General features: G+C 41.0%; 1 protein-coding gene across 2 annotated transcripts; it reads right to left on the bottom strand.

Annotated features, from left to right (window-relative positions):
• Nucleotides 1–64,519: 64,519 nt before the first annotated feature.
• LOC150083786 (uncharacterized) lies at nucleotides 64,520–126,385 on the bottom strand. 2 transcript variants are annotated; one of them, XM_090375789.1, is made up of 6 exons: nucleotides 125,132–126,385; nucleotides 101,341–101,817; nucleotides 89,061–89,177; nucleotides 83,180–83,407; nucleotides 82,126–82,317; nucleotides 64,520–64,713 (listed from the first exon to the last, which is right to left on the bottom strand). In XM_090375789.1, exons 1-6 carry the CDS (start codon nucleotides 126,236–126,238, stop codon nucleotides 64,633–64,635), a joined length of 2,202 nt encoding a protein of 733 aa, XP_090231915.1. In that variant the 5' UTR covers nucleotides 126,239–126,385; the 3' UTR covers nucleotides 64,520–64,632. The 2 variants fall into 2 exon arrangements, with proteins under 2 accessions (XP_090231915.1, XP_090231916.1); XM_090375790.1 differs by lacking the exon at nucleotides 64,520–64,713 and adding an exon at nucleotides 75,304–75,458.
• Between the last annotated feature and the right edge of the window lie 17,794 nt (nucleotides 126,386–144,179).

Below are 144,179 nucleotides of genomic sequence, written 5' to 3'. Positions count from 1 at the left end.
TCACAAATTTTCTTTAATGTTTATTTATTTAGTTTACTTTTTCACTTAAATATTTACAATTTAATACACGGTAGCAGAATTTCTATTAAATTTCTTTTTTTTTTTAAACAATCTTATGGCGATGCTCCTCCTGTATCAGTATCAACTGAAAAAAATAATAATTAATATTTTAACTGGAACATTTTAACGTTGAATAGTAAGTCGGATATCAGTTAGATCGAGTATGAATTATATTCTGCTTTATAGACAAATTGCACGAGCAGGGTTGGATGAGGGCTGGTTCCTGGAAAAGGAAAAGGGTTTGCTAAGCTGAAGCAGTAATTCGTTGCTTGGCTAACTTATCGGTTAAGGTCGTTTGAGCGGTACTTTTCGGCAATATTTTGTTCAGATGGGAGTGAGATGAAAATTTAATATCAACGTTGGACGCTCAGTGGCAACCTCTATATTTGAATAAACAATTGTCATGCCCGAATGCCTCTGAACTCTCTGATGAGATAGCCACGGTTCTTAACCGGGAGAAAACGTTGTTACACTTCCGGTATAACCGAAGTACCTTTATTAGAAGTACCTTTATTGGTTCTAGAAGCTATTTTCTGTGCTTTTTACTTTCTGCTTTCTAACTCTAAATTGTATGCCTCAAAGTCTATTAGAGTAATTATAAGGAAATTGAGGCGCTATTGCTTTCTTTACTCTTACTTCCCTTCCCCCTTTATGTCAGAAAAAGCCTTTTCTTTTTCACAGCCCACACGAAATTACTGCTGGCTCTCATTTTCTCTATTATTTGTTTCAAAGCTATCTGTCGGGTTAGCCTTATTTTGCCACTTTGAAGCTATATTGTAATATAATTTTAACATTTGGATCATTTCGGATCATTTGGACGTAGCTAAACTCGCGGATAACGAACAGAAACATATTTTGCCATTTATTGATTGGATGTATTGAAAGGTGCTAGCCCTCGTAAACGTGCCAATTAACGTATCCTAATATCAGTAATTTGCCTCTTAATCATCGTCATTTTATTTTATTTTACTGGCATTTATTTTATTTTATTATTAATTATTTGTTTATTTATAGGCTATAATAAATTAAAGCTCAGGTCACATGGCTCACTGGGTATACTTTTATACTGAATACGTTTATTCCAAAATCTTCTAATCGTCCTTATTGGCCTAAAGGCTAATTTTGTACGCCTAATACACTCTTATTCTATTGGCCTCTATTGTATAGCTCGTACATTAAACACCGTTCAAATCCTTTATCTTAAATCCGTATCTTACACACTATTGTAAAATATAAACTTTGTGTTAGCGTCACAAACTAAAAACTTGTAAGCATAAAAGCTTGTAAGGAGGATCTGAGTGATAACGACGTGTCGAAATGTCACCCTGTAATATCGCGGGTTGGCGAAAGCTCGCAGATACGCTTCGTGGAAAGTGATATGGAAATCTGTTTCTGTGGCAGTCTGATAGCGAATAAATTCCCCAATCGATGCGTTAAAAATATCAGGGCGGAAGTTTACTTTGTGAAATTGTGACGAGATCGGTGGAATGAATCGGCAACCGTGATGCAACTACTGCCTTTAAAATCACTCACGTGCTTCATGAGTATTTATTTCACTCGCATAAGCATTCGACAGAACAAGAGGTTGGAGAATTTGAAGTTTCCATCGATGAGAAACGCGGATGTGCATTTGGTTGGCCATTTGTTTTTTAATCTTGTGAGCTCAGTGCGAGCTCAGTTTACATTTGAAGTTATCGTGTGCTGAAAAGTGTGTAAAACGCCTTCACTGAAGTGTTTGAACAATTCAAACTTATTTTGTTCTAGTTGTGAGAGTTATGCAATCCTCAAGAAAAGAGAATATATTGCAGAATTTGCAAAAAAATGTGTATTGTGCTTATTTTGGAGTGAAACTCAGTGACTAAGATAAACACTGTGGGCTCCACATAAAGTTTTCCGAACCTGTACTGCAGCATTGGGTTTGTGGAAAAACGGTAAAAGAACGCTGTGCCATTTGCAATTCCCATGATTTCCCGGCAGCTTACAAACCAGTGTGATGACTATTACTTTTGCTTAGTTAACGTTGAGAGATACAATACACAAAATAAGAAGGGCATTATGTACCCTAATATTCCATCTGCCATTAGATCAGTCTCTCACATGGATATAACCTGCTGATTCTATGCCCTCCACTTATATTGAAGAATACAGCAGTAGAGAGTGCTGAAAGTGAAGCTTCTGAAGATGAAACTGTTGTGTACACGCCTGGAGACATTGAGTCCAGCCCTCAACTGTTTTCGCAACAAGAACTCAATGATCTGGTAAGAGATTTAAATTTATCAAAGGAATCTGCGGGACTCCTTGGTTCTAGACTAAAATCAAAACTCTGCTACCACACGGGACGTTTTTCTCATGGTACACAGACCCAGAGAAAGAGAACTAGTCCCCTAGTTTTCTGAAGACGATTCAGTGTTTTTTTTTTTTTTTTGGCAGCAATATAAATGACTTAAGGAACTACTTTGGAATTAGTTACAATCCTACACAGTGAAGACTTTTATTGACTCATCAAAAAGGAGCCTCAGAGGTGTGTCTGTTGCTCCACAATGGAAATCAAAATGGGTCAATTATAGTAGCTGACTTTGTGCATTTAAAAGAAACATATGAGAACTTTAAGAAGTTGTTGACAAATTTTAAGTATGAAGAACATTGGCCTATGCTGACTTTAAAGTGACAAACATTCAATCTGACTACACAAAAACACCTTCCTTTTTGTATGAGTGGAACAGACAGCCAATGAGTAAGCACCTGAAATGGCTAAGCCTGTTCAAAAATGGGCAGTTTGTTGCCTGTATGAAAGACCAGAATTCATAAAACCACTGGTAAGACCCGAAAACTGTCCTCCTTGGACCCTTGCATATCAAACTGGATTTAATGAAACAGTTTGTGAAAGCTTCACTTCAAGACGTTCCTAAGTTCCCATCGACCACCCAAAAGTAGCTAAAACAAGGTATTTTTTGTTGGACCTGAAATTTGCAAACTGATGAGGGATCGAGATTTTGAGGGAACTATGAATAAAATAGAAAAACAGGCATGGATTAGCTGCGAGTCTGTTGTATGTTGACAACCGAAACATCCAACAGTTGGTAGAATCGCCGACAACCTCCAACAGTTGGTAGAATCGCCGAGAACCGCCAATCACACAGGCTGGAAAAGATGAAGAAGAAGAAGAAATCTTTATTGTATACAAAATGCATATGCCGTACACAATACCCTTCACGGCTAGAAGCCAGGGGTTTACAGTAAAGGTTAACACAAGGTAAAAGATCTGAGTTCGAATCCCGTCAACGATGGGAGGAAGTTTTTTGGGTCTTCTTCACAACTTGGCTGGGTTAGTCGGGACTATAGTGCATTGAAGCATTTCCTGGGCTCCATTAACTCCGTAAAAAAACAACTATACTCTGTTGAATAGTTTTGTTGAAGAAACCACAATTAAAATAAGTTACCGAATTTTTTAAATTTATACCAATAAAACAGTTTGCTGTATAAAGCATGGAATAAATATTTTTCTTTTTAAACTATTTCGCCGCTTAAATAAAAGTGTATCCCCCTCAAGTTCTCGAGTTATAAGACTGTTATAAGAATTCTGTTTTCTTACTAATGAGTATGCAGTTATCTTCTTGACACATTTGCTCATACATATTTATGATGAACATCAAAATGAAAATGCCTATATGTATGTTCATCATTTGTCCACTAGTTCAAGACTCATTTGAGAGTGCATCAGCTGAACAGCTGCAGTTTCTGCATTTATCTTCAAACTGTCAGACCCTTTCTGCTCTGCTGTGCAACAGATATTTTTTGGATGTCAACTATATGAAGAGAAAAGGAGCACTTGGTACTGCAGCATGCAAGACTGGAGTCAGAAATCAAGAAGAGCTGTAATATTAAAGTTGATGGTGCATGAGTAAAGCTCAGTGCTTGAGCATATTTTTATGAAATGTTTATTAGTATTAGTATTAATAATGGCCGCATGGTGCAAGAAAGCCTATGGCTTATGCTGCACCAGCCAAAAAAAAAAAAAAAAAAAAAAAAAACGAATAAAACAATGATAAAAAAAATAATAAATAAATAATAATAATAATAAAAATCCTATGCGCTTTCCTCATCCGAAGGTACTATCCAGATGACCTCTGAATTTCCCCAAACTGTCAGCCTCTACCACCCATGTAGGAAACTTATTCCAGTAATTTATAACTCGCTGGCTAAAATAAAACTTCCTGCAGTCCAATCTAAACATTTCTCCCGTAACTTGAATTTATGTCCCCTAGTTCTAGCATCATTTATAATCTTGAAACTTTCGTCCTCATTCATTTTACTGATGCCTCCCTCTCAGAGCCTTAAACACCTCAATCAAATCTCCTCTAAGGTGTTCAGTTTCCAAACTCTGCAACCCACATATTCGAAGTCCTTCTTCATAAGGACGTCCTTTTGCCTATCTCACCACGCGAGTTACCCGTCTTTGCACCCTTTCAAGAAGCTCGATGTCTTTCTTTAGGTGCGGTCTCCATACTTGAACACAGTATTCCAAGTGTGGTCTAACAAAAGCCTTATATAATGGGATTATCACGTCCTTATCTCTACTTGCAAAAGTTCGATAGATCATCGATAGGACACCATGGGCCTTTCTTGCAACCTGTTTACAATGCTCAGAGTGGGTATAAGAATAAGAAAAATATTATGGTAATAGTAATAGTAAATAAAAAAAATCAGTTGATTTCCTTCTGCGATTTCCAATCTATAAGAGGTAGACTGAAGCCAGCCACCCATGAGGCTGTCACACTTGCTGCTCATTGAAGAGTGCCTTGTATCCTTAATCAGATACTCCATGACTTTACACACCACTGAAATCAAAGTCACTGGTTTATCGTTGTCCCTCAAATCCTTGGAACGACATCTGTGGACTGAGGAAACGTTGTTGCATTTTCGGTACACTTTCCAAATTGACGGGTCTGTAACTTACTCTACCTGGTGGAAAAGCCCGAGTTCGAATCACGTCAATAACGCGAGGAACCTTTATGGGTATTTTTCACTTCACAGGTGAGTTAGTTGATCTCCGACATGGATAGCAAGGTTTTCCCTTGAAACTCGGCTTTTTCGTCCAGAGAATCAAGCAAGTCGATCAGGGAACACAGGAAATTTATGGACATAATACACATTTAGTTCTCGGGTGAACCTATGACTTTTTTTTTACTGCAAGTATCTTGAACCATACAGACTCAACATTCAGTTGAACTTCATATGATACAGTCTGACCGCTTTTAGAGATTATTGATAAGAAAAAAATTTATCTACCATAATAATCTCTCTCTCGGAGTGTAAAAGCCTATAATAGTCCTTGTGTTACAGGGGATTTGAATCCGGCTCTTTTTCACTGTGCGAAGAAGAAAGATTGTGATTATAACCATTGTTCTACTCGCACTGTCCGGCAGTCCTCGTGAACAGCACACTAGTCATATTCTTCATCCTCCTTACACCAGGTAGAAAAGTCCCTGATTCGGATCCCGTCGATGACAAGAGGAACATTTTTAGGCTTTGTTCAATCTGTGGTTGAGTTGTGGTTTGTTGGTCTCTGCAAAAACTAACAAGATTTTTTTTCAGAAACTCTGGTTTTTGTCGAGTAAAACACCAAATTAAGAACACACGCAATTTATGGACATAATATAGATGGATGGATGAGGTTGTTCTCGAGTAACCGCAATATGACATTTTTATTAACTAAAGCAAGTCAAGTTGCGAAAAATTTCCCCCATAGCGACGCACCCAGTCCCTCAGGTGCAGAGCTAATCCAGACTGCCATCATGCTTTTCTCCTTATCTGGGCAGAATTACAGACAACACAAGAATATTTTAGAAAGAAAAAGAAAGATTCTTTCTTTCTTTCTTTTTTTGTTATGGATTGACATAAAATTAATTATAAAAGAACAGCTAAAATATAACAGAAAACTAAAATATAAAATGAATACATTTCTGTGTAGAGTCCGGACAGTTGTGGTAAAAAGTTCAGCTTGACATCACATGTACTGAAACAGCCCATGCGAGATACACCCTCGTTCAAATAATTACACACAGTTGTTGACACAAAACTGCTAGGCAACAGTAGCACCCCCCCTCCCAGTTTGTCTTCTATAATTCTGATCTTGAACAAACTTCATCATCATCATCATCATCATCAGCCATTTTCAATCCACTGCAGGATGAAGGCCTCTCCAGCAACTTTCCAGTTCCTTCTGTTTTGAGCACTGGCCATCCATTTACTACTCAAAAACTCATGAATTTCATCTATCCATCTCCACCTTTGTCTTCCAGGTTTTCTTCTAGCTCCTCTTGGGTACCATTCTGTTATTTTCTTAGTCCATCTGTCATCATGTCTTCGAGCTATGTGTCCTGCCCAAGACCATTTTAGTTCTTTAGTTTTGATAAGAATGTCCTTTACTTGAGTTTGCTGCCTAATCCATGTGTTTCTCTTCTTATCTAACAGTCTGATTCCCAATATAATTCGTTCCATTCTTCGCTGTGTAGTTCTTAGCTTCTCTTCCATTCTTTTGGTGAGTGCCCAAGTTTCACTTCCATAAGTCATGGTGGGGAGTATACATTGATTCATTATTTTACGTTTCAGACAAACTGGGATATTGCTCTTCAGTATGTGACTATATTTCCTGAATGCTATCCATCCAAAATTTATTCTTCTCTTGACTTCCAGCCATTTATCATTATTACAGCTAATAACTTGTCCCAGATAAGTATATGACTCCACCTTTTCAATTACTGCTCCTTCAATCATTATTTTCCTTTCTGTGGCATACTTGTTCATCATTACTTTTGTTTTAGCCATATTCATCTTTAGTCCAAAATCCTTACTAACTGTGCATAACTGATTAAGATTTTCCTCTAATTCTTTGGGATCGTGGCTTATGACCACAATGTCAATGAACAAACTTATCAGAGTCAATTCTCGTATGTGCTGATAAGCTGTGGATTGACTACAACGCTTTCGCTGGTAAGAACCTGCCGGTCATCTTCAGTCTGTTGGCTATCATTCTCAGGGATTTCGTGCCTCTTAAGGCAGATATTGGGATAAATAAATAAAAAAATAAATTTTCCGTTTATACTCCGGGACAACCAAACGGTCAGAAGGGATGTGCCACTCAAATAGCTGCCAGAAGCAAGATGAAAAGATCACGTCAGTCATCATCTTTATTGTGGTTAACAATTGTTTCCAGGCAATGATGTCTGGTAAATGCTGTAGTTTAAGCTGTTCGGCAAGCTACATGGTCCTTAACTGATGGGGGAGACTATGTTTATTGTTGGCCACTTCAGCAGCCAGAATCAGTCGCATATGGTTGGCTGACGCCCACAATTTAGTACCATACAATATGGCCGAATACACACTGTGATTCTTATATGTCAGGCAGTTATTGTTGTTTGTTTCACATGCAAGGGGTGCCGTTTTAGTTGTCCAAGGTAAGAAGTTTATTCTATTTACAAGCGTTTCAATATGCGACGTGAACGTAAGTCTACTCTCAAATATTGTCTCGAGATCTCTAAGAGGTTTGACAATTGGAATGGCTATGCCATTTAGTTTTGGTTGTACAAGCGTAGGTGATCTTTTTAGAGAGTAATAATAATAATAATAAAATCTTTAATTGCAATGATAGACATACAATTAGTTCCCGTCACGGCATGGTGGTGCCAGGGGTTTAAAAACATATTTACAAAAGATACATAAGAAAAACATAAGTTACATCAGATTATTAACAAAGCACAGTTTTACATTTTCAGTTCGACGAGGATACCCTTCCTGTATTTTTTATTATTGGCCACTTCTTGGAGGTCCCCGTCGATGGCTTGCAGTCAGGGCAGCATTTGCTTTGGCAGGAATCTGTCGGTTAGTACTAGTCGGTTACGGTTTGCTAGCAGCTGTGCTGAAGACCGGAGATAAGGGGGAGGAATGCGCCAAGAGCAGTGATCCCAGAAGTTCGGCTCTGTAATTTTACCGGTGGCTATCTTGATGGTGAACGGCAGCCTTCTTTCTCCGATGTAGGACCGGAGCCTGCGTAGTTGAAGAGCTTCTGCTAACTGCGTTGATCTGAGAGCTGGGGGAAGATGGAGTTTGCTGTTGGCCCATTTTAGAAGCCAGAATTCGGCAGAGAACATTCTTTTAATGTTGGATTCGGCGGCCGAGGCCCATATCTCTGAAGCATACAGTATTGTCGGGTAAAGGATTGATACGATGTATCTTTTTACCAGTTGTGGATCGGTGGTGTGGAGCAGCTGTTGTTTGGCGACCCAGCGTAGTGAATTCAGCCTCGACTGTATGAGGTTTATGTGATCATTGAAAGATAGTTTGGAGTCGAAAACGACCCGCAGATCTTTGTGTGTTTCAACACTTGGAACTGAGGAGCCGTTAAGCACAGGCTCCAGCGTTGTTGGGCTGCCCTTTAGAGAATAAGTTATTTGTGCCGATTTTAGGGGGTTGATTTGGAGGTTGAAGGTATTGAGGTAGTCAGCCGTGTCCTGCAGTTTGCTAGTGATTTGCTGAGTGATTTCGGCTGCCGAGTTGGATGGCGATATTCTAGTAAGGAGCTTGACATCGTCAGCATATGTGATCCAATTGCACTTATTGGTCACAAATGGCACCATGATTGCTGAGAAGAGAATGCCAGACAGGACCCCCCCTTGAGGTACACCGGCAGTTATGTGACGCGTGAAGGTCTTTGTTCCGATCTTTAGAACAAGGGTCCTCTTCGATAGGAGAGATTCTAGGAACCAGAGAACATCGCCGCGAAAATTGAAGTAGTTTTCTAAGAGACGTAGGAGATTAGGTATATAGATGGCATCAAATGCGGAATGGATGTCAAGATATATAACTGACAATTCCTGTCTTTGTTCGAAGGCATCTAAGATGTGCAGAGTGGTTGTTACAAGGTTAGTTACAGTTGACCTTCCTGATATCCCATAGTGTATTTGCTGAGGACTGTTACGGAGAATTTGATGGGTGACAGACGGTAGTAATGCTTTCTCCAGAATTTTTAGCAATACAGAGGCGCAAGCGATGGGCCTGTGTTGGCTTGGGAGCGTCGATTGTTGGTGCTTAGGAAGGGGCCAGACAGAGTACCTGTTCCACTGGGGTGGAAAGAAATGAACTTCGAGGCATCTGTTGTATAGGTTGAGGAGTGAGTCGATGATGAAGACACTTAAACATTTGATTATGAACTGGGGGATGCCATCGTCACCGGTGGTTGTTGTGAGAGGGAGAGTATTAATGGCCTGCATCAGTTGTTGCTTGGAAATTCGGATCGTAGCGAGACTATCAGTGAGATGAGAGCGGTTGATGAGTGGCCGATTAGGTAGAGCTGGAGGTTGATTAGAAAATCTGGAAATGTAGTTGAGCCAGTCAATTGGGTCGATGTTGCTGGAAGAATTAGTCTTTGTTCTGTAGAATGGTTTTCCCCTTTTTAGGGTTCTTTCGAGGTGCTTTTTAATTGCAGCTGATTTGTTTCTGTTGAATTCGGCCCTGGCTTTGGAGAATGAAATGCGGTCTTGGACATCGCCGGAAGCTTTCCACTTGGCGTGTAGTAATTGTTTGTAGTGGAAACTTTGGTTGAGCTGGGGAGACCACCATGCTCTGGAGCGCGGAGTAATGGTGACTGTCTTGGTAGCGGTGTGAAGGGCTATGGTATTGATCCATTTGGTCATTATTGCAGCCTTCTGTGGATTTAGGGCCAAGCCAAATCTATCTAAATACATAAATAACTGCAGAAGCTCATGATTTATCTTGTCACATAATTCGCTATTGGTCAGGGACGGTTAGATGGTCGTCAGAATAATTTTAATGTCGTCTGCGTAAGTGCATACATCATCCCTATCCTTGCAGAACGGGATCCGCATCGCGTTAAAGAGGAGTACGGATAACACTCCACCATGTGGAACGCTTGCATGAACTGGGCGTTGGAGGATCTGATTCTCTGTACGGAAATAAAGAGAATCAGACTTTTTCCATCTCGCGACATTTTTCCAGCATGACCTTACGTTTTTCTTGTAGTGGGGTTTTAGCAGCATCGGCGATTAAGACCATATTGTTCCGCCTATACAGTTTGTAAATTGTATGCGTTTTCTGGTTGATTTTCTATTTGCTTGACGAGAAACCCGGGAGGAAAAACCCATTTTGCCTCCCTGAGACCGACTAAATCACGTTGTGAAAAAGGCCCTTAAAAATTCTTCCCGTCATCGATGGAACTCGAACTCAGGTCTTTTCCTCCTGGTCTTCGGAGGATGACTATTCTACCAACTGTGCTACCCACGAGAGCGCATGGCCTTATAAGGTTCGTTTACATTTTAAGTCACTCACAAGGTACACCGTTCACCTTTTAGTGCCCTCAAAACTTGATAACTGATTAGTCACATCATCTATTTTTGGAGATATATTCTAACCAGATAGCATCCCCTCCTTGTGGTCAAGGCTGCAGAGGTTACGGAATTTCAAGAAACATTTCCAAATGTCACTTTCAACGTTCTCAACTCGCTCAACATCGACATCGACCGGTGGTCTATTGACAAGGCATATCGCATGGTGGTCTATTGACAAGGCATATTGCAACAGAAAGATGGGCCAAGATGGCATCTTGGCCCATCTTTCTGTTGCAAAAGACAATTGTGTCAGTGCCGATCCTAGTTTGTTAATGTCATTTTACATTCTGTTCAACTTGTCTTTTTCTTTTTAATTACTATTATTTTATGTAACTTCGCAATGTAGCTTTAACTCTGTATCTGTTTGTTCACTTGTGTAAAAATGTATTGTAATATTCCTCTGGCTTTCCGTATAAGGAATCACTGATGCATACGATTTATTAATAAAGAATCTTCTTCTTCTTATTATTATTATACAGTCTGATTCTGTTCCATCTCTCAGGTGTCCCTTACAACAGATTACCTGGGATCGGACTCGTTGCTTGGAATCAGAGATTTGAGTCTCCGTCAAACTCCAATTCAATTTTTCTCAAGGGCATCAACTTGTGTTCTAAAGAACTCATTCTCGCCTATATAGCTGAAAAAAACAAAACAAAAAAACACTCGGATAAAACTAAGGCGACTTTTAAGCTCCAATCTAACACTGCTTCGAGTTCGTTAGTGACAGAGGCACAAACTGAAAAATGATTTCTTGCACGTGAAGGTAATTGAAAATGAGAAACGTTACTATTAAATTTATTTATTCAGTGAACTTGCCTTGAGAGGCAAGTTCCAGATGTGGATACATCGGGATGTTGCAAATACCATGGATAGACTTAGTAAATAACAACGAAGTCCTCCGCACAGCAAGAACAGAAAGAACCTTAATAACTACCATAAAATGACTCTCTGGGGAGATTTTTCTCAGCAAATTCTGTGAATTATTTTAATAATTTAAATATAGATCCAGAGAAACTATGTACAGACAAAATGTATAGGACAGAAATCTTTGGTAATGATTTGTACAATTGGTAATGATTGTACAAATATAATAAGAAGACTAATTTAATAATTTATATAATAATATGTAGCATTTAAAAACCATTCGCAATTAATTAAACCAACTTAACAATTAATTCATTAACCATATACTCTGTGTTTTTTCATCTCCAAATATTGTAAATAAGTTCGTGTAAATATGCTCGTAAATACTGATATAATATAACCACACCCTCTAGCCACGTGCTGTCTATGGGTGTCTCGAAAGAGAAATAAACAGATAATAATAATAATAATAGTAATAAATGCAGAAAAATCTCTTATCTTGGCCATATTCTGCGAGGAGAGAAATATCATCTACCTCAGTTGATAATAAACGGCAAGATTGAAGGAAAACGGGGATTGGTAGGAGGAGACGAATGTCTTGGCTGCATAACATTCAACAGTGGACGGACATTCAAAATGTAGAAAAGCTATTCAGACTAGCGGAAGACAGAAATGCTTTCTCCTCAGTGATCGCCAGCGTCCGGGAGATCGGACAAGGCATATGAGGAAGAAGAAGTAGATTTTTGTTTTTCTTACTATACCGTGATATTTACAGTACAGCAAGAAAGACATTAAAATATTTACAATACAGTGGTTTCCCATGTAGAGTAAATTTCCTGTCTCTCGGGCAAAAACCACACTTTTTATGCTGTGTGCAATAAGTTACAGTACAGAAATGAAATGTTTTGTGCGGATTTTTATGACAATAATACGACCACTTGAAATCCGGAAAATTCCAAGATCAAGCGAGGATCGGGTGGGGGTGATATATTCATATTATTATATTAGGGTCACCCGTAATTGATTACATAAACCCGGATTTGCATCTTTAAATTGCGTGTATTCATTCTCTGGTCGAGTTGCCTGTTTTGCTTGACGGAAAACCCAAGTTTTTAGGGAGGAGGACCTTGCTATCTAAGCAAGGTCCTCCTCCTTGCTTTTTTTCACTACTCCACGGAGTGAAAAAAGCTCAGTAAAGCTTCTCGTGTCATCAACGGGATCAGGTTGGGGCGATGTCAGAGTTGGGAGGTTCGATTGTATAAGGCTTTGCCCTCATCCTCCCTGCTCGATAGCCTTCTGCCCTATATAGGTTGTAACTCCGTCAAATCTTAATTTTGCCAAGTTTTGCACAATAAAATGAATTCGATAACAAGAATTCTAGTGGGTTAATTAGTGTTCTTCGCATTTAATAATTATTGCAAGCAATCATAAAAAATGTCTTCTCAACCCACGAATGTAGAAACAACCTACTCTCAGAATTCCGGCTGCTCAGAGACCAAAAGACTACAAAGACCAAAGTTCGCCTTCCTCCTGATCAACGCACCACACTCTTGGCTCAACAGTTCCTCCCGGGAAGATTGCCCACAATCATTCATCGGAGAAGAATCGTCTTCGCAGTCAAAATGTTTTCCGGCGCAATCTCCGAACCAAAAAACATCTGAAAACAGCGAAAACAGCCAGTTGATCGCGAGTACCCTCACCTGGACAAAAATCAAAATCTGCGTTTGTCTGCCACAGCAACAGATATGTATTTAACATGTCCACAGCAACATAAGGCGCAGTTTCGGATATTAATAATAATAATAATAAAGAATAGGAATAATAATAATAGGAAAAGGCTATCTATCTGATTTACACAGCGGTACCCAACACTGGCAACCTGCAGAAAACCCATGAGGAAAAAATCAAGAAGTACACGAACCTAAGACAGGAGATCAAGGAGATGTGGCATATGAAACAAGTAACGACCATCCCGATAATCGTGTCAACTACCGGTATGGTGCCAAAGACCCTACACAACAGCCTAGCAGCAATAGGTCTCCCAGTTATCACCTACAAGAACTCTAGAAAGTCGCAATCCTGAACACCTGTAGGATAGTCAGAGAGTTCCTCGACCAATAGTAACATCAGACATAACAACAACCACCCTGTGTACTTGGTAGCAATAACCGTCACGAGGTGGAACCCCGAATCAGGGAGAAATAATATAAGAGCAATAATAATAATAATAATAATAATAATAATAATAATAATAATAATAATAATAATAAATTGATTTCAAATTTTCAGTTTCGGATCGCCATATTTAAAAACATTGAGCCACGGGCGCTTGACACAGGTACGAATTTCGTGAATTCTAAAAAAAAAAAAAAAAAAAAAATCGCACAATAATAATCCAATTCTTCTCAAAATGGGTTATCGATTTTTTTTTTTTTTTTCTGCGATGTATAATGCGTAAAGCCAAAGACTCCCGGCCATACCCTGAGGGGTGGCAACTCTTACGTTTCATATTTTAAGGGAGGCGAAGCCACTGGATATTTGCCTTTTTTGGGTTGTTTGGTCCTCCCGCTCCCCTTGCGTCGCCTCCGTAGCCAGGTGGGCAGGAGCAGCAGTGCGTAGCACATGCTTCTTGATTAGACCGGGGTTCGAGCCCGTCACCACCAAATACAGAGGATGTGGAAAGGTCAGGGAATGAGCACCGCATATCCCGGAGCAATATGGCCTTAGTTGCTAATGCTCCTAAAAACCAAATAACAAACAATCCTCCCCCTCGCCCCCCATTCCAAGAGAACTGGAATATGACACTTTACAAGCATCACATTTTAATGCGGCGCATTTATCTGAAGAAGCACACGAGCAGCACTCATTCTCACTCCCTCTTTCCTTCACTGTTCCTGCTACCAGAGAGGGTGGTTCATTTTGCAGTCGTCCGTTTATTTCAACTGTCCGCCGATGATTTCCATCCCTTTCCGTTGAGCAGCTGCGCGGCGATGAATTCACTTGGCGGGTGGCCAAGTTTCGGAGTTTAATAACTGTCAGGCGTACAGACAGTTTGTTTACGCTAATCTCTAAGGCTACGAAGGATCTCGTAGTAATCTCTGAAGCTTCGGGAGGTTTTGCGGTAATCTCCTGACTGCGAGCGATTTTCATGAAGAGAACACGTGGAAAGCGCATTTGTATTTTCTTTCTCTCTTTGAAAGACTGGGGATCACAAGAAAGTGCGGAGCAGCTACTCTGCCTCTTCTACTAAACAACGCCCATGGAGTGGAGGGAGAGAAAAATGTTATCCGAAACCGATCGGAAATTGGAGTTCATCTGGAACGGCCGCTTTTTTTTCTTCGTGAGAACGAACAGGGCGGAAGCGAATCGAGAAAAGAAGGGCACCGTACTTTCTTCCCATCTTCTGTTCACAAGGTCATCTGCTTCCATAGCCTTCTCCGGTGTCCTCAGGTTTGCACTCTTTTCTGAGGTCAGCCGAATCGGGGAAATCCGATTCCGCTACTTTCAAAGCAACGCAGCTGAGAAATGAGGCGCTGGGGGGGGGGGGGGGGGCTCACTGAGAGTTTTCTGGACCTCTGCTTGTGCTGAGTCGATGCGCGATTTACGAATAGTTTTATTTTCAAAAAATTAAATCCTCGCTGCTGCCCCCGAAATGCATTTTTAAGTCGAATTAATCAAGCAGAACATCTAAGAATTTCTTCATTTCCAGGCTGCATCCCCTAACAACTCCTGAACAAGTAGCTAACGTCCTCTTTCAAGATCTTCATTCAAGTTATCCTGCGAAGCAACGTCCGTCGAAGCTATCAGTAACCCCTCTTCCTGACCGATCGGTGCTATTGTCCGACCGTTCTACCCAAGCAACAGCGTCAGAAGGAGAAAAATCGAGGAGCACGCATCGGACACTCGACTAAATGGAAGCTGACTCAAGATCCAGGCTCTACATTAGTCGCGCCCCTTATGCCATACACAAAACAAGACAGTCGGTTCAACCATCGCAATAGACAACAGGCCCATTTTACCCCACAGCCCAAATTCTCCGAGCAACCAAGACAAGCTACACTGTCCGATTCCAACAGTGATTACAATGAGACACCCACGACCTCATGTGGTATTTCCTTTTTCGAGGTCCAAAAATTTAATTCCAGTGCGCCACTCTGACACCGTAAGTGTAATGTATCAGAACGTTAGGAGCTCGCGAAATAAAACGGAGACTACGGAGCAAATCCTGGTAGCAGGCGAATTCGATATTTTAGCTATATCTGAAACATGAATCGAGCATGAGCAACAGAACATAGTGATAGCCACACCTGCAGGCTATGTGGCCGAGTTCACCTCCACGAGGAATAGAAGGGGAGGTGGTGTTGCTATGTTCTTCAAAGATGCGGCCTTCAAATTGATCAACATTATTTTTTTTCATCATATTTACATGAATTTATTTATTACATATATACAAATATAGAAACACTTTCTATTTTACGAACATCGCATTCTGCGTAAGAAACAATTTTAATTATACAGCTTCACTTGCAAGCAATAAAACAATAAAAGATATACTATATATGCGGATGTACTTGTTTTGGGTGGTACCTACACGTTTAGTCGCACTCCACCTTAGAAAATCTGTGTTTAGAGAGAGAGAGAGACAGAGAGTAACCACCTATACTCTACAGCGATCAACACCCTGTCAATCACTGCCCATTTCTAAGCATGAGCAGATGTGCCTGGTTCTATTATCTAGTGCTGCTGCACCAATTTGTCGTCCAGTGAAAGGAGTGCAATACCAAAGGACAGGAGCCCTCAGGCTGCCCAACCCGAGAGGGAAAAAATAAATAATTAAATAGAAAATAATAACAATAAACAAAAAAAATAATAATAAAAAAATTCTATGTAAAAAAAAAATAATAAACAACAACAACAACAAAAAAAAAAAGTATAGTTAATACCATTTTATACATTCTATATTATTACTAATTTAAGAACACAGCATTTATTTTCTAAGTTAACAGTTGTAAGATAGAAATATAAGTTCATGAATACATCAGTCTACTGTCCACTTCTAGAATTAGTAAACAAGGTGCGTCTTCTTTTAAATACCTTGTCAGAAAAAGATTGGAATGCTGCAAAGTTCTTGGCATCTTGAATCAAAATATCGAGGTTGTCAGTCCTAATGGGTTGTGTGCTGTTAAATAGTTCTTGTCTGAAGTCGTCATAAGCCGGGCAATGAAGCAGAACATGCCTCCAATCTTCTACTGCCCCACAAAACCACAAAGGGTCAGGTTCAAGTCCAAATTTACACAATTATCCCACAGTGAACCATGTCCAGTTATTCAATATGACATTGTCATTGAAGGATAAAACCATCCCATAACTTTCTTATTTACAGCAAACGTTGCATCTTCAATGAACTCCTTGGTAGTGAGTCCTGTTTCACTGGATTGCCATCTGTATTTCCACTTCTCAGTGAATTTTGTCCAAAGATTAATTTTCTCCTGCCGAATGTCCGTGGCCGGATTACTTGCAATGTCGAGGATTCGAGTAATTCCTCGTCGAGGATTCGAGTAATTCCTCGTACCTTTGAGTAATTCCTCGTCGCGGATTCAAGTAATTCCACTGTAGATAGTGGTCAACACTATCTACTATCTTGAGCAGAAAAAGGTGGCATGGAAAGGTTACAGAGCAACAAAGAGTACTGAAGCCTATAACAGCTACAAGATGATCTGTAATAGAGCTACAGAAAAGGTTCGACAGGCAAAGGCAGTTTATGAGAAAGCACTAGCAAACAGAGCAAAGATGGGGGGATAAGGAATTCTTCACATATATAAATGCCAAGAAGAGCAGGACAAACCAGATCGGACCTTTAGTATTAGTAACGGCCGCATGGTGCAAGAAAGCCTATGGCTTACGCTGCACCAGCCAAAAAAAAAAAAAAAAAAAATCCAAACAAAACAATGATAAAAACAAAAAAAAAATAAAAAATAAAATAAATAACTAAATAATACTAATTAATAAAAAAAAAAAAAAAGGAAATTAAACCTATCATCCTATGGCCTTCCCTTACCCGAAAGTACTATCCAGATGACCTTTGAATTTCCCCAAACTGTCGGCCTTTACCACCCATGAAGGCAACTTATTCCAGTAATTTATAACTCGCTGGCTAAAATAAAACTTCCTGCAGTCCAATCTAAACATTTCCCCCCGTAACTTGAATTTATGTCCCCTAGTTCTAGCATCATTTATAATCTTGAAAAATTTGTCCTCATTCATTTTACTGATGCCTCTCAGAGCCTTAAACACCTCAATCAAATCTCCTGTAAGGGGTCTAATTTCCAAACTCTGCAACCCACATATTCGAAGTCTTTCTTCATAAGGGCGCCCTTTAGCCGATCTCACCAGACGAGTTACCCTTCTTTGCACCCTTTCAAGAAGCTCGATGTCTTTCTTTAGGTGCGGTCTCCATACTTGAACACATTATTCCAAGTGTGGTCTAACATAAATCTTATATAATGGAATTATCACGTCCCTATTTCTACTTGCAAAAGTTCGATAGATCATCGATGGGACACCATGGGCCTTCCTTGCAACCTGTTTACAATGCTCAGAGAATTTCATGTCTGACCGTATCGTAACACCCAAGTCCCTTTCCTCCAGTACTCGGTTTAGTTGAACTCCACCAAGTGAATAAGTTTTTTTGGGATTACTGTTTCCCAGGTGTAATACCTTACACTTTGTTGGATTAAAGCACACCTGCCATTTTTCTGACCATTCCTGAAGTCTATCTAGGTCTCTCTGAAGAAGCTCAGCTTGACAGTGATCATTAACTACTCTACCAATTTTAACATCATCTGCAAATTTAGACATCACGCCCTCTATCCCTTCATCAATGTCGTTTATGAAAATTAAAAACAACAGTGGTCCTAATACTGATACTTGGGGAACCCCACTTCTTAAATCAACCCAATCTGAGGAATAGCCATTTATCACAACCCTCTGCCTCCTGGCTTGAAGCCACCCTTCTATCCATCTAAGGATTTTCCCAGTGATTCCAACCTGTTCCAGCTTATAAAGCAACCGCTCATGTGGGACTGAGTCAAAAGCTTTGCTGAAATCTAAATAAACAATGTCGAAATTATTCCCTAAATCCAGCTCGTGAGTGACCCTTTCGAAATAGCGAACCAGATTTGTTAAACATGATTTTCCCTTTACAAAATCATGCTGAATATCCTTAAGAATTTCAATTCCATCCAAATGATCCTGAATTCCACCCTTGATCATTGCCTCCATCATTTTCCCTACTACTGAAGTCAGACTGACAGGTCGATAATTTCCAACTTCACTTTTAGAGCCACCCTTATGTATGGGAGATACATTTGCACTTTTCCAATCCAAGGGAATCTCCCCAGAGCCTATAGATGCTCGCATAATTAGCCTCAATGGTTCAATGCACTCGCTTGCCGCCTCCCTTAAGATTATAGGGTATATTCCATCAACTCCAGCAGCCTTACTGGTCTGTAGGCTCGAAAGTTTTTTCATTAAGTAATCTTGCGAAATTTCAATATCATTAATTACATATTTTTTAACTTGGCTCCCACAATTTCCCATTGCCACAAAAGATTTTTCATTTGTAAAATAACTGTTGAGTTCATCTGCAACGGCAGCTGGTGTATTTATTACTATCCCCTTTCCCTTACGTAAAGGTCCGATCTGGTTTGTCCTGCTCTTCTTGGCATTTATTATAGAAGTGAAGAATTCCTTATCCCCCCTCTTTGCTCTGTTTGTTAGTGATTTCTCATAAACTGCCTTTGCCTGTCGAACCTTTTCTGTGGCTCTATTACACATAACCTTGTAGCTATTATAGGCTTCAGTACTTTTTATTGCTCTGTAACTTTTCCATGCCACCTTTTTCTGCTCAAGTAATGTGGCAACTTCACTATTCATCCAACTTGGAACCCTTCTCGTGGAGTATTTTTTTAATGGTATATACGCATTCAAGGCATCTGCGATTAATGTTTTAAAAGCGTACCACAGTTCCATTGTATTCATTCTCTGCGCGATATCTACCCAGTTAATAGAGGCCATGGAGTACCTTAAGGCATCGTTATTTCCTTTTTTGAAATTAAAACCCATTCCTTTGCCTTTTACTTCTGCTCCTCTCTCGTCATCATCCACCGTAGAACTCCATGATCACTTCTGGTTGCTCTGGTTCCTCTACTGTCAGCCCTGTTATGTCATCTGATTCATGTGTGATGATGAGGTCTAGGATATTCTTTTATTTTTCTCTAGTACTTTCCCTGACATGTTGATACAAATAACAGTCATCTAGTTGATTTAAAAATTTTGTTCCCCATTTCGAGTTTCCTTCCCATTTACTCCAATCAATTAGAGGCAAATTGAAATCACCCATAATAAGGCATTGACGCTTACTTGCCCATTCCATTTGCATGTAGAGGCTTTTGTCATAATCTTCACAATCACCTGGTCTGTAGATTACTCCTACTCGCATTATATCTTTGTTTCCAACTATCTCACACCATACAGACTCTATACTAGCATGTGAAATGTCTGAATCCGGGAAAGCTATCGTCGCACTCAGGCTGCTTCTGATAAGAAGCATTACCCCACCACCCCTTCTATCTAACCTATCCTTCCTAAATACATTATACAAGTCGTACTGAAACTCATCATCCCCAATTTCCCGGTGGCACCACCCGGAAGCCCTATATGCAAGCCCTATTATGTCCGCGTTACTTGTTTTAACCAGCAGTTCGAATTCGCTCATTTTATTGACGACACTTCTAACGTTACTGTATAAACAATTAAGATTTACTGTTCTTGTATATTTAACAACCCTAACACAACCCTTAAAGTTTTTTAGGCTCTCTTCCCTGACATTAGCTACCCGCTCACGTGAAACGTCTTTGCCCCCAGAACATGTAGATAATACGTCCAGTTGGGGTAACAGATAAGAACTCTTAAGGTATGTGCAAGAGTTACATTTACCAATATTATCAGATAAACGCGTGTCAGTGTTACCCATATCCCCTCTAACTAGCAGTTTCCCTGAACCTTTAACGTATCCTCAATAATACTGGCAAAAACTTTTGCACCACCTTTGTTTAAGTGTATCCCATCTCTACAAAACAAATTCCTTCTACCTGCAAGTGTGGGCCATGCTGATAGAAATTTATCCCCTAAAGCCTTGCAGATTCCTTCAAGTCTTGAGTTAATCCACAAGGCTCTTAACATATAATCCCTCCTATCGTGTCTGGGCAGAATTGCAGACACATAGACATTATGGCCTAGCTTGCGACATTTCCTCAGCATGGTCCTGTATTTTTCCAACAAATCGTCAGATCGTGTACGTTTAATATCATTTGTCCCCACATGAATAATAATATTTTCTTCACCCCCTTTAAAATCTGACTGACAATCTGTTGGTGACATCATCAATAGTTGCTCCCGGCAGACATTTACTTAAGGGAAAGGGGATAGTATTAAATACACCAGCTGCCGTTGCAGATGAACTCAACAGTTATTTTGCATCGATATTTACAAAGAAAAGCCTTTTGTGGCAATGGAAAATTGTGGGAGCGAAGTTGAAAAATATGTAATTAATGATATTGAAATTTCGCAAGATTATTTAACGAAAAAACGTTCGAGCCAAGAGGCCAGTAAGGCTGCTGTTGTTGATGGAATATACCCTATAATCTTAAGGGAGGTGGCAAGTGAGTGCATTGAACAATTGAGGCTAATTATTCGAGCATCACTAGACTCTGGGGAGATTCCCTTGGATTGGAAGAGTGCAAATGTATCTCCCATACATAAGGGTGGCTCTAAGAGTGAAGTGGGAAATTATCGACCTGCCAGTCTGACTTCAGTGGTAGGGAAAATCATGGAGGCAATGATCAAGGGTGGAATTCAGGATCATTTGGATGGAATTGAAATTCTTAAGGATATTCAGCATGATTTTGTAAAGGGAAAATCATGTTTAACAAATCTGGTTTGCTATTTTGAATGGGTCACACACGAGCTAGATTTAGGGAATAATTTCGACATTGTTTATTTAGATTTCAGCAAAGCTTTAGACTCAGTCCCACTTGAGCGGTTGCTTTATAAGCTGGAACAGATTGGAATCACTGGGAAAATCCTTAGCGGGATAGCAGGATGGCTTCAGGGCAGGAGGCAGAGGGTTGTGATAAACGGCTATTCCTCAGATTGGGTTGATGCAAGAAGTGGGGTTCCCCAGGGATCAGTATCAGGACCACTGTTGTTTTTAATTTTCATAAACGACATCGATGAAGGGATAGAGGGCGTGATGTCTAAATTTGCAGATGATGTTAAAATTGGTAGATTAGTTAATGATCACTGTCAAACTGAGCTTCTTCAGAGAGACCTAGATAGACTTCAGGAATGGTCAAAAAATGGCAGCTATGCTTTAATCCAACAAAGTGTAAGGTATTACACCTGGAAACAGTAATCCCAAAAAAACTTATTCACTTGGTGGAGTTCAACTAAACCCAGTACTGGAGGAAAGGGACTTGGATGTTACGATACGGTCAGACATGAAATTCTCTGAGCATTTTAAACAGGTTGCAAGGAAGGCCCATGGTGTCCTATCGATGATCTATCGTACTTTTGCAAGTAGAGATAGGGACGTGATAATCCCATTATATAAGGCTTTTGTTAGACCACACTTGAAATACTGTGTGGTCTAACTGTGAGGTCTTGAAAAAGGCCACACAAGGATCACATACTTATGATCCTTGGATTGTTCATCAATAACTGCGGAGAGCAGTTATTGATGACCAGAATGTTATAAATGGGCAATACATAATCCATATGAAATACAGAGAATCTTGTGGAGGTGGAGTAGCTATTATACATTCAAACCACGTACTCTGTGAAATTGGTTCAAATTTCACAAATATTGAATCACTATACTGCCTCCTCCACCTTGGCAAATTAAGAGTTTTATTTGTATTAATTTATTTTCCTCCTTCCTAACTAATAGTGAACTTCAGTATTTAGAAAACTCACTGAAAGCTATCCTCCCACTTATTCAATCTGCAGATATAGCAATGGTTGGTTTTTGGCGATTTCAACTGCCAACTTGCCAAGTCAGGATATTCTTCTCCATCACTGCAGACGAGGGGCTCTCTTTAATAAACTTCACAGTTATGGTCTTGAACAGGTTTGCAAATTTACAACCAAAGAAAATGCCTACCTTGATCTTATATTCTCTTCCACTTAGATAGAGGTTTTTAAAGACAATGCTATGTTCCTCTTGGATCATTCGCCAATCACTTTTGACATCATTGCAACTTCTCGTAAGTTCAAATGTAGTTCCCGTTCTCCTCCACGGTTCAATTTCAGATTGGCTGACTGACTGGCCTCTGTTCAACCTAGCTCTCGGCAATAAGGACAAGCAGTTCTTTAATGCTGTTTATGACATCGGTGTGCTCTCTAATAACCTATCAACTGTATCCACTCGATTATCCTCGACCTCGTTCCTCAATCCCATATGATGGCACACTCTACTTACTGCATTGGTATAACAGCGAGTTAATTCATAAAATTAAATATAAAGTAGAATCTGTAGGAACAAGTAACCATTCAGGTGAGAGTCCAAATTATGAAATATTCAGTCAACTCCGCAAAGAAGTAAAAGCGCTCATATTAAACTTTTACAATAGGTATACAGGGTCAATTCAGAATAGTCTACTTACTCACACAGACATTAAACCATTCTAGAATCTCATGAAGCACAAGAATAAAGCCAGCAATAAAGTCAACTCCACAACTTGGCTGGAATTCTGACGAATCCGACGAATTCACAATTGCTCAAGCGGTTTTCCAGAATTGAAACTAATGATACATTGAGATCTAGCTCATTTCCTGATTTCACACCAATTAAAGATGATATCCTCATCAACCTCTGTATCAAAAATAATGATTTTAAGTCAGCATTAAAAAGCATGAAAAATGACTACACTAGAGGTCCTGATTACCTTCCATATTTTGGAAAAAGACTGTCACTACTCTTGAGCAATACTGAATACTTCGTATCTTTAACTTTTCTCTCAGGCTGGGGAAGTATCCGAAGCACAGGTCAACATACTTCCAGTTTTCAAAAAAGGTGATAAATGCGTCGTATCTGATTACAGACCCATATCCTTGAAAACCAGCCTTGATAAACTCGTTCACACAGCAGTACACAAACATCTCTTCGAATTCTTCAGGCCTTTCATTGATCAGAATCAACATGGTTTCTGCAGTGGAAAGTCTTTGGTCACAAATTTGTTTTCTTTCTGGTAATACACCTCTAAAATTCTTGTCAACCTTATTTCAGTCTGTTAATGTTGAGTGGCAAATCTATGTAGATGATATTAAACTTTACAAAGTTATTCGTTCTTCAACTGACAGCGATGAACTCCAATCCTGTCTTGATTCCCTCTCACTCTGGCTCAATAAAAATAACTTGTTTCTGAACTGGCTAAAATGTAAATTATGTTGCTTTCGCTCGAATGGTGTAGATAGACCCTCCGTCCTTACTGATTATTATATTGGAAACTCTTTAATTGCAAGTACTGATACGTTCAAGGATTTAGGTGTCCTATTTCGATCTGACCTTCATCTCTCTGCCCCGTTGATCACGTAATATCTCATACTTCTAAACTTCTTGGATTAATCGAGCGTTCTTCCTCTGTTTTCAAGAGTGACAAAGTTATAATTCTTCCCTACAAGCAGCTTCCACTTCCCATTTCTGATTATTATTAGGTCCCCTCAACAGGAACGTCTTTCTCAATCACAGACTTGAGAGAATTCAAATTAAATCCATTAAATTCTTACGCTATCGAAATCATATTGCCTTTCATCCTCGAAGTTATGGAGCTCTTTGTGGTCGCTTCAGAATCATTCCTCTTCACTCTACACGACAACTCCATTGGTCTCTTTTTGTCTACAATGTCATAAACTCTGTTATCGATTCTCCATCTCTTCTTGAACAAATACCTTTCGCTATACCCCGTTTAAATTCTTGTTATAAAACCAATTCCTCGCTGTCTGTCCGTCCCTCGTCCTCATCACTTGCTTGGAAGTTTTGTTTCGTTTCCTTCAGGTATTCAATAATCACAACATTGATTTTACTCTTAATCCATCTATCTATAAGAATTTGCTCCTTAATCTCTCTTTTTAATGTAAATTTTGTTTATATTTTAATTTTAGTTTTATATTGATTATTACTGTTTTGTATTTTCTGTAACTCCTAGCCTTCTCACCTTCATTTAGGGTCTGTGTGCCCTGTGTGTGTGTGAGAAACGTGTATATATAAATAAATAAGTAAATAAAAAATAAATAACCACCTTTAAGTTGATGCAGTGTACACAGATATATCTAAGGCATTTGATAAAGTCCCGCACGAGCAACTTCTGGAAAAACTTAAGCTATACGGTATCCGTGACCCTTTGCTCTCACGGCTACGCAGCTATTTTACGCATCGTACGTTGAGTGCTATCATAAAAGAAGCACTATCAAAGCTTAAAATCAGTATCAAAGCATTCAAAAGAGTGGTATCATCAAAATGAACAAGAATAAGTTAAGAAATTGTAGATACGCTGTCATCTTATAAAAAACGTTGTTCTACCAATGCTTGAATTCAGCTCTCATCCATCTCGAATCCTCGCAGCGAGACTAACAAAATGGAAGCGGTCCAAACAAATTTCTTCGGCCGTCTTAAGTTTCGTAACCCCCTGTTTTGTCATTGAGAATAGTGTGAGTCGCTGTGTGAATACTTCGGTGTGAGGCGTCTGAGCACCAGAAGAATCATCGCTGACACAGCTCGCATTTAATTAATGAAATTTATTTTTATTTTTTTACTTTTACCGGTAACTTAACCGACTGCGTACTTCTCTTGCGCGTACGATTTTAAAGTTTGAATGTACGTCAATGTGGTTTATCTTCCTGTCGGATTTCTTATCAACGCTGTTCTTGTTCTCTTCTCAGACACACTGTTAATGGTTACCCGTTGTTTGTTATTAATAAAATTAAAAAATATATATTATTATACAATCTTGCGATCAATTATTTACATTATACCAGAGGTTCTCAAACTTTCTCGGTTCACGGCGCCCTTGGTGTCTCAGTCATTTTTCCACGGCTCCCCTAGGCCAAAAGAAATACCCTAATCAACTTAATAAATATTTATATCCTAACAACTGAGGAGCCATTTGAAAAAAAATAATACGCATAAATTGGAAGAAAAAATAATATTTTTATTTCATTCATAAATAACCACAATCACTAACTTATTTTTCCTCAAAAATTTAAATAAAGTATCCAGCGGCGCCCCTGTGAGTTCGCTGCGGGGCGCCCCAGCGAACTCACAAGGGCGCCGCGGCCCACATTTTGGGAATCGCCGCTTATACAATCTCCTAAAAAGTTAGAAAATCAATTTTTATGAGGTTGTCAAAAGGTGCATTTGACAATCTCGACTCACTTAATTAAAAGGCACACGTAAGCAATATTTTCAAATTTGGGTAAAGCTTTAACGGTCCAGTTGGGTATTTCTTTTGGCCGCAGGGCTCCTGGTGAAACCCCACGTTGCCCGCACACATCACTAAGAGGTAGCCACACTGCTTATAATTCTCTGGCTAGTCTCCTCCAGGTCGTCTGAACTTCGTGGAAAGAGACCAAGTAAAAAAAAAAAAAAAAAAATGTGGGCATGTGTGTGTGTGTCACAGCTCCATCCACACGAAGGTTTCCTGCAGTTTGTCCTATCTGTATGCTTTTGATTCGCACAATCCAGATCAATCGCTGGACCTTTTATTGCTCCGGAGGGGGATATGCGGTGGTCATTCCCTGACCTTTCCGCATCCTCCGTGTTTGGTCGTCACGGGCTCGAACCCCGGTCTAATCAAGAAGCGTGTGCTACGCACTGCTGCTTCTGCCCACCTGGATTGCGTTTACGAGAAACATGTTACTTAGCCGACATTTAGCATTTTAGCATTAGCATTAGTAGAGGCATTTGATGCAAGAAAGCAAGCTTATTATGCAGCATCAGCCAATTTTCCGCACGTCTATCCTACATCTGTCTTTCCTCAATTTGAATTTATGCCCTCTTAGGTGATTTTTCTGAGCTAGAGGAAGAATCCCATCAGCATTGAGCATGCTTAAACCATTCAAGGCTTTATACACCTCTATCAGATCACCTCGCTGGTGCCTAGTCTCCAGACACTGTAATTTGCAAAACTTAAGCCTTTCTTCGTAAGAGCACCCCTTTGTTCCATTCACTAATCTTGTTGCCCTTCTCTGTACTCGTTCCAGCAGCTCTACATCCTTCTTGAAATGAGGCCTCCAGACCTGTATACAGTACTCTAGGTGTGGCCTCACCATTGCCTTATACAATGGAATAATCACCTTCTTGTCCCTGCTGGAATAATTATTGTATATCATTGACAATACTCCATGAGCTACTCTTGCAGCCCGTCTGCACTGCTCAGAGAACTTCATATCTGCCTGCACAACCACCCCCCAAGTCCCTTTCATTCTCTACCACTGTCATTGTAGTACCACAGAGTTGATACGTTGCTCTGGGGTTGCTGTTTCCCATGTGTAGTACTTTACATTTGTCAATGTTAAACTTCATTTGCCACCTCTCAGCCCATCTGCTCAACCTTTCCAGATCCTGTTGCAGCAGCATAGTGTCAGTAGTGTCCTTGACAACCCTGCCAACCTTTGTATCGTCTGCAAACTTGGACATTAAGCTTGATATACCATCATCAATATCATTTATAAATACAGAAAACAATAATGGACCCAACACTGAGCCCTGAGGGACTCCACTAATAACGTTAGTCCACGATGAGCAGTGTCCATTGATTACCACTCTCTGTCTTCTCCCCCTCAACCACTCCTTTATCCATAGCAGCAATTTGCCTCCAATGTCACACTGCTCCAATTTGTGTAGCAGTCTTCCATGTGCAACAGTATCAAAAGCCTTTCTAAGATCCAAGTATATAATATCAAAGTTATTCCCTGTTATTCCAGTTGTGACTGCATCATAGTATCCAATCAAGTTGGTCAGGCAAGACTTCCCCTTAACAAAACCATGCTGTGTCTGAGCTATAACTGAAGTCTTGTCTAAATGATCCTGCAGTGCTTCTTTAACCAGTGCCTCCATTAATTTTCCTGGCACAGAAGTTAAGCTCACAGGTCTATAATTACTTGTGTCAGCCTTTGATCCTCCTTTGTGAATTGGGGTCACATTTGCACATTTCCAGTCTATGGGTACCTCCCCTGAGTCCAAGGAAGCTCTCATAATTATGGCTAAGGGTTTGCTTACTTCCTTTGCTGCCTCCTTTAATATAACTGGATAGATCCCATCCACCCCGGGTGCCTTTCTTGTGTTTATCTTCAACAGTTTCTCCTCCACTTTACTCCCAGTTATTTCAAGATTCTGTAGCTAACTGCTAGAGTTGAATACACCTCTGGCATTCCCCTCGCTGAATAACTCCTCATGTGTGAATGTCGATGCAAAATATTCATTTAGTTTGTTAGCTACTTGAGCAGGATCATCAACAGTTGACCCATCAATATCAAGTGGACCAATCTGATTCATCCCCTTCCTTCTAGAGTTTACATAAGTAAAGAACTCTTTGCTGTTTTTCTTTGCATCCCTTGCCAAGGATTTCTCGTAATCTGCCTTCGCCTGCCTAACCTCCTTTGTAACTTGGTTGCATATCAACTTGTATCTATCATAGGCTTCTGTGTCATGTGTTAATTTGTAAGTATCCCATGCATTTTTCTTCTCTGCCATATGCCTCATTAGTTCATCTGACATCCATTTTGGCCTAAACCTTGAACAATATTTCTTAGTTAGTATGTAAAGCCTAGTAGCTTCCAAGATAAGTTCTTTGAATGCTTCCCATTTTGAATTTGCTGTTGGTAACATCATCAGTTGGTCCCACTGTATATAGAATTTAAATACTGTCTCAGTCCATCGTAGTCGCCTTTACGGAAGCAATAACCCTTCCCTTTACCCCTAATGGTAGTTACCTCTTTAAGTAAATCCCACTTCAGCACACTGTGATCACTGCCACCTAGTGGTTCATTTATCTGCAGATTCTTAATGCATGAAGAATCACTGCTGATAATCAAATCAAGAGTATTACTCCCTCTAGTTGCCTCCCGAACATGCTGATGTAGAAAACAATCATTCAATAAATCCACAAAAGCCCTGCTAGTGTGTGAGTAACCAGCCCCCAAATTCCAGTCAATATCTGGGAAATTAAAATCTCCCATTATAAGACTCTCTGATTTACTGGCCCACTCTATTTCCCTGTACAGTTCCTTATTATACTCATCAGAGTCATTAGGCCTATAGCACACTCCTACTCTCAATTTTGATCTCCCAATGCTTATGTCACACCAAACTGACTCGAAACTGCACTGTCCAGCGATGTCGACTGGCTTCACTTCCTTGGTTTTTATGTGTTTCTTAACTAATGGATAACCCCTCCCCCCTTTCTATCCTGTCTATCCTTTCTGTAGACGTTGTACTCCCCAAATTGCAGTTCTGCATCCCTTATCTCTGTGTGACACCACGTCTCTGATATCCCAACAATATCTGCCTTTGATGTTTTGAGCAATACCTCAAATTCATCAAATTTATTTACTAAACTCCTAGCATTGGTGTACACGCAAGTATACCTGCACCTGTTTCTATTCTTAGCTACCCTAACACAACCCATGTGTTTATTTGTACCGCAATGGCTCCCAGCAGTCTCTGAAATACAATGCATCTTGTTTTTCAGGCTTCTGCTCATTCTAATAGAAGCAGTGCAAGAATCTCTTTCACCTCTGCCAGTGGCTACTGTCAATCTATTGGTCTTTGTCTCCCCCCAAGCTGTTTTCTCCAAACTTATTTGGATCTATGGGGAAGATGTTGAATCATGTTACTCGGGAACATTCCTTTTAGGGAGTCCAGGATAGTGAACTTCATCCTGGGTGGACGATGCTCGCTCTGGTGGTTTCTATTGCTTGCTTTGGGAAATGAGATATCCTCTATTGATGGGGCATCAATCTGACGGGTTAGCAGCTTAAAGAATGTGGACAGATTTTTTTTTAGAACAGTGAGCTTTCAGGGGGTCATGCCTAGATTGACTAGAAGAATAGATTTGGAGATGGCGAAAGGGTTCCCTCCAACGGTTTAGCCACTGCAGAATCTAGTATTCCCTTGCCAAGAATCTGTTACGCAGAGAGGCAGGTGCGGAGGACCAGATTTCAGATGCATATAGTGGTATAGGACTGAGACAACTATCAATTAATTGACAAATCAGATTGATGTTGTGGCAGCCTACGATCTCCTAGTGGATAGCCCAGAATGCAGCATAGGTCTTCTTCTTCTTTACCTTTAGGAAGTGATCCTTGAAATTTAAGTCTTCATCCCAGCCACGTTAACCCTAGGTCAGTATGCGATGATTCTTTTGGAATCGTCTCGCCATTAACTACAACTCGGATGTCATTTCTGAACTTCCTCTTCGTAATTGTCATGTGGGCTGACTTCGCATTGGTTCAAGAAGAATTGCAAAGAGGGTGGTCGACATCACCCCACCCTGAGGCACCCCCCCTCGTTGCATAAATAGTTTTTTGGTGAGATCCATTTTCTATAATTAGTTCTCTCCGGTGTAGTAAAGACTCCAGAATGCTGACTATTTGATTTTATGCCTTGAAATATTCTTTGAGGATGAATAAAAGGGTACGGATTGACACAGTATCATAAGCAGATTTAATATAAAAAAAAATATAGTATCCAGTTGAACTCTGTCATTCAGAGCCTTTTGTGCTGTGAAGAGTGTATCGAGGAGATTTGAGGTCGTGGACCTGTGGTTGTAGGACTGTGTGGATGTAAGGTGGTTGGTGAGAAAAACAGTGTTGGATGCATATAAACTGGATGTATTAGTTTTTCAAAAACTTTTAATAAAGTACGTCCTATGGTAATTGGACGGAAGTCCATTATTCCTATGGCAATATTCCGTCCTATGGAATTGGACGGAATATTGATGCACCCACTTATAAGTGTAGATAGCTTTAGGATATTTTGGACAGCAATTTCAAGGATATCACGTCTAAATTCGATTACAGCACCAATCTAGAAATTACGTGTACACGGGTATAGTATTTTATGTAGAGCGCAGCACTCGAACGTTAGTTCAACTTCGCCTTGCTACTGTGTGATGGATTCAGAACTCTCTAAAAGCCAGAAGACAGAGAGAGAGAGAGAGAGAGAGAGAGAGAGAGAGAGAGAGAGAGAGAGTTCAGTTGTTTTCTGGCCACTTTTTTATCAGGAAAGCAATCACCTGGGAAGATTGTCCAGTGTCCTTCTAGACCACGAGGAGGTGGGCCACAACTAAATGGCGGACCTCGATATCTCGTACTGATGATCCCAACTGAATTTATGATCAGTTAAAAAAATCAATAAATAATAAAATAATAATAATTAAAACAAAAATTCCGTATCCATTGGTAGACTGCAAGACCAGTGGATATAGTGTATAATGTATTTAGGGTCAACGGCACCAGGGGTTTCCCCCATCTTCGCGAAGTATACATTGTGGTGTGATACAGAACACTGTAGAGGCCAGAGTTTTAAAAGTGTGTGGATATATTGTGGTGTGTAATGTTTTGTACCGTTGTTCATCTGGTCTTTTAGCCGTTGGGTCTCAAATGAGATCCAACGTTGCCCACACTATACCTCGTGGAGGCAGACCAGGTACACCAGTATTTTAGAGATTTAATATTTACCCTGGCAGATCTGCCACCTAATTTCCTGAGGTTTCAGTGGGTAGGGCCTAAAAAAAAGGTGCGGGGAGGGGGAGAAACGCTAGAAATTGGGTCAGGCCGAAAGATATATAAGTTATGCGGGGTAGAGTTAAAAAGTTGTTTTTTTTCTTTTTTTTTGAGTGTGGGGCTTGTGTAGTTTTGACAAGGGTCAAACGCTAGTCGCAAGATAGCTAGAGAAGGAAGGGAGACTGAAGACTGGGGGGTGAAAGACAGAAATATGTGGCCAATAGTGAAGATAACCCCAAAAGTCGGTGGGGGCAGGCCCATGCCTCACCAGGTGAAGATAGTGGATGGCAGGGAGGAGGGTACAGAGTAACCATCCCTCTGCCAAGGGAAGGGATGGAAAGTGAACCGAGTGAGGGTACCCAGTTCAGATAGCTTAATGCCATTTCGGCAGAAAACTGCACAATGTCTTTGTCGGGTCTTCGTAAGCCATTCCTGGGACATGTTGTCCCGTCCGTGTGAGTGGTCAAGTCCAGATAATGGCTCAGTTTAAGCGAGTGGTCAGATCCAGGTTAAGTTAATGATTAGTTTTCTTCAGATTGTAGCTGTTAGGTTTTTGTTTGGTTGACACATCTAAGGATCTTTATTCTGGATGACGAGTGGTTGGTTTGTAGGAAAATTCCTGCTAAGGTTGTGGGTATGTTCTTCTAGTAAAAAGATCCTGCGCAAACTGCGTTAAGGCTTTATAATTGTCCTCGCTCTCCAGGAAATATTGTTCTTGGTTTATTGGCGAGAAACGTATTCTGGTTATTAAGAGGCAGCGGAGGTCTTCGTATATTTGGCAGTGGTGCACGAGGTGCTCCCACGTCTCTGGCTGTCAACAGTGGCAGAGAGGAGTGTCACTCGAACCAAAACTTTAGAGTTTTGCTGTTATTGCGCCGTGTCCCGTGAGTAGGTAAGATGTCAGCAGTCCCGGTGAAAACCAGTTTGGGCTTTTGGGAAACACTAGTTGATTATCCGGTATGAATCTTCGGGTGACTTCCCCTTTTGTCGAAGTCATCCAGTGGGTTTGCCAGGCCTGCTACAGGTGGGTGAGAAGGCGTTTTTTCTCGAGTTTACGATCGTTCGCAGGACCAGTTGTGTAGTCTAGGCAGGTGATTGCTCTGCGTTTGGACAGTTGATAAAGCAATCCACGTCGGACGATCTCCAGGTCCAGGGGGAGAGCGCCCAAGAGGACCTGGAGGGCATGGGTGCTTACAGTACAGCAGGCTCTCGAGATTGTCAGTAGGATTGAACGTTGAGAGATTCTCAGTAGGATTGAACGTTGAATGGTCTCTAGCTTCCTTTTGTTTACTGCTGTTACCGCCTCGTGGAACCAGACTCCTGATGCGTATGTTATTGCTGGTAAGAAGATTGCCTTATAGAAGAGGGCAAGGGTCCTCTTCTTAAGCCCCCAGTCGTGACGAGTGACTCTAGTTATTAGTGCGGAGTATTTTTTGATTTTTCTTCGGAGGTAAGTAAGATGGGGTGTAAATGACAGTTTTTATCCAGCAGAATACCAAGATATTTAAGTTCTGTGGAAAGCTTAATTGAGTGGGGAATGGTGTTCTGTCTCCCAGTTATTCTGTTAAGCGATTTAACGATCGAATACTCTAAGCCGAGAAATTTGTTGAAGTACGTTGGGCAGAGTCACACATATCGGATAATCACTTTAGGTGTATTCCTGCGAGCTCTTAGCGTAACAGCCCCATTATTGCTCAGGTCTTCGTTCTTGTGACGTTTAGATTTGCTGAAATGTGAGGACCCCATCCCATGTTAAGCCTAAATCCTTATGCGTAATGACTTTTCCTACAGGTTCCCCCGAGATAAAGATGTCTGTGTTATTCCTTAACTTTTTGTTTGTGAAGGTCATTTGAGTTGATTTAGCGTGATTAAGTCCTAAACTGATTGATTGATTGATTGATTGATTGATTGATTGATTGATTGATTGATTGATTGATTGATTGATTGATTGATTGATTGATTGTAGATATCTTTCTAGTTGTTTTTATTATCTGATTGGCCAGTTGACTGACGGCAGGAGCTTGATTAGAATCAGATGATATTATGTACATTTTTATGTGGTCTGCATAAGACAGAAAGCTTTGTTGTGATGCAAGGAGGGGCCCAAGGGCTGCAGCGAACAGTAAAGGGGGATGGACGCCTCCCTGTGGCACTCTACTCGTGACTAAGCAACTATATTGATAGTTTGGTTGAGAAACCAGGAGGCGTCCAGGTTTTAGAATTGCTTCGTAGGGCATTACTTGTAATGTTGAAATACCTCTCCAGTATATACACCGATGAGCCAAAACATTGACTACCTACCTAATATGTTGTCGGTCCTCCAGGTGCAGCTAAAACAGCTCGTACCCGGCGAGGCATGGACGCTACAAGATTTCTAAATGTCTCTTGTGGTATCTGGTACCAACACGTAACCAGCAGATCCTTTAACTCCTGTATGGTCTGTGGTTCAGACGACGCAGATCGGAGTTGCTGTTTCAACACAAACCACAGATGCTCGATGGGATTGATGTCTGCGGAATTGGGAGGTCAGGGCAATACAGAAGAGGTCTTCCTCATGTTCCGCGAACCAGTCTCGAACAATCCAAACGATGTGGCATGGCGCATTATCCTGCTGAAAGACGGCACGCCAGAAGGGAAGACCGTTGCCATGAAAGGGTGTACCTGGTCAGCAATGACGTTTAGGTAAGGTGTAAGGTGGATTTAGTGTCAGACGGCACCAGGGGTTTCCCCCATCTCCGCGTAGTTTTCATTGTGGGTGTACCAGTTCGCTGGAAATGCCAGAGATTTAAAGTGTATGACTATTGTGTATGTGTAGTGTCGTGTACCGTTGTTCATCTGGTAGTTTAGCCGCTGTACCCCTGCTGAGGCCCAACGTGGCCCCTGTGTAGGCAGGAACTCAGTAGTTTTAGTTTCATTCTGGCAGGTCCTGCACCTAATTTCCTGAGATTTCAGTGGCTAGGACATAAAAAAAAAATAAATAAATAAATAAAATAAATTTTTATGGGAAATCGCTGGATAAAATGGAAGCCGAAAAGTTAATATCAACGCAGTTCGATTTGTACTTATAAATTTTGATAGCTGTGTGTGGGACGTAAGCTGTTTATGCAGAGTAGGGGAGGGAGACTGAAGGCTGGGTAAAAAAGACAGAAATATGGGGTCAATAGGGAAGGCGACCCCAGAGTTGGCAGTGGGCATGCCCGTGCCACACCAGAGGGAAAGGAGGGCGGCGAGGGGGAGGGGCGGATGTATTTTCCCCCGCTAGGGAACGTGGAAGGAAAGGCACCGGACTTGTGAATTGCACTACAGAAAGAAAGTGTTATCCACGCAACGGCAAGTGATCGTGTCTCGTCACTTTTGTCATTTCTTCACACGTAGGTTTCAACATAAACTGTACTTTGGCCCCGTTATTTTCATGTTGCAATAAACAATTTCTCTCTCTCTCTCTCTCTCTCTCTCTCTCTCTCTCTGTATCCCGGAACAAGAATTACTGCGCAATTGAAATTATTTTACATTTGTAAAAAGAAATAATGCGAAACGCAGTGGATCATTTGATAGCGCGCGTTTCGCGCAATACGGGTTGCATAAATTCTCAAAGTTAGCACAGCCGGCAAATAAAAATCTCGAGATGATTCAGTACTCGCCGCGATAAGACACCTGATCTTTGCACAACAAAAAGAAATCAGTCGATAAGAAGAAATCTTCCGCTCGTTTTAATGAATAAATTCATTAAAATTTCGCCATGGTATCCGACAGTTGTCCATCCAGGGTGAGAAAATCAGTGCAGATAGAGCAGTGGCAATTTTTGTTTATCGTGAAAAACCACAGAAAGAAATAGCTGATCGAAGTTTAGTTAAAGACCTAATACAACGCGATGAGACTGGCCTTAATTGGAAGGCACTGCCTCAAAGGACATTGGCCTCAATGGCCGAACATATGGCACCGGGATAATGCAAAAAGATCGCATCAGTATAATGGAATGTACTAATGCCAGCAGTAGTCATAAACTGCCTTTGGTTGTTATAGGAAAATCATAAAAGTTTAGATCATTTAAAAATATTAATTTACTTGCCAGTAAATTAATATTTTATTAAATATTGAATATTTCTCGTAAAACAACGCGTGCATGAACCAAGATATATTTCATGATTGGTTTCATTAAATATTTGTGCCATGTGTAAGATAACATTTGGCATCAAAATGTTTACCACAATATGCAATGCTGTTGATGGACAATGCGCCTACTCATTCCTACTCTTTTTAAATCACATACATGCATGTGATTTAAAAAGCGATGATAGCAAAATATCATTCTACTTTCTGCCAGCAAACGCGACATCTCTCATTCAACCGATGGACCAAGGCGTGAATGAGAGTATGAAGAGTCGTTATCGCAAAATGTTCATTCAAAAATTTGTTTCGGCAGAAAATAAATTAGATGTGATAGAGTTCTGGAAAAGCTACACTATAAAAGATGCAACTTTCAATGTCGCTGATGCCTGGAATGATGTTCCAGTTCAAACAATACGAACAAAATGTTGAACGACATTTGTAAAGCCATTACTTCGCTTAATAAAATTGTTCTTTGAAAGTGGAATCTATCCAGCACAACTAAAAAAGGCTTTTGTTGCCCCTCTTTTCAAAAAAGGAGACTCATCCTCACCCAACAACTACAGCCCAGCTTGTCAATTAAATACACTCTAAAAGATAATTAAATCCATTGTAATGAAGCAGCTATTCAAATTTATGCAACTTAATCTGTCGGATTATTCTCACGGATTTATCAAAGGTCGTTCCGCCTGCACAGATATGATTTCGTTAGTCTCGAATATATCCCAGGCGCTTGACGAAGAAGAACAATTCGACTCCATCTTCCTTGACTTACGCAAAGCCTTCGACAAGGTAGTTCATCAGAGACAAATCAATAAACTGGATCATTATGGGCGGACAGGCATTAAATGGATTGCAAATTACTTAGAAGGTAGAGAAATGTCGGTGACATTTAAAGGTAAAATCTCATATCCTTTTAAACCTGACATTGAAGTCCCACAGGGCTCATACTTAGGCCCGCTGATATTTTTTATCTACATCAACGACCTGCCTAGTTTTATGGGAGACAAAATTAAAATCAACATATTTGCAGGCGACATAAAAAATTATAAAGTAATTCGCAATACCAATGAATGAATCATCCTAAACGAAGCTCTTCAAGGAGTTATTCAGTGGCTGAAGGAGAATAAAATGGCAGTCAATGAAAATAAGTGAGTTTTGCCAATGTACACAAAAAAAAACAAAAAAAAAACAAAAAAAAACAAACAAACTTCATTTTTCTTATTGTATCAACAACAAGGCAATCAAAAAAGTTAGTACAACCAAAAATTTCGGCGCCTTTATTAAAGAATCATTTTCCTTTGATGTCCATGTCTCGAACATTGTGAAGGCAGCTAGCAAGGAACTAGGTTTCCTTAAAATAATTAACCTAGACTTGCAAGGTGTTTGAACTCTTTGGACTTGAAACGCTGGAAGAAAGAAGAGATAAAGCCGACTTACTCCTTCTTAACCAGCTGTTAAATGGTACCCTGAATTTCCCTCATCTCGTCTCACAAATAAATTTCAACACACCGACAAGAGCTTTAAGAAACCATCCTATGCGAGAACAAATTATGGATACTACAACTACTATAAGACGACTGCAAGATCAATCAACAAAGCAAATCTGGAGATATTTTACACCCCTGAACACTTCAAGAGGCAATTGAAATTGCTAACCTCATCCGTTACCTGAACTTTAAAATTGACTCTTCTTGCAAGTTCTAAGACTCTGATTGCGTAATGTGTGTATTCCTACCTGTACTATGAATTTTTGATGACTGGTAAAAAATAAATAATAATTAAAGTTTAATTAAATTTCATTACGTAATATTGTGTAATAAAATAAGCAAGTTAGATGATCCGGTCTATTGTATGTATAATATTTTTAATGTACATATTGTATTATCCGCCATGTTCTCGGTCCCGTACCCTGGCGGGTAATCGAAGTTCTTGTACTACAACAGCAGCAACTCACCCACCCCGCCTCACTCATTCTGACCTAACGGGATACAGAACGCTCCTGCCTCCTGGTACAGTTTTCTCTGCCTCCGTGCATTTCGAAGGCACGAATTTCCGTACAATTTGAAGGCCTGAAGATTGGGACCAGTGGGTCCAATGAAGGTGGTCAGAGGAGCGTTAAACGTGCCAAAAAAAAGTTTAATTCGGGGATTGCGGCAATAACACAGAGACGGCAGCTGCTTCTCGAACGCAAGGTCGGCAGAAAGATACATCCTTCCAGGATGATCGCTGACACTGACAGCAAGATGCCATTCAGAGATGGCAGCCAAGCATATCTCTCTCTCTCTTTCTCTCTCTCCGAGCTCAGCGAAAAAAAAAAAAAAAAAAAAAAAAAAAAAAGGTACTAGGTAAATTGTGCAGATTTCAGTGCTCTGCAAGGTGATCTGATCTAATTTTGATCTAATCTATCTGATCTAATTTTGTGTTTCCCTCCATTCCTCCCATAAGGACGTCCTTCTGATTCGGTGCACCCAATATACGTCCCTGAAGTTGAGAACAATATTCCAAAGTTCTCTTTACATAAATGTCGTGTATATGGTCCTCACATGGACTGTCGACGGGTCTGGAAGGAATACAGAACACACCTGATTCATCTGACATCAGGGAACGGAGGCCATTCATGATCCTTATCCGATTGTGTGGGGAAGAATGATAAGGAAAGGTTGCGTTAGCTGGCGTCGGCGATGTGATCAGAAGTATAACAGAGTAATCCTTGAGCCCTAAGACTTTCCAGATGTACCACAGAAGCTGAAATCAATGATAATAATGCTCTTCCACGAAGGGCTCAGCTTGTCGACGAATTCCTTCAAAGTTAAGATATTCTTGGAGTGACCAATCGCATCTCCGGATCTGAATGCGATTCAGTGAGTCTGGGATGTTTCAAGGAGGCAGATTTGGGTGTTTTGGTTTCTCCCCAGAATCTGCGAGCGCTCAGATATTCCTAGCTAGTGGGTTTTGTTATCATATGACTCTGTTATCATTATGTTATCGCGTTTTGGAATTGTTTGGCTCACACTTCCTATTGATCTCCCTCTTATGCAAGACTGGGAACACATGATCAGTTATCGATATTTTCACCATTGTAAACTCACGAAAACAGGAATATTTCTTTACAAACTTGATACAATTAGATCTTGTAATAAATAATAATATTAGCACCAAAAAATCCTCGAAGTTCCCTTAAGTGCGTCCTTTTCTTGACATCGAGTCTGTATAATTAAACTTTTGGAAGAAGGATCACATGCGTAAAGCGAAGAAATCCTTTACGCATGTGATCCTTCTAGAAATCACTTGAAATCATGCATCGATGGCTAGCCTTGTTAAAGGAAAATAAAAAGCGACAGCAAAAACGCCTCCAGCCTTTCGAATATACGTCAAAAGATAACGCGGGTTTCGAAATTATTGGAAGGATTCGCAGAGACAAGAGGAAATGCATCGTTTATACCAGTGCTTCTCAAACTTTTTTGGATCACCGCCCCCTAAAAAAAAGCCCTTGCCAGGGCATTTTTTTAGCTCACCAATATAAAGTGAAGCTAAATAACTGAAATGAATATTTGTCTGTTTGCCTCCAAAAAGGTAAATGCAGCCCTACATGTATGTGTGCGAATTATAAAGAAAACTATTTACTGCACTTTATTCCTTCTTCGTAAAAAATTACAACTACACGAATAAAGTCAGTTATAGTCACTTAAATTAAGTCATAAAAATTGAAGTTAATTACATAAATAAGTCAGGATATTAATGTCAAATAGTTAATTATATTTTAATATTTAATGCGATGGATGAGCTTGGTGGAGATTTATTAGCTTATCAATATTACGTTTAATATCTGTAAGTAAAAGTCGTAAATCGCTACTTTTAAAAACATCCAGACAATTTCTTTGTTTTGTCAGCAATTGAGATACAGCACTGAAACTGGTTTCGACTAGATATGATGTTGGAAAAGAAATAAGTAATTTTTTTACAATTCCCCACAATGCAGGATAATAGTCAGGGATTTTCTTTTGTAACCAAAATTACTGATATGAACTTTGAAAATTTGGCTTCAGTTCAACTTCATTTTGTAACTCAATCAATTCTTCTTCTACAAAACGTTCACCATCGTCATTATTTAAAAAAAGGATTTATAACCCAATCCGGAATTTTCAAATTAAGATCTTCGAACCTTTCCTGCATATTTCTGCGCAATATTTCTAGATGATTACAAAAAGTCAGTAGAGTTTCATTGGCTATTTTTTTCTTTTTTCTCTATTTCCAACAGATTTGGAAATTGATACAATTCACGTCGTCCTACATTGCGCATAAAAAGCTTTAAGTTTGAAATAAATGCTGAATTTTGAATTTTCACCTTAATAAGAGTTACATCTTGTCCTTGTAAATGTAAGTTCTTTGAGTTGAATCTAGTAAATAAATCTGCACGATAAGCAATATCACTTTTCATTTTCTTGAGGTCATTACTAAGGTCGTTGTTCCTATCTTCAAAAAACTCGACAACAGTATCAAAGAGTTCATAAAACCTGTTGAGACATTTCTTTTGACAGCCACCGAACCTCGGAGTGAAGTAGCAATCGTTCAAAATCTTCACTGTTTTTGATCACAAAGCTTTCGAAATATACGATCATTCAAAGAATGTGCTTTAATTTTGTTTTATAGCAGTAATAACAGTTTGTAGAGAATTGTGTGAGAGAGAGAGAGAGAGAGAGAGAGAGAGAGAGAGAGAGAGAGAGAGAGAGAGAGAGAGAGAGAGAGAGAGATAATCTTTAATGCCCTTCACGGCCAAAAAGCCAGGGGTTTACATTTTTACAACCTCCCGAAACTTCCGGGAAAATAGAACAATTAATTTACAAAAGCAGGTAATTTTACAAAAGAAAACATATTTTATACTAAGGAGAGAACTCCTTACGAGAGTTAGGTCTGATTGAGCTGACTTAACATCGAGATAAGAGCACCAGCTCAATCAGACAGGAACAGATGCAAGGTACACATGTCAATGCTGATTAGTCCTACTAGACATAATTTTTTTCCTGTAAGTCCGGTCAACAGCGAATTTGTTCAGGTCGGCGTCAAGTGCCTGGGTTTGCTTGAACATCTGCTGAGGGAGGAACCTGTCCGAGAGATGGAGTCGCGCTGAATGCGAGTAGAGCTCGGGATTGGCCCTAAGGGCAGCAGGGGGGATCCTCCAGCCACAGGTATCCCAGAATGAAGGTGTTGCGATTATGCCTGTTATCATCTTGACTGTTGCTAGGAGGCGTTGGTCTTCGACTAAGGTGGGAAGCCGTGGAATCCCGAGAGAGTTGGCAAGCTGCGTGGTGTGAATCAGAGCTGGAAGGTTGTGCTTCCTGTTGGCCCACTTTAGGAGCCAGAATTCTGTGGCAAAGAGTGGTTTCTTTATTGATGGTGCCGCTGACGCCCAAATTTCAGCAGCATAGAGTAAAGGTGGAAAGATGATTGCTCTTATGTACCTCACGGTTGTCTTTTTATCTCTGATATGAAGGAGATGCTGTTTTGCTATCCACCGGAGTCTTGAAGCACGTGTGAGGAGCATGTCTATGTGGGCGTTGAATCGAAGTTTGGAGTCGAATACAACGCCCAGATCACGATGGCTGGATGCAATTGGGATGAGGGTGTTGCCGACCGAAGGCTGGAGAGAAGAAGGAGTTTGCTTCAATGAATACACCATGAATTCGGACTTAGCAGGATTGATCTTGAGCCCGAACTGGCAGAGGTAAGATGTGACTGCAGTGAGAGTGTTGTTAATTTCCGTTTTTACCAGATCAAAGTCTTGACCAGGGATGATGGTCTTGACCAGGGAATTGTGCAGTTGATCACCAAGTTTTTTCGCAACTAAATTCTGACGGTGAATGACACATAGTGTGCATAGTGTGCATAGTATTAGGGTCAGGCGCCCCCTGTGGTTTCCCACATCTGCGCCATATGTACACTGTGAAGAAATACAGAACTACTGTAAATGCCAGAAAAGTGTTCTGTGTTGAATACGTAGTTTTGCGTTGGGTTCAGTTGGGTGTCTTGGCATTTGGCCGCAGGGCCCCTGATGGAACCCCACGTTGCCCGCACACACCGCTAGGAGGTAGCCAGGCTGCCCATTATTCTCTGGCTAGTCTCTGCAGGGTCGCCTAAGCTTCCTGACAGAGACCAATGTAAAAAAAAAAAAAAAAAAAGTTAGAGCAGGTGGGCTTTAGAGTCAAGAAAGGGGGGGACAGGTAGAAATATGGGGGATGAAGAAGGCATCCTCCAGGTACAATGGAATACATCCATCAGGCGAAAGTAAGGGACAAAAGTTGCCGTGCAAGAGAGCACAAGCGTGATCGCCATTTGGCAGAATCTTCTTGCTCTTCTCATTCAGGTCCGGTCGTGATGTCAATTTCAGTGGTGATGTCATCCGGTGATCTGTGTCTAAATCAGTAGGAATATAGATAGGAATGTAGCTGTGGTTGTCCTATACTGGATCTTCTTAGATTTGGTGGTGGCGGTGTAGTCTCATTTGCTGGTAGGCCTCTGCATCGATTCCCAAAATATAGGTGGTTGGCTTCTCTTGGTTTTGACGATGATCGGAATATTGACTATATCCATGGTAGGGTCTTCCGCCGTGCGAATAAATCTTGTGCGTAGCGCGTAAAGGCGACATAATCTTCTTCTCTTTGGAGGATGTGCTGTTCTTGGTTTTTAGGAAGGTAATGTATCCTAGTCAGGAGGAGGCATCTCAAATCTTCATATATTTCACATATGACACAATGAACAGTAATAATATTTGGCACAGCATTTTTTAAATAAGCCATAAAACTCTTGTAACTGCCAATCATTGATGGTGCTCCATCCGCCCCCTGTCGCCCCCTTTAATGCATAACGCCCCCATGGATAATTCAAACGCCCCCCAGGGGGCGATATCGCCCACTTTGAGAAGCACTGGTTTATACACTCACTGCATATACTCACCTAAAGAGGCAAATCTGACCCGCTTTCAAAAAAGAAATAAATTGGTGAACTACCGAGTGCCGGGCACTCAGGATGAAGGGTGTCGTTATTGTAGTATCTCAAATAGAGAGCTTTATGGTAACTGAAAAAAGATTAGTACCCCGGCTTGGCCTAAAGCTGATGAACTAACGAAAACGTTGTCTATTTGAGTCTTTCCAGTTGTTGTTGATGGGGCAGTAGAAGCGACTCCCACTTCTTACTGGAGAAGCGATTAAAGTCTAAGGGGAGAAGCGACTAAAGTCTAAGGGGAGAAGCGACTGGCAGGTGAGGGCCGTGCAAGACTCCCAACCACCACCGCCTCAACACTGGCTCCCTGAGTACCTCCTTACCGGGACAACTCCAGCTTTGAAAATTGTTAAAAAATAATTCTCGTCGCAAAATTTATAAATGACCTTTATAGAATTATAAACTTTATAAAATTATTAACTATTTAGCAATTTTTGTCATAAAAAGGAGAGTTACTTAGTACAACGAAGCGCGCTATCGAAGTGCAATAAAAAGTGTTTTTTAATTTTAACACAAAAAGTATATAATAATAATGAGATTCTTTATTAACATAAATTGAATACAATAGTGATTCATTACACAGAAAGCCAGAGGAAGCTTTCAAACAGCAAGATGGGACAAGATGCCATCTCGATATGCCTTGTCTATAGTCCACAGGTCGATGTCGATGTTGAGCGAGTTGAGAGTGTCCAGAGTCACATTAGGAAAGTGTCTCTTGAAATTCTGTAACCGCTGGAGCCTTGAGCACAAGGAGGGGGTACTACGGAGATGTCTGCCTGACAAATGCCAACCAACCGTGTTCCAGATGTTGATGTGATCCTGCTTAGCTGAACACAGATGAAGGAATGACTTTATTTTTAGCACATGGGCTCTGTGGACTGTGGGCGTGTATTGCAGGTTGGAGCAGAGTGCAGATTTGGATGTCGTGTAGATCTGGTGCGACCACAAGTTGGCCCACTTCAGCACCCAGAATTCGAGGCTGGTGGGAGGTGCCACCGACTAAACTTCCACGGCATAGGAGAGTACGCTACAGAAGTAAGTTGCGAAGTATTTCTTGATTATTCGCTTATTGTGCGTTTTGCGAAGATCTATTTTCATTCCACAGAACGCTCTCAGAGCTTTGGAAAACTGAACTTGGATTTGTTTTTTTATAGGTGAGGTTGGCATCAACGATTACTCCAAGGAATTTGACACTGTCTGTAGGAGTCAGAACATTTCTTGCCAATTCCGGACGTAGGGAATATGCAGTGTCAGAAGAAGTTATCCGACTTGGCGTAAAGATGAGATCAAACTATCTCATTACACAGAAAGGTTGGAGCAGAGATTGACTGGATTGACTGACAGACCAAAAAATTTGGCATACTTATAGAATGCATTTAGGTAGTTGTTTACAGATTCAGAGGAGGTTTGTCTTTCTTGTGAGTCCCCAACGTGGCGTTTTCATGGCAAGTAGCATACAATACCATCAGCATACGATAGGAAAGCTGCAATTTGATCTATTAGTGGAACGAATATTGCTGCAAATAACAAAGCTGAGAGCGAACCACCTTGTGGGATTCCTACTTCGACGCTTTTAGAGACTGTAATGCCATTGCCTGTGAAGTGAAGCATTCTCCTAGATATCAGATAATGAGGATCTCGAGCATATTTCCGGATATCCCGTAGAACCTTTCAAGTAAGGCAAGAAGGGGCGTGATTTGGACTGAGTCGAAAGCAGATTTCATGTCCAGAAAAATGGTGTGAAGATCTTCGTTGTCATTCCAGGCTTGAAGTATTTTCCGTGATAGGGACTGTAGGCAGGGTAAAGTAGATCTATTAGTCATGGCATAATGGGTATGTTCGGGCCTATGCGCAAAGATTGCGAGTGCTACATCATTATAGATGCACTTCTCGAGGCATTTCAGGAAGGGAGAGGCAATTGATATTGGCCTGAGGTCAGCCGGTTTTTTTCGCATGAGGCTTCTTCGAAACTGTCACGACTCACTATGACAACGAGCTTGAAGGCACCTGTGCATATTTCAGTACTTTGTTGTAGAGTCGAGTGAGCTCTTTGCTGATGAAATAAGAAACAATTTTTAGACTAAAAAGGGGTATTGCGTCAATTCCTGTGGTGAACTTGTCAGGTAGTGAATTTATTATTTTTATTAGCTGTTCTTCTGAAATTTTTGTATTACTAGCAGGTGAAGTAACATTAAACGCTTCGTTCCAAGGATATGCTTCGGGCACACGGTGTCTCCCTTAAAACGCAGCACATGCTCGCACCATTCCTGGACATCTAAAGATAGAGGGGCGCAAGTATGACTAGTGGACCACACACGTTTTCCCCTGGATAGCCGGCCGTTCAAGAAATTGGCAATAGCAAATTGTTTCCTCTTCTGGAAATCCATCCGTACTTTGGAAAATTTGGCATCTTGTGAAGGTGGCTTCAAAATTGTAGATTTCAATCGGAATAGTTTCTCCTTTTTGATAAGCTAATTTCATTCATTATTTTTTTTTTCATTTGTTAGCACACGACACGCATTCTCAAGATACATATTAATCACTTTATATACAAAATTTGTATACATACTCTTACACACTGGCGTGCCCCTTGTGTGCATATGCACTTGTGCGTGTCCTGGTATGAAGGGTGGCTCCTGGACAAAGCCCAGCTCCATCTAGTACTCCTATGATAGCTCAGAACCTCCGCAAAACAGGCCTGAAAAAAGTGTTGTGTCAGGCCATTTCGCTACCAGGGACCAACCAACACCTGAGTCACCCATCGTGAGTGCTATAATGCACAAATCCCACTGGATGAACGCATAGCTAATGTGATTTTTAAAATTTTTAGCTCCATTAGTGACGGAAATAGGGGGAACACGAAAATTACCCACATTTTCCTGTCTGGTGCCCCTATTTTTAATTTTAAAAATATTTTAAAATTATATTTTAAACCTACTTGTTGAGCTCTTTCCAACGTTGATAATAAGCTACAGGTTGTCGACAACATTTTTGTTTTCCAATATTTACCCCCCAATGTCTCAATTTCTCAGACAAATTTTTGTCAACAACGAGCAATATGTTGGCCCACATGATGTACAAACCCGTGCAAAATTTCAAGTGAATAGGTTGAGTCGTTCCAGAGATACGATGCTGTGATAGACGAACGGACAGACAGACAACTGAGTGACATTATAAGGGTCCTTCGTTAGACTACGGACCTTGAAAAGAAGAAATTGATGTGAACGCTTTCGGTCTGTTTACTAAAATGCTCTTCGGCCGCAGTAACGCAAATAGCTGTGCCGGGTCGGATATTCCAGCGAAATTGCGACTCGCTCTTCTTCAAGCGAACGACAGCAGCTTCCGTTCGCATGGGACAGAAAGTGCACGAACACTCGTGATGCGCGTAATTTATGACCAGATTAAAGTGATTTACTGCGCGTATTAAGGTGGACTTTAGTGACGCTGTCGCCTCGGACTCAGTAAATCCTTCGTTCGACACCCACACGCACTCTCGTCCCACGCTCAAACTGAATGCACTCACCCGACGTTAGATAAGGCCGAGGGAACTGTTCATTAGTATTTACTGGGGCAGCTACCTGCTTTTGCATCCCCCAGGCCTCGTGCTCATGAATTGCGTGTAATTTTGTGCTTGACCCGCTGATTTTTTTGCTGAAAAAACCGAGCAACCTCTTGCCCCCCCCCTCCACGAGACCGGCTTAGTTGATGAGGTGTGAAAAAGGCGCCCAAAAGTTTCTTCTGTTTCAACTCGAGATTCGAACCGCATCGAGTCTTTCTAAAATAATCCATTTTGAAACCCTTTCAAAATTTCACGTTCGTGACTTTTGAGACGTCTCTTTGTAGTTATCCCTCGGATGCGAAAAATCATTTTTATTGGATAGTAATCGTTAGGGTGTTAACTGAAACTCGGATACAATTCTCTTTATATTTCTCATAGTGCAGCGCCGTTTCTCACAAAAGTGTGGACACAGAAAATCCTCCTCCACACTTCAAAAAATAGCCGTAACAAAAGATCTCTTCGATTTCTTAGTTTTAAAATAATAAAAAAAAAGCTTCTTTAAAAGAAGCTTTTTTATTATTATTTTATTTTATTATTATTTTTTTATTATCTTTAAAAGAAGCTTTTTTTATTTTTTGCACCTGAATATATTTAAATTCAATTATATTAAGTACTCGTTGCTATTTCTCCTATTCGCTCTCTTCGTAACGAACTCCTCTGATTGTGAGGTTCGCAGGGGTATAAACAGAAAATTTATTTACCGTGCTTGGGTTGGAGGTTGAGAAGACGAAAGAAGATATTTGTTGACATTGGACTACAACTTCTGTAGACTGTAATTTTCAGGAAATACGTATGAAGGAAGGTTGTTCCAGAAAACGGCAGTTGAATGAATAAATGAGGCAGATGAAAAGTTGGTTCTGTGGGTTTGAAGTTGGACAGTAAATGGATGTTGGCTGGTGGTGGCCGTGTTCGGACTGTTTTGAAAGAGAGAGCGGGAATTATAGAAGCCAATTCGAAAGAACAGTGCCCATCGAAGTATATGTAGAAGAGGCATGAAGCAGAAACACTACGTCTATATGAGAGAGAGAGCGGAGAGATCCTGTTAGACATGAATCATTAATTAACCTAACTGCCCTATTCTGAATGGAATCAAGAAGCCTGAGAGAGGTTTTTGGGGCACCACCCCATATTTGGATACAATATTCCATGGCAGGGCGGATTTGCGATTTATACAGAGTGAGCAGCTGTTTGGAAGAAAAGTAACGCTGAGAGCGAAAGAGAAAACCAAGTTTTTTAGATGCAGAGGAAGCAATATTTGTAATGTGCTTGTGCCAAGAGAGATTAGAAGTCAGGGTAATCCCCAAAAGAGATATATCATTTTGCCTAGAAATCGGAGTTTCACTAAAGATAAGCATAGGAGCAGCAGAATACTTTTTGCCAGATATAAGACAAGACTGAGTTTTAGAAGGGTTAAAATCAACTAAGTTGTCTTTGCCCCACAGGAGAATTACCTGAAGATCGGCATTTAAGAAATTGGTAGCAGATTTTCGAGAAGTTGAAGCTGATTGAGCAGGACAAGGTTTCTCAAAATGGAAAGTGGAATGCAATGTGCTATAATCGGCAAAACTATGGATAGCATTTCCAGTCAATGGAAGAAAGTCATTAATATACAAGAGGAAAAGAGTGGGGGAAAGAACTAAACCTTGGGGGACACCGGCATTAGTGGAGAAGTTAGAAAACAGAGAGCCATCTACCATTACCCTTAGTGAGCGGTCACAGAGAAAACTGGATAACCAATTACTAAAAACAGTTGGCAAACCATAAGATGGAAGCTTGTTTAGAAGACCTTTATGCCAAACACGATCAAAAGCCTTTGAGATATCAAGAGCAACTACTTGTGTTTCAAGGAACCTTTCCATTGAATTAGTCCATAAATGGGTAACATAAGCCAGAATATCTCCAGTGGATCGACACTGACGGAATCCATACTGGTGATCGTTAATCAGACGGAAGGTTTCTATGTAGTTTAAGAGTTGACGGTTAATTGATTTCTCCATTACTTTAGAAAGAGTAGAAGTAATTGCAATGGACGATAATTGGATGGGAGAGATTTGTCACCCTTTTTAGGAACTGTCCGGATATGAGCAAATTTCCAAGCAGAAGGAAAAACACCTTTGGAATAAGAAAGTGAAAAAAGGCGGCAAAGAACAGGAGTAAGTTGAGGAGCACAGGTTTTGAGAACAAGTGGAGAAATACCATCAGGACCTGGAGCTTTCTTAGCATCAAGATTTGCCAAAATCCTTCTGATATCCTTTTGACGGAAGCCACACGAGGCATTGAATGGAGCTTGTTGGGAATGGTGGGAGGTGTTTTACCATGATCATTAATACATGAGTTGGGAAAAAAAAGGGATGCTAGCAGGTCAGCTGTATCCTTGGCTGAAGTGACAACAGAACCATCTGCTTTGGACAGAGGTGAGAGCAGAGATGGACAAAAGTTACGGCCAATAACTTTGGCAAAAGACCAGAATGCTCGGCTACCATTAGGGCAAGAAGCAAGTTTTCTACTCCTAGCCTGTTCAAACTCTAGTTTGGACTGATTAAAAACTGCTTTACAATTGTTGCGAGCTTTGGTGTAGCCTTAGCACATTTATTAGAAAACCAAGGTTTAGATAAAGGACGAGATTTTAAAGTGGAGTGTGGGATAAAGGATTCAATTCCTACAAGAATAATTTCACTGACACGATCTGAGCAAACGTTGATATCAGAAGTTTTGAAACAGTAATCAGACCAATGAAAAGAAGAAAAGAAATCTCGCAGATCATCCCATTTTGCATTCTTGTAATGCCAAACAACACGATGTTGGGAATAGCCATGAGGTAAAGGCTCCATTGGAGAAGAGACAATCACCAAGTTGTTATCTGAAGTGCCTAAAGAACCTATCATTTCGACCGTGCATTTGAAAGGGTTGTTTGTGAGAAAAAGATCAAGCTTGTTGGCTGTAAGATTAGGACTGTCCGGTATTCTTGTAGGTAAATGAACAATCTGTGGATGTTCATTAGTAATTGCAAAAGCCTCAGCATCTCGACCAGCGGGGTCGGTGTGACTAGAAAAGGGAAGCCAACTGAAGTTGTGAACATTAAAATCACCAAGGAAAATTACCTCACTGTTAGGAAAGTTGGACTGGAGAGAGTCAAGATGCAAAGAGAGAAATTCAAAGAGATCCAAGTGATTACTGGAGTTGGGAGAACGGTTGAGACAACAGATGAATTTGACACAATGAGGTAGGGAGATTTTAAGCCAGAGAAGGTCGAAGAGAGGAGATTCCAAATTACCAAATCTCTGACAGGTAATATCAGAACGGACATATGCACAAGTACCACCTTTGAGGCGAAAGCAATCATACAGCGAATAATTTAGGTATCTGAGATGAATCAACATTACAAATGTATAACCGATAACTGAGATTCTGTCTGAAATAGTACATGGGGTTTGGCAGACTGCAAGTGGAAATGGACATCGTTGAGATTAGAATTGAGACCACGTATATTTGGGAAATGAATTAGGAAGTCCTTGGGATGTTTAGCTCTTTTCGCAGATAAGCTTGCTCTATTAGTTTGACAATTAATGGTGTATTCAATAGTAATAAAAAGTAGGTGGGACATGCTGTATGAAGTAATGAAATTTTTGGATATGGCGTACACATGGTAAGAATATACCCAGATCCTTGACATAACGTGGTCTGGACAATGCGGCATGGCAGAGTACAGGTAGCAAGAGTTACCAATATGTTCGGTCCGGTGTATTAACTAGCCACCGGCCTGCGAACACTGTTTTAGATCTGTACCCTCGAAATGTAAGGAATATTGGATCTCGCCACGATGTTCATCATAACCTCAAAACTCATCAACCATACTGCATGATGGAAGAGAGAGGAAAGGGTTCACCGGAACTTAGCTCTAGAAACTAAACATGGGTTCCACCAGTTCAAACCTCCAATAAGCAAAGTGGTGGTATTGCACCGGTTGATGAGAGTCATCTACCAACTATTACTGCTTAGTAACATACAGGGGCGGCATTCCTCCATATGGTTTAGGCGCCACACCTCGACCCCTGCTTCCGTTGGTTCACACCTGGGTGGTCACTCACCATGTACTGCATGGAGGTTATACCCAGGATTACTAACAGTCCCACCATCGTGAAGGTGCAAGTAGAGGATTTGGCTGTCACAGACCGTCCGGACGTCGCCGAAATTGGGTCCACTTGACTTGAGTGTCACCCGAATATCAGTTCCATCAGCGTTTTAGACTCCCAGGTAGCAAATACAGCTTATCTGGCATTTCTAAGAGAATGTCTATAACAATCTCAAGGACCGTGAGAAAGCCCAAGAAACCTATAGGGAAAAAGAAATCCAAAGAAGAAAAAAATTAGTGAAGAAACACTTGTAATGATGAACTGAAGACGACAAATGAAGAGGAAGAAAAACGCTGACAAGTTCAAATTTGAGTATATTGAGAAATGCAAAGCCATTAGAAAGAGACTCAGAGAGGACATAAGAAGATTTAACACAAAAAAAGTAGAACACTCATTAAGGAAAAACAAAGGGCTTAAATCAGCAGCCATGAGCAGCAATACAGAAAGACAATTGATACTGAAACTGAAGAACAGCGATGGTGTACTTATAAACAGCAGAGAAGGCATAATTCAAAGAGCAGAGGACTATTATAGAGAATTATACAAGAAGCGAAGGAACGATGCCAACAGTGGGGATGATGGATTGCAAATTAGTAACACATACAACATACCTGATGAGGTAGAACATGTGTTGAACACATAGTAGAACACATACAACATACCTAATGATGCACTGAAGATGACACACGAAGAGCAAAAAACACTGACTAGGAGAAATTTGAGTATATTGAATTATGCAAGGCCGTTAGAAAGAGACTCAGAGAGGACATAAGAAAATTTAACACAAAAAAAAGTAGAACACGCATTAAGGAATAACAAAGGACTTAAATCAGCAACAATACAGAAAGACAACTGATACCGAAACTGAAGAAGAGCGAGGGTGTACTTATAAATAGCAGAGAAGGCATAATTGAAATAGCAGAAGACTATTATAGAGAATTATACAAGAAGGGAGCGAATGATGCCAACAGTGGGGATGATGGATCGAAAATTAGTAACACATACAACACACCTGATGAGGTAGAAGATGCGTTGAAGAAAATGAAGCATCAGAAAGCCCTGGGGGAACAGGAAGTTACTGTAGAATTGTTAATATTGGGAGGAAGAGCCATAACATAAAAACTGGCAAGACTCTTCACAAAATGCATTAGAAAAGGTGTGACGCCTAAGGAGTGGAATAATGTAATCATAGTGTTGCTGCATAAGAAAGCAGATAAATCAGAAATTGGAAATTATAGACCAATTAACTTGTTATCCCACATCTACAAGTTGTTCACAAGGGTCATTACTAACAGATCAGAAAGAATACTTGAAGAGATTCAACCGAAAGAGCAAGCTGGCTTTAGGACAGGATTCTCAACTATGGATCACCTTCACGTAATATCACAGCTAATGGAGAAAGCAAATGAATATAAAACACCATTATGCCTGGCATTTGTGGATTATGAAAAGGCATTTGACTCCATACAGCATAAGGCAATGTTTCGGGCACTGGAAAGGAAAGACAAGGCATAGATACCCCCATATTATGATTTTGAAGAAAATATATGAGTGTGCTACCTCCTTTATTAGACTACACAAAGACAGTAGCAAATTTAAAATTGAGAAATGAGTTCGACAAGGAGATACAATATCTCCGAAGTTGTTTACTGCTGCCCTTGAGGAAGCTTTCAGAAGATTAGACTGGTCGCAGAAAGGAGTCAATGTGAACGAAGAGTACCTAAACCATTTATGATTTGCAGTTGACATTGTGGTCATAATCCACGATCCCAAAGAATTAGTGGAAAATCTTAATCAGTTATCCACAGTTAGTAAGGATTTTGAACTAAAGATGAATAAGGTTAAAACAAAAGTAAGGATGAACAAGTATGCCACAGAAAGGGATATAATGATTGAAGGAGAAATAATTGAAAAGGTGGAGTCATATACTTATCTGGGACAAGTTATTAGCTGTAATAATGATAAATGTATGGAAGTGAAGAGAAGAATAAATTTTGGATGGATAGCATTCAGGAAATATAGTCACGTACTGAGAAGCAATAACCCAGTTTGTCTGAAACGTAAAATAATCAACCAATGTATACTCCCCACCATGACTTATGGAAGTGAAACAAAATAATGGAAGAGAAGCTAAGAACGACACATTGAAAATTATATTGGGAATCAAACTGTTATATAAGAAGAGAAACGCATGGATTAGGCTTCGAACTCAAGTAAAAGACATTCTTATCAAAGCTAAAGAAGTAAAATGGTCTTGAGCAAGACACATTGCTCGAAGACATGATGACAGATGGACTAAGAAAATAAAAGAATGGTACCCAAGAGGATATAGAAAACCTGGAAGACAACTGCGGAGATGGATAGATGAAATTCATGAGTTTGTGGGAAGTAAATGGATGGCCATTGCACAAAACAGAAGGAACTGGAAAGTTTCTGGAGAGGCCTTCATGCTGCAGTGGATTGAAAATGGCTGATGATGATGATAATGATGATGATGCTGAATCCCCTTGTATAAGGCAATGGTCAGGATACCCCTTGAGTCTGTGTAGAGGTTTGGAGACCTCATTTAGGAAGGTTGTAGAGTTGCTTGAGCGTGTACAGAGAAGGTCAACAAGATTGGTGAGGTTAAGATAGGGGTGCTCTTACTAAGAAAAGCTTAAGTTCTGCAAATTGCAGCGTCGCGAAGCTAGGTACCTGTAAGGTGATCTGATTGAGGTATATAAGGCCTTGAATAGATTGGGCAGGTTCAATGCTGATTGATTTCTGGAATTCTTCCTCTTGGTCAGATTACAAACCTGAGGGGGAAGCGTAAATTCAAATTGAGGAAAGACAGTTGTCGAGTAGAGGTGCGGAAATTCGCCTTTAGCCAGTGGATGGATGGTTGATTGCTGGAACAAATTTCCATCTGTCGTTGTGGAAGTTGTTTTCAGCTTTTCTGTATATTTTGCTTTCCCTTGTATATTTAACTTTTCTTTTATTTTTCATTTTCTGGTAATCCCCTGGGATTTTTTGCCGTGAAGGAAATTTGTCACTTACTAATGTACACCTATATTTTATATTTGGTAGGACAAACAAAGATTTATTTATTTATATAAATTCAAGGAGGAACTGAGCAAACATTTTACACTGAATACATGTGTGAAATGTTTTTTTTTTTTTTTTGGCTGATGCTTCATAAGCTTGCTTTCTTGCATCAGATGCCTGTAGTACAACTGCTACTACTACATCCGTTTCATGAGTATTAAGAAGTAGTTGCAAACATAAAACGCTGACAGCGATCCTTTCGTTTAATGTTAGCTCGCAACCCCATACAGTTTTTGGGAGCATTATCTAACAGGTTCTTTAATAAATCATTTGTAAATAATTCGTGTTGAGTTATATTGGCTTCTATTTCAAGCTATAATCATGCTAACTTTGAGTTATTTTAAATTTTAAATAAACATTTATTTAGAGCGCTCTCGCGTATAAGGATGTGATAATTATTCAACTGTGTTGTTGCTTACACCTTAAAATGTATCGTACTCTTTGTGGCTAAACTCTCTGTTTGCGTGTGCGGACACTTTGGCACGTGTATACTGAAAACTTAAGACAATCTACTCCTGCATGCATTGCAATTTGCTTGTCCAGTGTGGAACAGGAGCTCGACGGATTTCTAAGAAAAACTTAGGGAAAAAAAAAGAAAAAGACACAAACCACACCAGCAAAATACATGTTGAAATAGAATTTTGTCTTAAAAGCAGTTTATGCCTAACTTTAAATAACTATCACTCTGTCGACCAAAAGGCAAATCCAGAGACTTAAATTGGCCTGTAGATTGATCAGCAGCGCACATCTTAATTTCCGCTAGCTTAGATGACAATTCGTAATCTTAAACATCAACACCTTGGCACACTTTATTTAAAAGAACATCTGCAATTTTAATATTGACGATTTTTCTCGTTGAAGTACCTTCTGACACTAATTAACGTTTGTCATCTGTACGTCCTCCCTAAATTAGGAAATGGCCATGGCATTTGATTTGTGGAAGTATAAAATGACTTAATGCGTTTTTATTTATTTAAACACCCAAAAAAGGCAATCGAACTGCCATGGGGTGCAGCAACAAAAACGGGAGAATAAACAGCATCAAAGCAGAAAAAACGGAATAAAACATTTCATCGGGTGAAAAAAAGGCGGAAAAAGTACATAAATATGAGGGAAAAAGCAATTTAAAGGCTCAGATACAATTATGCTCATTATACACGAGCATAATTGTACAAATATAAAAATAATTTTACTCTTTAACTTGTATTGCATTCTAGAATTTAAATAAATTCTATGACATAGTTTGACGTTAACGTTACTGTTTTGGTCTCAGTCGGGGTTATTATTCATCAGTGTGGGTGTTGTGAATATGAAATTGCAATTGGTTGATCCTCTAATGTGTAAATAAGTACATAAATATAAGTTTATACCGTCAAAACATAGCTTGAATGGAATGGAATGAAACGAATAAAAGAGAAACAAAACTTCGTCGATTTTAAACTATAAGTTTTGTTCCACAAGAAGTGATGTCCAAAATATCGCTTCGATGAATCCAGACGATTTCAGGAATGCTTAGATCAAAGCAACCCGTTGTGTGAAGAAAGTAACGCCCGGGTCCTTCACACGGTCAAGCTTGCAGATGGAGCCTTCGCAGTAGCACAGTTGATAGGATCGTCGTCCTCCCATCCCCGGGTGGAAAAGATCTGAGTTCCAGTCCCGTCGATTACGGTAAGAATTTTTATGGGCCTTTTTCACAACGTGGCTGAGTTACTCGGTCTCAGGCGAGGGTGGCATGGTTTTTTTCTCTCAGAAATTCGGGTTTTTCTTCCAGCAGACTGAAAATTGACCACCCAACACACGTAATGTACAGCAATGTGCACGGAGCAAAATGGCCTTAGTCGCTAATGCTCCTAAACCCTTCTACTACAACAAAAACAGCTTGTAGATGGATTGAGAGTCGATGAAGTAAGTATTGTTGATAGAGGATGGTCTACTCGCTGAAGCGAAGGAGATGAACTGAAATTTGGAAGAATTTATGGTCATTCTATTCAAACACGAAAAAAAGGACTAATGACAGAGCTCATTGAGAGCGAGTCAGAGCTCGTTATGACTGGCCATCAGCAAAAAGAATTACAGGAAAGGTAAGGTTGGTAGGTCCTTTCCTTCAATAAAGATATTGAAGGGAAGCGGACCAAGAGAAAATCCCTGGGAGACTCCACATCGAGGAGTTGCATTTTCTAATTCCTCGATGATTTTCCTTCATTAATGAAGGCTGTCAGGCACGATTTGTGATGCAGCTGTAAAGCCAAGAAAAAATGGGATCGTGCAATTGAATTTTTCTCCCGAACTTCGGGTTTTTCGTCCAGCCAAACAGGCAAATCGACCACAGAATAGACGTAGTTAACAGACGTAATTACAAGGGTAGATTGTTCTCGTAATTACAAGAGGTTGTTCTCGGGTAACCCTAATATGAGAGGTTTTATTTTCTCCTTAACGAGACTATCTTAGAGAGAGTTATATTTAGGATATGCTGCTTATGTGAGTGTCTAGACTTCCTTGAGTAGAGGGCCAAAGATTTCTCTAACGGTAGTTATTGTTGGAGACTTTAAAGAGAGCGTTATTGTAAAGAGATCCTTAGCTTTGATTTATGAATTATCTCTGCATTGTACTAAGCAGGATACTTTAATATATATAGTCGCCTAGGAGCTAGCTTCAATGACTACAAAGCCGGGTTGATTATGGACCAATCTGTGTTTCTGAAGTCATGTTTCAACGTTAATACATTTCTCCGTCGGTGAGGATGTGCAGCATGAACAGCAATGGTAACGGTATGTAATCCGGATGGAAGAGTCCAAGTATGTGAAGTTGAGTTATAAGCTTGCTCCAGTCCCAAGCTGTGAAAGAAGTCAAATAATTGAAGTTTGGTGAAAAAGATCGAGGTATAGATTTCATTTCAGTGTGGGCGTCGCAATTTCGCCCACCCCCCGACAGCGAATCAAGTCCTGGATAAGCAGAACAATGGAATTGAAGGAAATGGAGATGAGTGATTATTGTTTTATCCCATTCTCTTTGGAATAAACAGTAAAGAGAGTCGAGGACAGCAAGTGACGCGACAAGTTTACATCACATCAGACTGGAGAATATAATAGCACTTCCACCACGAGAACTTCCATCATTTCTGTGAGCAGTGTATTTTGGCGTGACTGTATCTAAATCAAGAATACCTTCAAAAACGATGTTCCAGTGGGAAAGTAAATCAAAATTGGGCAGTTTACTGACTACGCACCTACAGTTCCATAAAGAGACACTGGAGAGAGATGTAAAGAGTGACTGAGCTGAAAATGCTCGTTGCCGTGAAGTATGTTTGACAGGAGAGGATGGGTTTGGTCGACAAACCTTAAAAGTTTTTAGTGATGGCGCGTGAGACAAACTGCTTGCAGAGATTCAGAAATTTCGACGAATAGAAGGGCAAGCAAGCGATGACGCTGGAAGAAATTGGTCGCCTCGGTGTAACATAGCGTACTCCAACTGTGCAGGGATGCCCAGTTTTAAAAAGATTTCTGATATCGTTCGTAATGGTTTGCATGGCCAAATTGGGTCCTAGTGACAGTAGTGATGTCATATGTATCCTTAAGAAACTGGCTTTATTTCGAAGTGCTATATCTTCAGAGAGATGATAGCTAAGGGTTTCGTCTGAGAATTCGTCATAGTCAAGCTGCAATTCGCATGAGTCGGTACGAAGCAATTCATTTGCGAAGTATTCGTTATCGAAGGTATCGTAGAATGAAGTAGAACTGATTCTAAACTCAATTCGTGTTCTTTGTGTGAAAAGTGTCATATTTGGTGGCCCTAATATGACAGATTGGCATAATATGACCGAAAAACAATACTGTCATATTTGGCCTAATATGACAGAAAGACAGATTGGTCCATAATCAACTCGGCTTTGTAGTCATTGAAGTCGACTTCGACTCCTAGTCGACTTAATATATTAAAGTATCCCGCTTAGTACGATGCAGAGATAATTCATAATTCATAAAGTGTCATTTTTGGAAAAATTGTCATATTAGGGCCACCTGATAATTACCCCGTGTATGGTGTCCATAAATTTGTCGATTTGTCTGTTTCTCCGGAAGAAAAACCAGAATTATCATCGTCTGAGACCGATTAACTCAGCCACTGAGCGAAAAAAAAGCCAATAAACGTTTCTCGCGTTATCGACGAATAGGTTCGAAAAGAGGTCTTTTCCACACGCTGTGAGGAGGACGGTGAATTTAACCACTCTGCTACTCGCGAAAACAATTCATTTTGAAGTCCGAGGAAAAATATTCGGTAGAATGGACACGTGTTGTTTCTTATGTGGCGAACTAACTTATGTTATTCTCTGCGATGATAGGCAGAACTCTGTAAAACGGCCAGAAAAGTAGGAACACATGAGCTATTTAGAGAGAGAGAGAGAGAGAGAGAGAGAGAGAGAGTACCAGTGGGTATTTGAGATTACAGAAAGACGAGAGGATGGACTCTTTGCTGCCTGCTCATAGATTTGCAACTGATAATGGGTAATGGAAGGCTGTTTCTAGCATCCGAAGGTGGATCATTATTTTTTTTTTTTTTTTTGGTTTGGTAGTTGTTGGCGCATCGGCTTCTGTGGCCATAGTGCACCTCCCAAGGTTTTTGCAGTACTTTGATCCAAGCCCGAGGCGGGAATCGAACCCGCGACCTTTGGGTTGCCAGGCAGGCACTTTACCCACCTGGCTAGCCCGGTCGGCGTGGATCATTATCGCATTGGGAGGCCGCAGAGTGGGTTGACAAATTGGTAGTTGATTGGTGAGCATAGGTGGCTTCTTCCTCCTTGGCATTAAAAAGAGAAGCTGAGTCGACATTAACCAAGCAACTGGAAGAAGAAGTAGGGAAATTTTTTCTGACAGGTTTATTTATTATTTATTTATTGACCAAGGCTATAATTGCCTTCGAACTGAGCGGATGAGTTATTGCGTGGCAGTCAGACGTTCTGTCTAACTCAGCCAATTAAAAAGTTCGGTTACAGAGAAAGGGAAATTTTTTACCTGGGATCTTAAAGTGGGCGATTATGCTGTCTTCACGATCGGCAAGCGTCATTGCCGAGACAGTCGAATCGATGTGGCAAGTCGCGTAGGGGGTGCATTATATCGGGCGACGAACTGTCACACCCTAATAATGAGTGGTCAGCCCTTCTAGTCATACTGAATATGTATAGTGTATAGTTAACTACATAATATCGGTGTAGCTACACCATAGTTTACCCATAAATTTCAACTACGTACGTAGTGTCAAAGGCATCGTTTTAATTGTATCTCATATTGTGGGTGCCTTCACAACTTCGCAACTGTGATGGCACGTTGCATTACCAGGGTACCTGCCCGCCCACTGACGATGAAGCCCACTAACTTCGAAACGATCGTCTGGGTGGTGGTATCCTCTGAAAATAAATAACAGCAGTCTTCTCTACTAGAGAAGCGTTATTTGTTTGAAGTAGTGCAATACCAGCTATCTCGTTATAAAGGCACCCACAATATGAGATACAATTAAAACGATGCCTTTCACACTACACACGTAGTTCAAATTTATGGGTAAACTATGGTGTACCTACACCAATATTATATAATTAATTACATAAACTCATAAGAAATTATGCCTTGCGCATTTAAATTTCAAATAGTGTATAGTGCGTTCGTGTCTAACGGCACCAGGGGTTTCCCCCCCATCTCCGCGTTGCTTTCAATGTAGGTGTACCAGGTTCATTGGGAAGGCCAGAGATTTAAAAGTGTATGGATTTTGTAAGTGTAGTGTTGTGTGTCGTTGTTCTTCTGGCCATTTAGCCGCTAGACCCCGGCTGGTGCCCAACGTTGTCCACACTATGCCTCGTGAAGGCAGACCGGGTACACCAGTATTTAGATATTTACTCTGGCAGGTCTTGCCACCTAATTTCCTGAGATTTTTCCTGGCATAAATTCAAATTGAGGAAAGACAGATGTAGGATAGATGTGCGGAAATTTGCCTTTAGCCAGCGGGTGGTTGGTTGGTGGAACAGACTTCCATCCCTTGTCGTGGAAGTTGATAGCCTAAATAAATTCAAGGCTCAGCTGGACAGGTATTTCGAACTAACAGAGGGGTGAAATGGAAGTGTTTTTTTTTTTTTTTTGGCTGATGCTGAGCTTGCTTTCTTGCATCAGATGCCTCTACTAATGCTAATGCTAATTTCAATGGCTAGGACCTAAAAAAAAAAATAAAAATAAAAAAAAAATATATATATAGAAAAAAAAAAGAATAACAATTCTCGCTCGGTGGGGGGTTAAGAAAATTGAGTAGAAATGCCAAATGAGGTTAGTGTGAGCGCATTTACACTTTTCAACTTATGTGGGGTATACGCTAGCGTAGGAGGAGGAGACGGAAGGCTGGGGGGGAAGAAATATGGGGACGACAGAGAAGGCGACCCCAGATAATCAGTGGGGCAGTCCCATGCCCCACCTGGCGAAGAGAGGAGTGGCAAGGAAGGGAGGGGACGGAAAAGACCGTCCCCTCCCCTCCCACTGCCGGGGAGAGGGGAAAAGAATAGTACCACGCAATTAATGGGGTGAGACACTAAAAGATTGGAGACCAAGAAGGGATGATGCGCAATTTTGAATATTTAGATTTTGTTGTGTGTGGGGCATTCACTGTGAGGTTCAGTTAGAGTGGAAGGGAGGCTGAAGGCTGGGGGGATATCAGAAATAATAATAATAACTTATTTATCCCTATTTTATGTTACACTTTTTTGGGAGTGTAACAGCAAAAAAGGGAGGGAGATTTCATAAGCCAATGGCTTTTTAGGGGGTGTATATGGGGTCAAAAGGGAAGGCAGCTCCAGGAGATCAGCGTGTGTTGAGGGTCAAACGATGGGGCATGCCCAAGCTCCACCAGGAGAAGAGAAGAGAAGGGAGAAGGGAAAAGTCTCCTCCCCTCCCTCTAGGAAAAGGAAAAAGAGTGGGTCTGGCCGGGCAAGGGCACCCCGCCCAGATCACCGAAAGGCAATAGACAGTTATTTCTTCTAATCCGGTGTTCACTCATATGTAAGTCTTGTCCTGACTGTGGTGATCAGAGTCGTGCCCAGTGAGAAATCTTTCTAGGAGGAGGTAGTTCCCATTTGATGTTGGGTTCCACGTTCCTTTTCTGTCGGACACATTTCGGTGCTTCTGTTCTGTTGTTACTTCAAGTTCTTGGCGCATTGGTTGGGTCCATTATTGTTTTCTGTATTTATAAATGATATTAATGATGGTATAGCAAGCTTAATGTCCAAGTTTGCAGACGATACAAAGGTTGGCAGGGTTGTCAAGGACACTACTGACACTATGCTGCTGCAACAGGATCTGGAAAGGTTGAGCAGATGGGCTGAGAGGGGGCAAATGAAGTTTAACATTGACAAATGTAAAGTACTACATATGGGAACAGCAACCCCAGAGCAACGTATCAACTCTGTGGTACTCCACTGACAGTGATAGAGAACGAAAAGGACCTGGGGTAATTGTGCAGGCAGATATGAAGTTCTCTGAGCAGTGCAGACAGGCTGCAAGAGTAGCTCATGGAGTATTGTCAATGATATACAGGAATTTTTCCAGCAGGGATAAGGAGGTGATTATTCCCTTGTATAAGGCAATGGTCAGGCCACACCTAGAGTACTGTATACAGGTCTGGAGGCCTCATTTCAAGAAGGATGTAGAGCTGCTGGAACGAGTACAGAGAAGGGCAACAAGATTAGTGAATGGAACAAAGGGGTGCTCTTACGAAGAAAGGCTTAAGTTTTGCAAATTACAGTGTCTGGAGACTAGGCACCAGCGAGGTGATCTGATAGAGGTGTATAAAGCCTTGAATGGTTTGAGCATGCTCAATGCTGATGGGATTCTTCCTCTAGCTCAGAATAATCACCTGAGAGGGCAAAAATTCAAATTGAGGAAAGACAGATGTAGGATAGACGTGCGGAAATTTGCCTTTAGCCAGCGGGTGGTTGGTTGGTGGAACCGACTTCCATCTCTTGTGGTGGAGGTTGATAGCATAAATAAGTTTAAGGCTCAGCTGGACAGGTATTTTGAAAGAACAGAGGGGTGAAATGGAAGTGGGTTTCTTTTTTTCTTTTTTTTTGGTTGATGCTGCATAAGCTTGATTTCTTGCATCAAATGCCTCTACTAATGCTAATGCTAATGCTAATGCATGTTATGTCTTTTTGGTGTCTATTCCTTAGGTATTTTCTCCTTGGTATTGCTTTCCATCATTTCCTCTGTGCGGTCGCTTTATTTCTATTTTATTTATTTGCTGCATTGCACCTATTTAGGCATTGTGGATTGCAATTTCTGTTGTCTTTGTGTTGAAGGCGTCTATTGCGAAGCGACTGAGGGCTTTGTATTCATCTTCTGAATCCAGGAGATGGTGCTCTTGGTTTTTCAGCAGGTATTTAATCTCAGTTATAAGTCTGCATCTGTGTTGTTGTTGTTAACTGGGTTTTAGGAACATTAGCAACTAAGTCCATATTGCTCTGGGGAAATGTGGTGGTCATTCCCTGACCTTTCCGCATTCTCCGTATTTAGTGGTGACGGGCTCGAACCCCGGTCTAATCAAGAAGCGTGTGCTACGCACTGCTGCTCCTGCCCACCTGGCTATGGAGGCGCTCCCTGCATCTGTGTTCTTCATAGTTTTCGCAGTCATACATATTATGCTGCCAAGTTTCCAGTTCCCCACAGATGGAAGTGGACTCTTCTGTTATCCCAAGTGCATTGAGTTTTTCCTTAAATGGGCCATGGCCCGTCAGTAAAAAGGTTGTATTTAACCCTGGGTAGAGCTATGATGGTGCTTTTATGTACATCTTTGCAACTATCGGTATAATCGTCGTGTTATTTGTCTTTTGGTGGATGTCTCCCATCTGTGTTGCCACATATGCAACAGGTAAGCCACGATTCCTTGCTTCTCTGTTTTTCGGTTGCTGATTAGGTCCAGGGTAAGGTGGCTAGCATGTCCTTTGAGAGTAGATACATCAGCCCACAGCTTCTCACCTCAAGGTCAGTAGTAGGACCCGAAGGGCGTGAGTGCTCACTGTTTTGCATGCTCTCGTGATAGTTAACAGCATGTTTCGTTGGATGGCGTCCAATAGTCTTCTACTGGCCACGGTTTCCGCTTTCTTGAAACAAATTGGCGATCCATAGGTGATCGCTGAGATGAATATTGTTTTGAAGTGCAGGGATTGGGTTTTTCTGTTGAGTCCCCAGTCCCTGTAAAATACTCTTACTACGAGTGCGGTGTAGTTCCGCAGTTTCCCTCTTAGATAGGTCAGATGGGGTGTAAAGGATAAGTTTCCATCGAGGATAATACCTAGATATTTTATTTGCTTTGTTAATTTAATGTTGGTTCCTGCTATTTTTATTTTCGGTGGTCGTCTGATGTCTAAGGAACCTCTTAGAAGGACTGAGCTTGTATCTTGGTTGGTGACAGTTTAAGCATATGTGTTTTCGCCCAGTTTTGAAGGGTTTGTAGTGCTTCATTAGCCTGTGCTTCAAGTCCCGTTCTAGAGTTCGCTTCCACTGTTAGGATCAGTTCATCTGCAAAGGCCTGACTGGTCACGTTGCCAAGGTCCAGGGCCATGAATTCATCAAACACTCACGTTCCACAGCAGCAGCCCCAGGACAGATGCCTGCGGGCAGCCCTTGCGGACGTTCTAAGCACTCTTCGGAAGATTGTGACAACGTTAATTTTCCTATCCGTCAGATATGCCCGAACACTGTTGTACAAGTCATACTGAGGGACTGATTTCTAGACTGACCTCGGAGTCAGTCTAGAAATCAGTGAGATCGATCTTACCAGAAAATTGAAGACGTATGGAAGCAGTAGTATGCTGCGCCGAATCAGAGGAAAGTTCCAGGGTTTGTATTAGGTTGTTCGCTTCCACAGCAGCTGAGAGGTGGAAGGACATCCACCAGGTGAAAGTCTTCAGATCGGCTGAACGTACAAACAAAATTATCTCACACTGCACGAAAGAAATCTCTCGAGAAGATGCAAAAGATTACTCCTGCGTGATAGTACAGTAGTTTCAACATTTTTGTCACTTGTTTGCAGAAGTCTTGCTACGAATTCCATCGGGAGAATTCTTAAAAAAGGGAGGCAGGTAGGTTTTCAATATAGGCCATATTAACCAACTAGGTGGAGAGAGAGAGTGCAGTTTTCCTGTTAAGTCATCCAGGTGTTTTTGCCCACACAAAATGCAAATCAGCGTAAACCATGACAATACTGGCGTAGAACCTGATGCCCTGTAAAACAGCTAATAATAGCAATTACTGTCAAAGAATGAGCTTCCAAATGTTGTTTGTTGTTGTATTAGAAGTTTAGGAGCATCAGCGACTAAGGCCATATTGCTCCGTGTATACTCTCTCTAAATTGCACGTGTTCTGAGGTAGATTTTCTGTTTGCTGGACGAAAAAACCCGAGTTTCCGAGAGAACAACCATGCTGCCGTCGCCTGAGAACGACTAACTCAGCCACGTGTTGAAAAAGCCACGTCCGCTTTCTAGTCAGACCGCTATAGCGTTGATCTTCTTCGTACAATGCAAATCAGCCCATTTTGTAAAATCTTGATTTCGTTGTGATTGTAACTGAAAGTCAGTGTGTGTTAAATTATTAAATTAAATTAAATTGGCGCAAGCTTGCACACAACACAAATGAAGCCACATTTGTTCATTTATTTCTTTATTTCGGTAACTGTTTTACAAAAATGTTCAAGCGACATAACAGAGTGACGCAGTGGCGTTTCTTCTGAAAAAGGTAGAGAGAGCACCTACAAATGTGAGATCGAAACCCGGTTGTAACCAGTAGAAAACAGTGAGTGCTACAAGTAGTTCTTCGTATAATTCGTGATTTGCTCGGAATCTCCAGTCCACGAATGAAATGTGCAGTTCTGCGGGATGAAAAGAAAAAAAATCACAATTCCGTTACTTTTATGCGCTGATGGAGGTGGCGCTTCCTGCTGGACTGCAGCTGGCAATCGGTACTAAAATGTAAATTAAAAAGGGGAAAAATACTGTAATAAAGAAATGGAAAGTTTTAGTACAGTGGTGTTCAAGCACCAAGGTTATCACGTGGTAAAATGAACTGGCTGACCAGTTCTTTGGTCTGGTGGGTGGGTTCGCTGCAATGTCTGGGCGTGGTTTCCGCGACTCTTCACGGAGAAGCAGAAACGAGGCTGGCTAACTGAATGCAGTGCTGGATCTGATTTCTTCCACTTTCGGGACCATTCCAACCATTCCTTATGGAACTCGAGTTTCGAAACAACCCGGGAAATTAAAATAAGGACGTTGCAGCAGCGCCCTCTGGGAACACTCGCCTATTCTTAATGGCGCGTCGATGATGTCAATGTGTGTGTTTGGCTCGACCCTTACGAAGAAAATTCCGCTTAAAATACCTCCTGAGATCCTTGCCAACCTATTAGAGTGTGTGTGTGTGTGTGTGTGTGTGTGTGTGTGTGTGTGTGTGTGTGTGTGTGTGTGTGTGTGTATATACTGATTAACGTTTGTCCTTGCCGCAGCAGGCTCCCGAACAGCACGTAAGACCGTTGGCTGTAGTTCCAACAATGTCCACCAGGTAGCTCGTCAACGCAGTTGTGGGGAATCCGGTTCTTGTCCATTGTCCACCGACACGCTGCTTATTAATGGTACCTCGGCACTTTGTACCTACAGGCAGAAAAAAAAAATGTCAAGAAGGAAGTCTTCTTCTGGCCATCTCTTCTTAATACTTGCATTTAAAATTATACAATTCGTATTGTAAAGGCTAAGTACTTCATCGCATTTTTGATTCTTCCATAAATTAATGGGAAATTCTCCATAATTTCCCATTTTAATTTTAATATCCATAAAATAATTTTTGAGGAAAGCTTAGGGTTTAAAAGAACATAAAAATATTGAGTTAAAGCTCTGTAGGAGTGCAGCCATCCCCATCATAGAAATTCATGAAATGTAAATGTACCCGAATCCAAGACACTAAAATGCAAAAGGTCCTGATGGGTTTGGTCGTTTAAAAAACATTTTTTTGAGAGTTCCTTTTAGTTGATTGGCAACAGAGGTTTCTTAGAAGTAATATAGGTCACAGCAGGACCGCCATTACGCAGAAAAATGCCTAAGAAAATAAAATTATCTTTCCATACTAATCATAGATGATCTTGGTTTAACTCCATCAGAGTTAGTTCGTTAGAGTAGAAACTGTAGAAGACACGGTTTTGATTTGGTCGGAGGTAATTCTGAAAACGGGATTGCGGCAGAATAGAGATCAATGAGGCAGACTCGCTGCGTGAAAGTGTCACAGCAAACTTCTGATTTCTTACTACGGTCTCGCTTCTGAACGAAGAAATGGTCACATTTGGTCACAATTTGACTGCAGAGCATTTTATCACAAACCGGAGAATTCCGAAGGTCGTCCAAAGAGTACCGGTCGCATTTTTGTCTTCCCAAAAATTTATCTCAAAGAAAAGTGAAAATTAATAATTAGCGGCAGCATTAGTTACTTGTGCAGTGACGAAACTACCATATTACAGGTTCGCACAGCGGGAGGGCCAAGAGGTCACAGGGCTGGACGGCTCTGATATGGTATGGTTTTCAAAAAGCACAGAAGCTCCAGAATTTATAGTTTCACCACTGATCTTTCATTGGCTCGAAAAGAGCCAAGGAACAGAAGGAAAATTGAATGGACTTGTACTTTTAGTTAGATCAATCCTTGGACACCACACTCAAGAAGCAAAATTAACACCTCGAGTAATCATCTCACGGGTTCTCACAGTCCAAGATTTTCGCAACATCATCATCACTGAGGTTTTAGAAACATGACATGCAGTTAACTCAATACAACTTAGATCGGGCTGTGGATCGTAATTTCGCCTATCGCATCCATTCTGACCATGACGCCCTAATAGAAGAGATGCACTCGCTTCGCTACTGACGGAAATCTACCTGTTAAAATCACAGTTAGAAGACATTGAAACTCACTTAGTTTTGGAATCTCAGTAACTTCGAAACTCTCCTAAATCTACAGAACTCACCAGGAGTCGACATAACGAAAACAGGTCTCAAGATGATTTTGAGATTATAAAACTGAACCAGGATCTTAATGAGTACACTCCCAATGGGGGCCCTTTTCAAACAATAGAAGAATGCTACTCACCTCAGTCCATTAGGATAGAAATCCCAGTCCCCTCTTAACATTTTCTCAGGACGCCTAACCACTAGGCACTAGAGAACCAATTTTCCAAACACGCAAAACAGTGAATCACACCTCATTGTCACCGCACTTCCAAGCCAGCAACAGTCCACACTGGACGCATTCGGCCAACTGGCACAAGAAAACAACCCAACAACTAACATTAGTCAAAGCGCACATAGACGAAGCTTTCAGAGTCAGCCTCCAGATAACCACCAGAATAACAATCGAGGTGGCCCTTTCAGTCCTTCCCACCAAAAGACATATGCCAAGGTAGTACAGATGCACCCGGAAAAGCAGGTAAGGTTAACCTCATGGTGGTAATTAAACCTCTCTCCTCTCTTGTTAGGCAGTTAAACTCGCAATCAGTCGGTATGGTTCAGTTGCCAAATAGTGTGAATTGCATATCATTTGGTAACGGTACTAAGGCCTCTAAAGGGGCATATGATGCACGACCTCTCTTGCCTCCTTTTCATGTAGTCGCAATGAGAACAGCCGCTACAACTCTGGCTCTATAACCGATACACAACACCCTACCAACAGCAGGTGCGATATGATGTCAGGCGCACCAGTGCCCTCTCGAATAAAGCCAATGATCTCAAGACCCGTCCGGCAAACTAAAGCCATCTTTGTTTCCCGAATCGACCTTCAGTCTACTCCAGACGAAATTAGGTCAAAATTCTTGTGACTCAAGAATATAACCGTAAGAGTCGCCCTACTGAAGAGGACAAATCAAAATCAAATTATTATATTAGGGCCACTCATTATTTCTAATATATACCCATATATGTATTTTGTCTGTAAATTGCGTGTGTCTCTGGTCGATTTGCTTGTTTTCCTGGACGAAAACATCCCAGTTTCTGGGGGGAAACCTTGCTATCTACGCCTGAGACCGACTAACTCAGCCACGGAGTGAAAAAAGTCCATTAAAGTTCCTCACGTCATCGACGGGATTCGAACCCGACTGAAGAGGACAGCCACGTATGCTTTTTTTTTTCTTTGGTAGTTGTTGGCGCATCGGCTTCTGTGACCATAGTGCACCTCCCAAGGTTTTTTGCAGTACTTTGATCCAAGCCCGAGACGGGATTCGAACCCGCGACCTTTGGGAGCCACGTATGCGTCCTTCAACATGATTTGTGATGCAAAAGATATTAATAATGTTGTCACTCTCAGCAGTCCATTTTATCACAACGGCCCTTTGAAAATAAAACCACCACGTTATGCATTTCCCAGTAAACAAACCATAAACTCGCAAGAATGACGCCACAGGCATGAAACTGAGCCGTCACAGAATATCCATGCCCCATAAGTTATGTCCCTCATGCCCCATAAGTTATGTCCCTCCATGCCCCTCCTGTGCGTCCCTAATCTACAATTGATAAATAACGTAGTAGATTGGCTTCTCAACAAACTACAAGTGTCAGCCACTCATATAATATGTGGAGATTTCAACCTTCCATCACAGCTCAATAACCTGCTGGATACCATGTTAAATAGGCTGCAGCCATGTTCCATCTCTCTTATCAATGACAAACCCACAAGAGGTGAAAATAGACTACACCTGATGCTGTCGTCCAGTAAATGTCTAATTGAATCACCAGAAACGTTCTTTCTATCTGATCACAGTCCAATCGCTATTCTCATAATGTTACCATTTACTGACTTCAATGTTAAGGACAAATGCAAGAGCCAGCTTGTGACTTCGCCAGCCTTTCTGGACCCGAATAAATGCTTATTTGCTGCTAATTGCATCCAATGGAATTTTCTACTCACATGTGACACCTTACTCGCAACATTTCTTTTAACCAGTTGGATCAACTCTGTTGCAGAATTTGCGGCTTCCAAACTTGTAAGGATCTCATCAAGATCGAGAGCCTGGTGAAACTCGAGCCTAACTGCCCTGTTTAAATTAAAGCAAACTCTGCACACAAAATGGAAACTGTCAAACAGTACACAAGACAGAATTAATTACTCATTAGCCAGAGCAAGATTTAATCCGGAAACATCTAAGGCAATCAACCGGTAATCGAAAGATACACTTGACAAGGGAAACCTACCCCGATGGAGGCATAGGAATGACACAAGTCAGCGAATTGACGGTCAAGCTTGGATGGACCACATAAGTAGATTCTCCAACACACATCATCAGCCACAAGACGTAGAGTTTCAGTGGGGTCCATTGGTCGATAATGAGCTGGAGTCGGTCATGATCACAAAAGAGGCGCTGATGCAGAGTATTAACTCCCCGAAGGCCACTAAGACAGCTGGAGTCGACCGAGTCGCTCACTTCATGCTAAAATGTCTGAGCCCATATCTAATTGAACCACTGCAAGCTATTTATAATTCTATCGTTGCTAATAGAGTTTTCCCGGAAAAGTGGAATAAGTATGCCGTAATCCCTATGCCAAATATTACTAACCCCAGCCTCATGGAGCACTATAGGACTATATCGATGGCGCCTCCGTAGCCAGGTGGGCAGGAGCAGCAGTGCGTAGCACATGCTTCTTGATTAGACCGCGGTTCGAACCCGTGAGCCACCAAATACGGAGGATGCGGAAAGGTCAGGGAATGACCCTGACCTTTTACTGGCCATATTACTCTGGGGCATATCCCCGAAGTAATATGGCCTTAGTTGCTAATGCTCCTAAAAACCAAATAACAAATAACAGCCTATATCGACAGCCTCCACACTCTTGAAAATACTGGAGAAAGCTCTTCTGCCAAAATTGACACAACGGATCCTGGCCAGTCAGCCTCAAGAAATCCATTTTGCAATATCGAACAGATGCAGATGATATAAAACTCCTCACACCGATTTCTCCATATGATGATCTTTTCGTGACAACAGGATCAATTAATAATACATTCACGGAAATTGAAAACTACCTCAACCAGTTAGGATTAAAAATAAACCCAGAAAAATCTGAATTTATGATATTCTCTTTAAAGAAAACGCCTTCTTATATTCAGCCAATTCTCCTATTCTCATTGTCAATAAGCATAGACAGAGAGAGAGACAGAGAGAGAGAAAATCTTCATTGCAACTAAATAAATACAATGTACATATATAGATTTAAGTGAAGTTGTAATTGTCCCATCACGGCCAACGGCAAGGGGCATACTGATCTCGGGGTTGTGTTTGATCCTAAGCTCTGCTTCAGTTACCACATAAACAAGCTCCTCACCCTAGCAGCTCGAATCTGATGGATTGCCAAACAGCATGTACATTATATCAATGAAGTCAGAACTACTAGAAAATATATATAAACTACATCATACTCTCCGCTTTTATATGCTGCAGAGGTATGGGCATCAGCTGCCACTAGCACAATTAGGCCACTTTTTCCTGCTGAGTTTTGGCTTTTAAAATGGGCCATAAACAAATGTAAACTTCCTCCACATCTAAGGACTGAAATGGCCAGTTTGATTCAAATTCACAGGCTCCCCCATGCTGATTAGGGTGAAACGTTTTACAAAGACTATCAAAATGATGGTTGGCGCGAAGTCGGCACCATCATTGTGGGGCCTGTGCTCATGGACAGTCCCTCAGCCTTCTCAATAGACTGAAGTCGACTCCAACTCTATGCCCACATCTCAGCCGTCTCTACCTATCTGATAGGTTCCTGACTTTTCAGCTACTTTCATTTGCCCAAGCCTTCGATGATGACCTTAATAAATTCTCTTCTGATAGGGAATACATACGTCGCATCCTTGAATTGTAGTTCCCTGTCCCTGATCGTTCTCCTCGAAGTTCGTCTTAATGCCGCAATCCAACATTACCACCTGATATTAGCATTAGCATTAGTAGAGGCATACGATGCAAGAAAGCAAGCATGCAGCATCAGCCAAAAAAAAACTCATTTCACCCGCCCGTTCGTTTCAAATACCTCTCCAGCTCAGCCTTAAATTTATTTAGGCTATTAGCTTCCACAACAAAAGATGGAAGCCTATTCCACCAATCAACTACCCGCTGACTAAAGGCATATTTTCGCACATCGATTCTACAAAACTATCTTTCCTCAATTTGAATCTGTGCCCCCTCAGGTTCTTAGTCTGAGCAAGAGGAAGAATCTCATCAGCGTTCAGCTTGCTCAACCCATTTAAGACCTTATACACCTCAATAATATCACCTCACAGGTGCCTACTCTCCAGACGCTGCAATTTGCAGAACTTAAGCTTTCTTCGTAAGAGCACTCCTTTGTTCCCCTCGCCAATCTTGTTGCCTTCTTTGTACTCGTTCTAGCAACTCCACATCCTTCCTAAAATGAGGCCTCCAGACCTGTACACAGTACTGTAGGTGTGGCCTGATCATTGCCTTGTATAATCACCTCCCTGTCCCTGCTAGCAAAATTCCTATACAAATTTGTATATCATTGACAAGACTCCGTGACCTGCCCTGGCAGCCCGTCTCCACTACTCAGTGAACTTCATATATGACTGCACGATTACCACCAGGTCTTTTTCACTTTCCACTTCCCTGAGTGTAGTACCACACAGTTGGTACGTTTCTCTTCGGTTATCACTACCCATATGCAGTACTTTGCATATGCAATGTTGCAACTTCAGTTGCCCCTTCTCAGCCCATTTTCCCAACTTATCTAGATCCAGTTGGAGTAGCATACTGTCTTTACTGCCGTTAATAATCCTGCCAATCCTTGTATCATCTGCAAACTTGGATATTAAACTTGATATACCTTCATCAATATTACTGATAAATACTGAAAACAACAATGGGCCTGACACCCAACCCTGGGGAACCCGACAAACAACATTAGTCCACGAAGAGAAGTGTCCATTGATTACAACTCTGTCTTCTTCCTCTGAACAACCGCGATGTGGTTTGCTGAGGCTACTGTCGCTTAAAAGTTGCGCGAGTTTTTGAAGTGCGTGTACTGAATTGAGTGCTTCTCTGAACAAGTTTCTACGGTGTTTTGTAGTTGTTGTTATTCTGAGCAACTTGCACGTGAACTGTCAGGACAGAAATGCAGTGTGAATTTAATGAATCTATATTTTCTATTTGTTTATATTGTTTTTTATGTAAATCCCCAGGCATTTACATAAAAAACTTTTATGTAAATGCCTTTTATGTAAATTTACTGCCTTGAAGGGAATTTGTCAGTCACCATTGCACCACCTTATTTAGTACGGATTAGATGCACAATCTATAGTCTGTTCTCAAGCGTACCATTTCTTGTGCACACAGATATTCTGGGCAGGTTCGATCTTTAACAATGTTTAGAATCGCGTTTTCTAGCTTGACAATTAGCACAAGCAAGCAAGAGGACCAGCCTTGGCAGGACAGTTATTGATCACATACTCCTTCTGAAATCAATGACTACATGGCTCACTCACGGGTGATATACACTAGTGTTCAAAAAAGTGTATCACTTTCTTTGAACACCAGTGTATTACATTAATGACTAGCTTCTTTGAACAGAAAGTGTATTACATTAATGACTAGCATCACTAATAGAAATATAAACCAAAGATATTTATTAATAATTAAGGCAAAGGTAAGTAATATTTGACAGGTGCTCTCAAAATATTCCAAAATGAGCATTTGCAACCTTTATACAACAGTTTTGGTAAACACGACAATTACGGCTGAAATATTATCAGAAGCCCTCAATTTGATTCAGTTTATCATTTGAAATGGAAAACAAAATGAAAAGGTGCAAACCAATATTTAGTTGGACCGCCTCTGGCCCTGATGACAGCAACACACCGTCGAGGCATTGACAAGGTCAATTTCTCAAGAAAATCAAGTGATAGTTCGTGGTTCCAAACACCAATTATGAAGTTCACGAAGGGTCTTTGGTTTCTTTCTATCAACTGCAGATTCCACGCGATGCCAACAGTTCTCTATAGGATTCAGGTCCGAGCTGTTTCCTGGCCAGCTATCAGTTGTAATGGACCGTTCTTCCAACCTTTTTTTCACCTGTAAGAAATGTAAACACATTACTGTCCAACTTCTAATGCAGAAATGAAGCTAAAGTAACTACAGAAGTGCCTACTTACACTTTTCGCCCCCCCCCCCATGACAAGGAGCAGAGTCGTCCTGAAAAATGCAGTTACTTGGCAGGTTGAAATGGTCTCTAATACTTGGCAGCAGTTTGCCTTCCAATATAGCCAGGTATCCACTGGCATTTACGGAACCTTTTATAAACTGCAGGTGATACGAAATGCACCCCATATCATTTGGGGTGCTGGTAGGGAATTAAACAGTAGACACCATACAGTCTGGATGGTATTCTTCACCACGTCTACGGCGGGGAATCGTTTGTCTCCCATCAGAGCCATGCAGATTGAATTTCTTCTCATCCGAGAAAATAACTGACTTCCACTGCTCGGGGGTGGGTTCATTTGACATGCTCCTTCCTCACACCAAATTAATCGGGCCTTTTTCATTTTTTGTGTGAGGAGGGGGGCCTCTTCTTAGGACGACAAGTCCATTTTTGAAGAGAAGAGGCGTCTTCTGACTGTTACTGCATTTGCTGCCACTCTTGTATGTTCTTCCCATTCTCTTTTCAGCTCAGACGAAGAAGCTTTATGGTTTTTAAGGCATAAGCGCTTCAAAACGCCTGTTTTGGCGTAGGGACTGGTTTTCGTCCGGTTCCTTTTTTCCTATCAGCAGAACCAGCAGTGTTGTTGAGTTTCGAAAGAAACCTACTCAATGTCGACTGATTACAAAACACTCTTTAAGCAATATGATGGGAAGAACGTCATTCCTCACGTAAAGCAACTCTTGCTTCGTGGCGTCAACTGCACGCAACTGGCCATCCTGATGACTGCAACTCTTGCAGAGCGTGCTTGTATAGCCGAAAGTAACAGCTGATGCAATATTACGTCATCAGCTATGCGTGACAATCATATCTGATGCAATCTGTAAGAAATATTGCCGTATATATTATTCGGACGATAATTACAATTTTAAGGGGTGTTGCACTTTCTTTGAACACCAGTGTATATTTGAGTAATGTGGCCAAAGCTCAGGCATGTAAAACTCTTTGTTTTAACGACAAATGAACGGTATTAATGGGACGTTCAACCTAGATAAAGACTCAGCAGGTTTATAGTAATTTTATAGAATCTAGGGGACAGTCCTAAAATTCAGTGAAAATCCTAAAGAAACAAATGAAGAAGATGTACTCCTTTTTGTGGAAAAATTCTTCTCCATCATTTCTAAATAATGTTTTCTTTTTGCCTCAGCTTCGCCGACATTCCTTATATTTTCGTTTCACAAGGATCAGAAAAGGCATCCTTCTGATTGAAGCCCAACACTTTATGGTGGATGGAGAAGCAGAACTCTGTGCAGTTCTTCGATCGGTTTCCTAGTCTGCACGGAGTTTCCAAATAATAATCTCGCCAAGAAGCGAGATTATTAAAGCTCATAGAGGCAAATTAGCATTTTTTTAATAAATATCCAAGTCCAATTTTAATCTTCGCTCGGATTTGTGGATTTACTTCTTACTTTTAACAGAAATCCATCTCTCATCGAAAAGAGGTTCCGTCTACTGCTCCAAACAACTTCTTGAAATGCAGTTCTGATTTTTTCCACCGGGGATTCTTGGGTCTTCGTCCACTCACTAATTGTATATTAAAAATTTAACATGAAAATGTTTAAATAAAAATATTAAAAAATGTTTCAATAAAAATATTAAAAAATAGTTAGACGAATAGTGCTTTGGTACATGTGACTCGCAACTCTATTTAATGCATAGATGGTCGCCTTAAAAGGAGGTGACAAACTGAACAAGGTGGTGGCATTGCGAAAGTCCATATTCCTGGGAGTTGTAAAAGGTTGAGTTACGTGTTCCCGTTTACAATTAAACGAGAAGACGCAGATGAAAAATTTCCTCGTTCAACTTCAGCATGTTTCATTTTTCGAAAGTGGAAATCTTAAAAATGGAATTTATTAATTTCGGAAAGTCGGGAACTTTTACCATCTTGATTTTGTCGCTTTTTGCTGGGGATCGTCTTCACCAACACTTTCCTGCAATAAAAAATTGCGTTTCCTATAAGATTCGTCCCATCAAATACTTTCGGGAGGTGCTTATTCTTCAAGAAACAGGCAGGAAACAGAAATAGGACTCTTGTCCACTAAAAAGAACGAAATGTCCACCGAATGTGTAAATTCTGCTCAATAGAAACTTAGAGCACAATTAAGAAGAAAAATCTTTATTGTACACTAAAGATACATAATTCATAAGCATTTAAAGGAATTTATGCGTTGAAAATAAAAGAGCGGAGGAAAATTTCTGAGTACGTATCTGAATCCGATTCAGAATTTTCGTTCAAGTTTTTGAACACTGCGCATCACAGTTCGCAGAAACTTCACGCTGAATACGCAATTAGTTAAAAAATGGGACGTTACGTAGTTATGGATATGAGGCGTAATAAGCGGCACTAAAATCTACCACCTCTATATGAAGCTGCTCAATGGAAATATTACAAAGTTAAACGGATACGCCTCAACAAAAACAGTTTGGCCTCGTTTCGAGAAGTCACTGCTGTGCTTCGTCAGCCCTGTTAGAGTGGCCGACTGAACAGACTAGAATAGACTGCTTCGTCAGCCCTGTTAGAGTGGCCGCTGAATTGTATTGAAGCTTCCGAACTCCCAGAAACCATTCTGATGAAACAGAAACTTCCCAAAAGATAGTTGAACTGTTTCTATTGAGGTGTTGGTAATATTTCCAATTAAAGAGCTCAATCCTTACACGTGGTAGATGATATCGCTTATTGAATTTCATATCCGCATAAAGGTTATCTCAAATTGCAGAAAGTCGAAATGAACGACCTTTGAACATCTATTCGCGCGTTAACACCAACTTCCAACGAACACCAGAAACTAATTTGATCCAAAAGAGGAGACTGGATCTGTAGTGTGGAAAATATTTGGAGGAAAAAGAAAATCATCTGTTGCGTTTCTTGCAAAGGAACGTCGGGCAAATTGGAAAGATGTTCAAGGAACAGACGGCTTGAAGACGGCTTGTTCACCCCAACACAGTAGAAGTGAGATCAGTTTCATCTTCTGAAGAACTGCATTACAAAAACAGAGGAATGTTTACGTTGCTCCCACTAACGTGGACAGAAGAATGGTATATGGGTGTTTGCGTATGACGCTGTTACCTGACTGAGAAGCTGAAGGTCAAAGGGACGGCAGTTCTCTGCGGTGTCAAGGAAGGTATTTAGTCTGACGACGACTCTCTTCATTTGGCAATTCTTTAACCTGTAACGAATAAAGCGATACACATAAATCACCTGCGGGAAACAACTTCCGTGCACGTGCGATGCGGTGAGGTGAAGAGTGCTCATGCGTTGTGCGCTACTTTTAGGATCGCTTCCAACTCCATGTCGTTCGGTGCCACGACCCGATTGAAATCGCAAGGAATTGTTCTCGACCAGCAACAGAAGCGCAGCTGAACTCAGATTCTACAGAGATCTCCAGGACCACGGCATCTCGGGGATGCTTCGTGGTTCCATGGAGACTGCTTAATTTCCTCCCGAATACAGTGCATCTGGTGGATTTTCATGAGCTGAATTGAAATTTAAAATCAGTTGTTGCCTAGGACGTGCAGATTTAGAAAGGAATCAAATTACGTTTATTGAAATTTTTAATAAAATTTTAGCAAGTATCACAAAAATCACGTAAAAACGTAGTGAGTTGAATGGTTATTTTTATTTTTTTTAATGACCAGGGTTCTCTCTCTCTCTCTCTCTCTCTCTCTCTCTCTCTCTCTCTCTCTCTCTCTCTCTCTCTCTCTCTCTGTCATCAACGTCCGGCAGTAATCTGCCAGCATCCTGGGCTTTCAATTTCCTTGATAAGGTCTCTCCATGGTAGCAAGACCTTGATGAAAGCGTTCGCAGTGTTCTTCACTAATTCCATCTGTTCCTGTACAAAAATATGAAAACTAAAAATTTTTGAAGGGGTTAGCTTCCATTTTTAAAGGATTTAGATCTCTTCAAAATGTCATCCTTGATTTTGACTTCACTAATGCAGCTTTAGTTTTAAATCCATTCCGTTCCTGTCCATAGCTTTTACTAAATTCATCGCAAAGTGCAACAATATTCCGTTCAGCCAGGTGGTAGACCTGAAGATGTCGATAACTTTAAAAAAAACTCTGCCAATGTGCTTATTGCGCTGTACTTTTCGTAAGAGAAATTCATTCTCGTGGACAGCATGACTAATTAGTATAGATGGACACGTGTTTCCATTGTGGAGCAGCACAGCGCTTGAACGTAATTTCAAATAGCCGTTGAGAAGCCTCCATTATTCTTGTTTACATTTTCCTTCCAGGGCGGAGAATTTTCAAGAGATTTCGAGAGTTCCATAAACATACACCATTACAGAAGCAAAGTGAATGGAATCTTCCGTAACAAAATATGAAGAAAGCACTTTTTGTCGTTCAAGAAATAGAGATATACTAGTAGTTGAATCTTTTTGCCTACATCCCAAAGAGCTGTGCCTGTGTCTGAGATATCATGCACAAGATCAGGGAACCCTGGTTCAGAAATCAGATCACCAGTATGTTTTGCCTTCTGATGACCATAAATCTGGTCATTAGAAGGCGACGCATGTTGTTCGTCACCTCGACTAAGTGGTCTCTTGTTTTTTGTTTGTTTTGGGTTTTATTGGCGCATCAGCGACTGAGGCTTTAAAGCGCACTAAGTGGTCTGATGGATATTTGCTTCCTTATGACTGGATGTGTGCTATCTTCAGTTATACACTATCTGTAAGACTTAATTGTGTAATCACCGCATCCATTACAAAACTAACGTAATATTTTAAAAGCGTATTGAACTGCAAAATTAAAATAAAAACGAATATTCGTACTGTTCCCATTCCTTGTAAGAATGATCTTTTTTGGCGAACGTTTCTTCGTGTCGGTAGCCATTCGCTTTTCTCCCTCCCGCGACACTGGGATTCGTGGCAGAGATCCGTGCTGGAATGTGTCCTTGCAACACTCGTGCATTCTGCGTGATATATACGGTATAATGCATGTGACAGTGCGCTGGTGATGGTGGAATGAGAGTCGCGAGAACACCGTCTGAAACGACATCGGTGAAAAGGGAATTGTGGGAAGACGTGTGAGGACCATTATTCCAAGGACAGAAAGGAGTGCGAGGGATGCAGATTTGTTGTTTCAATCACCAGCATGCAATACTTGCTTGCTTTCCTTATTGAGGCTCTCCGAGAGCGAGGAAGCAACCAATAACATAAGAGAATAGTAACAACGCAATGGGCACGCTCCCCCCCATCTTTCCTTCTGATCGACTGCTAATTTCAACACAGACACCTCACAAGTCATGGGACATCCCTCTGTTTGCAGGAAATTTTAATTTTTCCTGATCTGTAAAGGTAATCATTAGTGAATTCATTTCATTTAATATCACGTGCGGAAAGTGTCTACGCATGCTTGAACAGGAATAAAACATTCCCATGTCGACAATTTTTTTTTTTTTTTTTTTATGAGAACCCCAAACACGAGAGGTATTAAACCTATAGTACTTAGTACCGTGCTTGGGTTAAATGAAAACGTGCCGAATAAACGGAGGTTCAGAAGTGAAACAAAGTCTAAAAGCAAGCAGGAAATGCTGGCTGACAGGAATCGACGTCCCTTGAAGCGGCTGGTTACCTGATCTCGCCATCGGACCAGAGTCTGAGTTCGAATCCGAGAGCAGCCACCACGGGCAAGCATGCAAGTGTTACCAACACACAAGAAAGGTGAACGCCACGAACACTCAGGAACAGATGAAACCCACAAGTACGCGATAAAAACAAATGCACTCCATGACTAGATTATTGCCCAAGCACATCGAACTGGATTTTGAAACGGTGGAAAGCGATCCTGCGGATTCATCTGCATTCTCTTCCATCTTAAGGACGTTTTTTTTTTTTTTTTTTTTTTTTTTTTGGTAGTTATTGGCGCATCGGCTTCTGTGGCCATAGTGCACCTCCCAAGGTTTTTTGCAGTACTTTGATCCAAGCCCGAGGCGGGATTCGAACCCGCGACCTTTGGGTTGCCAGGCAGGCGCTTTACCCTCTTAAGGACGTGGTCCAGAATGACGGATGAGTGGAAAATGCTTACCACCAGAGTGTACAATGAAGCTTGGTGGTGGAAATATCATGCTCTTGGGATGGTTGGATTCAACCGGGTCACACTACGGTAAAACTACGAATGCTGCATCCTACATCAGCATTTGGCATAAATAGGTATGCCTTATATCCCGGCAAGTTTTTGTAGGCGGCCCCTACACCTTCCAACGTTACAATGCTCCAAGTCATAAATCAAGGATTGTGAATGCACGGGTTGAAGAGAGAGAGAGAATAACGTTGGAGCAATGAAGTGGCCAGCACAGATCATCGACTTCAACCTCAAACGAACGTCTTTGCGATGAACTAGGTCTCAGAATTGGAGCGAGATCAAGAGGGCCTTCTTCACTGTTCTGGGGGATAATTGAAGTGGCGTAACCTTTCTACCAAGGAAGTTTTCCACGTTGAATCTGAAGCAGTTCCTTACGACCAAATGGGGTGGGGGGGGCAGAATAAAAGACGTCTTTTACAAGAGCCCCCATGACTTTCGAAAGCATATCAGAATAAAGAATAGAGAATATGGAAACAAAATGTATAAATATTAAATGTACGCAATAAATAAATATAAATAACACGGTGAGGAAGCCAGCGTTATTTGTTGCCGGGATGTAAAACGCGAGTTTAAGTTTTGAGCGATTTTCCCACCTTCTGCAGTTTCTTTGCCGATGAGCGTCGCATTAATTCTGAGGTTTTTTTTTGTATCGATGATACACAATTTGATATCGCAGTCTGTTTTTGTAGGTGTTCTGAAGGACCGTTAGTCTGTTTTACGAAATGCAAATGGGAAGTTTTAAAGTGGAAGAGCCCACTGCTTCCGACGCACATCAATTAATTCAGCGTCTGAATCGGAATTTCAACTTTAACTCCTTCCACACAACAGCGTCCACGGGGATAAACTGTAAGGACCCGTCCTTACATTAATTAATAAAAATGGTTAAATATTATGAGAATTTAACTGTAATACGAATAGTGGTTTTCTGGTAAAAACAACATGAGTTAAGTAGCACTGGAATTCAAAAATACCTTCCAGTCACTCCTTGTGTAGTTGTAGCTTGTTTGTATGGAAGTTCTTTGACGAGTCAGTGAAAGTAATATACCATGACAAATCCCCATTAAGACAGAAGCAGATGCACCATAGTAAGGGCCAAGAGTGCTTAAGCTGGCCCTCTTAAAGATTTCACGGTGAAACGCTATTAGAGGTGGGCGACGTCACCAGGTTTGCGCTCGTGAGGTCACGGGAGGAGCTGTGACGCTTCTCAGTTGATCGGAACTTCCGCCTCTCTTTCTAGATTGTTCTCGTATGTTCGAGGTCCACGGAAGTGGGGACACAAAGAGTAAAGAAGACCCGCCCACGGAAGAGGAGAGGAGACAAATGAGAACACAGGAAAAAGGATGTGCAGATCTCCTATTGGCCAGGAAGAAAATAGAGGGAATTTTGAGAGGGAGATTCTAAAAAGGTTTTCGTGGCATTCTGAAAAGGTTTTCGTGAGATTCGGAAGAAGTTTTCGGAGAAGTCGGAAGAAGTTCTCGGAGCGGTCTGGAGGATGATCTGAAGGAGTTGGAGGACGATACAAAGCAGAGCCGCAGTCTAATTTGGGTGATAGCTGCAGACCTGAGATAGATGGAAGCAGTGATAGAAATTCTGCATATCCCGACAGCCCGTAGGAATGTTCACCTGTAAACATGGAAGCCCTAGTGAGGAAGAAGGAAGAATCACACCCTGAGAATCATATAGGCAAAGCCAGTCGAATGAGTGGTCGAACCATTGACCTACTCGAAAACCCCTCTATCCACGGAAGAAGAAATGCTGACCGGTAAAGAGTATGCGACACTGATTGATTCCAGCCGTGCAGTACCCGGTAGGGAAACACCATAATCACCGAGATCCCCAAATGAGCGCCCCCGCATTCCAGTACCTGAATGACCGATATGAAAGGAAGCCGAGCAGGGAGGAAAGTTCCAGGCCAAACACGTAAGTGCTAGAGAGTTTACCGAAATAGGTGTACTTAATTTATTAAGGAGAGGACTTTAGGAGAAAAATGTGTATATTTAAGTAATGAATATATGAATAAAGGGGTAATGTATTTAAGACGGACGCAGCCTATAATTTGAAGTGAAGCTCCTCATATAAATGCTTGCTGGAAGGAGAGGGTATAATAGACAACTGAGAATTGTTTTTTAAAGTTGGGAAAGGTTTTTATAATATGTATGAAATTGAAGGTTGAAATTTCAATTTATTATGAGTTGATTTGTGGAGAGTATTTCTGATTTGAGTAGGGGCTCATTAATAAGTGATATATAAAGGTATAGAGGATTAACTGTTCTGAAGGGTAATGTTAAATTGAATTGATTAATATCTCCTGTTGACCTGATTGCAGAAAGGGTGTCTGATTGAATAAATGCAATTTTCTTACAAATTGAGACACGAACTCTGAAGGTTTTTGTGAGCCAGTTCATTGGCAGGTAGTTGTTGGTTTATTATACAGACTGTTCAGGAGAAGAGTGGGAAGAATCTATGTAAAGTGTATGACACGACCTATTGAAGTCCCTGTAAAGAACATGAAGAGACACCATGTCATAATGAATAATAATGTGTATTAGAGTAGGATATCTGATGATGAAACAATTGAGTTTGAACAAGATATTTACACATATAAAGGTTAATGAATTAACAAGTCACCAGCCAAATATAGTTTGACCAAATACTATTGCTAATTTCTGTGTGATATGTTAATAAACATTGCTTTATTTTACATTCATGTGTTAGAGTCTGTCATTCCGAAACTCAGCCAATCCGGTAGAAAAATACCTAAAATAATTGGGGTCCCCTTTGGGTCTGGTAATCTTCTGAGAACAAACAAGTCAGATGCTAAGTGGGAGGATTGGACTACGGGGATATACATATAAAAAAGGGGATAAATTATAATAATTAAAATATAAAGAAAATTAGGGCAACCAAGAAAAACAATAAATACCCACACCCCCCAAAATAAAATACCAACCCCCACAAAACTGTTGGGAGGATGGAATGATACACCTTTCGGTAGTTGCGTGATTATTATTTTTATTTATTTTCTGTAGTGAGATTAAAAGGTTCGAAGCATTCTTATTCCACTGCAATTCCTTTTCTAATTCGACAAAGCCCTTCGTGTGTAGAACCTCCTTACACATGCGATTCATCCGCCAGCAACTTGTAATCGCGCTGCCCAGCGCGATAACAAAATTGTGATAGCACAATGAATTGGTTGCTCCCGTCTCGCGAGTTTCACATTCGTTCTTAAGCTGGAAAGAAACCAGATGAGAATTCCGACAATAACTCGAGGAAGTTTTTCAAGGTGTGGCTGAATTGGTCGGTCCCGGGAGAGGCTTACAAACACAATATACTGACGCCTCTAAGTTGCTTTGCCATCTAAACGAGATTATTTGTAAAATCTTCGTTCATCCAACACCCTGTGTGTCAATTAGTCATTATTCAGACCATCAAATTGTATTTTCTCTTTAACTCTGGGACAAAAAACTGAAGTATTCCCAATGAAGATGAACCCGAAGTTTCTCTTCGATTAGCGCTCTCGATTCGGCGTTATCCTCGGAATTCTGATTTTGTTCCTCACGCCGAATCAAGGGGCTGCACTGTTTTGGGAGCGAAGACTGATCCGACAATGTTAAGTGTCGAGTTCGATGCAACAGAATGATCTGCCAATCATGCAGTTTTGTACTTCTGGCAGATTGTTTGCGAACATGCACGGGTGTGAGGAGTCGTCTTGAGGTTCAAGGAAAGGACAGAAAGGAAAAGGACCCTCACCTGCGCCATCCTCAGCAGAAGAGCTCTCCTGTAGTCGGATCCTCGGTACACGGCAGACTCCAAATCGGGACTGGGGGGCACGTAACAGAGAGGAGTGGCGAGGGGCCTAGCGGTAGAACGTAGGATGGGAAAGGACGTAAAACTTGTCCTTCGACCTAGACGGCGATGACGTCGTGGCTGCCAGTCTTCCTCCTGGAAAAGAGGGAAAATTATGCGCAACAGTATACAGCGCGGTGCGCCACCTTTTAACAATTTTAGTCAAAGTTGCAAAAAACAATTTGCACGCTATCGAGGTTCAGTGATCTGCTCAGAAAGTATTCTTCGAGCGAACTTTACTGCACTTTTGGACGTATTCACAATCGGTGTAGAAAAGTAGATCGCGTCCTGATAAATTTAGCATTCGTTTTGTAATTTGCTGATCTTATCTGTAAATTATGTTTTGTACAACCTTAGCTTTGTTATACACTTTGGGCGAATGCCTGTTGTGTATATTATAAGTTAAAAAAAATAATAAAATAAAAAATAAAATTTTAAAGCGCACGATTAATGTTCGTTTAATTTCTCCGAAAATGGTCGTTAATTGGGAAACCCCGCCTTACCTCTATCTGTTTATTCGAAAAATGAAAATAAACTTTTTTTTTTTTACACCCGTTTATAACAAAACTCTTAGGAATTCAGTTGGATGCTTTCTTAAGAATGCCAGGAAGAAAGCTGATGAGGGTGTCTGCCTTTTGTACGACTCTCTCTAGACCTGATCATACGGACTGGTAGTGTTCTCCTTCAAAATGAACAAAACCCGCACCTCGTTTTATTCACCAAAGGGACCTCACAGAATTCAGTTTCAGCTTGTGTAGTTCACGTAACTTTTAAAGAATATTTTTGCGCATGAACAAGTTGCGCGAGGTCATCGGGAATCGCCGAAGCTCAGCTGCCATCTGGATCGGGGAAACGGGTAATGAAGGAACAGGGCTCGCCGCGTGCAAATCTATCGGCGAAAATTTTAATTATCGGGAATCACAAACACGAAGGAAGTTGACAAACAGCCCAAACTAACCTCTGCGGGGAAGTAAACCCCGTCGGTCGCCGACTTCCGCCTTTGGAGTTCCGTAATGAGCTCGGAGAAAACTTCTTTCAGTTCTTCGGCCCGCAGCGTGAGAACTTCTTGATATGCTGACAGTTCCCGAAACTCCGGCACCAATGGTTGGCCCAGAAGAGATGCCGATTCCAGTTTCTTCCTGATCTCGTACATCTCGTCCTGAACAGCGTGCAGCTTCCTCTGGATCTGAAATGAAAGAAGGAGCAGTCCATTTCTTTGCATTTTTTTACGCGCATTCCCAGTTACATTCTAAGCACAAATACAAAATAAACAGCGCGCGGTAATATAAAATCAATCATAAAATCGACGCTAAAAACTCAGCAATCAAACAAAAATCGAAGGTTGAGCAGCACTCGAAGTATTACAGAGAGACAGATCTACGAATGAATCTCTGCTCAAATCATCTAAAAAAGAACATTTGAAGACTGCGTTCACCATGGCCCGGTACTGAGTGCAGGTAGTCCCAGTGGTATGCACCCTTTACCATTCCGCTTTCGCCTGCACCGACTAACTCAGCCCCGTTGTGAAAAAGGCCCATAAAAATTCCTCCCGTCATAAAAGTGTCTCGCATTCGGGTCTTTTCCACCCAGTGTGGGGAGGTCTCCGATTCTACCAACGAGGATAAAGTGCAAGAAATTAAAGAGAGATTGAGCTCTACAAGGGTTCAAGCGCTTATTTGCTACTAATTTCCATTTCTTGATTTAGCCACGCACCGTGCCGCTAAAAGAACATTTATTAAAATATTCTTAAATATATTTAAGGGTGGCCGCTCCCCGGTGTGTTCTCCAGTGCGAGAGATTGATTCGCTGTCTCGAACTTCCCGATCGAACCTCCTCGAATTTAAAACTAAGCACATTTCGTAAAAAGAATCGAGGTCGAACTTCCACAAACACGGTTTCGAGCCACTGAACGATATTTCGGAAGATAACATTAATCTCCGCGCGTGTTTCGAAAAACAAAAAAACAATATCGGCCTTCTGGGGTGTTTGTATTTGTTCTTTCAATAACAACGAATGAAGCGATGGAAAAGAGACACAAAAACAAATTTTGAAGAAGAAAAACATGATAGGCAGCGATTTTAATCTCTCACAATGAAAACTAGCTGTAACGAGATATAACGGACGTTATCGACTCCCTTATCTCCCCCCCCCCCTTCTTAGAAACGAGCAAACACGGCTCCCACGCACGAAGTTCGTCAACCGTCTTTCAGGGCGACTCGGTCGAAAATAATGAGATAACGCAGTATTCATCCGCAAAATGACCTCGGCACGCTTTCGCTCTATCTCAAGCAACGGAAAGCGCTTTTGCTAAGAGAACCCCCTTTCGCCACCCACGCACGCACACAGATTGTTTGTGCGGATCAGAAATAAAGTACGCAATCATCCGTTGTCCTGTCGAAGATCTCGTGACATTCGTAGGTACGGACAAAACCTGCATTTTGTTTTCAAAGAAATTAATTTTTTTGTACAAATATTAACCCGGGTCCAGCCAGTTTTTACGACAACTTATTTTACAAGACTACAGTTTGCAGACGTGTCTGCGTAGCCAAATTATAAAACACGTAATCAATAAGTAACCTACTCGCAAATTCAGAGGGGGACATGGCATTTCATTAAGTCGTGTTTCAATAGGAAACAGCTGTGTCTAGTCGTAGGTATTCAGGATCCTAGGTGTTCTTGGCTCTATAATTAGTAGGTCATATAAAAGGTAAGAAGTGAACCCAATCAGTTCGTTGTACAAGGTCCCAAGCAGAGGAACTGATTAGTCACACAATCTCATAACATGCAAGTTGAAGGATCACTATCACTAATGCAAAGTATGAAGAACTGATGAGAACAACAACGAGGTGCAAGATAAATGAGTCCAGTCCATATGTGAATCCCATCCGATCGAGTCCCCAACTTTGCAGTCATAGCTATTGTTGTTGTCGTAGTTATGGTAGGGGTTTGATGGCACATAACCTGCTTCGGCCATATGTACTCTTCAGGCAGCACGAACACAATTTACCAACAGAGACTTTGAACAATATGTACATATAGCACGCGATGCAACCCCACTGAACCACAGCCATCCTACAGAAGCAGGCTCTGTAGGATGGCAGTGCGTTAGCCCGCCTTGGGCGCTATAATGACTGCTTCATTTCGTCTGCTAATCTGTGGTATAAAACTGGTGTTTACTATGTTCATCTCCTCCTTTGAAGCATTAGCGAGCAATGACGAAGAGAATCTTGATCTTGCCCTAAATCTCTTCCGATTTGCCACAAAGATGTTTCCAGTTAGGTCGAGGTCGGCGCTCTGTGCTGGACACTGTAATGTTCCCATGTTATTCTTTTCGCACCAATTCACAATCGTTCCTTGTTTTCTGAAATGGAGCGTTGCCGCTTTGAAAGGTGCAAGGGGACTACTTCCATGGCATAACATCCGCTACACAGAACTGTACAGAACACCCGTTCAGGACGCAGCATTCGTGGGGTTCATTCGCTAAAACCAGCGTACATAGTCCACAATACAAGAGATGCCCCTCCCACATTATGACACTTTTGCCGCTCGTGGACAGTGCAGTGGTTATAGTCACCGGTCTCCTATCGGTGAAAAAGATCTCGGTTACAGTCCCTTAAATGAAACTAACAATTTTATGGGCTTTTCTGCAACGAGCTCGATTAACTAAGCCACTTAACGTGGCTTAGTTAATCGAGCTCGTGGCGAAGGTTTTATCTGCCGAATACTTCAGTTTTTCGTACAGCAAACTGATCGAAGAATACGTGCAGTTAGAAACACAGTATACTAACGCCTCATAGCCTCAGTAGCCTTGGTAGCTCTCATATTACATGGATCTCATATTATGAGATAGATGCATTGAGTTTACCAGGAGTCGTCTCTGTGTTGAATCCGTCTAAAGGAAAGAACTGTTGTTGTTGTTGTCGGGTTTTAGGAGTTCCAGCGACTAAGGCCATGTTGCTCCGTGTACACTGTCTGTAAACTGCGTGTGTTCTGAGATCGATTTTTTTGTTTTGCTGGAAGAAAAACCGAGTTTCTTGGAGAAAAAAACGTGCTACCCTCGCTTGAGACCGACTAACTCGGCCACGTTGTGAAAAAGACTCATTAAAATTCCTCCCCGTCATCGACACTGGATTCGAACTCAGGCCTTTTCCACCAGCTGTCGGGTAGACAGCAATCCTACCAACTGTGCTACCCACGACAGCATCTAAAGGAAAGAAGAGCGGTTTTAATTTGGAATATTTTCCAGAAGCGATTTCTAAGGGAATTCCCGCTCGCATGTGCACCCCTCAGCAATGCTCAATTATAACTACTCTCTGTCTCCTGTCTTTTCCTTGATCTAAAGAAGGGTGTTGCAATGAATTCCAATTTCCTCCAGTTCACGAATAGCCTTTCTTGCGAATGGTATCAGAAGTTTTTCTGAAGTTAACGTAAATAATGCCAAAATTGTTTCTCACATCCAACTGTTTAATTAACTTCGGGCAAGACATCCCCTTTACGAACTCATGCTGTGAGTCTTTAAGGATACGTCGCTATCGAGATGGTTCGAAGAAGAAGATGAGAAAGAGGCATGCGGCTAAATAAAGGGAATAAACGAAGAAGCTACAACTTGACCGCTAAGAAAGGAACAGTCGAAAAGTTATAAAAGAAAGACCCCAAGTAAGTTAGGAATAAGTTCAGTGAGAACTTTGCTCTCTTTCGGTTTGGATTCGGAATTACAGAAGTGAAATATAAATAAATTACTCGCGATGTATTTACTCAATAATGAATACTGAAGTTTTTAACGTGCTTTAAAATGTATTTAATTTTACAAATGTAACAACGCCGGTAACTTCAAATATTAAAAAAATTACGTAATCGATTAAACGATTACAAAAGAAATGAAATTAAGATCATAGGGACTGGAAATGAATTCAATAAATGGACTAAAGAGAGATGTTATGGTTGCTGGTGCCCAACACCAGCTACCTCCACAAAATCTACGAAGAAGATTGTGTCATCCTAAAAGGATATCTCGATGTAAATATTTTCAAAACATTGCCATTAGAATAAAACTTAAGTGCTCACTTTGCAGACATCGTTTTGATTTCGTTTCATTAAGCGATTATTTTATTCATAAAAACCTTTAAGTGAAATAAAAGGATCGTACATTTTAATTTAAAATATTCAATAAACGGAAGATCAGATTATCTTTCCCATCTTCAGTTCGATCTTGAGAAAAAAAAATTATTATTTCTGTAATTAAAAACTGGAGTTTAATAAGAGATCTATTGAAAAAGTACATCTCCATTACTGATTTTATTCAGTCCAAGTTCCGTTCTTCTTTTCTGGACGTAATTTAAGCCGTTTTTCTAGTTGACCTGGGTTATACTTCTTGTATTTGCTGTTCCTCTTCTAATTCTAGTTCGGTTGTGTACTTATTCCTTATTTTCTGTAGATGCTTGCTCACATCCTGCTTCATTTTTTCCAATATTGTAGGAGCCATCAGGTTCTTCATATCGATGGTTCGTCAGTGGCTTGCTCTTCTCTGTTCCATGACCTCAATAGTGGTGAACCGTCCCCTCCCCCCACATCGGCTAGAAAAGACCCGGGTTCGGATTCCGTTGATGACGGGAGGAATTTTTATGGGTTTTTTCACAACGTGTTTGAGTTAGTCGGGTTTAGGCGAGGATAGCGTGGTTTTTTTCTTCCGGAAAATCGGGGTTTTTCGTCCAGAAAACTGAAAATCGACCTCAGAACACACGCAGTTTACTGAGAAAATAAATGGAGCAATATGCCCTTAGTCGCTGATGCTCCTAAAACCCAACAACAGTCGTGAGTGGTCACTAGCGCAGTTGCAGAGGAAGCACTTCCAGCTGTCTTGGCTGGGTGGTCTTGTCCTTCCCTCGTGTTAGCCATACTGGGGACAGCGCCACTCGCTGAACTATCTACCCCGGGACACTATCTGCGACTTTTCGATCCGACCCGTCTGCCTAAGGCCTGAACTTTATCGTGCGTCACACTCGATGCAGGATGTTCGCTGTTTCTACTTCTCATCTTCATCCACCTAAGAAGATGAACCTGTTTAGCTTTGGCTCTTTGCATCCGGTGGTGTGCGGTAATTATTGGGAGAATTCCATTCTTCCTCAGTCATCACTTCTACCTTGGAAAAGGCAGGCCTGATGAAGCGGCTTTACGGTTTTTTTTTTTTTGGTTTTTTTTTTCCGTGGCGAATTCAACCTCAGGTCCATCACATTTGTGGTTCGGCGTCAATAACCACCGGGCAATAACCTCCTATAATCTTAGAACGCCCTGTTGGCCCAGTGGATATAGCTTCCGTTACCATCAAAGGGGAGGGACGTCTCCGTTCATGCTACTGCATCATCATTGGTTGATTACTGAGAAGTTCATTTATTTACAATTAACCTAATTCTAAATAAAATTTTTAAAAATCTGGTTTCTCTACATTTGAAATAATGTAAATAAATTAACACGGTAAACAAAATAAAATATTATTTTATTTTAAAATAAAGTAAATTGATAAATTTATTTTATTTAGAGAATTTATTTCAATTGAAATTAAATTTTATTTAAATTTATTTTATTCACGAAATATAAATATTCTGATCTTCCTCTCTCTTACCACGAAGGATGGAAGGAAGCCGCCGTAGACATTGTACTTATCACAGTGCGAAAATGCATTGTTATTTGAAGAAATTCAATCCCTGCCAGTTTTATTTCATGTTTTGCAATAAAGCTTATCCTTGTGTAAGGTGACAAAGAGAGAGAGAGAGAGAGAGAGAGAGAGAGAGAGAGAGAGAGAGAGAGAGAGAGAACTAAGGCAATGAAAGGAAAATCCTTACCTCTGGGAGGGAGGGCTTCAGGATTTCTTCCCTTCTTCGTTCGGCAGTGAAGCTGCTCTTCCGCCTCGTTTCTCCGGGGATCCGCCTTTTGGACAGGAGGTCCGACAATCTGTCGATCTGCAAGGGAACGGAGCAGTTACTGGAATAATTCCAATGCATCACCCTTGGAAAACATTTCCCCCCCCCCCACACACACACACGTGTCCTCTGGATCCCGCGCTTTTCCAGTTTGTGTTGCAAAATGCGACATTTCGAACTTACTGCAATAGGAAAAGGGTGAGAATCGTCTTGGAAAGCCTACTCTACTAAGCCTCCCCCCTCTTCACAGGCGGCTTCATTTCTGGTCATTATTCCTCCTTTATTGTAGTTCGTCCTCGGTCCACTTCCACCATATTAAAAGTATACAGGAGAGGCTGCTCTACAGGGATGGGATACACTTAAATAGAAAGGGCGCAAGAATATTTGCCGACGCTATCGAGGCAGAGTTAGGTGGGTCGGAAAACTGTTCGCTTGGTGGGATACACAGACTAAAAGATTGGCAGTAGCCTCAGGCAGAGGTGAAAGTGATTCTTGCACTGCTCCTGTAAGATTGAGCAGCAGCCTGGAAAACAAGATGCTGGGGGTTTCAGTCGGAGTCATTCATGAAACAACTAAATACAGGAGCTGCGTTAAGGTAACTAAGAGTAAAAACAGGTCAATGTACACCAATGCTAGAAATATAGTAACTACATTTGATGAATTTGAAGTGCTGGTCAAGACATCAAAGGCAGATATTGTTGGGACATCAGAGACGTGGTGTCACGCAGATATAAGGAATGCAGAACTGGAATTTCGGGAGTACAATGTGTACAGGAGGGATAGACAGGATTGGAAGGGAAGGGGGGTTATGCTATTAGTTAAGAAACACATAAAATCCAAGGAAGTGAAGCCAGTGGACATCGCTGGACAGTGCAGTGTCGAGTCAGTTTGGTGTGACATGAGTTTGGTGTGACATGGTGTGAAATTGAGAGTAGGAGTGTGCTATAGGCCTAAAGACTCTGATGAGTATAATAAGAAACTGTACAGGGAAATAGAGTGGGCCAGTAAATCAGAGAGTCTTATAATGGGGGATTTTAATTTCCCAGATATTGACTGGAATTTGTGGGTTGGTCACTCACACACTAGCAAGGCTTTTGTGGATTTATTGGATGATTGTTTTCTACATCAGCATGTTCGAGAGGCAACTAGAGGCAGTAATACTCTTGATCTGATTATCAGTAGTGATTCTTCGTGCATTAAGAATCTGCAGATAAAGGAACCACTAGGTCGCAATGGAGGGTTTTTGCTTTCGTAAAGGTGACTACAGAGGTCTCAGACAGTTTTTAAATTCTGTACAGTGGGATCAACTGATGATGTTATCAACGTTGAATGAGGCTTCAGGGACTTAATCTTGGAGGCTACTAGGCTTTTCATCATACCAACTTAGAAATATTGTTCAAGATTTAGGATTAAACGGATATCAGATGAACTAATTAGACATGTTGCAGAGAAGAAAAATGCATGGGATGCGTATAAATTAGCAGGTGACACAGAAGCCTATGGCAGATATAAACTAGTCTGTAATCGGGTCACAAAGGACTTTAGGCAAGAAACGGCAGATTATGAGAAATCTTTGGAAAAGGATGCTAAGAAAAACAGCAAAGACATCTTTAGTCATATAAACTCTAAAATTAAGAAGATAAATCAGCTTGGTCCACTTGATAAGAACGGTTCGATTGATGATGATCCTGCTCAGATAACTGACGAACTGAACGAGTATTTTGCATCTATGTATAAATATAGTGCAAATGCAACAGGAATACATAGCTATATCTGAATAAATCAGATTATTAATAAAACGGCATCGTTTTAAGTTATATCGTATTGTGAATACCTTCACAACGAGTTGCCATGATATTGCACTACTTCGAATAAGTAACGCTTCACCTAAGGAGAAGACTAATGTTACTTATTCTCAGATGGATACCACCACCCAGACGGCACCGTTTCAGGGCTATTTGGCCCTTCTTCGGTGGGTGGGTAGGTACCCGAGTGATGCAATGATGGCAAAACAGTTATGAAGTATAACTCCACAATATGAGAGATGCCTGATGGTGTATCATGTATTTAGACTCAAGCGTTTAGGGCATAAGCCTCAAGCTATGAAGGAGTCTAGACTATGTATAAATATAGTGCAAATGCATCAGGAATACATAGCTATATCTGAATAAATCAGATTATTAATAAAACGGCATCGTTTTAAGTTATATCTCATATTGTGAATACCTTCACAACGAGTTGCCATGATATTGCACTACTTCGAATAAGTAACGCTTCACCTAAGGAGAAGACTAATGTTACTTATTCTCAGATGGATGGTGGTATCCATCACAACGAGTTGCCATGATATTGCACTACTTCGAATAAGTAACGCTTCACCTAAGGAGAAGACTAATGTTACTTATTCTCAGATGGATGGTGGTATCCATCTGAGAATAAGTAACATTAGTCTTCTCCTTAGGTGAAGCGTTACTTATTCGAAGTAGTGCAATATCATGGCAACTCGTTGTGAAAGTATTCACAATATGAGATATAACTTAAAACGATGCCGTTTTATTAATAATCTGATTTATTCAGATATAGCTATGTATTCCTGATGCATTTGCACTATATTTATACATAGTCTAGACTCCTTCATAGCTTGAGGCTTATGCCCTAAACGCTTGAGTATTTTGCATCTACATTCACGCATGGGGAATTCTGCAGGGAAGTGGATGACAGAAGATTATTAAACTCTTCCAGGGTGCTTAATGATTTTATAATAACTGAGAGCAAAGTGGGGGAGAAATTGTTAAAGTTAAATATAAGGAAGGCACCTGGGGGGGGGGGATGGGAATTATCCAGTTATATTAAAGGAGGCGGAAAAGGAAGTAACCGAACCATTATCCATAATTATGAAGGCTTCCTTAGATTCACGGGAGGTCCCCACGTACTGGAGAAGTGAAAACCGATCCCCAATTCACAAAAGGAATCAAAGGGTGACAGCAGTAACTACAGACCTGTTAGTTTAACTTGTGTTCCAAGGAAAATAATGGAGCCGCTAGTTAAAGAAGCATTGCAGGATCATCTAGACAAGACTCCAGTATTAATTCAGAAACATCATGGGTTCTTAAGGGGAAGTCTTGACTAACCAATATGATTGGACATTATAATGTGGGTAAAAAGGAACTGGAGGCAAAAAATAAGTTTGATATCATACACTTGTATTTCAGGAAAGCTTTTGATACTATTGCACATGGAAGACTGCTGAACAAATTGGAGCAGTGTGGCACTGGAGGTAAATTGTGCTATGGATAAAGGGATGGTTGGGTGGGAGAAGACAGAGAGTGGTAATCAATGGACACTGCTCTTCGTGGACTAATGTTATTAGTGGAGTCCCCCAGGTTCAGTGTTGGGTCCATTATTGTTTTCTGTATTCATTAATGATGATATTGATGATGGTATATCAAGCTTAATGTCAAAGTTTGTAGATGATACAAAGTTGGCAGGGTTGTTAATGACAGTAAGAGCGGTATGTTACTGCAACATTGAAAAATGCAAAGTGCTGCACATGGGTAGAATTAACCCCAGAGAAACGTAACAACTATATGAGACTACGTTCAAGATAGTAGAGAACGAAAAAGATCCCGGGGTAATTGTGTAGTCAGATATGAAGTTTCCTGAGCAGTGCAGACAGGGTTCTGGAGCAGGATACGGAGTGTTGTCAATGATATGCAAGAATTTTGCTAGCAGGAATAAAGTGGTGATTGTCCCCTTGTATAAGACGATGGTCGGGCCACGCATTGAGTACTACGTATAGGTCTGGATGCCTCATTTTAGGACGAGTACAGAAAAGGGCAATGAGATTGGTGAATGGAACAAAGGGTTGCTTTTACGAAGAAAGGCGGCTTAAATCCTGCAAATTGCAGTGTCCGGAGACTAGGCACCTGCGAGGTGATCTGATCGAGGTGTATAAGGCTTTGAATGGCTTCAGTAGGCTCAATGCTGATAGGATTTTTCCTCTTGCTCAGATTACGAACCCGAGAGGGCATAAATTCAAATTGAGGAACGACAGTTGTAAATACACTGGTGTTCAAAACTAGGAATTTCACATTTCTAACCCTTTTTGGCGATGGTATGTAACATTAATGACTAGCATCACAAATAGAAATATAAACAAAAGATATTTATTAATAGTTAAGATAAAGCTAAGTAATATTTGTCAGGTGCTCTCAAAATATTCCAAATGAGCATTTGCAACTCTTTATACGACAGTTTTGGTAAACACGAAAATTATGGCTGAAATGTTATCAGAATTTGCTTCAGTTTATCATTTTAAATGGAAAACAAATTGAAAAGTTCAACCATTTTTTCACCTGCAACAAATGTAAACACATTACTGTCGAACCTCTAATGCAGAAATAAAGCAAAATAACTACAGAAGTGCCTACTTGCACTTTTTACCCCCTGATGACAAGAAGCAGAGTCGTCCTGAAAGATGCAGTTACTTGGCAGGTTGAAATGATCTCTAATGCTTTTTTTTTCGTTATTAACAAAAACAACAAACGGCCCTAGCCAGAAACTGGCAAATCCGCTATGTACATACATAGATATATATATATATATATACAATGATATATATATGATACATATAATGATACAATATATAATGATACATACAATGATATAATCGTGTTAATTACAATGTTATAAGTATAATGAACATGTAACATGTTCACACAGCAAATCACATCACTCAACTAATCAGAAGTATAAATTTTGGCACAGGAACCACAAGACAGCAGGCAGTCTTTTTCTGTCTTAGGAAGAACGAAAACCGCATCCACTGGATGTAGTGCTATACCAGTGGGTGTTAGCTAATTCTGTGTCCACAGCTGCCCAAACTGGGGTACCAGCTAAAAAAAAGGAGATGGCAGATGATATCAGTTTTAAGAAATATCGATAGACATTGCAGGTGTTGGGTTGGTTCCTTGTTGTTGATATGTTGGTAAACTTGAGAAGATTTGCTTTCTTTTGGTGAAAACAGCAGAGCAGAATTGTTGTAGAGCTGAGAACGATTGAGAATTTTCAGTCAGCGCCACTTCATTTCCTTCAGAGAAGTTGCTGACAGCAGCTTGTAGTGCAGATTTGTCATTGTGGTAGAGGCTGCGGCGAAACAGAATGTGCGTCCAGGTCTGACAAACCCACGAACCCAAAAAGGACTTTTCTACAATAGACACAAGAACTCCAAGCAATCCTCAAGCCTCATGAATCCATGTGCCTCCTCTCATCCCCTAAGAGAAGATTATCCAAGTCCTCTACCCAGTGTGGGACACTGCTCATTCCCTACAAATCACCCTTGGATGAAGAAGATTAAATTGCTGACACTGGGCCCCTTGCCCAATGTGGGACCCACTCACTTGCTGGCACCTCTTCTCTTCAAGTTGTAGGACAACATCTGATTTTCCTACTTGTGTAGAAACTCATATAAATACTCCTCTGGGAGTGGGACTGGCATTTGACATCAAATGCAGGGTCATGCTATTAGGCAATCTGACTTTGTGGGTCACTTGACCTCACAATCTTTTCTCTTCTTCCTGAGGTAGGGTGGGCTCACCCCAAAGGGGGGGAGCCCACCCTACCTCGCCCTCTTTCTTCTGCTTACCTTCTTTCTTCACCTCAATCTCTCACCCTTTCTCCTATTTCAAAAAAAAAAAATTATTTTTATTTTATTTTATTTTATTATTATTTTTTTTATTTATTTATTTATTTTATTTATTTTTTATTTATTTTTTTTATTATTATTATTTTTTTAATTTATTTTATTTTATTTTATTTTATTTTTTGGCTCTCCCCGGGAAGCTCAGGCGAACCCCAGGGTCGGCCAGCCAGAGTTCTCTTCCCACATACCTGGTCCGGCTCCCAGTGCCAGTGACGGTAACTAGCAGTCTGTGGTGTTCCACAGACCCTAGGCTAAGCGGCCAGATGAACAACATAACCCGCACTAAGCAAACATGAACATACACTAACATATGCTATCTGGCCTTGACAGTACTGTACTGTCTTACTTCACAAGAGATTCAAATGCGGAGTTGTGCGAAAGCACCGGTGCCGCTTGTCAAAAAAATCACTATGTCACTGTGCGTCCAGGTTAGAACTCTCTGAAGATCAGTCGAAGAGTTTAGAACTCTCCAACTGGTCTTCAACACATAAATTGCAGGTTTCTATTGCAAAAACGTCTCAGATGTTGCTTAAGGGAAAGCTTGACCATGGAAGACCTCCAGTTATTAAATATAGGGAACAATCCATTAAGTACTTATCGAAGACCAAATACCTAGGCATTTATATTGATGATGCTCTCAGTTTCCTACCACATGTTCAGTATGTTAAAGAAAAGGCTAAATTGTTCCTGAGCCGAATTAAACAGATAACAAGACAAGACTGGGGTCTTAGAGGTCAAACCTTACGACTTCACTATAATTGTGTGTTTTTGTCGATAATTTCTTATGGAGCTGGTGCATGGGGCTTTAGAGCTAATAAAGTTGCTGTAGTAAAGCAACTGTTACAAGCACAGAGGGCTGCCCTCCTGACCATGTCAAGAGCTTGTCGAACTACCTCCACCATGGCTCTTCAGGTTTTGCTTGGGAAACTACCTGTCCATTTTGAAGTTCAGTACCGCTACCTTAAGTACCACCTTTTGAAGAAAATACCATTGACCTATGATAACATCCAATTAGATCTAAGTGTTCCCATTAAGACTGAGAAGACAAGATTAAGGCAAATTTTTATTGCAAAATGGCAGCAGGAGTGGTCTTCATCTGATATTGGTGCAGTCACAAGGGACTTTCTGCCTGTAGCAAGTGAAATTAAAAAGGAGGAGTTAAAGTGGTTTTCGCCGGACTTATATGGTATGTTTATATTAACTGGCCACGGAAGTATAAATACTAAACTTCACAAACTGGGACTTTCACCAACAACATCTTGTTTGTGTGGCCAGGAAGAAACTGTTAACCATATTCTTCATCAGTGTCATTATTATAACGATCTTCTTAGTGTAGTTCCCAACTTGGACTCCAGCAACAATAAAATTCTGGTTGAGTCTCAGACAGCTTTTAATGCTATGAATGTGTTTGCTTCTCGTGCATTTAAAAGAAGAACCGAAATTAGGTCCTAGTTTTACTGTTCCTGCGATTTCTTGGATCCTTTATTAGATTAGGAAAGGAATATCTCTCATTTTTGATTGGATTCTATATTTGCAACTGATTAGTATCATTAAGTGCTACATTATACTTTCCTGGATTTTATAATAGACTTGTTCTTGATGTGGAACTGTTTTCAGCATAATAGGTATTTACTGTATAAGGAATTTTGCTGTACTCATCGAGATGCTATTTGGCCTTTAGCGTTTCATAGTTTTTGGAATTAATATTTCTTTGTGAGTGAATACCACACACAAATTGTATTTAGGCAAGAACGTTTTAAAACATAATTTTGAACCCTGCCTAATGTGATCTCATCTAGGATTTGGATATGTATATTACTTTTGCGTTAACCCTGAAACATTTTATTTATTGGGCCAGGTTATGGCATTACCCTGGCATTACATTGGACGAATCTGTACATAGTGTATATTCTGCTGTGTTCCTGAAGAAGAGGATATTGTACATATTGCACATAGTGTCTTTCTGTGGAGCTTTTCAGAATTCGTGGAATTTGCTTTCACTGTGTTTTTTGTTAGAAGATCAATTATTTCTTCAACAACTGAAGACGTTCTGCCTACAAGGGGTTAGGCAAACTGTAAATTAAGATGTTTTGCTGATCCTAGTTCCTAGGATGGGATTTTCCATGAGACAGGTCTCCATGGTTAGAGAAGTTAGTCCACTTCTCCACTTCTTCCTACTTTATTCTTGCTTTACTTCTTCTCACTTCTAACTATTGGAGAGTCCCTCTGTTGATTCTCCTCTATTCTATCCATTCACCTCCCCAGATCCAAAACTTCTCCTTCTGTATTCCTCTTTTCTCACTTCATTCTCTTTTTCGGGCACTCTCAGGTGTTATGCCCTGGGCTTGCCCAGCAGGAGATAATTGATCCTGGCCGCCTCCATGTGGCGGGGATGGGGGGTGAGACGTAGTGACCAGGTGTTACTGCTTCTTACCTGCTAAGAGCCAGGTACCGGCCGATAACATAACAACAGAACACATCATAACACTTACACGTCCAACACACTGCATACAATTGGCCGGTTTTGGCATAAGCTTCAACACAAGAAGTACAATAGCGGCTTATGGGGGGAACCCTGGGATCCGCCACAACAACACATGAATATCCCTGAATATCCCCTGTGCATCCAGGTTTCCTGAGCACCACACAAGCAGAGATTGATGTCAGACAAGCCAAATTGAAATAGTTTGGAGTTAATAGACCTGTGCCCAGTAAGTATATATGATGTTGTTAGGCTGGGAGAAAACCATTGGCAGACGCTCTTGTTGAGAGGGAAGATAACTGCAGGAACAAAAGACGGGTGACTTGAGCAGTAGTACTGGAATCCCATCGTGATTGCCACACACTGATAAGTTCATTCCAGATTCTCCGTTTCTCGTCCTTGATGTTAGCAGTTAGGTTGCATTAGATGCCGAGAATCTCGCCGGGAACTCTGTGGTTTAGACGATAGCATAGTGCTTTGGAGGTGACATGCAGTCTCTAATGGTTCATTTTTTTTTTTCATTTATTTACACACCCAAATATTATGTACAATTTCAAGAAACATAAACAATAATCTATATACAATTTTATGTACAATTTCATTCTCATATATATAATTACCCTAGCATATATATACATGTATATATATATTTTGTTCACAATACAGTTGAGGAATCACAGTACAAAACACGTGTGTGTGTGTCCAGGTATCAAGGGTGGCCCCTAGGCATAGCCCATCTCCACCTAGTGGATCTGTATTGAATGTAGAACCTCTGCAAAGGAGCAGCCAATACCTGTGCAGCTGCTGTCGGGTGACTGTCCCCAGGCGCGAGTAGCCAGGCCTGGGGTTTTTTTTTTTTTTTTTTTTCTTTTAAAACTTTACATGCCAAAGTGCATGAAATCCCGCACCCACTGGAGGTAGTGCAATTGCTTTCCAATATAGCCAGGTATCCATTGGCATTTACGGAACCTTTTATAAAATGCAGGTGATACGAAATGCACCGCCATATCATTTGGGGTGCTTGTAGGGAATTTCACCGTAGACACCATACAGTCTGGATGGTAGTCTTCACCACGTCTACGGCGGAGAGAATCGTGTGTCTCCCATCAGAGCCATGCATATTGAATTTCTTCTCATCCGAGAAAATAACTGACTTCCACTGCTCGGGAATGGGTCCATTTGACATGCTCCTTCCTCACACCAGATTAATCGGACCTTTTTCATTTTTTCTGTGAGGAGGGGCGTCTTCTTAGGACGACAAGTCCATTTTTGAAGAGGCGTCTTCTGACTGTTACTGCACTTCTGACTGTTACTCCTGTATATTCTTCCCATTCTCTTTTCTCCTGTACTCAGACGAAGAAGCTTTGCGGTTTTCAAGGCATAAGCGCTTCAAAACGCGGTCCTGTTTTTGCGTAGAGACTCCTTTGCGGCGTCCGGTTCCTTTTTTCCTATCAGCAGAACCAATATTGTTGAGTTTGGAAAGAAATGTACTCACTGTCGATTGATTACAAGACACTCTATAAGCAATATGACGGGAAGAACATTCTTCCTCGCGTAAAGCAACTCTTTCTTCGTGGTGCCAACTACACGTAACTCGCCATCCTGACACAAGCAAGGAATGACTGTAACCTTTACAGAGCGTGCTTATATAGCTGAAAGTAACAGCTGATGTAAGTTTAAAATATAATGCAATATAAATTGGAGGAATATGGCATTAAGGTTAAGTTGCTACAATGGATAAAGGGATGGTTGAATGGGAGACAACAGAGAGTGGTAATCAATGGACACTGCTCTTCGTGGACAAATGTTATTAGTGGAGTTCCCCAGCGTTCGGTATCGGGCCCATTGTTGTTTTGTACATTGATGATCAATGATATTGATGAAGGTATATCAGGTTTAATGTCCAAGTTTGTAGATCATACAAAGGTTGGCAGGGTTGTTAACGACATTAAAGACAGTATGCTACTCCAACTGGATCTAGAGAAGTTGGGTAAATGGAATGAGAAGTGGCAACTGAAGTTTAACATTGATAAATGAAAAGTACTGCATATGGGTAGCAATAACCAAAGAGAAACGTACCAACTCTGTGGTACTACACTCAGTGAAGTGGAAAGTGAAAAAAAAGACCTGGGAGTAATTGTGTAGTCAAATATGACGTTCGCTGATAAGTGCAGACAGGCTGACATATATCTTGTCAATGATATATAGGAATTTTGCTACAAGATTGGTGAGGGGGAAGAAAGGGGTGCTCTTACCAAGAAAGGCTTAAGTACTGCAAATTGCAGTGCCCAGACTAAACCGACATCTTTATAGGAGCAGACATTTTTTATTTGGAAACCTTTTATTGAGAACGACGTTGGGTTTACCGTTCTGCTCTTTGTCAACGTCATCAGGGACAATTTTTCAGCTGTTAGTTCGAGCCCAATTGATTGAAGGAACGCGTTGACATCAGAAATTTGTTATATTGCGGCTCTTTCGTGCTAATGTGAATAAACGAAAGGAAAAGGCTCAGTCGCCAGAGTACGATATCATGTTCTGTAATTTTGCAACACTTTATGCAACCAAGAAAGAGTTTGCCACTCATTTTTTGTTATTTATTCGCGTCGAGATTTGACTTTTAGGTCAGGTTTGGTATTAAATGGCACCTGACGACTTCTGAATATTTGTTCCGCTTATATCCGAAATTGGATGGATACACAGTTGAGGCGTGACGGAGCCGAGTAGTCGCAACGAGAGTACAGTATGGTACAAATTTAAGTTGCCCGTGGTTCGAATCCCTGTGAAATTTAAATAAGGTTAATAATAATAATCTATTCTCGTCAAATAACTAGTTGTAAATTCCTTTGGCCCATGTGGGCATGCCAGAGAATGAAGAGGTAAAGAAAGAAAGAGTTTACTTTTCTGCGAAATGAAAAATCCTGTATGAAATTGATCGGAGAGAGAGAGAGAGAGAGAGAGAGAGAGAGAGAGAGAGAGAGAGAGAGAGAGAGAGAGAGAGAGAGAGAGACCAACAGGTTGGTGTTACAGCCCAATTCAAAGCTGTAACAAATTCTTGTTGTTACAACAACATGACAAGAATCGAAGTAAACTCTTCCAGATGGCGGCGAGCGGCAACACATCACATTTGAAGTGTATACTTGGAATGGTATGCAGGCGAACCATAATTGAAAATGGTCCCAATTAACGAAATAACAATTATCGCTAATTTTCCTAACTTCATGCCAAAACTGTTTGCCGTGCAGTTTGATGGATCTGAATCAACAGCAAATTAAATCTCGCCAGTTCGGGCAAAGAGCTTAAAAGCCTCTTCAGAACTGTTAAGTTTTGTTACGTTCCTATCAATGATTGATTGAATTCAATTATTTTGAGGGTGTAACCGGACAACTTTGGCGACACACAAACGGAAAAACGCTTGTTGATGCCTTTTCAGAAACTCTTTGCCCTCGTGTGGGACATTCAGAGAAGGAACCTCCTTCTATTCGTCGTCGTGGTTGATTTGCATAAAAGTACAAATGCAAAACCGTGTCCACTGAATTCTCGTTCCGCATTTTATGAAGAACGAAGAGAAGAAGAGCGAACTTAGGCTCTTTCCTGCCGTCTTCTAATACCTGTCTATTATTGGCCACGATGGATATCGCCGTTATACGAAAACGATCGCTGGTGTGTTTATATTTGGGCCGGCAGTGCGTCATTGCAAATGTGTGGTTGCTAAATCGGTTGCCACGCAACCATGCTACGCTTTGTCATCGATAATTCTTACTCACTGGCGTCTCTTCTTGCTGTCTGATATTCGTCCAGCTTCGCCCGATCGAAAACATACAAATTCAATCCCGTCCGATAAACAAATGTGTGGTAGGCAGATTTCGGATATTCGTCTCCGGTGGCTGAAGATTAATTTCGCACGCTTTAATTTCGATTTCTGTGCTGCAATAAAAGTTGTAAATTAATAAATCAAAATCAGTAACTTTATTTTAAAATAGATAATTCCATGCAAAGATGACGAAATTCTCTTAACTTACCTGCGAAATGAATCCCTGAATGAGTGCCATGGGACAGGAAACGGACGATGTATCGGCTGAAACCGTGACGTAGATGGCGCCACAGTAGGAAATTACGCAAAAGGACAAGGGAATGTGTGGACTGGAAGTCATCCAGAAGATGATCTTTTTCAGCCGACAGGAGTCTAAGAAGACCGGGTGCTCCGGCCCCGGGAGGCTGCAGAAGGACAGACTGGCTTTCCCGATCACCAACTCGAGCAGCCAGTGGGAGAGGTACTCGGGGAGAAGGCTCAAAAGGAAGTGGACGGCACCGTACATGACCACGGAGTCAGACGAACTCTTCACTTCGTCCATTATGGCTCGGACAGCCCACAGTCCCGGAATCGCTCCCTCGGTGTTGCTGGGCAATTTCACATTCACCACAGAATAGCCAGTTCCCATCTCGGGGGCGTTCTCCATGCAGGTGGGTTCGTACCTGAGATCCATAGACATGTTTATCTGAACGAAGACAAATCATTTTAATGAACAATCAGTGTTGGAAGAGGATGGCGCCATCTTACACTACTGCTTTACAATACACTTAAACATGTAATTAAGAAGAAGAAGAACCCTTTATTCCATACAAAAGGAAATTAATGTGTGGTGATGTTCAGCCCACCAAAATATAAAATGAAAGAAGGAAAGAAGGCTCAGAGCGGCTAAGCTAAGAAGTACAGAAGAAGAAGCTGAGAAGTACAGATATACTGTACTTCGTTTGCATACAGTTTTGCCGATGTTTTCTGTACATAGTATATAGCATACAGTGTTTCTCGTCAAGCGGCTCTGCTTCAACACTCACTTTCAAAACAACAGATGGAAGCCTGCTTCAACAATCAACCACCCGCCTGCTGAAGGTAAACTTGTGCACATCTATCTGTAACCATTGTTCCTCAACTTGAAAAATGCCATAAACATTTAGCTTACTCAATCCACTCAAGGCCTTAAACACCACAATCACATCTCCCCGCGGGTGCCTGTCTCCAGATGCTGCAATTTGCACAACTGAAGCCTTTTTTTGGTAAGAGCACCATTGGGTTCCCTTCACCAGTCTGGTTGATCTTCTCTGCACCCATCCCAGCAGATATACATCCTTCCTTAACTGCAATACTTCTTAAGTGAGGGCTCCAGACCTGTATACAGTACTCAAGATGCGGTCTAACCATGGTCTTGTACAAAGGGATGATCACTTCCGTATACCTACTAGCAAATTTTTGTATGTCATTGACAAAACTCCATGAGCTGTCCTGGTATTTTGTCAGCTTGTCTGCACTTCGCAGACAATTTCATGTCTGACTGCACGATTATCCGCAGGTCTTTTTCATTCTCCAATACCCTGAGTGTAGTACAATTCAGTTGATAAGTTACTCTGGGGTTACTGCTACCCATGTGCAATACCTTGCATTTGTCAATGATAAACTTCAACTGCAATTTCTGGAGCCCATCGACTCAAATTTCCTAGATCTTGTTGAAATAGCTCACTCTGATTACTGTCATTAAACACACGGTCAACCTTTCTATCAGCTTGTAGATGTAGATCGTGCAAATTAAAATAGAAATATTTGTTTGGCTAAATAAATCCAAGTAGGGCAATGGAAAGTAAGAATTAGCATTAATGCCCTAGTATTAATTTAAAGTTAGTAATTATTAAGATTGGATATTTAGTTTAAATGCTAATAAGGTTAACGTTTGAAAAACACTGGAATTAGAAAAGGACAGTTTTAGGCGTGGGAGTTAAAATAGTGGCTAAAAGGTAAACAAGTAATTTAAATAAAACAGGAGAACAAACAGACACCGCGCAATGACTAGAGGAAAGGGGTGCCATTTGAGAACAGGTGCGAAAGGTTTGCTGAGGACGTGAAACGGGATTTACGAAACGTCTCTTTTGATCTAAGCCACTGTTAGAAACTAAACAGGAAATGAGTGGATCGTGTCCGCGTAAAAAGAAAACGGCGTCAGGCTGACTGGTATTTGGGTGTTCCGATATATCTAAAGAGAAAGGTGTGAAAACGAAAATGAGCGGTTTTGGAGGTTACCGACAAACAATGAAAGGTCATACTGCCATGTGAAAAAAACTAAGAAATTTCTAGAGAAGGGTTGGTTTGTGCGCTAGGGAGACAGCTGGGTAGAGTTGTTTTGGCAAATAGAAAGGAATGGGAAATTAAAGAGAATATGGGGATTGGTTGGAGTCCTTGGGTGAGGGATTCCAAACTTGAGGGAAAGAGTAAAGTTTGGGGGGAGAAAAATTGAGAGAGTGTCCATTCTGTATCTGATTTCTGTGTGGTGTGGTCTAAGGGGAGAAGGTCGTGAGTTGCGGGTTGAAGTAGAGGTAGGCGAGTTTGGTAATGTAGGACTTGTAGAAAAAAGTCTGAAGAGTAGCTCGCGAAGGAACCGTTCAGGGCTTCCAGCTCCCACCCGTAGAGAATGAGCTAAGAGTGTTCACATGTGCCTATATAGCCTACCTGAGATGGTGCATCCTGTCCGCCACAAAGAAAGCAGAGTGCCCAAGAAATGGAGAAACCTAGAGTGCCACATAACTGAAGTAAGCCTGTCAGCCAGAAGGAATCCTGAACGCAAGGAATGTGGGATTAGCGGCCATTTTGGAACGTAAGTCTGTTCCTTGCTTTTCATTGAACCCCGAACTCTTGATCTGAACTCCTGTAAGGAATTGATTTACTGTTCTTTCTAACGAAGTTAAATTTGAATTCAGCAAGTTAGTACTAAGGCTGAGACAGTTTGTTATGAATATAGATGATTTTGAATTAACGTAAGGGCGGTAAAGGGGATGACTAAGCTGATAACTAAAGAGTAATTAAGGTAGAATGAGGGATTAATAGTGAATATTACTGATATAAGAGTTGAAGGTTTTTTTTTTTTTTTTTTTGGTAGTTATTGGCGCAAAGGCTTCTGTGGCCATAATGCACCTCCCAAGGTTTTTGCAGAACTTTGATCCAAGCCCGAGGTGGGAATTGAACCCACACCCTTTGGGTTGCCAAGCAGGCACTGTACCCACCCAGCTAGCTCGGTCGGCAAGAGTTGAAGTAAATATTACTGATGTAAGAAATAAAAAAAAAATTGGTAATGTAAGAGAATGATTGAGTGATAATGAATGATAATCATCCTGGATTCAAATTAAGTAAAATACAACTGATACAAACTGATGTTAATAATTTGTAAATTAAGAATAGTTGATGATAGATAGAGATAGTGTAGTGTACTGTAATATGGTTTACATATGTATATGAATTTTTTTTTTTTTTTTTTATGAAAACCCCAAACACGAAAGGTATGGTATCAAAACCTATAGTACTTAGTACCGTGCATGGGTTGAAGGAGAAGTATGTGGGGAGGGGGATGCCGGATGCTTGTTTGTAATTATTCGTTTCTTTTATGTAAAAAATGTTGTATTTATGTAAATGATGTCTTTAATGCTCATTAAAGGTTAGTAAATTTTTGTGATTAAATGTGTGCCTTTAATAGTCTGCTAACACAACGCTTTACACACCCGATAATTGGGAATTTTCTGTGAATTTCAGTCAGATTTGCGTTTGTGGGGTGGGATTGTCACTTCAGTGGGGTGTTCAGTGAATTGCAATTAATAAGTTATATAATATTCATCATCACTTCCCCCCCCTCCCCACAATCTGCAAACTTGGGCATTAAGTCTCATATACCTTCATCAATATTAATATTATTAACATCTTTTAATTTCCACATCAGTAGGCACCCCCGGAACAACCTGGTTCGGTTAGAAGCGTGTACATTATATGATTGATAAATATTTAAAACCACAATAGATCCAGAACTGAACCCTGGAGGACTCCACTAATAATTCGCCCCCCAGATAACAGATATAGGCAAAGTGATATACAGTATCTAATATAGGGAAGAAATATACAAAAAAGAGAAAGAGAAATAAAATAAAGATCATAAAGAAACGAAAGCATTTGCGATATAAAAAATACTGCAAATAATAAGATATACATAAATACACAAATATAAATAAAAGTAGATCAGTATATTGTTGTACATCGCAGCACAATCCTGGTGCCGTTATCAAGAATCAACCACCAGAATTGCATTGCACGAAAAAAACGACAGTATAGAGCCTCTGTTTCTAACGTGAAGCATCCAAAGAAAATCATAATCAAGAATTGAGAATTAGAAAGAATTTAATAAAACTAGGGAATTTGAAATATGAGAGGTAATGACCCATAGGAGATAAATGTGGGTGAGGAGGGAGGAACACATAGTGCAGGCATGTGGGTCACGGTTGACTCGACAGAGGAACAAAAGGAAAATGTACGGGCAGAATAGTATTATTATTATTATTATTACTAGTAGTAGCCGCATGGTGCAAGAAAGCCAATGGCTTATGCTGCACCAGCCAAAAAAAAACCGAATAAAATACTGATAAAAAATTAATAATAATAAATAATTAATAAAAGAAAAGGAAATTAAACCTATCATCCTATGCGCTTCCCTCACCCGAAGGTACTATCCAGATGACCTTTGAATTTCCCTAAACTGTCAGCCTCTACCACATATGTAGGCAACTTATTCCAGTAATTTATAACTCTCTGGCTAAAATAAAACTTCCTGCAGTCCAATCTAAACATCTCCCCCTGTAACTTGAATTTATGTCTTCTAGTTCTAGCATCATTTATAATCTTGAAATTTTCGTCCTCATTCATATTACTGATGCCTCTCAGAGACTTAAACACCTCAATCAAATCTCCTCTAAGGTGATTTGATTGAGGTCTAGTTTCCAAACTGTGCAACCCACATATTCGAAGTCTTTCTTCAAACGGACGCCTTTTTGCCGATCTCACCAGGCGAGTTACCCGTCTTTGCACCCTTTCAAGAAGCTCGATGTCTTTCTTTAGGTGCGGTCGCCATACTTGAACACAGTGTTCCAAACAAAAGCCTTATATAATGGGATTATCACGTCCCGATCTATCGAACTTGCAAATGTTCAATAGATCATTGATAGGACACCATGGGCCTTCCTTGCAACCTGTTTACAATGCTCAGAGAATTTCGTGTCTGACCGTATCGTAACACCCAAGTCCCTTTCCTCCAGTACTGGGTTTAGTTGAACTCCACCAAGTGAATAAGTTATTTTGGGATTACTGTTTCCCAGGTGTAATACTTTACTATTTGTTGGATTAAAGCATAGCCGCCATTTTTCAGACCATTCCTAAAGTCTATCTAGGTCTCTCTGAAGAAGCTCAGCTTGACAGGGATCATTAACCACTCTACCATTTTAATAGCAATTGCAAATTTATACATCACACTCTCTGTCCCTTCATCGATGTCGTTTATGAAAATTAAAAACAACAGTGGTCCTAATACTGATCCTTGGGGAACTCCACTTCTTACATCAGCCCAATCTGACGAATAGCCATTTATCACAACCTTCTGCCTCCTGCCCTGAAGGCATCCTGCTATCCATCTAAGGATTTTCCGAGTGATTCCAACCCGTTCCAGCTTATAAAGCAACCGCTCATGTGGGACTGAGTCAAAAGCTTTGCTGAAATCTAAATAAACAATGTCGAAATTATTCCCTAAATCCAGTTCGTCAGTGACCCTTTCAAAATAGCGAACCAGATTTGTTAAATATGATTTTCCCTTTTCAAAACCATGCTGAGTATCCTTGAGAATTTCAATTCGATCCAAATAATCCTGAATTCCACCCTTGATCATTGCCTCCATGATTTTCCCAACCACTGAAGTCAGACTGAGAGGTCGATAATTTCCCACTTCACTCTTAGAACCACCCTTATGTATGGGAGATACATTGGCACATTTCCAATCCAAGGCAATCTCCCCGGAGTCTAGTGATGCTCGCATAATTAGCCTCAATGGTTCAATGCACTCACTTGCCACCTCCCTTAAGATTATAGATTATATTCCATCAACTCCAGGAGCCTTACTTGCCTGTAGAGCTCGAAAGGTTTTTCATTAAATAATCTTGCGAAATTTCAACATCATTAATTACATATTTTTTAACTTCGCTCCCAAAATTTCCCATTGCCACAAAAGGCTTTTCATTTGTAAATATCGATGCAAAATAACTGTTGAGTTCATCTGCAACGGCAGCTGGTGTATTTATTACTATCCCCTTTCCCTTACGTAAAGGTCCGATCTGGTTTGTCCTGCTCTTCTTGGCATTTATATATGTGAAGAATTCCTACCACCCCCGTTTGCTAGCGATTTCTCATAAACTGCCTTTGCCTGTCGAACCTTTTCTGTGGCTCTATTACAGATCATCTTTTAGCTGTTATAGGCTTCAGTGCTTTTTATTGCTCTGTAACCTTTCCACGCCACCTTTTTCTGCTCAAGTAATGTGACATCTTCACTATTCATCCAACTTGGAACCCTCCTCGTGGAGTATTTTTTTAATGATAAATACGCATTCAAGGCATCTGTGATTAATGTTTTCAAAGCATACCACAGTTCAAATTTATTCATTCTCTGCGCGATATCTACCCACTTAATAGAGGCCATGCAGTACCTTAAGGAATCGTAATTTCCTTTTCTCAAATTAAAACCCATTCCTTTGCCTTTTACTGCTGCTACCGCTCTCTCTCTCTTTTCATCCACCGTAGAACTCCGTGATCACTTCCTGCTACTGGTTCCTCTACTGTCAGCCCTGTTATGTCATCTGATTCATGGGTGGTCTAGGATGAGGTCTACGATATTCTTTTCTCTAGTACTTTCCCTGACATGTTGATACAAATAACAGTCATCTAGTTGATTTAAAAATTTTGTTCCCCATGTCGAGTTTCCTTCCCATTTACTCCAATCAATTAGAGGCAAATTGAAATCACCCATAATAAGGCATTGACGCTTACTTGCCCATGCCATTTGCATGCAGAGGCTTTTGTCATAATCTTCACAATCACCTGGTCTGTAGATTACTCCTACTCACATTATACCTTTGTTTCTTTGTTTTCAACTATCTCACACCGTACAGACTCTATACTAGCATGTAAAATATCTGAATCCGGGAAAGCTATCGTCGCACTCAGGCTGTTTCCAATAGGATGCGTAACCCCACCACCCCTTCTATCTACGCTATCCTTCCTAAATACATTATACTTTCAGTGCTCAGGAGGATTGATCATTGTAGTTGAAAGTCATACTCAATGTCTCTTGGGATGTCTTGTCCTTGTGCGGTTTTGCTTACGACCTTCTCTTCAGTGGATCTTCTCGTCAGTTCCTGATTGCATTTCGAGTTCTTCTTCTTGTGAAGAGGTCCCAGGCAAATCTGGACAGGATTTGGTATTCGTCCCTTGAATCCAATAGGCGATGTTCTTGCCGTTGGGGTATGAATCTTAGTCTTGTTATGAAGATTCCCCGCAGGTCCTCGTATATAATCACGAGGCACTAGTACATCAGATGCTCCCAGCTTTCTCTTTCTCCACAAGGACAGTTTGGATCTTGGAGTATACCCAGAGTGGCGAGTTTGTCATTAAAGGGCCCGTGACCAGTCATCATGAAGGTTGTGTACAGGCCCGGGTGGAGCCACGCAGATGACTTCGGGTAGGTTTTTTCTACAACGGGGATGAATTTCCTCGTTACCTCGCCCTTGTGTGAGGTGGACCATCTGGTCTGCCACGTTTGTTTCAGGTGTGCCTGCAATCGTGCTTTCTCTTGTTTTTCTCTGTTTTCCGGTTCTATTGTATGCCCCAGGAAGGTAGTGGTAATCCCTTTCATTATGTAATATGTCAGGCCACATCTAATGATTTCCAGATCCAGCGGCAACACTCCCGCCAGGACCTGGAGTGCCTCTGTGCTGACTGTATTACAAGCTCGCGTTATTTTCCACAATATTGACCGTTGTATTGAGTTCAGGATCCTTTTGTTGGCTACAGTCATCATTAGTAGAGTGTGTTTAGTGTCAAACGGCACCAGGGGTTTCCCCCATCTCTGCGTAGTATACTTTGTGGGTGTGAAACAAAACCCTGTCAATGCCAGAGGTTTTATGAATTTTGTATATGTGTAGGGTCGTGTACCGTTGTTCCTCTGTGCCAGTATGCGTTAGTATGTTTTCATATGATTCTTGCAATTTTCGAATTAGCTCATTCAGGTGCTCAAAAATATCAGTTAAGTAAAGAAGTTTTGGAGTCAATAACTATTCTTCATTAAATCTGCAAAGTAATAATTATTCACCAAAAACATTTTCAACTCTTCTCTTAGCTCATGAACTCTTAAAACGCTTTCTTTGAACAGCCAAAATACTTCATTCTCACTAACAGAAGATATATCATGAATGATGTTACCGTCCTGAACAAAGTAAATGTCGGAAGTGATCACAGAATGGTAAGGTGCACACTTGATATAGATGTAAGAAAAGAAAAGAAAAAGCTGACTCGATTAAATAATACAAAGGTCTTTGAGATAACAGAAGAGTAGAAAAAGCAGTATGTACTGGAACTTAAGAACAAGTTTCAGCTTCTGCAGACTGCTCAGGACCAAGATATCGACGAGGAATATTACAACTTTCTGAAAGTGATAAAGGCCAAGAAACCTACAGGGAAAAAGAAATCCAAAGAAAAAAATTATTGAAGAAACACTTGTCATGATGAACCGAAGACGACAAATGAAGAGCAGGATAAACAGTGACAAGGAGAAAATTGAGTATACTGAGTTATGCAAAGCCATTAGAAAGAAACTCAGAGAGGATATAAGAAGATTTAACACAAGAAAAGTAGAACAAGCATTAAGGGAAAACAAAGGATTTAAATCAGCAGCCATGAGCAGTAATACAGAAAGACAAATGATACTGAAACTGAAGAATAGCGATGGTGTACTTATAAACAGCAGAGAAGGCATAATTCAAATAGCAGAAGACTACTATAGAGAATTATACAAGGAGCGAGGGAATGATACCAGCAGTGGGGAAGATGGATTGCAAAGTAGCAACACATACGACATACCCGATATTCTTCCTGATGAGGTAGAACATGCATTCAAGAAAATGAAGAATCGGAAAGCCCCGGGGGAAGATGAAGTTACTTCACAGTTTAAATTGGGAGGAAGAGACATAACACAAAAACTGGCAAGGCTCTTCACAAAGTGCATTAGAAAAGGTGTGGTGCCTAAGCAGTGGAATAATGCAATCATAGTTTTGCTGCATAAGAAAGGAGATAAATCAGAAATTGGAAATTATATATAAATTAGCTTGTTGTCTCACATCTACAAGTTATTATTATTATTATTAAATCCGTTTATTATTATAGCAAGTGATTGTTTTCACCCCTTTTACAAAGCCGACCGGCAAGAAGGGTGTACAAAAATGCAAGGGGGGGGGGCAATTTTTACAATGCAATATTTACAAATCACGTTTACAATATTGACAGAAGTGCGAATCATATACAGTATTATTTACGGAATGTAATTATCGACAACTGTAGAAGAGGAAATTATTCACAGTATTTCACAGGATCTATTGCCAATGAATTGAAAAGGGGGACTGCGTTGTTCGGAAAGAAGTTCTTCAGACAGCACAGGTTAGATAGTGTAAAATGCAATGGTAAGTAGGGATTGTCATTACTGCGTCCAGCACGTGGGATAACGATAATTCCGTGAAGACTAGGGGCGTCAATCACACCAGTTAGCATCTGAGACAGAACAAGAATATTCCCGGATGCAATGTGAACTCTCCAGGGAGTGATATTTAAGTTGGCATATAAAACAGCCCTGGGGTCAGGGGGTGAATGCGCTGCCCGTGACTCTGTTCATCCAATCCATCGCATTATCCACTACTCGACCGCCAGGAATCTGTTTATGTACGAGGTCGGTGCAGACGACCAGATTTGTGATCCATACACCTGATCACAATAGGTTGTGGGCACCGCTGGACGTATCCTCCGACTACTTCGATGTGGAGTAACCCCGTCGGTTCTTGTCGAATTGCCCACATCTCCAAAAAAGTCTTAGTTTTCATGGTCGAAAAATGGTTTTGAAAAGTGAGGCCCTCGTCCCAAGTCAAGCCGACGTCGGTGTGAGACTTCACTTTCCTTATCTGCACTCCGTTGTGATGTCATTTTTGATTCTCTTTTTTGTAAACGTGATTTGGGCTGATTTAGATATGTTTAGCTACAGATCTATCTGCAGTAGATAGGTTACAAGGCTGTTGATCAGGACGGCGGCTCGCTGATTTACAGTTGGGTTTGTTCAGGGTCATTTGATTTTATATATAATTTGAGGTCATCTGCATATGATGAGAAATCCGTGTACCTTGCGAGGAAAGGTTCAAGGGCCGCGGCGAACCACAAACCGGACAGGACACCTCCCTGCCGTACTCCCCGCGTTATAACACGCTCCTGTTTGAAGGATTTATGGATGATGTTGTCTTGGCGTAAGGATGAGGTTGATGGCTTTTAACAGGCTTCCTGTAATGCCAAAGTATTTTTCCAGAATGTAGATGAGAGCGGGAATTGAGAGCTTATCATGAGCAGATGATGAAATATCAAGGAAGATGACGTCCAGCTGAGATTTACTGTTGAGAGCAGTTTGAATTTTAAACAGGATGTCTAGTAAGTTTGTATATGTAGACTTTAGGGTGTCTAGTAAGTTTGTATATGTCATTATTAACAGATTAGAAAGAATACTTGATGAGAATCAACCGAAAGAGCAAGATGACTTTAGGAGGTTCTCAACTATGGATCACCTTCACGTAAAATCACAGCTAATGGAGAAAGAAAATGAATAAAAAACACCATTATGCCTAGCATTTGTGGATTATGAAAAAGCATTTGACTCCATAAAATATAAGGCAATATTTCGGGCACTGGAAAGACAAGGCATAGATACACCACATATTATGATTTTGAAGAAAATATATGAGAACACTACCTCCTTTATTAGACTAGACAGAGACAGTAGGAAATTTAAAATTGAGAAAGAAGTTCGAAAAAGAGATACAATATCTCCGAAGTTGTTTACTGCTGCCCTTGAGAAAGCTTTCAGAAGATTAGACTGGTCGCAGAAAGGAGTCAACGTGAATGAAGAGTACTTAAACCATTTACGATTTGCAGATGACATTGTGGTCATAAGCCACGATCCCAAAGAATTAGAAGAAAATCTTAATCAGTTATGCACAGTTAGTAAGGATTTTGGACTAAAGATGAATATGGCTAAAACAAAAGTAATGATAAACAAGTATGCCACAGGGTGATTGATGGAGGCCATAGTGATTGATGGAGCAGTAATCGAAAAGGTGTAGTCATTATACTTATCTGGGACAAGTCATTAGCTGTAATAATGGTAAATGGCTGGATGTCAAGAGAAAAATAAATTTCAGATGGATAGCACTCAGGAAATATAGTCACATACTGAAGACCAATATCCAAATTTGTCTGAAACGCAAAATAATGAACCAATGTATACGCCCCACCATGACTTATGGAAGTGAAACTTGGGAACTCACCAAAAGAATGGAAGAGAAGCTAAGAACTACACAGCGAAGAATGGAACGAATTATATTGGGAATCAGACTAGGTTATATTGGGAATTAGATTAGGCAACAAACTCAAGTAAAGGACATTCTTATCGAAACTAAAGAACTAAATGGTCTTGGGCAGGACACATAGCTCGAAGACATGATGACAAATGGACTAAGAAAATAACAGAATAGTACCCAAGAGGAGCTAGAAGAAAACTTGGAAGACAACAACAACGGAGATGGTTTGTTCGTTATTTGGTTTTTTAGGAGCATTAGCAACTAAGGCCATATTGCTCCGGGATATGCGGTGGTCATTCCTTGACCTTTCCGCATCCTCCGTATTTGGTGGTGACGGGCTCGAACCCCGGTCTAATCAAGAAGCATGTGCTACGCACTGCTGCTCCTTCCCACCTGGCTACGGAGGCGCCCAACGGAGATGGACAGATGAAATTCATGAGTTTGTGGGTAGTAAATGGATGGCCAGTGCACAAAACAGAAGGAACTGGAAAGTTGCTGGAGAGGCCTTCATCCTGCAATGGATTGAAAATGGCTGATGATGATTACTTTAGTATGAAATAGCAGAGAGTGGTATTCCGATCCAATTTCTTCGCACAAAGCTGAGAACAGACGTAACTCGGATTTTATCAAATCCAAGTTGCTTGGATTTTATTAAATTCGCCATCTTGATAACATCATGTAATGTGGAATTCAGATCCACAGGCAAACTTTTACATATGAGAGCTGCGCAGTGAACAAAACAATGTATAACCTGAATTTCTGGATTTTCAGAACGAATTCTTGATGTAAAACCTTTAACTCTTCCGGTCATTGCAGCTTCATCATCAATACACAAGCTTTAACAATCTTTCCATGGTATTTTATTTGTTTCAAAGTATTCATTTACCACCTTGAATATTTCATCTCCAGTAGTATGATTTGGCAGTTCTTTGCAGAACAAGTAATGTTCTTTCAAGGATTTCTCTTCAATGATTCTAACTAGTGCTATTAATTGGGCACAGTTACTAACGTCTGTAGATTCATCAATTTGCAAAGAAAAATTTTTAGATTCGATAATTTTCTGAATTAATGTTGTTTCGATGTCATCTGATATATCTTCACTGCGGTTATTAATAGTGTTATTCGAAAGTGACACTTTTTCAGTTTTCTTTGCTTCTTTTGTCCCAAGCATAGTGTTAAGAATTTCGATGCAGTCTGTAAAATAAGCGATTCTGCAATTGTATGAGGCATTCTAGATTTGGTCACCAATTGGGCAACCTTATAACTAGCCTCTTGAGCTCAATTTGATACTGTTGTAATCAAATTCTAAAACAACTTTGCTCCCTATTTTGCGTTTGAAGACACTTAAAAAAACTCAAATATTTTTTCTGCACATGATGGATGTTTTGTGGTAAGGTGCCGGCATAGTTTACCTGGGACCATTGCTTCGTTTGACAACTCTTCTAGGCAAATAAGACATATGGATCGAGGAAGAGACGAATTATCGGAGCATACAAATCCATATTTGATATATTCCTCATTATATTGCATAAATACTGGCTTTGTTGTTGTTGTTGGGTTTTTAGGAGCATTAGCAACTAAGGCCATATTGCTCCGGGAATAAGCGGTGGTCATTCCCTGACCTTTCCGCATCCTCCGTATTTGGTGGTGACGGGCTCGAACCCCGGTCTAATCAAGAAGCGTGTGCTGCTCCTTCCCACTGGCTACGGAGGCGCCACTGGCTTTGTCTTTTACTTTGGACTACCTTGTTTGTCCCGTGAAAGTAATGACTTTCTGGCTCTCTTCAGAAGGTTTTCCATTATCGGGTGAAAAATAAATATCTACAAAAATTAAATTTGGTTAAATACAAACTACTTAATGAAGCAATTTAATAAAATTTATGCTTTGAATAATTATTTGTTTTTAGATATAAACACTGATTTTTATTTCTAAAAGTAAGCAATAACTTATTATACGATATCTTTTCAGTAGAAAAATGGGAAAGCTGCTCCAGAATAATTCGAAAAAACCAATAGGCGAACCAAAAAAACAAATCGCGACTAAGTAACTAAAATATCATTTTTTCGTTTAATCATGATATCGAACTCGATTTTCACATAAAAATGGATTTTTATCAAAGATAAATGAAAAAACATTATTATATATATTTAAAATGTTCCGCTAATTTTAGAATATTACAGGAAACAATTTTTCAATTACAATTACAATTATAATTACCAATTTTACAATTACAATTTTCAAATTACGATTCTAAAGTATTAAGTTCTGAACTTCCGTTACAATATAAAGCAGGAAACATAAGGTAAACATGTTTATATTAATCTTTTTAAATGATTACCTGTTGACAGACTCCTCTTGCCGATGCTCCCAGAAACCTGATGTGCATACAGGCAGTGCCAGCAGTTAATTTATAGGATGGGATTAATTCCATTGTCCAATAGGATAGTGCCAAGGTTTTGTCCTGCATCCGGCGTTCTTGTGTAGTGGAAGCCTGGGGTGACCTTTGTTCCCATACTCATCAGGGTTGATGTGCAGGCTGGTTCAGGATCTTATCGATACCATGTTACCATGAGACCATGCTGCTGGTGCCAAGTTTGTATCCTGGATCCTGGGTTCTTCTGTAGTGGATGCAACTCTGCACATCAGGGCTAGTGTGCTGGCTGTGTCAGGATCTTACCGATATCCATTATTATTATTATCCATTTATTAACCACAAGAAACTGTGGGTCACTCCGGGACGGCAGTGTGCCAGGAGGGTGTGAGATTTACATACTGAGGTGCGAGGAACCACATATACAATGTACAAGAGTGCATGCGTGCCAGACCCGAGATACTTACATAATTGAACTTACATACGCTTCAAATAAAACAAAGTTTATAGCGATAGATATCAGAATTAAAAAATAAAAATAATAAAAAACAAAAATATAAAAAAATATGAAAAAAAATGGCAAGAAGTCCAGGTGCAGGTGATCTTCACAGGTTCAATAGTTGGTAACAGTTCTTGAGGCATTCCTTTCTGTAGAGCTTGTTCTCACAGAACAAGGAAGAAGTTGGAGGAAGTTGGCCGGAAACAAGCCCCTAAGGGAATCAATGTTTGTAAGTGTAAACCGGAGGGGGGTAGCAGGAGTCTTGTCTTCTTTGGGCCAGAGATTAACGGGGATACAGATGGAGCATCTATTCCGTCTGTGATAAGCCGAGCTAGCATGAGTACATTTCTTGTCGTGATGAGAAGTCCCCAGGGAGTGGTCCCTAGATTAGCTTGGAGGATGGATCTGGAGATAGCAAAAGGGTGACCCACCACCCGTTCATCCATCTCAGATCATACTTCTAGTTCAGGTGGACTGGAGGGAATGCATCTGGTGTATTTTATCTTCCTGGTTTTTTTACTCCTTCTTTTATTTTCAACTTCGAATTCGCAGTTTCCTTTTCGTTCCCTAACTATATGAAAATTTTATAAAATTAAATCTTTCACGGCATACCAGCAATCTTTCTGCAGCGCCCCAGTTGGGAAGCTCTGAAATCCTGTGTGATTTGGCGTTTGTAATTTGGAACAAATAAATTTCGACTAGATTTGTTCAGTGTCATTCGAAGAGGAAGATACCATCTTAATTGGTCACTCTTCTTTTTTTTTTTTGTCCGAAATAGCCCCTTCAATAGAGGGGGAAATAAATCCGGACAGAAGATTTTCATAAATTTGTTCAGAAATATTCTTGGTGGGAATAATGAACGTCTTGGACGCCATATTTGTGTTTTTGTCTGCAAGACAGTTCTGGCGATGATGAGTGAAATACCCACCGTGCTGCAGTTCGTCCACGTACAATCCAGTAATCCGTGTTAGGAATTCTTTCTGGTAGAATATGGGAATTGACAACAAAACGTGATACAGTTACATTTTGTTGCAGCTCTCATATTCTACAAGATCCTGTTCGTGATGACTTGGATATAATTCGTTTTTCGTTTCTTTGTTATGGACATATGGGCGAATTTGGAATGATTGAGTAATCTCTAGGTTGATTATAGACGTCAATCATCTAGATGATTGACTTCTTGGTCTTTAGTGCGTTATTGGTGCGTAATAAGAGTTCTTCGATGTCACAAGAATCTTCAAATCATCTACGTTTGAGCTGAAATTAGAATATAATATTTATTTATTTATTTATTTGATATATGCTAGGGAGGGTTGTAATATCACAAAGAAGAGGAGAGATGGAAATTTCCCACCTTCCCTGACACGAATGGTTGTCTGGTAAGGTACACGGGAGATGTCTCGGTTGAATTAGGTTTTCCAGTGTGTGATTTAAAGAATCAGACACTTTGATGCATTCTTTCGAAATAAAAGCAAAGGCTGGAATTGATAAATGCTGATGATAAATGTTAGAATTGATAAATGATGAAGAAAACAATTGGTAACTGGGATTTGTTGTTTAGGACTCTTTGAATCGTAAAGAGAGCATCCAGGAAATTTGAATTCGTGGATCTCAGCTGTAGAACTGCATGGAGATGGGAGGGCGGCGAATAAAACGATGTTCGACTATTACTAGGTGTACCAACTTTTCAAAACACTTCAAAATGAGCAGACAATAAACATGGAACAAAAATCTTTAGGTAATTTTAGGTATAGGTTTCGTATGGAAGCGTCACCATAGTGATGGAATCATACCAGTTACAAGGACGCATTGAAGGAATTGCAAATTTTTTTAGATAATATGAATCAGAGTTGAGTATTACAACTCTGATTCATACTATCTAAAAATTTATTCCGTATATGCGTTAGATGAGGACTGTCTTTTTGATTCAAGGCCAATATCGGTCAACTGCAGGAAAATCTTTCTCGTCCATTTCAAAATGGTGGCTGAATATTCTCTGACACATTGTCATCCGCGAGATGGTGCTGCGCTTTTCTTTTGAGCCTTTGAGAAATCGTGCTTTCACTTTCATATGATTCAAGGTCTGCTATCACTCCAGATTTCTTCCACTTCCCATATGATTTCAGTTTCAGCTTGAAGATGTATCTAAGGAAAGATATAAAACTCCTAACTTCTCCTCTTCTTTCAGTTTTTGGCTTATAAGTGGGTGAGCCTTGAGGAGTAAATGTTTTCAAAATCTTTCGAAAGCTTGAAAATTCGCCACAGTGAAATCTTTTTTAAATATTCAATTTATTTTTATTTTGGTTTGGCTGTTCAATATGAGTGTGACTGTATTTCAAAAAGCAAATCAAAACTCAAAAGAATCTCAAAAAAAGGTTAAAAAATCGGAAGAGAATTTTAAAAATCGGAAACATTTATTTCTTTTTCAATTTACTATTTTGTAATCTATTTATGCATCGCTTGATTTTCGATTTCATCAACTTTAGAATTCTATCACATTTGGATCTGAATTCCAGAATTTCGGCTTTTGTAAGCCAACGGTGTTTGATAGGCGCAATCTTCCCCTCCTCCACCTCCTCCTCTGATTTCAAAATCCACTTTCCCATCCGTTATTAGCGGACTAAATTAACTTGGAAACACAGATAAGAGGTGGCAGCACTTGATGGAAGCTTTGTAACGTACATTGAAATGACGTTGGAAAAAGTACACATCCGTATCTACAGGGTTGCTAAAATTACAGTAGGCCTCCGTAGCCGAGTGGTTAGGGGCGTTAGTGCAGTAGCACACGCTCTTTGAGTAGACTGATGTTCAAGTCCCTGACTACGGTCGATCTGCCAATCCGTCCTGGACCAGCGTGGCAGATTATGGTCCATTTCCCTCACCATGAATTGTTGAGGAGGCTTCCATCTTGCAGTGGGTTGATAATGGCTGCACTTTACCTTTTATCCCTATGTAGAAAACTCTGGAGCGAGTTCTAGGGCTCGTACTGAAGAGAAATTTGGATAACAGGTACAATAAAGAATGCGCTCGCCATTTATCGAAAAAAAAGTTGTTACAAAATTTGTCACTATATGGCGCTGTGGCAATACTAATCATTTGAACAGCGCTACAATTGTTCGATGTGTCCTCCATTTTGGTCAACAACGGTTTCTATTCGAAGAACAGCATTTTCTACAGCAGAACATAACATGTCAACTGGAATAGCCAGCACGTGACGTCTAATGCTGTCCTTGAGATCTACCAGAGTTTGACATCCCTCCCGATACACCTGGTTCTTCACAAAATCCAACGCCAGAAGTCGCATGGGGTGAGATATGGTGATCGCAGTGGACAAGATGTCTGGAAACAACGCCTGATTGCCCGTTCGTCTGTAAAGCGTTGTCTTAGCAATCTTTGGACAAAACGGTGGATGTCCCGTGGCGCACCATCTTGCATGAATATGGCACTCACTTTGATGCAGCTCTGGTATTGCGAAATTAGCCAACATTTCATAATATAGCTGTCCAGTGACGCAACAGGTGCGGGATCCAGTCGGTGTTACCTTTTAAAAAAAAGATGGTCCAATCATGAATGTGGCCGTAAATCCACGTGGACCACACTGTCACATTTGGAGAATGCAACGGGACCTGTTGTTGGATAACTCGAGGGTTTTCTGTTGCCCAAATGCGATAGTTGTGCGTATTCACTTGTCCATTTAAGTAGAAGTGGGCTTCATCATTCGAACTGATATCGAGTGATAGTGATATCCACTATCATTCGCGCCAGAAAGGGAAGTGCGTATGTGAAACAAATATCTGCATCACCATGCTTTAGCTGCTGTCGCGTGTGCATCTTGTAAGGACACAGTACCATCAATTTTTGTCTCCAGGCTTTCTCCACAGACAACTGTTGAACAGATGTGGTCTTATTTGAATGAAGACTTAGGTATAGACATAGAAGTTACCAGACTCACGACCAAACAACCATACTATGCATCATTCAAAATCACTACAGCGGAATCAAACTACAAACTACTCAGCCTTGCATCTTCTTGGCCTGCAGGGGCACTAGTGAAACACTTCTACACTACAAAGCGTACCTCTACCTGGATGCGGTATCCCCAACGCAATGAAACCACAAATAATGAAAGGAAAACCTGACTCAGACCCGCCATTAAGTCTAAGTGTGGGGAGGAACATTCCGGTTATACTGAGCAGGACCTTAATGGTTCAAACACTCTCACAGAAGCTTGCCAGCGACATGATCACCCACCACAAACGCCTGAGGGAAGGCATATGAAGATTGAGGTGAGAACTACCTCCAGAACGAACCATAGACGATTGATGAAGGCCATCAGAGCTCCAACAAGGGCATATATCCAAACTTCTTTAATGTGCACAATTTTCTATCAAAATACTAGAAGTCTGAGAAACAAACTTCAGACAATGGAAATTCTTCTTTTATCGAGGTGGTATGACATCATTTGTATCACAGAGACATGGCTGACCACGAATGAAGAAGACCTCGCATTTTCTCAAGCCACTTGCTTCTCGGGCATTTTTGCCTCCAGGGAACGGACAACTGGTGGTGGTGTACGCATTCTCTTCAACACAAAAAAATTCTCACTGACAAGCTCAGCAACACTAAAAACAGAACTGTTTGAAGCTGCAAGAGCCTCACTCAGCATTCAAGGCCACAGACTTGACGTGTGCACAGTCTACATCCCACCTCCCACAGTAAAGAACACTTTACAAGAGATCTCCAACTGGATCGTTAATCAATGCCACCCTAAAGCAACATTATTAGTGTGTGGAGACTTTAATATTAGCTCAGGCCAACACAGTCTTCGCAAATTGTTATCTTCTAATCTGGCATCAGTAGGTCTGACCCTCCAGAATTTTTCCCCTACCAGAGGCTCTAACCTGTTAGACCTAATATTTGCAACAGACACCCTCACCGTTGACAGCCAACCGGAAACAGCCTTCATGTCAGACCATCTACCAGTAGGCCTCATTCTTCCAATCACTCCCAGCACATCCTGGCAACATCAGGCACCAGTGCACACAATTAAGAACACAGTTAAGAACACAGTGATTAGCCCTTCTCTCCTCAATCCAGAGAAATGCTGCTTCGCAGCATCTATTTTTCCTTGAGAAGCCCTAAACCAATGTGATCCACAGCTCGGGCTGCACTTTCTTACCTGCTGGCTGCAGTCTATTGCTCGAAATGCAGCGTCAAAAACAGTTTCAATCTCCTGTCGAAGCAAAGCATGGTGGCCCCAAGATCTCAGCCTTAAATCTTGGAATAAACAAAGACTACATGCAAAATGGAAAGCAAAATTAGACCCACTAGACAGAATTGCATACTCAAGAGCCCGTGCCCAGTTCAATAGAAGCAAATCTGAAGCCATTAAAGCCTATATTGACAAAACAATCAAGATCGGGAAAGCACCGTTTAAGGCAAGGCATGATGAATTCCCTCAACAACTTAATCCAATTGAATGGCTAGACTACATCACAAGATTTAAGCCAAAGTCAGCATCAGACTTTAAGAGCATTCACAACAGTTGTCAGCGAGATGTCCTCGCTTCCATCATCATCACAAAAAGAGAGCTTATCCAGGCCATCAATGATATCCCACCAACGTCTTGCACTGGATATGATGGGGTCCCACAATTCATTCTTAAGAGCGTTAGTGTATTCATCATTGATGCACTCCTAGGTATCTTCAATGGAATCCTCACAACGCAAAGTTTCCCAATAGCCTGGAATCAATATATTGTCCGACCAATCCCCAAAACACAAGGAGCGACATCAATTTCACAATTCAGGCCAATAATGAAAGCCTCATGTCTCCTCAAAGTCATGGAGAAGTGCCTTCTTCCTACCCTAACCAACCAGGTTCTGCCATGTGAATCATTATTATATAAACGCAGGTCTACCATTACAAACCTATTGCAAACCACCAACACCATTCTGGGGGCTCTACAAGATAGGGCTGAGCTGGAAATTGTTTATCTGGATATCCAGTCTGCATTCGACAGCATAGACATCCAGCCCCTCCTGCAACTTTGTGAGGGTGGATACCAGATAAAAGGCAATATACTGGAATTCTTGAAGTCGCTACTTACGACCAGGGTCCTTCACTTGACTGTGAATAAAAAATCTTTCACAAGGAAAGTTTGTGTAGGTGTACCCCAGGGTGGAGTTCTCTCAGGGCTCCTCTTTACGGCTGCCATCCACCCATTCCTGTGTCAGCAAACAGAATTTATCAGTTATGCAGACGACTTGAAGCTCCTCTATCGGATCAACGGGACCGCCCGACATGATTCTGTTTCTGGAAACATTATCAACAGCCTCAAGAATCTGATTACATACTTGGAACAGTTCTCTCTTAAGATAAATCCAAAAAAATCTGCACAAATGGTATTTTCCCTCAAATCAAACCCAACGCAACTAAACCTGGAAATCCACGGAACCCCCATCACCCCAGTCATCAAGCACAAAGATCTCGGCGTTATAATCGACCCTAAACTCAGTTTCAAACACCATGTTGCAGACATTCACAACAGGGTCTGCAGAGCAAGATGGCTTGGCAAACAACACCTCCTTTATGTCACAGAGCCTGAGTACACGCTCCAATACATATACCGGTTTCTGCAGCCAGCCATCACCTACGGGTCAGAAATCTGGGCGTCGGCAACGAAAACCACGCTAAAAACCATTGCATCTGATGAGTACTGGCTTCTTCGGTGGATCCTCTTCAAGCATAAACTGCCACCACTCATACATACTTCAGATATCACCCAACTTCTAAATTACAGAAAAGTCTCCAAACGGATATTTGCCCTCCGCTTGCTTGTGTCAATTAAAATGATAGCGGGTGAAGTCAGTACGCCAAATTTTTGGCTGATGTGCAATTGGAGGATCCCCCCAAAACCCTTAAGAGCCCTCCCCTCGCTACAGTCTGTGGCGTGGAGGCTCAGAATAGGGGATAGATTCCTGCCCATGGAGATGCTCCACAACGTGCAGGATATAGATGTGGAATACAAAAAGTTCATAGAGGACAAATCGTACAGAAGACGCATCATCAGGGACCAGCTTTCGTCTTCAACCGAGTGACTGTCATCGTCCTTTCATGTGTCTTCATTTCCCATGTTAATATCAATTTTAAATGTAAAATATGTAATTATACGTTTTATGTCCTAATATATGTTTTAAGTAATTCTTCCTGTATAAGTTATTTAATGTTAAACCCCTAGCATTGTCGCTGTTGTGGGTATTATTGCATCGGGCAATCATGTAACCAATCACTGCCTGCAATAAAGATATATATATACCGCAACACCTGACGGATTGCAAGCCTTACAGTGAAATACGGCATATCCATTCCACGAGAACACTTGCTCTCCCACATGGAGGTTGACTCGATAAATCTATGACAGTCATAACCATATCTTCAACGCGAGTGGAGTCTATTCGTTTTCGACCCCTACCTGGTTGAACACAAAGATCGCTTCAAATTTCGCAATCATTTTGCAGACAGCACAAACAGTGATAGGTCCACGCGGGCCTTCTGGTGCCGGAATTCTCTGATAGCCGCAGCTGCGTTGTTGCTATTCTGATAGTAAGCTTCACTCCTCAATAGCGCCTTTTCCTGCCACGTTGTTGGCATTGCTGCTGTAGTGCAGGGGCAAAGAACTACTGCATGCTTTTGAAGAGACTGCTTTGCTTTTATACAGTACAGTGGAGCTGACGAGTGGCCCTCTGGCAATAACTTACGATTATGCAAATAAAGTAAGTTATTTGCATAATCGTAACTAAGATAGTTACGCGCCATACAGTGACAAATTTTGTAACTAGTTTTTTTTTTTTTTTTCCAATAAATGGCGAGTGCATTCTTTATTGTACCTGTTGTCCAAATTTCTAAATTTAAATTTTCTGTTTATACTCCGGCACGACAACCAAGTCAGTAGAGTTTACAATAAATCGTCAATACAAATATTTATCGTATTTAGTAGTCACGGGCTTGAACCCCGACCCACTCAAACAGCGTGTGCTATGCACTCTTGCCCCTGACCACTCGGCTACGTCAGGCCACGAGCCTTAGAACTCGCTCCAGAGCCGTCTACATAAGGATACTTCAATTTTAACGACACTGTATTTATCATCTGCGCTAATGCACGTGCAATCTCTGGAAAAGGTTAGAAGAAAGGCGACTAGGTCGGTGAAGAGCAGCTAAGCATCATCGCTATGAGGAACTTCTTAAAAGTTTCCGTCTGTAGAGCTTAGCAACTGAAGACGTTGGTGGGATGGGTTTGATTGATGAATATAAGGCGCCGATGGGAGGATTAGTAAAATGAATGAGAGAGAGAGGAACATTCTTAGTTGTGAGTGGGACAGGAAGCAGAGGCAAAACTATAAACTCTTCCGAAAAAACAGTCACTACATCTTATGAAGTTTCCCTCTAGACAGTCTATTTGAGGAAGGTTGGAACAATTTGCCCGAAATTGTGGCCAAGACGGACAGTTTGGCAAAATTCTCGGAAGAATTGAACAGGCACTTTTTTGACCATGGAAATAATAAGAGATTTTTTGTTTTATTGGAGATACAGAATAAGTTCCCTTCCATGCATCATCGTCCTAATGTCTGCGAGCCTGCGCTAGCTCGTAAATATATAACCATTTTCTTCTGATGCTGGAATACTGTAAGGAGCTGAAATCTATGCTTCGGGTGTCCACACTAACGTGAAGCGCATTTAGGCCGAGGAACACTTGTGGGTAAAATGGGCCACCCAAAATTAAATCTTCCCTCTGTACAAAGGACAACAGCAATGGCACAAGAATTGGGGTTAAGGAGGCTGCCAAAGTTTGCAGCCTCCTTAGTCCCAATGGAAGAAGAGAGAAGACTTATATTCACTGCTAAAATGGTCACCGGCATTATACTGGAGCCCAATAGATGGAACTCATGTTCGTGGTGCTTTTGCCCCTACACGTCTAATATCAATGCCAGTTTGAATGCGCAACCCAACAGACTTGCCCTATTGGACGGTTTCCTACCAAATCCGATGCCGGCAGAATCCAAGGGCTCGATGCTGACTTCCATCTATTTACCACCAACGCAATTTACAGACGCCATGTTCACACGGCAAGCTCCCAGGCTATTTTTTTTTTTCAACCCCATTTTATCCTGGATATATCTATTTATTTGTAAATCCCTGGCATCTTGCCGTGATTGGAATGAAGATTATTTTATTTATTTATTTATTTATTTATTGAGCCATTTTAATAGTAATACTTCATCTGAGGTATTATATTTACCAATACTAAATCGTGCATAAATTTGTTTTACTTTTTTTGAATGATGATTTCAAGTACAATGAACTGGGCTCGAGCGGTTGGACAACTTAGCCAGGTTAAACAATTTTAGGAATGCATTTGCCGGACATTACTCACCGTGATGTCTGGTGGGCTGGAAATTCCGCATCTCTGGAAATAATCCCTGACGGAACCCCTGACGGCGGCCAAGAGGACGTCGTTGATGGTGCTCCGGGTGACCTTCTTGATCCTGTTGATTTTGTAGAAGCAGACGTCGCTGGACCACGCCACTGCGCGATGTCCCGAGATCGGCTGCCTGTGACTGAGCAAGTTGTAGTCCCTCCTCGTGAACACGAGCCACGACAGGAGGGTGAGCGGCCCCACGAAGAAAGCGCGTATCACATTCATGGGGAAGGTGGTGCCTCCTATCCTCGGCTTCATCCTCAGCATCTGCGGGTTGTCCGTCAAGAAGTTGGCGAGAATCTTCACGAAGGAGATGCCGTCGCTGAGTGAGTGGTGGGTCCTGATCAGGAGGACGGTGTCCTTGGAGTGGCTGTAGTTCCTGATCACGCGGATCTCCCACAGGGGACGACTATCCGGGAGAGGTTGGCTCATCATGCGCGCCAGGTGCTCCGTGAGCTGCCGTTTACTCCGAATGCGACGCTTCTCCTCGTAAACGTGGTTCTCGATGGCGAACTTTTCGTCGTCCACCCAGTAGTATCCTGCGCGCAGTGCGATCACCTTTTGCATGAAACGTGGAAAGGAACGCGACCCGTCTTCGAACGTCTTGGCCACGACACGCGCCATGACGATCTCCCTCAGCTTCTCGAGCCTCAGGCCCCGCTCGAGAACAAATAGACAGTGGGCAACGGACAGGTTGAATTTGGAGTCGTGCAGCCAGAAAGCATCGGCGGCGGATACCATGTCGCCGCACGAGGGATGGTAGACGCACGGACCTCTAATGAAGCAGCTCTTGCACAAGTAGCGAAGGAACAGCACGACGGGGAGAAGAATGAGCAGAGCAGTCATGACAGGAATCCCCGTCACGATGGCGCTCACTACAAACACAGCGCTGGCCAGGGCGGTTGAGGCCACCGACCTCTCCGTGGGGTGAGTCAGCCGCTTGACGGGCACACTGGACATGTACTGCGGTGCCTTCCTCGCCTCCTCCACTGGAAGGAACGTGAACTCCGTCGAACTTCCGAAGGGGGCGTCGTCCGGATCTTCCTGCGTTAGCTTTTCCATGGATACGTGGTGTTTGGTGAACTCGGATCATCCGTTGACTGGGACGTCACCGACTGGAAGAGGAACTGCGGATGGCTTCCGTCCGCTCAGCCTTCACCAGGTGAGCCGGCATCTTCGAGAAACGCAGGCGGTTGGCTGCGACGAAGAGGTGAGTCTGCGCAGAAGAGGTAAAAAAAAAGTTGGGTTAAATTTCAAAAATGCGCACAACATTCAGAACTGCGTGTTCTAACAAAATAAAAAATCGAGATAGTTTATAATTAAATAATGTCGAGGAGAATTTTGACAATCACGAGCACTAAATTTTGATGGGCCGAGTATTCGGGATTGCGACACTTTTTTGCAAACGACATTTTATCGCAATCCCGAATACTCGGCTCACCAAACTTTAGTGCACGTGATTGTCAAAATTCTCCTCGACATTATTTAATTATAAACTATTTTCAATCGTGTAAAAATCACGCTAATCGGAAACGTCGTTAAAAATTGGATTAAAAATGTGTTAGCACGTGGTCGGCCACCAGACTGTCTCTTGTGGCCGCGTAGCGGGCATGCTACAACGCTGTCTGCCTCTCTCTCTCTTTTTTTTTTTTTTTTTTTTTTGTTAGTTGTTGGTGCATCGGCTTCTGAGGCCATAATGCACCTCCCAAAGATTTTGCATTTTACTCTGATCCAAGCCCGAGGTGGGATTCGAACCCGCGACCTTTGGGCTGCCAGACAGGCACTTTACCCACCTGGCTAGCCCCGTCGGCGCCTCTCTCTTGCTGCTACTCTTTTGCTTCAACATTAGACGGACCTTTTCTGGCAGCTCATCTGCATGCCTTCAGTCCTCTGCTGCACCACAGTTCTTGGCAGGTGTACTTTCTCCCTCAGCTCCCCGAGCCTCAGGCCCCGCTCGAGAACAAATAGACAGTGGGCGAATTTGGAGTCGTGCAGCCAGAAAGCATCGGCGGCGGATACCACCTCGTGTACACAGGTCTCTGCTACAGAATAAATCGCAGAATCCCCAATGAAATTCTTGGCATACCCTCTAATCTGAATGCAGACATTAAGCAACAGAAACAAAAAAAAAAACAAAAAAACCTCAGATATGGCACAGTTTGAAAAACATCTGGCAGACCCATATAAGATGCTGGAAACGTAACAAGAATTTTTATACCAGATGTTACCTTTTGCTATCAGTGGGACGTTACATATCGATTAAACAATCAATAGATTGTTCAATCCTTCTACCCTGCAATCCACTCTTCATTTGTAATCACTGGTCACGGTTACTAAAATTCAAAATTACTTCGAATCGCCCTTTGTTAATTCAGATCTTTGTTCCTGCTGGTCCGTGGAAACTTGGCTCACCTAATTAATCGCTGCTCCAACTACATTGTTCAACTACAACCATTGTATACGATCGATCTAGACACTTCTTGTGTAAATTTATTTCTTACAATTTTATAAAGTAGCCCCCACGTGTCTGCATTACCAGGGTTGTACACAAATTCTGTCCAAGTTTCCTTGTTCCTGGTAGCAATTGCCTTCGTATAACGTTTCTTGAGATCAACGTAACAATTATAAAAGATGCGAACATCAGCCTGAGACAAATGACGAGTGCGCTGATAGGTGCGTCGAGCGTGGTGGACCTGTTTCAGAAGCGAAGATAATTCTGACGACCACCAGGAACAAGTTCTGGAATTGACACGTGTTTTCCTTGATGATTTATATGATGCATTAATCAAAATTTTTTGAATCTGTGTCGCAGCTTCAGACACAGTCATGGCGTCAAACTGAGAGTTAGCCAGTTTGGAGAAATCAGCATTTACAGAGTGTTCAAATATGTCCCAATTAATATTATTAATTGAGAAGAGAACATACTCAGGCACACAGATACTCGAATCTGAGAGACGAGAAGGTATGGAGACCGAGAAAGAAATTGCCCGATGGTCACTAGTTGTCCAGGTAGGCTGTACAGTCCAATCGTTGATAGCTAGATTATAGAAGGAATTTGAAAAAGTGATATCAATTGGGTAGTAAATGGATGGCCAGTGCTCAAAACAGAAGGAACTGGAAAGTTGCTGGAGAGGCTTTATCCTGCAGTGGATTGAAAATGGCTGATGATGATGATGATGATGATATCAATGTTTGATTCTCCGGAGAAGCTGGAGAACGTAGTGAACTGTTGAGGTCTGTTAAAAATCTTCATAATAAATTCTTCCTTCCAGTAACTGTCCTCGAGCATCAGAGCGTGCACTAAACCAAAACTTAGACTTGGCGTTTACATCCGCTGAAATAAGGACATTATGAGGACCCAGAAAATTCAATGTGGATTCTAAATAATTTAATGAGTTATTTAAGTATTCAGAGGGAACACTTAAATAACTCATTGGTCATGGTAGAATATGTGACATGGTAGAATAAGTAGAATATTGGGTCATGGTAGAATATGTGACAAGGATACAAATTGCAGTTTGGTGACAGAGACCGTTAATGACAGTTACATCAATTGTGTCGTTTAATACAACAATACAAGTCTTCAGTTACTGGTGAGCGGCTTGGATTATTCGGGTGGAAAGAGAATAACCTGTGATCTTTGAACAATCTCCCATTCGCCCTTTAGCAAAATATGGCTCTTGAATAGTGATGATGTCGATTGAGTTTTGTTCTGCTCTTAATCTAATCTCATCCGAAACAACTCGAGAATGATGCCCGTTGATCTGAATAAGTTTCAGATTAATAGACTGAACACTAAGCAAGTTTGTACTATTAACATCACCAGCAGGGGAATTATTTACGCTATATACCCTGGAATTGGGTGTGTTACTCATCGGCAACCCTTAGTCGTGCTGTTTCCAAGGCCTTTTTGTAGACAGGACAGTTGCTATCTCTCACCGAATGGTGAAAGTCACGTTTTCCTCTCTTACAATTGATACACGATGGCTCTTCGTTTTTATAGGACACTCGTTAAACACATGACCATCACGCGCACAGTGACTGCAAGACGGGGACTCGTGCGTGCAGTACTGAGCAGTGTGACCATATCCCAAGCAGTGAAAGCATTTCGTCACAACAGTATAAGGTCTGTGTCTATGGGAACTCCAGGCAAGAAATATGCGCTGCAGAGTAATTATATGTTTGTAAATCTTGGGAGAAAAACTAACAGCCCAGTTTACAGATAAATTTGACCTTGCTTTAGTTGAGAAACGAAAGAAAGTTCCGTTCTTAACCTCCTCAAATGTAAAATCCGAATCGCCAAGATTTTTGTTATATAAATTTTCAAGTATCTCGTCACGTGTCAATTCCTTTGGGACATCATAAATCAGTACAGTGGGGTTTCCCTTTCGAGGAACACCTGAGCTGATACCTGCAGATGTAAAAGACTCCGAGGAGGACAAACACTCCAGATCTGTTTTAGGGGCCGTTTCCAGCAAGACTCCTATGTTCCTCACTAGCCTAAGAGACTTGATGTTAACATTTTTTAAATCCGATTTTAGAGTTTTAGCCGCTAATGTCTTAACGTCAGCACTTGACTTACAATCACTGTTTTCAGAAGCTCTAAAAATTAAGACATTGTCAGGTTTTACTTTAGGAACATTTGCAGCGGAACTGACAGCATCAGCAAAGGTCCTGACAATAGAGGTGTCAGTAGCAGCGCCTTCCTGCAAAGTTGAATTATCCGTGACAATCGGGGCAGGGGACGCATCATGTCTTAATGTAGGTTTGTCTGTAGAGGAACTGTCACTAACAGATTGTTTGACCATTTGGCCAAACAAGCCATATTTGTTGTTATACCGGAAAATGTATTTATAACTCTTTCCAAAAGATTGGTACGTGTATTTATTTCTATGTTTATGTGTGACTAGAAAAAGAATGTATCATGCACATGAGGATGGGTAATTTGAAAGTATGAAACAAAGATAGGCCGCCGTAGCCTAGTTAGTGGTCAGGCGCGCGGGTGCATAAGTAGGCGTGCCTTGAGTGACCGGGATTCAAGCCAGTGACTGCTGACTACGGTGCTGTTTCTTGGAAACTCCTCTGACCGTTTGGTCGTCTCGGAGTATAAACAAAAAATTCATTTATTTATTTAAAATATAGCTTTAGATCTTTGTTTAATGGATGGTGAACAGCATTTAATCCACGATATTAACTTAGAGGAAGTAAGTGGTGTGAAGAGCCTTGGATCCCGATCCAGATGTCTCCGCAAATTGACGATAAAAACAAAAATTTCAGCCCAGATTTTGAGCCTGAAGAAAATGAGTCTGAAGAGACTAGACAGAGATTGCAGTGTGAAGGAAAAGAAGATACTTCACCAGAGAAAGTTGGTCAAGTATCCTTATGTCCAGTCACGAAATTCACTAGTTCGCTTAGAAGTAATCTATAAGAATTCCTCTTAAGTGAAGAAAATGCCGTAAACAGAACTGTGATCGCAGAAATTCTGTTGAGATGGGGCGCATTAGAAAATGCGGCCATAGAGCTGGATGTCCAAAATAAAAATTTGAAGGAGGGAGTGGCTTGTCTGCAAAGGATGGTTATGTCATACGAAGGACAGGAAGTGACGAAACAAAAACTGTTAGAAACTGAATAACTGGGGTGTCAAGTCGCATATATAAATATTTGATAAATCAGGAAAGGGTTTATATAGGAATGATGTCCTATCGGCTAAATGCATTTCATTTGGTCACCAGTTATTACAACTGCCAGTCATTTGGCCACATTGCAAAAACTTGCAGGCTGCAAGAGCCTGCTTGCAGCCGCTGTGCAATGACTGGACATACATATCGCACTTGTCCGGATATTCATAAGCAAGTTATGTGTGTGAATTGTTTGAATCGTGGAAATAAAGCAGATCATTCAGTTAGGGCCGGGAGATGTCCAGAATTTGAAAGATCACGAATCAACGTAATTTGAAAGAAAGTATCAATTCAGCAGTTAAAGATGATATACTTAGGTGGACGTGGACGATCTCTCGCTGAAGCGTTTGGGAAAATTACAAAGATGTATCAGCTGGCCCAGATAATATTCCACTTATCTTTTGGAAGAAGTGCTTTCCAAAACTTAAATACATAATATTGCATTTATTCAATCTTTCCGTTAATATTGGTATTTACCCCACGCACTTCAAAACAGTCAATATGATTCCAATCCTAAAGAGCAACACAATCCACTCACTGGAAAATTGCCGTCCCACCTGCCTTCTGAACTCGCTGAAAAAAATTCTGGACACTATCATTCACAACCGATTAATGAAATATTTTCAGCACTTCATCTGTGAAAGCCAACATGGCTTTACCAGGGGCCGATCAACTACCAGTAATCTTCTCACTACTTGGCACCAGGTTCTAGACACCGTCGATATGGAAGGACAAGTTGATGTGATCTACACAGACCTAACTGGTGGTATTCACATCTCGGATTGCACGCAAGGGTGGAGGCGTCGCAATATTCTACAAGAAATCCGCTTTCAAGCTATTGGATAATAAATCCAGTAACTCTCCTAACTATGAAGCAATCCTCGTTACGTTAGGATACAACTTCGTGACGTTTGACGTCTGTGTGCTGTATATACCCCCAAAGCCATCCCAGCAAATCATCCTTGAAGTTTCCAACTGGTTAATCAATCAGCTGCATCCCACAGCTTCTCACTTAGTTTGTGGTGATTTCAATTTACCTCCTCAGCTATCTAATCTGAAAAAGGATCTTCTGGCACACTTGAGATGTGCTGACCTACAACTTATTAATGAAGCTCCAACCAGGAGGAATAACCTCTTAGATCTAGTTCTAGCCTCTTTCCCCTGCACCCTTGATTACATTACAGAAACGTCATTTGACTCTGATCACGTCCCGATACATATGACCGCATATCTGCCAGCCCCCAAATTAGAAGCCAGAAGGACAACAACAAAGGTTGACATCACTAGCCCCAACTTACTTGATGTAGATAAGTGCATCAGAGCCGCCTCTCTCATTCCCTGGGTGGCCTTAGAGACTTGTGACCCAGAACTAGCTGTGAACATTCTCACAAACTGGATCAACACGGTTGCCAAATATGCTGCCTCTAAAAAGATCACAATCAGTCCATATACAAGACTTTGGTGGAATTCTGAACTCAAAATGAGTTTCCAGCTGAAGCAACAGCTCCATCGCACATGGAAACAGTCGCAAAATGTCAATGATTGTATCGTTTATTCAAGGGCACGGGCTCAATTTAATCGCCTGAAATCTGAGGCAATCAAATTATACGTTAACTGTGAGCTGGCTAAAGGAAAAATTCCATACAAAAAAGTGAACCCTCATTTTCCTTTACAACTTGATCCTGAATTGTGGCTCGATTTCGTCACAAGATTTAACCGTAATCCTATGCCAAACTCAGATCTAGCTCTACTAACAGAGCCCATCCAGCAAGAAGTGTTGAACAACATTCAGATTACAAAACAACAACTGATCGTAGCCATCAATTCTCTACCTGCCTCGTCAACCACCGGTGATGATGGAGTTCCCCAATTCATGCTCAAATGCCTAAGTCCGTACATTATTCAGCCACTTTTAATTATCTTCAACCAGTTACTCTCGAACAAAATTTTCCCACAGCAGTGGAAAAACTATCTCATCAAACCTTTAGCCAAAGTTCAGTCGCCATCGAAACCTAAACACTTCCGACCCATCTCCAACTCCTCCAGCCTGCTGAAGCTCCTGGAGAAGGCCTTACTCCCCATCCTCACTAAGCAGATCTTGCCCAGTAATCCAGCCCAAATTCACTACTCCCTTCCAAACAGATCAACGATCACCAATCTGCTAGCCACCACAAATACTATCTTGTCAGCATTGGAGAATAGGCAGGAACTAGCTGTGACTTACTTAGACATTGAAGCTGCATTTGATGCCGTCCAAGTAAACCAACTTCTCACTCTCCTGGAATGCCACTTCCAGATCACAGGGAACATATTATGCTTTCTCTCCTCTCTTCTGAATAACAGAGTTATAAAGCTTCATACAGGAGATCGCACCCTTACTAGATCCCTCACCGCAGGAGTCCCACAAGGAGGGGTCCTTTCGGGCCTTCTGTTTTCATCCATTATCTTCCCACTGGTTGCACATTCTCGATGTCTACTGAGCTATGCGGACGATATCAAGATACTCACTCCCATCACCCCCGGTCAAGACCTAGATCTGGTAAAAGTGGAAATTAACAACACTCTCACCACAGTCACATCTTACCTCTGCCAGTTTGGGCTCAAGATCAATCCTGCTAAGTCCGAATTCATGGTGTATTCATTGAAGCAAACTCCTTCTTCTCTCCAGCCTTCGGTCGGCAACACCCTCATCCCAATTGTGTCCAGCCATCGTGATCTGGGCGTTGTATTCGACCCAAAACTTCGATTCAACGCCCACATGGATATGCTCCTCACACGTGCTTCAAGACTCCGGTGGATAGCAAAACAACATCTCCTTCATATCACAGATAAAAAGATAACCGTGAGATACATAAGAACAGTTATCTTTCCACCTTTACTCTATGCTGCTGAAATTTGGGCGTCAGCGGCACCATCAATAAAGAAACCACTCTTTGCCACAGAATTCTGGCTCCTAAAGTGGGCCAACAGAAAGCACAACCTTCCAGCTCTGATTCGGACCACACAGCTTGCCAACTCTCTCGGAATTCCACGGCTTCCCACCTTAGTCGACGACCAACGCCTCCTAGCAACAGTCAGGATGATAACAGGCATAATGGCAACACCTTCATTCTGGGATACCTGTGGCTGGAGGATCCCCCCTGCTGCCCTTAGGGCCAATCCCGAGCTCCACTCACATTCAGCACGACTCCATCTCTCGGACAGGTTCCTTCCTCAGCAGATGCTCAAGCAAACCCAGGCACTGGACGCCGACCTGAACAAATTCGCTGCTGACCGGACTTACCGGAAAAAAATTATGACGAGTAGGACTAATCGGCAATGACTGATGTATACCTTGCATCTGTTCCTGTCTAATTGAGCTGGTGCTCTTATCTCGATGTTAAGCCAGCTCAATCAGATTTAACTCTCGTAAGGAGTTCTCTCCTTTGTATTATAATGTTTTCTTTGTAAAATTACCTTTTGTAAATAATTGTTCAATTTTCCCGGAAGTTTGGGAAACTGTAAGCCCCTGGCTTTATGGCCGTGAAGGGTAATAAAGATTATCTCTATCTCTCTCTCTCTCTCTCTCTCTCTCTCTCTCTCTCTAACTAAGGCTTTTGACAGTGTCCCACACTATTTGCAAAAAAAAAAAAAAAAAAAAAAAAACAAAGCCAGTATGGAACACTTGACCCGCTGCTTTCCTGGTTCATGAGTTCATATTTTATTTTATTTTATTTTATTTTATTTTATTTTTAACATATGATATACACAACAGGCATTCGCCCAGTTAAAGTGTATAACAGAGCAAAGGTTGTACAAAACATAAAAATAAATGGTAGACTAATACACTTTGTACAATGAAAGTTAATTCAAACGGGAAAAGTCCAATATCGTGTAGGGTTGTCATCGAACAGGAAATTTCAGGGGAATTAATTCCATCAAAAGGAGTTGCACAAAGATCGTCTCTTGGGCCTCAATTATTCACCATCCTTGTCAATGATCTACCGCAATTTGTAGAGGGAGATGGTATTAAGATTTTAATGTTTGCAGATGACCTGAAGCTTTACTCACCGATCAACAGTCAAGCTGATGTAAACAATCTTCAAAGAGAAAAAAAACTCTTTTTCTAATTGGATTGCTTTAAACGGTCTGGTGTTAAATCCTAAGAAATACAGCTCGATTTACAAGCAGACCTCAATCTATCAGTCTCTCTGCAGCCCTCCATCGCGGGGCATGTTCTCGTCGCCACTCATTCCTTAAAATTCCTAGGAGTGGTGATGGACGAAAACCTAACGTATAAGGAACAAATCCAGCAACTACGTTCAAGAGCATTACGGGCTTTCTGGGGTACGAAACTTGATCTCTGTAGAGCGCACAACAAGGAAACAGTCAGAAAATTTCTCCTCTACTATTTTAGTTCTATCATCAGTTATGGTATAGAAGTTTGGTCGGCTGCTCCTATGTCCAGTCTGAAGACGCTCTGGGATCGGGGTCCTAAAGTGGGCCAACAATTGGGCTCACCTACCCTATACAACATCAAAATCATAGCTCTGCATAAATCTGAGATACACCCCGGCCCAGCACCTGGCATATGCGAGAAAGCTCACAATGGTGCTTAATTTGTGCTCCGCTGCTCTGGACTTCGTTAATATCTGGGAAATCGTAAGCTGGAAAATCCCCGGTAGAGCCCTCAGAAACCGTCCAGTGCTCTGTTCTAACCTGCAGAAGCTCTCGACCTTCAAGCGGCACTTCCCCAACAGCATCATCGGCTCGCTGAACTTCACAAACATTGATTTGGATGTGTGGTCCAGAGATTCTGCCTACAGGAAATCACAAACCCATAGTTAAGTGCAGTCAGCATTCCTGCAATCGTCAGCGGAATAACTCCCAGTGAAAGTGTTCAGACCAGACTGTCTTAATGTGTTGCAGCTTGTATATAATAATTGTAAAATCTAAATAATGCAATATAAGCTCTGTATAATGACTATATTGAGGCCGTCGTAGCCTAGTGGTCAGGCGCGCGGGTGCATAAGTACCCGTGCCTTGAGTGACCGGGGTCCAAGCCCGTGACTGCTGAATGCCGTGGTGTTTCTTGTAATCTGTCTATCTAGTGAACTCCTCTGACCGTTTGGTCGTCCCGGAGTATAAACAGAAAGTTTATTTATATAATGCAATCTAAGCTGTACCAAGAGCGTAATCTATTAGCACTTTCTGGGTGTTTTATGAATTTGTGGACCCACGTAGTTTTGTATGTAGTGAATGTAATGTGTCCACTTAATTGTCAGATTCCTCTGGTTGCCTGTCGCGGGAATCGTGTCCTACATTTCTACGAATAAAGAATTTTATTATTATTATTTCCTTTGCAGGGATGAGAAAATCTGTGATTTTAGTAAATGTTATTGTTTATATTCCGGCACGACTACCAGGTTAGTGGAGTTTACAATAAATCATCAATACAAACGTTAATCGTATTTAGCAGTCACGGACTTGAACCCCAGTCCGCTCAAAGAGTGCGTGCTACTGCATTAACGCTTCTCACCATTCGGCTACGTAAATCAATACCCCGTCAAGGATATTCCGATTACCAGAGTTGCCGAAGGTAAAGATCTGTGGGTGTTATTTTTACTGTGGGATGTGCGTTTTATACGTAGATAGCAAGGTCTTTTCCCCTCCCAGAAACTGGGGTTTTTTTTCGTTCAGCAAACAGGCAAATCGACCAGAGAACACACAAAATAAATATATGAGTACTGTAGATGTAATCATTTAGAGGGAACCCAAATATCATAATTTTGATTTTGTGAGTTTGATAGTCTGCGCTGGTAGCACAGTGGTATCGTCACCGTCTTCCCCACACCGCGTGGAGAAGACTCGGGTTCGAATCCCATCAATGACGCGAGGAACTTTAATGGACGTTTTTCACAACGTGGCTGAGTTAGTCGGTCTCAGGCGTAGATAGCAAGATTTCTCCCCCCCCCCCAGAAACTGGGGTTTTCGTCCAGCAAACAGACAAATCGCCCAAAGAACACACGCAATTAACAGACATAAGACACAGCACGGCAGATGAATTTAATTATTCGGGTGTTCTAATTTTTTTCTTTTTTTTTTTTTTGTACGTTTCACAAACATATTAGAAATATATTTCTCCTAGTTAAAAAAACAAATTTGCTTCAGCAAACGGTAGACATATACTGTAGATTCAAAGATCCTCAGTTCTCTGTGCTCTTATTCAAAGCAACTGTACTCACTATACTAGAGTTTGAGCTCCTATATGGAACCTGTACTACACATATTTCATACAGCAAATTGAATCATTACAAACGAAATTCATCCACTGTCTTTCCAGACGTAATCCCATGTTTTACCACACAATTTCTACCCAAATCTCTCTTCTTACTTCAAGATTCAATCTTTGAAAAACTCGGCGAAATGCTTTCGATCTAAAACTGTTGTACCATATATGCACTGGTTCAACCAACCTGCCTGATCTTCTATGCCATATAGATCTTCACATTCCAGCGGTGGCTACTAGAAGACATTCCACATCAGTAACTCTATGTTAGAGATCTCGTTCTTCAAAAGAACTATGGCTCTTATGAACAAGTATGATCTGGATATGGCTGTGGACAAGAAACAGTTTCCCAGAACTATCTGGAGCACGTTGGCTGGTTGACATTCGGGTTCAAGGTAAAAGTTAAGATTAAATAGTATGGATTCTTTTATTTACATATTAATGTACAATCTTTGTATTTTTTGTTCTGTTATCCCTTTACCTGAGCGTATGCCTGTTGTATATATTATGTGTTAATAAATAAATAATCAGAATGGAACAAATCAGTAGCCAAAGAAGATCGGAATTTCTGTAAATATGGGAATGGTACATTCAGCAATTGTAACGGACAGATTAATGGTAAAAGTAATATAAAAATAATCCAGCTGAATGCACAACGATAAAAAGCTGTAGCAGCTTAGCTGAGAATAGCATAAAATCTGAACAGGTGGATCTGGCGTGCATTCAGGGACCTTACGAAATTGTGGTAAAACTCATGGGGTTCTCTCGTCTACATAAATTGCGTCGTGCAACGAGTATAATCTGCGGGCCGCAATCATTATTTTCAATCGCAACTACTTAGAGGTTACTAGACGACTGCATTTGTTTTGTAATTTTCATGCTCTATGTGTTTGTGTTGCAAGTGAGGAAGTAAAATTTTACTTAGCGTCGATGCACTTCCAGCACGGTGCAGATATTGAACCATACTTAGATTACGTGCAACGTCTGTTAGAACATCTGAAAGGGCAAACAGTAATTTTGTTCTTGGACTCTAATTCAAAACTACTTTGTGGTATAGCAGGTATACTGATAACAGAGGGCGTTAATTGGAGGAAACAATCGATCGAAGTAATCTCGAAGTAATCAGAGGTCGGAGCATAGCGCATTTTGGATAATTAATGGGCAATCGAGTACTGATATCACACTTTCAACAATAAGAGGATCCAGGCATATAATGAGCTGGAACGCTGAGCCTGACTGGGTCTCCAGTGATCAGGTTTGAGAAATGGAAAAGGTTACTCGACAAAGGTATACGCAGGGTCAATTGCGACGATTCTCTGTACGTACTGCTAACTGGAATCTGTTTGACGAAGAATTACGCAAACAGAAGGCTGCAGTGTCAGCCCATGTGCTGAACGATTTGGGTGGCCCTGCAGCAGTCCAGCCGGTGCAGGATTGATTATACACTTATTGATCACTGAATTATGACCACCTCATGGTAATGGACTACGCCACAAAGCTCACACTATAAAAAGCAGAACAGCTTCGTACGCTAGAGCAGTGGTAACTTGCATCTGATCGTGAAAATGAAAGCGATAAAGTAACAGTTATCAGGCGTAGTAAAGACAACACGAAGTTTCAAAAGGGAATGATTGTAGGAGCTCGTGCGTCGGATGCTTCCATATCGGAAACTGCACGTCTTGTCGGTTGCTCACAGCCTAGTGTAGTTAAGGTGCGCAAAGAATGGAGTCGAACAGGTCAAACCACCTCCCGCCGACAGAACTGTAAAGGCGCAAGGTAGACGTTCTTGGTGAGCGAAGGGTACAGCACATTGTACGGACTCAACGGCATTACACTGTGTGACAGTAGTTGACATCGCAATACAATATTGGGAATGCAAGAACAATATTCCAAATGACGATAAACCGCACCACGGAAGGAAGCACTTTTAAAACTTCTTGCCGAAATTGCCATTGAAACCGAAAGAAAGGGCAGCTTCATATCGTCCAATTGCATTATTGAACGGACTCGGAAAATTTTATGAAAGATTGCTGGCAGATAGAATTATGGAGTGCATTAAAAAAAACTGAGTGGTCTAAAAACCAATATGGGTTGACAGCAGGGAAGGGACTGATGATGCATTAGGAAAGTTGGTGGAATCTGTACACTGATGCAGACCAAAATATTAGATAGGTGTCTGTGTAGATTTCCTGTGGCATTTGATAGCATGACTGTTATAAGAGATTACTTCTGCCGCAGAACAGTTATATCGGCATGTGGGAGTATTATCAGACAAGTTGTAAGAGGCTGCCCACAAGTCCCTGCCCCATTAATGTGGAATTTATTCATAGACGATTGGTTAAAACTGGTCTATAACAAAGTTGTTGTGATTGTGTATGCTGATGACTTAGTTTTGCTGGCGGACGGTGACTCCAGGCTCCAATTAGAGGAGCAATCACACTTCATTTTGTCGGAGCTGAGTACCTGGTGTAAATTGCACAGGCTCCTTGTGGTTTCAACAGAAAAGAGCAAAACTGTGTTGTTAAAAGGATACCTGCCTATTACAAGAAATCCACAATACCGGATGTAATATCTTTATAGCAGGCAATGAATAGTTACATGGATGCCTGATGCAATAATACCCATGACAGCGACCATGCTAGGGGTAAATCTTCTGTATAGGTGCCAGGAATATCAGTATCTACAAGAGGAATTGATTGATGGAGCATCCAACGTGCAAACACTGACTTCTTCATGTCAGACCTTTCTACTGAAGACAAGGACGGGCTTTGTTGCTTTCCGAAATTTTGCAGTGCAAGTTTTCAAGAAGCAACGAGTCCTGCTGCAAATGGAGCAAGAACAATGGCACATCCAATTTTCTTGAGGGAAACGAATGTAGCATATTCCAGCTTTTCATGACTGAAACTGATACATGTAGAATATTTCTCTCAGCTGTGGCAACCAAAACGGAAGAAGTGATTTAGCCACAGATGACACTCGTGTCAAACTCACATCTTGTATTGTATCCTTGTTGGGGTAAAAACCAACATCCTCTTCAGTAGGAGGTGACTATTTCTTCCTTAAAACGTGAACTATGCAAGATCATACTGAAAACAATTTCCACCATGCCATGACACGAACCTAAAACATTTTTTCGAATGATCTTTTTTGCATCAGTTGATCCTCTGGCTAAATCCCATTGAAATTGTAATTCCAAGGCGTCACCTGTTCCTACAACACGATGTCCTAAGGTGAGCTGCTTCATTTGGCAATCTTTACATTACTGGAAGACGGTTCTTTGTGCCGCATACGACAGCTGGTGATGCGGTTCCTGGTACTGCAGGCACGAGCTTTGGCAGCTGCTATAGACAGTCACTAATGATTCAAGAAGAATAGTTCAAATAGGCCTGTCTGCGCGGGTTGCACGATACGACGGTGACGATACCGCCCACCCCACACCAGATGGAAAAAGCCCGGGTTCGAATCTCGTCCATGACGCGAGGAACTTTAGTGGGCCTTTTTCACTCCGTGGTTGAGTTAGTCAGGCGTAGACAGCAAGGTTCCACCCCCCACCAGAAACTGAGTGTTTTTCGTCCAGCAAACTGGCAAATCGACCAGAGAACACACGCAATTTACAGACAAAATAAATATGTGGTTAGATGTAATCATTTACAGAGGACCCTTATATCATATTTTGGTTTTGTTTTTTTAGTACAAATAGGCCGTTCATCCCTAGTTAGCCCACATTTCATCACTGAGTTCTCTTTCAAGCAGAGTATTCGAGGACAGGTGCTTCCCTGTGTGGTCTTTCAAGTCTGAGTACTCGACAAGGATAGGTGCTTCAGGTTGTGCATTTCATCACTGATTGGTATTTTAAGTCGGTGTTCTCGACGAGTCCATTGGAAGCGTCAATGTCTAACTAAGCATATTTCAACTCTTATGAAGATGACGCACTCGCAACTTCTGAATAAAATTTACTGCTGAGAACTTCCACGGTCTGACTGCTATTACTTTGGAGAATACTTCCGCTGTGTGGAATTCAACTTTCCCGGGTTATATTTCTTTTATTAAGAAAACGTTTTGCTCCGACTGGACATTACGTTGAAATTGTATGCACTGACGGCAATTTCTCACTAGATACTTTCCGTAGCGGAGATTCCAAATTAATTTTATAGACGATTGGTTTATAAAATTAATTTTATAAAATTAATTTTATAAACTGCGGAGCTTCAATGTCTTATAAGAGTGCGGGTACATGAGGCGCAGAACTTCAATATCTTGTAATGGAACGGGAATTATTGCTGTTCGTCCGTAAATATCTATATAGTATCGTTATTAGGGGTGGGGATGCCAGAAAAGTTGGCTGGGACCTCCTAGTACAATAAATAAATAAATAAATAAATAATAACACTACTTTGACACAAGCCAGACATTACACTTTTTTTCTGGCTTTTACAGAAATTCTGTACTTCTTGAAAAAGTACTATGGTGCAGGTGTGAGAAACCACCGATGGTACCTTCAACAAATCACTATGCCTCCAATCACTTTAGAAAAAAGTTTGCCACCTTTGGGCACTGAACCAAGAGACAACAGGCGTCTCAGGTCAGGATACCCTTTTGTAGCATCCCACCCAGTGCATTCACGCGCTACTACAATGCACCCTGCACTGGCGATTTAGTCGACAGCTGTTTCCACTTACCGCAAACTAATTCTGGGATGCGAGTACTGGCAGCTCTTGAGGTGAATCGGCAGGAAGAGTGAATAACCTTTTCGCTGTCTTCAGACCCGTCGGTTACACTTTTAAGGATGTAAAGCCGTGGAGCTTCGTGGTGACAACTCCTTCCCTACGAAAGTAGACGCCTCTTCCGTCATCTGTTTGATCACAGGAGGAAGAGGAGGAGAATCCCCGAAATTGAGCCTCAGAAGCATTTAGTATGATAGGACAAATAAAGATTATTTATTCAAACCGCGAGGTGTTCCTGATCCTACCATAGCCCGTGTTCTAGCATCGTCCAGCTCGTGTTCCCTCGTATCCTGAATTCCTGTAACAGCCAGATCCAGTTGCTTTTACTGAGGACACTCCACGCAGAATTCAAATTTTAAAGGAAACTGTCAGTTATGCTGTGCCTGGTGCATTTATTAAACTCAACCTAGTCGACTCGCTTTGCTCTTTTTATTTTGTACGTTGTTCTGTTCTCACTGCGACTTCGAATAAATTCCAAGTTTCAGTTTTATTCGAATTTTTATTGTTACACATTTCCTGTGTAAGATATTCTTACTCGGGTTGTAAATCGTTGCCCTTTTGTATTGTAATATCCTGGTGGGTGAGTGGGTGGGTGGGTAATTAAATAATCTGCTTTACATAAAAGTTTAATTTCTTTTTTCAGTTTTTTTTCCCCGACTGTAATTCATTTCTTTTGTGTAATTTGTAACGCGCGTGTTATTTCGGAAGAAGCTTTTTATATTTTTTTACAGGATTTCGAACGGTTTTACCGGCTCTGAAGTTTTCGAGTTGGATTCCAGGCATGAAACAGTTTGGCAGGCATGAAACTTTCATCAGTCACGTGCCTCACTTGTAATCCAGCGGTGTCACGTAACGGATACTAGAAACGCATTACTCGTACCAACCTGTAATTGATGACAGGAATCCAACCCACAAACGTAAGGGCCGACATAAAAGATTTACGCACACCAGACCCGCTTTAAATGGAAATTAAACAAAACTGGACGCGATGATCATTTATGTGGGCAGTCATTATCTGCTTGGCGGTTGAAAGGAAATAATTTAAGACGCCAACTGAACTTAACTCGGAGTTAAGTTTTGCACTTCTCCGGAAGAAAATTATCGAAAGAATTCTTCCGAGACCACAGTGTGTTTCTCTTTCTGCAAAGGACGCAAAATCGGGCGTCTCGGGCATCTGTTGTTTCACAAAAAATGCGTAAAAGGTGGGGTGGGGGGATAGATGGGTAATACAACACACGCATTATATGGTAGGTCACGTAATGATTCCATCCCGTTCATTTTTCTTGAGAACCAAAAATTAGAAATTGAAAATATTCAAAAAAGAGCAATCCAGTACGTTTGCTTTAAAAGTGGCCTTGAATACTATGAGAAATCCTACCAAGAGTGGTGTTTGGACTCTTTGGACTCAAAACGCTGGAAGAAAGAAGAGAAAGCCGACTTACTCCTTAACCAGCTGTTAAATGGTACCCTGAATTGCCCTCATCTCGTCTCACAAATAAATTTCAAGGCACCGACAAGAGCTTTAACAAACCATTCAATGCTGAAACCATCCTATGCGAGAACAAATTATGGATACTTACAACTTCTACAACAGGACTGCAAGATCAATGAACAAAGCAAATGTGGAGATACTTGACATCCCCCGGACACTTCAAGAGGCAACTGAAATTGCTAACTTTATCCGTTACCTGACTTAAAATGGAATCTTCTTGCAAGTTCTAAGACTCTGATTGTGTAATGTGTGTGAAGAAATAGCAGTGCTCTGCCTTACTGCTACCTGTTCACTTAAATAGGACGGATGAGTCCAACTTAACATTTCAGTTCACTTTTCTCTTTACTTTGGGAAATGTATTGGTATGCTTGTATGTAATTTGAAGCTGTGTAATAATGCTTTGTAGCTGCACCCTCAGGCACGTTTGTTTGCTGTTTTGTAGCTGGTAACAATAATAATAATAATAATTAGAAGTTTCATAAATAGGGAGAGAACACATTGTTTAATTGTTTATAATTAATTAAGAAGAGGAAAGTCGTTTGGATTTGCCTCGAATGAGCATTTTCTGCGGCGCACCACCTTTCGAATAACCGGCAACCACTTCTCCCCCACCCCACCCCAGCCCTCCAGTAGACGAGCGCCGTACTCATTCCGATGTCAGAGTGCAGAAGCCTGCTGCTGTCAGCACTGGTGATTTCGTGTCCCAGACAGACTGGATTCAGTTCAGAACAGAAGTGATTTGCGGTGGTCTCTGGAAGTGAGTCGATCCATTCCCCCAGTGAAAAATGGGATTTTAAGGAAGGCCAGCGACCCCCGCACGCGAACCAAGACTTCGGCGCGA

The sequence above is a fragment of the Mastigoproctus giganteus genome, chromosome 6 (assembly GCF_048544385.1).
Source record: "Mastigoproctus giganteus isolate SK-2022 chromosome 6, ASM4854438v1, whole genome shotgun sequence".
NCBI classification, from domain to species: domain Eukaryota; kingdom Metazoa; phylum Arthropoda; class Arachnida; order Uropygi; family Thelyphonidae; genus Mastigoproctus; species Mastigoproctus giganteus.
This window is presented reverse-complemented; position numbering and strand designations above follow the sequence as displayed.

What these genes read in the sequence shown, in the direction of transcription:
- LOC150083786 (XM_090375789.1), bottom strand. Translation starts at nt 126,238, where the DNA reads ATGGAAAAGCTAACGCAGGAAGATCCGGACGACGCCCCCTTCGGAAGT. An exon ending in CCAGCCCACCAGACATCACG is followed by an intron (nt 101,818 to 125,131) that starts GTGAGTAATGTC and finishes GTCTTCGTTCAG; the next exon opens with ATAAACATGTCTATGGATCT. An exon ending in GGGTTTACTTCCCCGCAGAG is followed by an intron (nt 82,318 to 83,179) that starts GTTAGTTTGGGC and finishes CCTCTTTTCCAG; the next exon opens with GAGGAAGACTGGCAGCCACG.